This window comes from Macaca nemestrina, chromosome X, assembly GCF_043159975.1.
Source record: "Macaca nemestrina isolate mMacNem1 chromosome X, mMacNem.hap1, whole genome shotgun sequence".
In the NCBI taxonomy this organism is placed as follows: domain Eukaryota; kingdom Metazoa; phylum Chordata; class Mammalia; order Primates; family Cercopithecidae; genus Macaca; species Macaca nemestrina.
The window spans coordinates 97,383,969-97,528,147 of NC_092145.1; positions in this window are offsets into that span (position 1 = coordinate 97,383,969).

Here is a 144,179-nt window from a genome sequence, read left to right on the forward strand (position 1 = left end):
AAACTGCTCTGTGATGTGTGACTTCAACTCACAGAGTTACGTCTGTATTTCGTGGATCTCTTTGCTAGCCTTATTTCTGTGGAATCTGAGAACAGATATTTCGGATCCCTTTGAAGACTATAGGGCCAAAGGAAATATCCTTCGATAACAAACAGAAAGAAGCTTTCTGAGAAACTTCTTTGTGTTCTGTGAAATCACCTCACAGAGTTACAGCTTTCCCCTCAAGAAGCCTTTCGCTAAGACAGTTCTAGTGGAATTGGCAAAGTGATATTTGGAAGCCCATAGAGGGCTATGGCGAAAAAGGAAATATCCTCAGATGAAATCTGGAAAGAAGCTTTGTGAGAAACTGCTTAGTGTTCTGTTAATTCATCTCACAGAGTTACATCTGTATTTCGTGCATCTCTTTGCTAGCCTTATTTCTGTGGAATCTGAGAACAGATATTTCGGATCCCTTTGAAGACTATAGGGCCAAAGGAAATATCCTCCGATAACAAAGAGAAAGAAGCTTACTGAGAAACTGCTTTGTGTTTTGTGAAATCATCTCACAGAGTTACAGCTTTCCCCTCAAGAAGCCTTTCGCTAAGACAGTTCTTTTGGAATTGGCAAAGTGATATTTGGAAGCCCATAGAGGGCTATGGTGAAAAAGGAAATATCCTCAGATGAAATCTGGAAAGAAGCATTCTGAGAAACTGCTTAGTGTTCTGTTAATTCATATCACAGAGTTACATCTGTATTTCCTGCATCTCTTTGATAGCCTTATTTCTGTGGAATCTGAGAACAGATATTTCGGATCCCTTTGAAGACTATAGGGCCAAAGGAAATATCCTCCGATAACAAAGAGAAAGAAGCTTTCTGAGATACTTCTTTGTGTTCCGTGAAATCATCTCACAGAGTTACAGCTTTCCACTCAAGAAGCCTTTCGCTAAGACAGTTCTTGTGGAATTGGCAAAGTGATATTTGGAAGCCCATAGAGGGCTATGGTGAAAAAGGAAATATCCTCAGATGAAATCTGGAAAGAAGCTTTCTGAGAAACTGCTTAGTGTTCTGTTAATTCATCTCACAGAGTTACATCAGTATTTCGTGGATCTCTTTGCTAGCCTTATTTCTGTGGAATCTGAGAACAGATATTTCGGATCCCTTTGAAGACTATAGGGCCAAAGGAAATATCCTCCGATAACAAAGAGAAAGAAGCTTTCTGAGAAACTTCTTTGTGTTCCGTGAAATCATCTCACAGAGTTACACCTTTCCACTAAAGAAGCCTTTCGCTAAGACCGTTCTTGTGGAATTGTCAAAGTGATATTTGGAAGCCCATAGAGGGCTATGGTGAAAAAGGAAATATCCTCAGATGAAATCTGGAAAGAAGCTTTCTGAGAAACTGCTTAGTGTTCTGTTAATTCATCTCACGGAGTTACATCTGTATTTCGTGGATCTCTTTGCTAGCCTTATTTCTGTGGAATCTGAGTACAGATATTTCGGATCTCTTTGAAGACTATAGGGTCAAAGGAAATATCCTCCGATAACAAAGAGAAAGAAGCTTACTGAGAAACATCTTTGTGTTCTGTGAAATCATCTCACAGAGTTACAGCTTTCCCCTCAAGAAGCCTTTCACTAAGACAGTTCTTGTGGAATTGGCAAAGTGATATTTGGAAGCCCAAAGAGGGCTATGGTGAAAAAGGAAATATCCTCAGATGAAATCTGGAAAGAAGCTTTCTGAGAAACTGCTTAGTGTTCTGTTAATTCATCTCACAGAGTTACATCTGTATTTCGTGGATCTCTTTGCTAGCCTTATTTCTTTGGAATCTGAGAACAGATATTACGGATCCCTTTGAAGACTATAGGGCCAAAGGAAATATCCTCTGATAACAAAGAGAAAGAAGCTTACTGAGAAACTTCTTTGTGTTTTGTGAAATCATCTCACAGAGTTACAGCTTTCCCTTCAAGAAGCCTTTCGCTAAGACAGTTCTTGTGGAATTGGCAACGTGATATTTGGAAGCCCATAGAGGGCTATGGTGAAAGAGGAAATATCCTCAGATGAAATCTGGAAAGAAGCTTTCTGAGAAACTGCTTAGTGTTCTGTTAATTCATCTCACAGAGTTACATCTGTATTTCGTGCATCTCTTTGCTAGCCTTATTTCTGTGGAATCTGAGAAAAGATATTTCGGATCCCTTTGAAGACTATAGGGCCAAGGAAATATCCTCCGATAACAAAGAGAAAGAAGCTTTCTGAGAAACTTCTTTGTGTTCTGTGAAATCATCTCACAGAGTTACAGCTTTCCCCTCAAGAAGCCTTTCGCTAAGACAGTTCTTGTGGAATTGTCAAAGTGATATTTGGAAGCCCATAGAGGGCTATGGTGAAAAAGGAAATATCCTCAGATGAAATCTGGAAAGAAGCTTTCTGAGAAACTGCTCTGTGATGTGTGACTTCCACTCACAGAGTTACATCTGTATTTCGTGGACCTCTTTGCTAGCCTTATTTCTGTGGAATCTGAGAACAGATATTTCGGATCCCTTTGAAGACTATAGGGCCATAGGAAATATCCTCCAATAACAAAGAGAAAGAAGCTTACTGAGAAACTTCTTTGTGTTTTGTGAAATCATCTCACAGAGTTACAGCTTTCCCCTCAAGAAGCCTTTCGCTAAGACAGTTCTTATGGAATTGGCGAAGTGATATTTGGAAGCCCATAGAGGGCTATGGTGAAAAAGGAAATATCCTCAGATGAAATCTGGAAAGAAGCTTTCTGAGAAACTGCTTAGTGTTCTGTTAATTCATCTCACAGAGTTACATCAGTATTTCGTGGATCTCTTTGCTAGCCTTATTTCTGTGGAATCTGAGAACAGATATTTTGGATCCCTTTGAAGACTGTATGGCCAAAGGAAATATCCTCCGATAACAAAGAAAAAGACGCTTTCTGAGAAACTTCTTTGTGTTCTGTGAAATCATCTCACAGAGTTACAGCTTTCCCCTCAAGAAGCCTTTCGCTAAGACAGTTCTTGTGGAATTGGCAAAGTGTTATTTGCAAGCCCATAGAAGGCTATGGTGAAAAAGGAAATATCCTCCGATGAAATCTATAAAGAAACTTTCTGAGAAACTGCTTAGTGTTCTGTTAATTCATCCCTCAGAGTTACGTCTGTATTTCGTGGATCTCTTTGCTAGCCTTATTTCTGTGGAATCTGAGAACAGATATTTCGGATCCCTTTGAAGACTCTATGGCCAAAGGAAATATTCTCCCATAACAAAGAAAAAGACGCTTTCTGAGAAACTTCTTTGTGTTCTGTGAAATCATCTCACAGAGTTACAGCTTTCCCCTCAAGAAGCCTTTCGCTAAGACAGTTCTTGTGGAATTGGCAAAGTGATATTTGGAAGCCCATAGAGGGCTATGGTGAAAAAGGAAATACCCTCAGATGAAATCTGGAAAGAAGCTTTCTGAGAAACTGCTCTGTGATGTGTGACTTCCACTCACAGAGTTACATCTGTATTTCGTGCATCTCTTTGCTAGCCTTATTTCTGTGGAATCTGAGAACAGATATTTCAGATCCCTTTGAAGACTATAGGGCCAAAGGAAATATCCTCCGATAACAAAGAGAAAGAAGCTTACTGAGAAACTTCTTTGTGTTTTGTGAAATCATCTCACAGAGTTACAGCTTTCCGCTCAAGAAGCCTTTCGCTAAGACAGTTCTTGTGGAATTGGCAAAGTGATATTTGGAAGCCCCTAGAGGGCTATGGTGAAAAAGGAAATATCCTCAGATGAAATCTGGAAAGAAGCTTTCTGAGAAACTGCTTAGTGTTCTGTTAATTAATCTCACAGAGTTACATCTGTATTTCGTGCATCTCTTTGCTAGCCTTATTTCTGTGGAAACTGAGAACGGATATTTCGGACCCCTTTGAAGACTATAGGGTCAAAGGAAATATCCTCTGATAACAAAGAGAAAGAAGCTTTCTGAGAAACTTCTTTGTGATCTGTGAAATCATCTCACAGAGATACAGCTTTCCCCTAAAGAAGCCTTTCGCTAAGACAGTTCTTGTGGAATTGGCAAAGTGATATTTGGAAGCCCATAGAGGGCTATGGTGAAAAAGGAAATATCCTCAGATGAAATCTGGAAAGAAGCTTTCTGAGAAACTGCTTAGTGTTCTGTTAATTCATCTCACAGAGTTACATCTGTATTTCGTGCATCTCTTTGCTAGCCTTATTTCTTTGGAATCTGAGAACAGATATTTCGGATCCCTTTGAAGATTATAGGGCCAAAGGAAATATCCTCCGATAATAATGAGAAAGAAGCTTTCTGAGAAACTTCTTTGTGTTCTGTGAAATCATCTCACAGAGTTACAGATTTCCCCTCAAGAAGCCTTTCGCTAAGACTGTTCTTGTGGAATTGGGAAAGTGATATTTGGAAGCCCATAGAGGGCTATGGTGAAAAAGGAAATATCCTCAGATGAAATCTGGAAAGAAGCTTTCTGAGAAACTGCTTAGTGTTCTGTTAATTCATCTCACAGAGTTACATCTGTATTTCGTGGATCTCTTTGCTAGCCTTATTTCTGTGGAATCTGAGAACAGATATTTCAGATCCCTTTGAATACTGTAGAGCCAAAGGAAATATCCTCCGATAACAAACAGAAAGAAGATTTCTGAGAAACTCCTTTGTGTTCTGTGAAATCATCTCACAGTGTTACAGCTTTCCCCTCAAGAAGCCTTTCGCTAAGACAGTTCTTGTGGAATTGGCAAAGTGATATTTGGAAGCCCATAGAGGGCTATGGTGAAAAAGGAAATATCCTCAGATGAAATCTGGAAAGAAGCTTTCTGAGAAACTGCTTAGTGTTCTGTTAATTCATCTCACAGGGTTACATTTGTATTTCGTGCATCTCTTTGCTAGCCTTATTTCTTTGGAATCTGAGAACAGATATTTCGGATCCCTTTGAAGACTATAGGGCCAAAGGAAATATCCTCCGATAACAATGAGAAAGAAGCTTTCTGAGAAACTTCTTTGTGTTCTGTGAAATCATCTCACAGAGTTACAGCTTTCCCCTCAAGAAGCCTTTCGCTAAGACAGTTCTTGTGGAATTGGCAAAGTGATATTTGGAAGCCCATAGAGGGCTATGGTGAAAAAGGAAATATCCTCAGATGAAATCTGGAAAGAAGCTTTCTGAGAAACTGCTCTGTGATGTGTGACTTCAACTCACCGAGTTACGTCTCTATTTCGTGGATCTCTTTGCTAGCCTTATTTCTGTGGAATCTGAGAACAGATATTTCGGATCCCTTTGAAGACTATAGGGCCAAAGGAAATATCCTCCGATAACAAAGATAAAGAAGCTTTCTGAGATACTGCTTTGTGTTCCTTGAAATCATCTCACAGAGTTACTGCTTTCCACTCAAGAAGCCTTTCGCTAAGACAGTTCTTTTGGAATTGGCAAAGTGATATTTGGAAGCCCATAGAGGGCTATGGTGAAAAAGGAAATATCCTCAGATGAAATGTGGAAAGAAGCTTTCTGAGAAACTGCTTAGTGTTCTGTTAATTCATCTCACAGAGTTACATCTGTATTTCGTGCATCTCTTTGCTAGCCTTATTTCTGTGGAATCTGAGAACAGATATTTCGGATCCCTTTGAAGACTATAGGGCCAAAGGAAATATCCTCCAATAACAAAGAGAAAGAAGCTTTCTGAGATACTTCTTTGGGTTCCGTGAAATCATCTCACAGAGTTACAGCTTTCCACTCAAGAAGCCTTTTGCTAAGACAGTTCTTGTGGAATTGGCAAAGTGATATTTGGAAGCCCATAGAGGGCAATGGTGAAAAAGGAAATATCCTCAGATGAAATCTGGAAAGAAGCTTTCTGAGAAACTGCTTAGTGTTCTGTTAATTCATCTCACAGAGTTACATCTATATTTCGTGGATCTCTTTCCTAGCCTTATTTCTGTGGAATCTGAGAACAGATACTTCGGATCCCTTTGAAGACTATAGGGCCAAAGGAAATATCCTCCGATAACAAAGAGAAAGAAGCTTTCTGAGAAACTTCTTTGTGATCTGTGAAATCACCTCACAGAGTTACAGCTTTCCCCTCAAGAAGCCTTTCGCTAAGACAGTTCTTGTGGAATTGGCAAAGTGATATTTGGAAGCCCATAGAGGGCTATGGTGAAAAAGGAAATATCCTCAGATGATATCTGGAAAGGAGCTTTCTGAGAAACTGCTTAGTGTTCTGTTAATTCATCTCACAGAGTTACATCAGTATTTCGTGGATCTCTTTGCTAGCCTTATTTCTGTGGAATCTGAGAACAGATATTTTGGATCCCTTTGAAGACTGTATGGCCAAAGGAAATATCCTCCGATAACAAAGAAAAAGACGCTTTCTGAAAAACTTCTTTGTGTTCTGTGAAATCATCTCACAGAGTTACAGCTTTCCCCTCAAGAAGCCTTTCGCTAAGACAGTTCTTGTGGAATTGGCAAAGTGTTATTTGCAAGCCCATAGAAGGCTATGGTGAAAAAGGAAATATCCTCCGATGAAATCTATAAAGAAACTTTCTGAGAAACTGCTGAGTGTTCTGTTAATTCATCCCTCAGAGTTACGTCTGTATTTCGTGGATCTCTTTGCTAGCCTTATTTCTGTGGAATCTGAGAACAGATATTTCGGATCCCTTTGAAGACTCTATGGCCAAAGGAAATATTCTCCCATAACAAAGAAAAAGACGCTTTCTGAGAAACTTCTTTGTGTTCTGTGAAATCATCTCACAGAGTTACAGCTTTCCCCTCAAGAAGCCTTTCGCTAAGACAGTTCTTGTGGAATTGGCAAAGTGATATTTGGAAGCCCATAGAGGGCTATGGTGAAAAAGGAAATACCCTCAGATGAAATCTGGAAAGAAGCTTTCTGAGAAACTGCTCTGTGATGTGTGACTTCCACTCACAGAGTTACATCTGTATTTCGTGCATCTCTTTGCTAGCCTTATTTCTGTGGAATCTGAGAACAGATATTTCAGATCCCTTTGAAGACTATAGGGCCAAAGGAAATATCCTCCGATAAAAAAGAGAAAGAAGCTTACTGAGAAACTTCTTTGTGTTTTGTGAAATCATCTCACAGAGTTACAGCTTTCCGCTCAAGAAGCCTTTCGCTAAGACAGTTCTTGTGGAATTGGCAAAGTGATATTTGGAAGCCCCTAGAGGGCTATGGTGAAAAAGGAAATATCCTCAGATGAAATCTGGAAAGAAGCTTTCTGAGAAACTGCTTAGTGTTCTGTTAATTAATCTCACAGAGTTACATCTGTATTTCGTGCATCTCTTTGCTAGCCTTATTTCTGTGGAATCTGAGAACGGATATTTCGGACCCCTTTGAAGACTATAGGGTCAAAGGAAATATCCTCTGATAACAAAGAGAAAGAAGCTTTCTGAGAAACTTCTTTGTGATCTGTGAAATCGTCTCACAGAGATACAGCTTTCCCCTAAAGAAGCCTTTCGCTAAGACAGTTCTTGTGGAATTGGCAAAGTGATATTTGGAAGCCCATAGAGGGCTATGGTGAAAAAGGAAATATCCTCAGATGAAATCTGGAAAGAAGCTTTCTGAGAAACTGCTTAGTATTCTGTTAATTCATCTCACAGAGTTACATCTGTATTTCGTGCATCTCTTTGCTAGCCTTATTTCTTTGGAATCTGAGAACAGATATTTCGGATCCCTTTGAAGATTATAGGGCCAAAGGAAATATCCTCCGATAATAATGAGAAAGAAGCTTTCTGAGAAACTTCTTTGTGTTCTGTGAAATCATCTCACAGAGTTACAGATTTCCCCTCAAGAAGCCTTTCGCTAAGACTGTTCTTGTGGAATTGGGAAAGTGATATTTGGAAGCCCATAGAGGGCTATGGTGAAAAAGGAAATATCCTCAGATGAAATCTGGAAAGAAGCTTTCTGAGAAACTGCTTAGTGTTCTGATAATTCATCTCACAGAGTTACATCTGTATTTCGTGGATCTCTTTGCTAGCCTTATTTCTGTGGAATCTGAGAACAGATATTTCAGATCCCTTTGAATACTGTAGAGCCAAAGGAAATATCCTCCGATAACAAACAGAAAGAAGATTTCTGAGAAACTCCTTTGTGTTCTGTGAAATCATCTCACAGTGTTACAGCTTTCCCCTCAAGAAGCCTTTCGCTAAGACAGTTCTTGTGGAATTGGCAAAGTGATATTTGGAAGCCCATAGAGGGCTCTGGTGAAAAAGGAAATATCCTCAGATGAAATCTGGAAAGAAGCTTTCTGAGAAACTGCTTAGTGTTCTGTTAATTCATCTCACAGGGTTACATTTGTATTTCGTGCATCTCTTTACTAGCCTTATTTCTTTGGAATCTGAGAACAGATATTTCGGATCCCTTTGAAGACTATAGGGCCAAAGGAAATATCCTCCGATAACAATGAGAAAGAAGCTTTCTGAGAAACTTCTTTGTGTTCTGTGAAATCATCTCACAGAGTTACAGCTTTCCCCTCAAGAATCCTTTCGCTAAGACAGTTCTTGTGGAATTGGCAAAGTGATATTTGGAAGCCCATAGAGGGCTATGGTGAAAAAGGAAATATCCTCAGATGAAATCTGGAAAGAAGCTTTCTGAGAAACTGCTCTGTGATGTGTGACTTCAACTCACCGAGTTACGTCTCTATTTCGTGGATCTCTTTGCTAGCCTTATTTCTGTGGAATCTGAGAACAGATATTTCGGATCCCTTTGAAGACTATAGGGCCAAAGGAAATATCCTCCGATAACAAAGATAAAGAAGCTTTCTGAGATACTGCTTTGTGTTCCTTGAAATCATCTCACAGAGTTACTGCTTTCCACTCAAGAAGCCTTTCGCTAAGACAGTTCTTTTGGAATTGGCAAAGTGATATTTGGAAGCCCATAGAGGGCTATGGTGAAAAAGGAAATATCCTCAGATGAAATGTGGAAAGAAGCTTTCTGAGAAACTGCTTAGTGTTCTGTTAATTCATCTCACAGAGTTACATCTGTATTTCGTGCATCTCTTTGCTAGCCTTATTTCTGTGGAATCTGAGAACAGATATTTCTGATCCCTTTGAAGACTATAGGGCCAAAGGAAATATCCTCCTATAACAAAGAGAAAGAAGCTTTCTGAGATACTTCTCTGGGTTCCGTGAAATCATCTCACAGATTTACAGCTTTCCACTCAAGAAGCCTTTTGCTAAGACAGTTCTTGTGGAATTGGCAAAGTGATATTTGGAAGCCCATAGAGGGCAATGGTGAAAAAGGAAATATCCTCAGATGAAATCTGGAAAGAAGCTTTCTGAGAAACTGCTTAGTGTTCTGTTAATTCATCTCACAGAGTTACATCTATATTTCGTGGATCTCTTTCCTAGCCTTATTTCTGTGGAATCTGAGAACAGATACTTCGGATCCCTTTGAAGACTATAGGGCCAAAGGAAATATCCTCCGATAACAAAGAGAAAGAAGCTTTCTGAGAAACTTCTTTGTGTTCCGTGAAATCATCCCACAGAGTTACAGCTTTCCCCTCAAGTAGCCTTTCGCTAAGACAGTTCTTGTGGAGTTGGCAAAGTGATATTTGGAAGCCCAAAGAGGGCTATGGTGAAAAAGGAAATATCCTCAAATGAAATCTGGAAAGAACCTTTCTGAGTAACTGCTTAGTGTTCTGTTAATTCATCCCACAGAGTTACATCTGTATTTCGTGGATCTCTTTGCTAGCCTTATTTCTGTGGAATCTGAGAACAGATATTTCGGATCCCTTTGAAGACTATAGGGCCGAAGGAAATATCCTCCTATAACAAAGAGAAAGAAGCTTTCTGAGAAACTTCTTTGTGTTCTGTGAAATCATCTCACAGAGTTACAGCTTTCCCCTCAAGAAGTCTTTCGCTAAGACAGTTCTTGTGGAATTGGCAAAGTGATATTTGTAAGCCCATAGAGGGCTATGGTAAAAAAGGAAATATCCTCAAATGAAATCTGGAAAGAAACTTTCTGAGTAACTGCTTAGTGTTCTGTTAATTCATCCCACAGAATTACATCCGTATTTCGTGGATCTCTTTGCTAGCCTTATTTCTGTGGAATCTGAGAACAGATATTTCGGATCCCTTTGAAGACTATAGGGCTAAAGGAAATATCCTCCAATAACAAGGAGAAAGAAGCTTTCTGAGAAACTTCTTTGTGTTCTGTGAAATCATTTCTCAGAGTTACAACTTTCCCCTGGGGAAGCCTTTCGCTAAGACAGTTCTTGTGGAATTGGCAAAGTGATATTTGGAAGCCCATAGAGGGCTATGCTGAAAAAGGAACTATCCTCCGATGAAATCTAGAAAGAAGCTTTCTGAGAAACTGCTTAGTGTTCTGTTAATTCATCTCACAGAGTTACATCTGTATTTCGTGGATCTCTTTGCTAGCCTTATTTCTGTGGAATCTGAGAACAGATATTTCGGATCCCTTTGAAGACTATAGGGCCAAAGGAAATATCCTCCGATATAAAAGAGAAAGAAGCTTTCTGAGAAACTTCTTTGTTTTCTGTTAAATCATCTCACAGAGTTACAGCTTTCCCCTCAAGAAGCCTTTCGCTAAGACAGTTCTTGTGGAATTGGCAAAGTGATATTTGGAAGCCCTTAGAGGGCTATGGTGAAAAAGGAAATATCCTCAGATGAAATCTAGAAAGAAGCTTTCTGAGAAACTGCTTAGTGTTCTGTTAATTCATCTCACAGAGTTACATCTGTATTTCGTGGATCTCTTTGCTAGCCTTATTTCTGTGGAATCTGAGAACAGATATTTCGGATCCCATTGAGAACTCTATGGCCAAAGGAAATATTCTCCCATAACAAAGAAAAAGACGCTTTCTGAGAAACTTCTTTGTGTTCTGTGAAATCATCTCACAGAGTTACAAATTTCCCCTCAAGAAGCCTTTCGCTAAGACAGTTCTTGAGGAATTGGCAAAGTGATATTTGGAAGCCCTTAGAGGGCTATGGTGAAAAAGGAAATATCCTCAGATGAAATCTAGAAAGAAGCTTTCTGAGAAACTGCTTAGTGTTCTGTTAATTCATCTCACAGAGTTACATCTGTATTTCGTGGATCTCTTTGCTAGCCTTATTTCTGTGGAATCTGAGAACAGATATTTCGGATCCCTTTAAAGACTCTATGGCCAAAGGAAATATTCTCCCATAACAAAGAAAAAGACGCTTTCTGAGAAACTTCTTTGTGTTCTGTGAAATCATCTCACAGAGTTACAGCTTTCCCCTCAAGAAACCTTTCGCTAAGACAGTTCTTGTGGAATTGGCAAAGTGATATTTGGAAGCCCATAGAGGGCTATGGTGAAAAAGGAAATATCCTCAGATGAAATCTAGAAAGAAGCTTTCTGAGAAACTGCTTAGTGTTCTGTTAATTCATCCCTCAGAGTTACGTCTGTATTTCGTGGATCTCTTTGCTAGCCTTATTTCTGTGGAATCTGAGAACAGATATTTCGGATCCCTTTGAAGACTATAGGGCCAAAGGAAATATCCTCCGATAACAAACAGAAAGAAGCTTTCTGAGAAACTTCTTTGTGTTCTGTGAAATCATCTCACAGAGTTACAGCTTTCCCCTCAAAAAGCCTTTCGCTAAGACAGTTCTTGTGGAATTGGAAAGTGATATTTGGAAGCCCATAGAGGGCTATGGTGAAAAAGGAAATATCCTCAGATGAAAACTGGAAAGAAGCTTTCTGAGAAACTGCTTAGTGTTCTGTTAATTCATCTCATAGAGTTACATCTGTATTTCGTGCATCTCTTTGCTAGCCTTATTTCTTTGGAATCTGAGAACAGATATTTCGGATCCCTTTGAAGACTATAGGGCCAAAGGAAATATCCTCCGATAACAAAGAGAAAGAAGCTTTCTGAGAAACTTCCTTGTGTTTTGTGAAATCATCTCACAGAGTTACAGCTTTCCCTTCAAGAAGCCTTTCGCTAAGACAGTTCTTGTGGAATTGGCAAAGTGATATTTGGAAGCCCATAGAGGGCTATGGTGAAAAAGGAAATATCCTCAGATGAAATCTGGAAAGAAGCTTTCTGAGAAACTGCTTAGTGTTCTGTTAATTCATCTCACAGAGTTACATCTGTATTTCGTGCATCTCTTTGCTAGCCTTATTTCTGTGGAATCTGAGAACAGATATTTCAGATCCCTTTGAAGACTGTAGGGCCAAAGGAAATATCCTCCGATAACAAAGAGAAAGAAGCTTTCTGAGAAACTTCTTTGTGATCTGTGAAATCATCTCACAGAGTTACAGCTTTCCCCTCAAGAAGCCTTTCGCTAAGACAGTTCTTGTGGAATTGGCAAAGTGATATTTGGAAGCCCATAGAGGGCTATGGTGAAAAAGGAAATATCCTCAGATGAAATCTGGAAAGAAGCTTTCTGAGAAACTGCTTAGTGTTCTGTTAATTCATCTCACAGAGTTACATCTGTATTTCGTGCATCTCTTTGCTAGCCTTATTTCTGTGGAATCTGAGAACAGATATTTCGGATCCCTTTGAAGACTATAGGGCCAAAGGAAATATCCTCCGATAACAAAGAGAAAGAAGCTTACTGAGAAACTTCTTTGTGTTTTGTGAAATCATCTCACAGAGTTACAGCTTTCCCTTCAAGAAGCCTTTCGCTAAGACAGTTCTTGTGGAATTGGCAAAGTGATATTTGGAAGCCCATAGAGGGCTATGGTGAAAGAGGAAATATCCTCAGATGAAATCTGGAAAGAAGCTTTCTGAGAAACTGCTTAGTGTTCTGTTAATTCATCTCACAGAGTTACATCTTTATTTCGTGGATCTCTTTGCTAGCCTTATTTCTGTGGAATCTGAGAACAGATATTTCGGATCCCTTTGAAGACTGTAGAGCCAAAGGAAATATCCTCCGATAACAAACAGAGAGAAGCTTTCTGAGAAACTTCTTTGTGTTCTGTGAAATCATCTCACAGAGTTACAGCTTTCCCCTCAAGAAGCCTTTCGCTAAGACAGTTCTTGTGGAATTGGCAAAGTGATATTTGGAAGCCCATAGAGGGCTATGGTGAAAAAGGAAATATCCTCAGATGAAATCTGGAAGGAAGCTTTCTGAGAAACTGCTTAGTGTTCTGTTAATTCATCTCACAGAGTTACATCTGTATTTCGTGCATCTCTTTGCCAGCCTTATTTCTGTGGAATCTGAGAACAGATATTTATTATCCCTTTGAAGACTATAGGGCCAAAGGAAATATCGTCCGATAACAAAGAGAAAGAAGCTTACTGAGAAACTTCTTTGTGTTTTGTGAAATCATCTCACAGAGTTACAGCTTTCCCCTCAAGAAGCCTTTCGCTATGACAGTTCTTGTGGAATTGGCAAAGTGATATTTGGAAGCCCATAGAGGGCTATGTTGAAAAAGGAAATATCCTCAGATGAAATCTGGAAAGAAGCTTTCTGAGAAACTGCTTAGTGTTCTGTTAATTCATCTCACAGAGTTACATCTGTATTTCGTGGATCTCTTTGCTAGCCTTATTTCTGTGGAATCTGAGAACAGATATTTCGGAACCCTTTGAAGACTATAGGGCCAAAGGAAATATCCTCCGATAACAAAGAGAAAGAAGCTTTCTGAGAAACTTCTTTCTGTTCCGTGAAATCATCTCACAGAGTTACACCTTTCCACTAAAGAAGCCTTTCGCTAAGACAGTTCTTGTGGAATTGTCAAAGTGATATTTGGAAGCCCATAGAGGGCTATGGTGAAAAAGGAAATATCCCCAGATGAAATCTGGAAAGAAGCTTTCTGAGAAACTGCTTAGTGTTCTGTTAATTCATCTCACAGAGTTACATCTGTATTTCGTGCATCTCTTTGCTAGCCTTATTTCTGTGGAATCTGAGAAAAGATATTTCGGATCCCTTTGAAGAGTATACGGCCAAAGGAATTATCCTCCGATAACAAAGAGAAAGAAGCTTTCTGAGAAACTTCTTTGTGTTCTGTGAAATCATCTCACAGAGTTGCAGCTTTCCCCTCAAGAAGCCTTTCGCTAAGACAGTTCTTGTGGAATTGTCAAAGTGATATTTGGAAGCCCATAGAGGGCTATGGTGAAAAAGGAAATATCCTCAGATGAAATCTGGAAAGAAGCTTTCTGAGAAACTGCTTAGTGTTCTGTTAATTCATCTCACAGAGTGACATCAGTATTTCGTGGATCTCTTTGCTAGCCTTATTTCTTTGGAATCTGAGAACAGATATTTCGGATCCCTTTGAAGACTATAGGGCCAAAGGAAATATCCTCCGATAACAAAGAGGAAGAAGCTTTCTGAGAAACTTCTTTGTGTTCTGTGAAATCATCTCACAGAGTTACAGCTTTCCCCTCAAGAAGCCTTTCGCTAAGACAGTTCTTGTGGAATTGGCAAAGTGATATCTGGAAGCCCATAGAGGGCTATGGTGAAAAAGGAAATATCCTCAGATGAAATCTGGAAAGAAGCTTTCTGAGAAACTGCTTAGTGTTCTGTGAATTCATCTCACAGAGTTACATCTGTATTTCGTGCATCTCTTTGCTAGCCTTATTTCTGTGGAATCTGAGAACAGATATTTCGGATCCCTTTGAAGACTATAGGGCCAAAGGAAATATCCTCCGATAACAAAGAGAAAGAAGCTTACTGAGAAACTTCTTTGTGTTTTGTGAAATCATCTCACAGAGTTACAGCTTTCCGCTCAAGAAGCCTTTCGCTAAGACAGTTCTTGTGGAATTGGCAAAGTGATATTTGGAAGCCCCTAGAGGGCTATGGTGAAAAAGGAAATATCCTCAGATGAAATCTGGAAAGAAGCTTTCTGAGAAACTGCTTAGTGTTCTGTTAATTAATCTCTCAGAGTTACATCTGTATTTCGTGGATCTCTTTGCTAGCCTTATTTCTGTGGAATCTGAGAACGGATATTTCGGACCGCTTTGAAGACTATAGGGTCAAAGGAAATATCCTCTGATAACAAAGAGAAAGAAGCTTTCTGAGAAACTTCTTTGTGATCTGTGAAATCATCTCACAGAGATACAGCTTTCCCCTAAAGAAGCCTTTCGCTAAGACAGTTCTTGTGGAATTGGCAAAGTGATATTTGGAAGCCCATAGAGGGCTATGGTGAAAAAGGAAATATCCTCAGATGAAATCTGGAAAGAAGCTTTCTGAGAAACTGCTTAGTGTTCTGTTAATTCATCTCACAGAGTTACATCTGTATTTCGTGCATCTCTTTGCTAGCCTTATTTCTTTGGAATCTGAAAACAGATATTTCGGATCCCTTTGAAGATTATAGGGCCAAAGGAAATATCCTCCGATAATAATGAGAAAGAAGCTTTCTGAGAAACTTCTTTGTGTTCTGTGAAATCATCTCACAGAGTTACAGATTTCCCCTCAAGAAGCCTTTCGCTAAGACTGTTCTTGTGGAATTGGGAAAGTGATATTTGGAAGCCCATAGAGGGCTATGGTGAAAAAGGAAATATCCTCAGATGAAATCTGGAAAGAAGCTTTCTGAGAAACTGCTTAGTGTTCTGTTAATTCATCTCACAGAGTTACATCTGTATTTCGTGGATCTCTTTGCTAGCCTTATTTCTGTGGAATCTGAGAACAGATATTTCAGATCCCTTTGAATACTGTAGAGCCAAAGGAAATATCCTCCGATAACAAACAGAAAGAAGATTTCTGAGAAACTCCTTTGTGTTCTGTGAAATCATCTCACAGTGTTACAGCTTTCCCCTCAAGAAGCCTTTCGCTAAGACAGTTCTTGTGGAATTGGCAAAGTGATATTTGGAAGCCCATAGAGGGCTCTGGTGAAAAAGGAAATATCCTCAGATGAAATCTGGAAAGAAGCTTTCTGAGAAACTGCTTAGTGTTCTGTTAATTCATCTCACAGGGTTACATTTGTATTTCGTGCATCTCTTTGCTAGCCTTATTTCTTTGGAATCTGAGAACAGATATTTCGGATCCCTTTGAAGACTATAGGGCCAAAGGAAATATCCTCCGATAACAATGAGAAAGAAGCTTTCTGAGAAACTTCTTTGTGTTCTGTGAAATCATCTCACAGAGTTACAGCTTTCCCCTCAAGAAGCCTTTCGCTAAGACAGTTCTTGTGGAATTGGCAAAGTGATATTTGGAAGCCCATAGAGGGCTATGGTGAAAAAGGAAATATCCTCAGATGAAATCTGGAAAGAAGCTTTCTGAGAAACTGCTCTGTGATGTGTGACTTCAACTCACCGAGTTACGTCTCTATTTCGTGGATCTCTTTGCTAGCCTTATTTCTGTGGAATCTGAGAACAGATATTTCGGATCCCTTTGAAGACTATAGGGCCAAAGGAAATATCCTCCGATAACAAAGATAAAGAAGCTTTCTGAGATACTGCTTTGTGTTCCTCGAAATCATCTCACAGAGTTACTGCTTTCCACTCAAGAAGCCTTTCGCTAAGACAGTTCTTTTGGAATTGGCAAAGTGATATTTGGAAGCCCATAGAGGGCTATGGTGAAAAAGGAAATATCCTCAGATGAAATGTGGAAAGAAGCTTTCTGAGAAACTGCTTAGTGTTCTGTTAATTCATCTCACAGAGTTACATCTGTATTTCGTGCATCTCTTTGCTAGCCTTATTTCTGTGGAATCTGAGAACAGATATTTCTGATCCCTTTGAAGACTATAGGGCCAAAGGAAATATCCTCCAATAACAAAGAGAAAGAAGCTTTCTGAGATACTTCTTTGGGTTCCGTGAAATCATCTCACAGAGTTACAGCTTTCCACTCAAGAAGCCTTTTGCTAAGACAGTTCTTGTGGAATTGGCAAAGTGATATTTGGAAGCCCATAGAGGGCAATGGTGAAAAAGGAAATATCCTCAGATGAAATCTGGAAAGAAGCTTTCTGAGAAACTGCTTAGTGTTCTGTTAATTCATCTCACAGAGTTACATCTATATTTCGTGGATCTCTTTCCTAGCCTTATTTCTGTGGAATCTGAGAACAGATACTTCGGATCCCTTTGAAGACTATAGGGCCAAAGGAAATATCCTCCGATAACAAAGAGAAAGAAGCTTTCTGAGAAACTTCTTTGTGTTCCGTGAAATCATCCCACAGAGTTACAGCTTTCCCCTCAAGTAGCCTTTCGCTAAGACAGTTCTTGTGGAGTTGGCAAAGTGATATTTGGAAGCCCAAAGAGGGCTATGGTGAAAAAGGAAATATCCTCAAATGAAATCTGGAAAGAACCTTTCTGAGTAACTGCTTAGTGTTCTGTTAATTCATCCCACAGAGTTACATCTGTATTTCGTGGATCTCTTTGCTAGCCTTATTTCTGTGGAATCTGAGAACAGATATTTCGGATCCCTTTGAAGACTATAGGGCCGAAGGAAATATCCTCCTATAACAAAGAGAAAGAAGCTTTCTGAGAAACTTCTTTGTGTTCTGTGAAATCATCTCACAGAGTTACAGCTTTCCCCTCAAGAAGTCTTTCGCTAAGACAGTTCTTGTGGAATTGGCAAAGTGATATTTGTAAACCCATAGAGGGCTATGGTAAAAAAGGAAATATCCTCAAATGAAATCTGGAAAGAAACTTTCTGAGTAACTGCTTAGTGTTCTGTTAATTCATCCCACAGAATTACATCCGTATTTCGTGGATCTCTTTGCTAGCCTTATTTCTGTGGAATCTGAGAACAGATATTTCGGATCCCTTTGAAGACTATAGGGCTAAAGGAAATATCCTCCAATAACAAGGAGAAAGAAGCTTTCTGAGAAACTTCTTTGTGTTCTGTGAAATCATTTCACAGAGTTACAACTTTCCCCTGGGGAAGCCTTTCGCTAAGACAGTTCTTGTGGAATTGGCAAAGTGATATTTGGAAGCCCATAGAGGGCTATGCTGAAAAAGGAACTATCCTCCGATGAAATCTAGAAAGAAGCTTTCTGAGAAACTGCTTAGTGTTCTGTTAATTCATCTCACAGAGTTACATCTGTATTTCGTGGATCTCTTTGCTAGCCTTACTTCTGTGGAATCTGAGAACAGATATTTCGGATCCCTTTGAAGACTGTATGGCCAAAGGAAATATCCTCCGATAACAAAGAAAAAGACGCTTTCTGAGAAACTCCTTTGTGTTCTGTGAAATCATCTCACAGAGTTACAGCTTTCCCCTCAAGAAGCCTTTCGCTAAGACAGTACTTGTGGAATTGGCAAAGTGATATTTGGAAGCCCATAGAAGGCTATGGTGAAAAAGGAAATATACTCCGATGAAATCTATAAAGAAGCTTTCTGAGAAACTGCTTAGTGTTCTGTTAATTCATCCCTCAGAGTTACATCTGTATTTCGTGGATCTCTTTGCTAGCCTTATTTCTGTGGAATCTGAGAACAGATATTTCGGATCCCTTTGAAGACTATAGGGCCAAAGGAAATATCCTCCGATATAAAAGAGAAAGAAGCTTTCTGAGAAACTTCTTTGTTTTCTGTTAAATCATCTCACAGAGTTACAGCTTTCCCCTCAAGAAGCCTTTCGCTAAGACAGTTCTTGTGGAATTGGCAAAGTGATATTTGGAAGCCCTTAGAGGGCTATGGTGAAAAAGGAAATATCCTCAGATGAAATCTAGAAAGAAGCTTTCTGAGAAACTGCTTAGTGTTCTGTTAATTCATCTCACAGAGTTACATCTGTATTTCGTGGATCTCTTTGCTAGCCTTATTTCTGTGGAATCTGAGAACAGATATTTCGGATCCCATTGAGAACTCTATGGCCAAAGGAAATATTCTCCCATAACAAAGAAAAAGACGCTTTCTGAGAAACTTCTTTGTGTTCTGTGAAATCATCTCACAGAGTTACAAATTTCCCCTCAAGAAGCCTTTCGCTAAGACAGTTCTTGAGGAATTGGCAAAGTGATATTTGGAAGCCCTTAGAGGGCTATGGTGAAAAAGGAAATATCCTCAGATGAAATCTAGAAAGAAGCTTTCTGAGAAACTGCTTAGTGTTCTGTTAATTCATCTCACAGAGTTACATCTGTATTTCGTGGATCTCTTTGCTAGCCTTATTTCTGTGGAATCTGAGAACAGATATTTCGGATCCCTTTAAAGACTCTATGGCCAAAGGAAATATTCTCCCATAACAAAGAAAAAGACGCTTTCTGAGAAACTTCTTTGTGTTCTGTGAAATCATCTCACAGAGTTACAGCTTTCCCCTCAAGAAACCTTTCGCTAAGACAGTTCTTGTGGAATTGGCAAAGTGATATTTGGAAGCCCATAGAGGGCTATGGTGAAAAAGGAAATATCCTCAGATGAAATCTAGAAAGAAGCTTTCTGAGAAACTGCTTAGTGTTCTGTTAATTCATCCCTCAGAGTTACGTCTGTATTTCGTGGATCTCTTTGCTAGCCTTATTTCTGTGGAATCTGAGAACAGATATTTCGGATCCCTTTGAAGACTATAGGGCCAAAGGAAATATCCTCCGATAACAAACAGAAAGAAGCTTTCTGAGAAACTTCTTTGTGTTCTGTGAAATCATCTCACAGAGTTACAGCTTTCCCCTCAAAAAGCCTTTCGCTAAGACAGTTCTTGTGGAATTGGAAAGTGATATTTGGAAGCCCATAGAGGGCTATGGTGAAAAAGGAAATATCCTCAGATGAAAACTGGAAAGAAGCTTTCTGAGAAACTGCTTAGTGTTCTGTTAATTCATCTCATAGAGTTACATCTGTATTTCGTGCATCTCTTTGCTAGCCTTATTTCTTTGGAATCTGAGAACAGATATTTCGGATCCCTTTGAAGACTATAGGGCCAAAGGAAATATCCTCCGATAACAAAGAGAAAGAAGCTTTCTGAGAAACTTCCTTGTGTTTTGTGAAATCATCTCACAGAGTTACAGCTTTCCCTTCAAGAAGCCTTTCGCTAAGACAGTTCTTGTGGAATTGGCAAAGTGATATTTGGAAGCCCATAGAGGGCTATGGTGAAAAAGGAAATATCCTCAGATGCAATCTGGAAAGAAGCTTTCTGAGAAACTGCTTAGTGTTCTGTTAATTCATCTCACAGAGTTACATCTGTATTTCGTGCATCTCTTTGCTAGCCTTATTTCTGTGGAATCTGAGAACAGATATTTCAGATCCCTTTGAAGACTATAGGGCCAAAGGAAATATCCTCCGATAACAAAGAGAAAGAAGCTTTCTGAGAAACTTCTTTGTGATCTGTGAAATCATCTCACAGAGTTACAGCTTTCCCCTCAAGAAGCCTTTCGCTAAGACAGTTCTTGTGGAATTGGCAAAGTGATATTTGGAAGCCCATAGAGGGCTATGGTGAAAAAGTAAATATCCTCAGATGAAATCTGGAAAGAAGCTTTCTGAGAAACTGCTTAGTGTTCTGTTAATTCATCTCACAGAGTTACATCTGTATTTCGTGCATCTCTTTGCTAGCCTTATTTCTGTGGAATCTGAGAACAGATATTTCGGATCCCTTTGAAGACTATAGGGCCAAAGGAAATATCCTCCGATAACAAAGAGAAAGAAGCTTACTGAGAAACTTCTTTGTGTTTTGTGAAATCATCTCACAGAGTTACAGGTTTCCCTTCAAGAAGCCTTTCGCTAAGACAGTTCTTGTGGAATTGGCAAAGTGATATTTGGAAGCCCATAGAGGGCTATGGTGAAAGAGGAAATATCCTCAGATGAAATCTGGAAAGAAGCTTTCTGAGAAACTGCTTAGTGTTCTGTTAATTCATCTCACAGAGTTACATCTTTATTTCGTGGATCTCTTTGCTAGCCTTATTTCTGTGGAATCTGAGAACAGATATTTCGGATCCCTTTGAAGACTGTAGAGCCAAAGGAAATATCCTCCGATAACAAACAGAGAGAAGCTTTCTGAGAAACTTCTTTGTGTTCTGTGAAATCATCTCACAGAGTTACAGCTTTCCCCTCAAGAAGCCTTTCGCTAAGACAGTTCTTGTGGAATTGGCAAAGTGATATTTGGAAACCCATAGAGGGCTATGGTGAAAAAGGAAATATCCTCAGATGAAATCTGGAAGGAAGCTTTCTGAGAAACTGCTTAGTGTTCTGTTAATTCATCTCACAGAGTTACATCTGTATTTCGTGCATCTCTTTGCCAGCCTTATTTCTGTGGAATCTGAGAACAGATATTTATTATCCCTTTGAAGACTATAGGGCCAAAGGAAATATCGTCCGATAACAAAGAGAAAGAAGCTTACTGAGAAACTTCTTTGTGTTTTGTGAAATCATCTCACAGAGTTACAGCTTTCCCCTCAAGAAGCCTTTCGCTATGACAGTTCTTGTGGAATTGGCAAAGTGATATTTGGAAGCCCATAGAGGGCTATGTTGAAAAAGGAAATATCCTCAGATGAAATCTGGAAAGAAGCTTTCTGAGAAACTGCTTAGTGTTCTGTTAATTCATCTCACAGAGTTACATCTGTATTTCGTGGATCTCTTTGCTAGCCTTATTTCTGTGGAATCTGAGAACAGATATTTCGGAACCCTTTGAAGACTATAGGGCCAAAGGAAATATCCTCCGATAACAAAGAGAAAGAAGCTTTCTGAGAAACTTCTTTCTGTTCCGTGAAATCATCTCACAGAATTACACCTTTCCACTAAAGAAGCCTTTCGCTAAGACAGTTCTTGTGGAATTGTCAAAGTGATATTTGGAAGCCCATAGAGGGCTATGGTGAAAAAGGAAATATCCCCAGATGAAATCTGGAAAGAAGCTTTCTGAGAAACTGCTTAGTGTTCTGTTAATTCATCTCACAGAGTTACATCTGTATTTCGTGCATCTCTTTGCTAGCCTTATTTCTGTGGAATCTGAGAAAAGATATTTCGGATCCCTTTGAAGAGTATAGGGCCAAAGGAATTATCCTCCGATAACAAAGAGAAAGAAGCTTTCTGAGAAACTTCTTTGTGTTCTGTGAAATCATCTCACAGAGTTGCAGCTTTCCCCTCAAGAAGCCTTTCGCTAAGACAGTTCTTGTGGAATTGTCAAAGTGATATTTGGAAGCCCATAGAGGGCTACGGTGAAAAAGGAAATATCCTCAGATGAAATCTGGAAAGAAGCTTTCTGAGAAACTGCTTAGTGTTCTGTTAATTCATCTCACAGAGTGACATCAGTATTTCGTGGATCTCTTTGCTAGCCTTATTTCTTTGGAATCTGAGAACAGATATTTCGGATCCCTTTGAAGACTATAGGGCCAAAGGAAATATCCTCCGATAACAAAGAGGAAGAAGCTTTCTGAGAAACTTCTTTGTGTTCTGTGAAATCATCTCACAGAGTTACTGCTTTCCCCTCAAGAAGCCTTTCGCTAAGACAGTTCTTGTGGAATTGGCAAAGTGATATCTGGAAGCCCATAGAGGGCTATGGTGAAAAAGGAAATATCCTCAGATGAAATCTGGAAAGAAGCTTTCTGAGAAACTGCTTAGTGTTCTGTGAATTCATCTCACAGAGTTACATCTGTATTTCGTGCATCTCTTTGCTAGCCTTATTTCTGTGGAATCTGAGAACAGATATTTCGGATCCCTTTGAAGACTATAGGGCCAAAGGAAATATCCTCCGATAACAAAGAGAAAGAAGCTTACTGAGAAACTTCTTTGTGTTTTGTGAAATCATCTCACAGAGTTACAGCTTTCCGCTCAAGAAGCCTTTCGCTAAGACAGTTCTTGTGGAATTGGCAAAGTGATATTTGGAAGCCCATAGAGGGCTATGGTGAAAAAGGAAATATCCTCAGATGAAATCTGGAAAGAAGCTTTCTGAGAAACTGCTTAGTCTTCTGTTAATTAATCTCACAGAGTTACATCTGTATTTCGTGCATCTCTTTGCTAGCCTTATTTCTGTGGAATCTGAGAACGGATATTTCGGATCCCTTTGAATACTATAGGGTCAAAGGAAATATCCTCTGATAACAAAGAGAAGGAAGCTTTCTGAGAAACTTCTTTGTGTTCTGTTAAATCATCTCACAGAGTTACAGCTTTCCCCTCAAGAAGCCTTTCGCTAAGACAGTTCTTGTGGAATTGGCAAAGTGATATTTGGAAGCCCATACAGGGCTATGGTGAAAAAGGAAATATCCTCAGATGAAATCTGGAAAGAAGCTTTCTGAGAAACTGCTTAGTGTTCTGTTAATTCATCTCACAGAGTTACATCTGTATTTCGTGGATCTCTTTGCTAGCCTTATTTCTTTGGAATCTGAGAACAGATATTTCGGATCCCTTTGAAGACTATAGGGCCAAAGGAAATATCCTCCGATAACAATGAGAAAGAAGCTTTCTGAGAAACTTCTTTGTGTTCTGTGAAATCATCTCACAGAGTTACAGCTTTCCCCTCAAGAAGCCTTTCGCTAAGACAGTTCTTGTGGAATTGGCAAAGTGATATCTGGAAGCCCATAGAGGGCTATGGTGAAAAAGGAAATATCCTCAGATGAAATCTGGAAAGAAGCTTTCTGAGAAACTGCTTAGTGTTCTGTGAATTCATCTCACAGAGTTACATCTGTATTTCGTGCATCTCTTTGCTAGCCTTATTTCTGTGGAATCTGAGAACAGATATTTCGGATCCCTTTGAAGACTATAGGGCCAAAGGAAATATCCTCCGATAACAAAGAGAAAGAAGCTTACTGAGAAACTTCTTTGTGTTTTGTGAAATCATCTCACAGAGTTACAGCTTTCCGCTCAAGAAGCCTTTCGCTAAGACAGTTCTTGTGGAATTGGCAAAGTGATATTTGGAAGCCCATAGAGGGCTATGGTGAAAAAGGAAATATCCTCAGATGAAATCTGGAAAGAAGCTTTCTGAGAAACTGCTTAGTGTTCTGTTAATTAATCTCACAGAGTTACATCTGTATTTCGTGCATCTCTTTGCTAGCCTTATTTCTGTGGAATCTGAGAACGGATATTTCGGATCCCTTTGAATACTATAGGGTCAAAGGAAATATCCTCTGATAACAAAGAGAAGGAAGCTTTCTGAGAAACTTCTTTGTGTTCTGTTAAATCATCTCACAGAGTTACAGCTTTCCCCTCAAGAAGCCTTTCGCTAAGACAGTTCTTGTGGAATTGGCAAAGTGATATTTGGAAGCCCATACAGGGCTATGGTGAAAAAGGAAATATCCTCAGATGAAATCTGGAAAGAAGCTTTCTGAGAAACTGCTTAGTGTTCTGTTAATTCATCTCACAGAGTTACATCTGTATTTCGTGGATCTCTTTGCTAGCCTTATTTCTTTGGAATCTGAGAACAGATATTTCGGATCCCTTTGAAGACTATAGGGCCAAAGGAAATATCCTCCGATAACAATGAGAAAGAAGCTTTCTGAGAAACTTCTTTGTGTTCTGTGAAATCATCTCACAGAGTTACAGATTTCCCCTCAAGAAGCCTTTCGCTAAGACAGTTCTTGTGGAATTGGCAAAGTGATATTTGGAAGCCCATAGAGGGCTATGGTGAAAAAGGAAATATCCTCAGGTGAAATCTGGAAAGAAGCTTTCTGAGAAACTGCTCTGTGATGTGTGACTTCAACTCACAGAGTTACGTCTGTATTTCGTGGATCTCTTTGCTAGCCTTATTTCTGTGGAATCTGAGAACAGATATTTCGGATCCCTTTGAAGACTATAGGGCCAAAGGAAATATGCTCCGATAACAAACAGAAAGAAGCTTTCTGAGAAACTTCTTTGTGTTCTGTGAAATCATCTCACAGAGTTACAGCTTTCCCCTCAAAAAGCCTTTCGCTAAGACAGTTCTTGTGGAATTGGAAAGTGATATTTGGAAGCCCATAGAGGGCTATGGTGAAAAAGGAAATATCCTCAGATGAAAACTGGAAAGAAGCTTTCTGAGAAACTGCTTAGTGTTCTGTTAATTCATCTCATAGAGTTACATCTGTATTTCGTGCATCTCTTTGCTAGCCTTATTTCTTTGGAATCTGAGAACAGATATTTCGGATCCCTTTGAAGACTATAGGGCCAAAGGAAATATCCTCCGATAACAAAGAGAAAGAAGCTTTCTGAGAAACTTCCTTGTGTTTTGTGAAATCATCTCACAGAGTTACAGCTTTCCCTTCAAGAAGCCTTTCGCTAAGACAGTTCTTGTGGAATTGGCAAAGTGATATTTGGAAGCCCATAGAGGGCTATGGTGAAAAAGGAAATATCCTCAGATGAAATCTGGAAAGAAGCTTTCTGAGAAACTGCTTAGTGTTCTGTTAATTCATCTCACAGAGTTACATCTGTATTTCGTGCATCTCTTTGCTAGCCTTATTTCTGTGGAATCTGAGAACAGATATTTCAGATCCCTTTGAAGACTATAGGGCCAAAGGAAATATCCTCCGATAACAAACAGAAAGAAGATTTCTGAGAAACTTCTTTGTGTTCTGTGAAATCATCTCTCAGTGTTACAGCTTTCCCCTCAAGAAGCCTTTCGCTAAGACAGTTCTTGTGGAATTGGCAAAGTGATATTTGGAAGCCCATAGAGGGCTCTGGTGAAAAAGGAAATATCCTCAGATGAAATCTGGAAAGAAGCTTTCTGAGAAACTGCTTAGTGTTCTGTTAATTCATCTCACAGGGTTACATTTGTATTTCGTGCATCTCTTTGCTAGCCTTATTTCTTTGGAATCTGAGAACAGATATTTCGGATCCCTTTGAAGACTATAGGGCCAAAGGAAATATCCTCCGATAACAATGAGAAAGAAGCTTTCTGAGAAACTTCTTTGTGTTCTGTGAAATCATCTCACAGAGTTACAGCTTTCCCCTCAAGAAGCCTTTCGCTAAGACAGTTCTTGTTGAATTGGCAAAGTGATATTTGGAAGCCCATAGAGGGCTATGGTGAAAAAGGAAATATCCTCAGATGAAATCTGGAAAGAAGCTTTCTGAGAAACTGCCCTGTGATGTGTGACTTCAACTCACAGAGTTACGTCTGTATTTCGTGGATCTCTTTGCTAGCCTTATTTCTGTGGAATCTGAGAACAGATATTTCGGATCCCTTTGAAGACTATAGGGCCAAAGGAAATATCCTCCGATAACAAACAGAAAGAAGCTTTCTGAGAAACTTCTTTGTGTTCTGTGAAATCCTCTCACAGAGTTACAGCTTTCCCCTCAAGAAGCCTTTCGCTAAGACAGTTCTTGTGGAATTGGCAAAGTGATATTTGGAAGCCCATAGAGGGCTATGGTGAAAAAGGAAATATCCTCAGATGAAATCTGGAAAGAAGCTTTCTGAGAAACTGCTTAGTGTTCTGTTAATTCATCTCACAGAGTTACATCTGTATTTCGTGGATCTCTTTGCTAGCCTTATTTCTGTGGAATCTGAGAACAGATATTTCGGATCCCTTTGAAGACTATAGTGCCAAAGGAAATATCCTCCGATAACAAAGAGAGAGAAGCTTTCTGAGAAACTTCTTTGTGATCTGTGAAATCATCTCACAGAGTTACAGCTTTCCCCTCAAGAAGCCTTTCGCTAAGACAGTTCTTGTGGAATTGGCAAAGTGATATTTGGAAGCCCATAGAGGGCTATGGTGAAAAAGGAAATATCCTCAGATGAAATCTGGAAAGAAGCTTTCTGAGAAACTGCTTAGTGTTCTGTTAATTCATCTCACAGAGTTACATCTGTATTTCGTGGATCTCTTCGCTAGCCTTATTTCTGTGGAATCTGAGAACAGATATTTCGGATCCCTTTGAAGACTATAGGGCCAAAGGAAATATCCTCCAATAACAAAGAGAAAGAAGCTTTCTGAAAAACTTCTTTGTGATCTGTGAAATCATCTCACAGAGTTACAGCTTTCCCCTCAAGAAGCCTTTCGCTAAAACAGTTCTAGTGGAATTGGCAAAGTGATATTTGGAAGCCCATAGAGGGCTATGGTGAAAAAGGAAATATCCTCAGATGAAATCTGGAAAGAAGCTTTCTGAGAAACTGCTTAGTGTTCTGTTAATTCATCTCACAGAGTTACATCTATATTTCGTGGTTCTCTTTTCTAGCCTTATTTCTGTGGAATCTGAGAACAGATACTTCGGATCCCTTTGAAGACTATAGGGCCAAAGGAAATACCCTCCGATAACAAAGAGAAAGAAGCTTTCTGAGAAACTTCTTTATGTTCCGTGAAATCATCTCACAGAGTTACAGCTTTCCCCTCAAGTAGCCTTTCGCTAAGACAGTTCTTGTGGAGTTGGCAAAGTGATATTTGGAAGCCCAAAGAGGGCTATGGTGAAAAAGGAAATATCTTCAAATGAAATTTGGAAAGAAGCTTTCTGAGTAACTGCTTAGTGTTCTGTTAATTCATCCCACAGAGTTACATCTGTATTTCGTGGATCTCTTTGCTAGCCTTATTTCTGTGGAATCTGAGAAGAGATATTTCGGATCCCTTTTAAGACTATAGGGCGAAAGGAAATATCCTCCGATAAAAAAGGGAAGGAAGCTTTCTGAGAAACTTCTTTGTGTTCTCTGAAATCATCTCACAGAGTTACAGCTTTCCCCTCAAGAAGCCTTTCGCTAAGACAGTTCTTGTGGAATTGGCAAAGTGATATTTGGAAGCCCATAGAAGGCTATGGTGAAAAAGGAAATATCCTCCGATGAAATCTATAAAGAAGCTTTCTGAGAAACTGCTTAGTGTTCTGTTAATTCATCCCTCAGAGTTACATCTGTATTTCGTGGATCTCTTTGGTAGCCTTATTTCTGTGGAATCTGAGAACAGATATTTCGGATCCCTTTGAAGACTATAGGGCCAAAGGAAATATCCTCCGATATAAAAGAGAAAGAAGCTTTCTGAGAAACTTCTTTGTGTTCTGTGAAATCATCTCACAGAGTTACAGCTTTCCCCTCAAGAAGCCTTTCGTTAAGACAGTTCTTGAGGAATTGGCAAAGTGATATTTGGAAGCCCTTAGAGGGCTATGGTGAAAAAGGAAATATCCTCAGATGAAATCTAGAAAGAAGCTTTCTGAGAAACTGCTTAGTGTTCTGTTAATTCATCTCACAGAGTTACATCTGTATTTCGTGGATCTCTTTGCTAGCCTTATTTCTGTGGAATCTGAGAACAAATATTTCGGATCCCTTTGAAGACTCTATGGCCAAAGGAAATATTCCCCATAACAAAGAAAAAGACGCTTTCTGAGAAACTTCTTTGTGTTCTGTGAAATCATCTCACAGAGTTACAGCTTTCCCCTCAAGAAGCCTTTCGCTAAGACAGTTCTTGAGAAATTGGCAAAGTGATATTTGGAAGCCCTTAGAGGGCTATGGTGAAAAAGGAAATATCCTCAGATGAAATCTAGAAAGAAGCTTTCTGAGAAACTGCTTAGTGTTCTGTTAATTCATCTCACAGAGTTACATCTGTATTTCGTGGATCTCTTTGCTAGCCTTATTTCTGTGGAATCTGAGAACAGATATTTCGGATCCCTTTGAAGACTCTGTGGCCAAAGGAAATATTCTCCCATAACAAAGAAAAAGACGCTTTCTGAGAAACTTCTTTGTGTTCTGTGGAATCATCTCACAGAGTTACAGCTTTCCCCTCAAGAAACCTTCCGCTAAGACAGTTCTTGTGGAATTGGCAAAGTGATATTTGGAAGCCCATAGAGGGCTATGGTGAAAAAGGAAATATCCTCAGATGAAATCTAGAAAGAAGCTTTCTGAGAAACTGCTTAGTGTTCTGTTAATTCATCTCACAGTGTTACATCTGTATTTCGTGGATCTCTTTGCTAGCCTTATTTCTGTGGAATCTGAGAACAGATATTTCGGATCCCTTTGAAGACTCTATGGCCAAAGGAAATATTCTTCCATAACGAAGAAAAACAAGCTTTCTGAGAAACTTCTTTGTGTTCTGTGAAATCATCTCACAGAGTTACAGCTTTCCCCTAGGGAAGCGTTTCGCTAAGACAGTTCTTGTGGAATTGGCAAAGTGATATTTGGAAGCCCATAGAGGGCTACGGTGAAAAAGGAAATATCCTCCGATGAAATCTAGAAAGAAGCTTTCTGAGAAACCGCTTAGTGTTCTTTTAATTCAACTCACAGAGTTACATCTGTATTTCGTGGATCTCTTTGCTAGCCTTATTACTGTGGAATCTGAGAACAGATATTTCGGATCCCTTTGAAGACTCTATGGCCAAAGGAAATATCCTCCGATAACAAAGAAAAAGAAGCTTTCTGAGAAACTTCTTTGTGTTCTGTGAAATCATCTCACAGAGTTACAGCTTTCCGCTCCAGAAGCCTTTCGCTAAGACAGTTCTTGTGGAATTGGCAAAGTGATATTTGGAAGCCCATAGAGGGCTATGGTGACAAAGGAAATATCCTCAGATGAAATCTAGAAAGAAGCTTTCTGAAAAACTGCTTAGTGTTCTGTTAATTAATCCCTCAGAGTTAAATCTGTATTTCGTGGATCTCTTTGCTAGCCTTATTTCTTTGGAATCTGAGAACAGATATTTCGGATCCCTTTGAAGACTATAGGGCCAAAGGAAATATCCTCCGATAACAAAGAGAAAGAAGCTTTCTGAGAAACTTCTTTATGTTCTGTGAAATCATCTCACAGAGTTACAGCTTTCCCCTCAAGAAGCCTTTCGCTAAGACAGTTCTTGTGGAATTGGCAAAGTGATATTTGGAAGCCCATAGAGGGCTATGGTGAAAGAGGAAATATCCTCAGATGAAATCTGGAATGAAGATTTCTGAGAAACTGCTTAGTGTTCTGTTAATTCATCTCACAGATTTACATCTGTATTTCGTGCATCTCTTTGCTAGCCTTATTTCTGTGGAATCTGAGAACAGATATTTCGGATCCCTTTGAAGACTATAGGGCCAAAGGAAATATCCTCCGATAACAAAGAGAAAGAAGCTTTCTGAGATACTTCTTTGTGTTCCGTGAAATCACCTCACAGAGTTACAGCTTTCCACTAAAGAAGCCTTTCGCTAAGACAGTTCTTGTGGAATTGGCAAAGTGATATTTGGAAGCCCATAGAGGGCTATGGTGAAAAAGGAAATATCCTCAGATGAAATCTGGAAAGAAGCTTTCTGAGAAACTGCTTAGTGTTCTGTTAATTCATCTCACGGAGTTACATCTGTATTTCGTGGATCTCTTTGCTAGCCTTATTTCTTTGGAATCTGAGAACAGATATTTCGGATCCCTTTGAAGACTATAGGGCCAAAGGAAATATCCTCTGATATCAAAGAGAAAGAAGCTTTCTGAGAAACTTCTTTGTGGTCTGTGAAATCATCTCACAGAGTTACAACTTTCCCCTCAAGAAGCCTTTCGCTAAGACAGTTCTTGTGGAATTGGCAAAGTGATATTTGGAAGCCCATAGACGGCTATGGTGAAAAAGGAAATATCCTCAGATTAAATATGGAAAGAAGCTTTCTGAGAAACTGCTTAGTGTTCTGTTATTTCATCTAACAGAGTTACATCTGTATTTCGTGAATCTCTTTGCTAGGCTTATTTCTGTGGAATCTGAGAACAGATATTTCGGATCCCTTTGAAGACTATAGGGCTAAAGGAAATATCCTCCGATAACAAAGAGAAAGAAGCTTTCTGAGAAACTTCTTTGTGTTCTGTGAAATCATTTCACAGAGTTACAGCTTTCTCCTAGGGAAGCGTTTCGCTAAGACAGTTCTTGTGGAATTGGCAAAGTGATATTTGGAAGCCCATAGAGGGCTACGGTGAAAAAGGAAATATCCTCCGATGAAATCTAGAAAGAAGCTTCCTGAGAAACCGCTTAGTGTTCTTTTATTTCAACTCACAGAGTTACATCTGTATTTCGTGGATCTCTTTGCTAGCCTTATTACTGTGGAATCTGAGAACAGATATTTCGGATCCCTTTGAAGACTCTATGGCCAAAGGAAATATCCTCCGATAACAAAGAAAAAGAAGCTTTCAGAGAAACTTCTTTGTGTTCTGTGAAATCATCTCACAGAGTTACAGCTTTCCCCTCCAGAAGCCTTTCGCTAAGACAGTTCTTGTGGAATTGGCAAAGTGATATTTGGAAGCCCATAGAGGGCTATGGTGACAAAGGAAATATCCTCAGATGAAATCTAGAAAGAAGCTTTCTGAAAAACTGCTTAGTGTTCTGTTAATTCATCCCTCAGAGTTACATCTGTATTTCGTGGATCTCTTTGCTAGCCTTATTTCTTTGGAATCTGAGAACAGATATTTCGGATCCCTTTGAAGACTATAGGGCCAAAGGAAATATCCTCCGATAACAAAGAGAAAGAAGCTTTCTGAGAAACTTCTTTATGTTCTGTGAAATCATCTCACAGATTTACAGCTTTCCCCTCAAGAAGCCTTTCGCTAAGACAGTTCTTGTGGAATTGGCAAAGTGATATTTGGAAGCCCATAGAGGGCTATGGTGAAAGAGGAAATATCCTCAGATGAAATCTGGAATGAAGCTTTCTGAGAAACTGCTTAGTGTTCTGTTAATTCATCTCACAGAGTTACATCTGTATTTCGTGTATCCCTTTGCTAGCCTTATTTCTGTGGAATCTGTGAACAGATTTTTCGGATCCCTTTGAAGACTGTAGAGCCAAAGGAAATATCCTCCGATAGCAAACAGAAAGAAGCTTTCTGAGAAACTTCTTTGTGTTCTGTGAAATCATCACACAGTGTTACAGCTTTCCCCTCCAGAAGCCTTTCGCTAAGACAGTTCTTCTGGAATTGGCAAAGTGATATTTGGAAGCTCTTAGAGGGCTATGGTGAAAAAGGAAATATCCTCAGATGAAATCTGGAAAGAAGCTTTCTGAGAAACTGCTTAGTGTTCTGTGAATTCATCTCACAGAGTTACATCTGTATTTCGTGCATCTCTTTGCTAGCCTTATTTCTGTGGAATCTGAGAACAGATATTTCGGATCCCTTTGAAGACTATAGGGCCAAAGGAAATATCCTCCGATAGCAAACAGAAAGAAGCTTTCTGAGATACTTCTTTGTGTTCCGTGAAATCATCTCACAGAGTTACAGCTTTCCACTCAAGAAACCTTTCGCTAAGACAGTTCTTGTGGAATTGGCAAAGTGATATTTGGAAGCCCATAGAGGGCTATGGTGAAAGAGGAAATATTCTCAGATGAAATCTGGAAAGAAGCTTTCTGAGAAACTGCTAAGTGTCCTGTTAATTCATCTCACAGAGTTACATCTGTATTTCCTGGATCTCTTTCCTAGCCTTATATCTGTGGAATCTGAGAACAGATACTTCGGATCCCTTTGAAGACTATAGGGCCAAAGGAAATATCCTCCGATAACAAAGTGAAAGAAGCTTACTGAGAAACTTCTTTGTGTTCTGTGAAATCATCTCACAGAGTTACAGCTTTCCCCTCAAGAAGCCTTTCGCTAAGACACTTCTAGTGGAATTGGCAAAGTGATATTTGGAAGCCCATAGAGGGCTATGGTGAAAAAGGAAATATCCTCAGATGAAATCTGGAAAGAAGCTTTCTGAGAAACTGCTTAGTGTTCTGTTAATTCATCTCACAGAGTTACATCTGTATTTCGTGCATCTCTTTGCTAGCCTTATTTCTGTGGAATCTGAGAACAGATATTTCGGATCCCTTTGAAGACTATAGGGCCAAAGGAAATATCCTCCGATAACAAAGAGAAAGAAGCTTACTGAGAAACTTCTTTGTGTTTTGTGAAGTCATCTCACAGAGTTACAGCTTTCCCCTCAAGAAGCCTTTCGCTAAGACAGTTCTTGTGGAAATGGCAAAGTGATATTTGGAAGCCCATAGAGGGCTATGGTGAAAAAGGAAATATCCTCAGATGAAATCTGGAAAGAAGCTTTCTGAGAAACTGCTTAGTGTTCTGTTAATTCATCTCACAGAGTTACATCTATATTTCGTGGTTCTCTTTCCTAGCCTTATTTCTGTGGAATCTGAGAACAGATACTTCGGATCCCTTTGAAGACTATAGGGCCAAAGGAAATACCCTCCGATAACAAAGAGAAAGAAGCTTTCTGAAAAACTTCTTTATGTTCCGTGAAATCATCTCACAGAGTTACAGCTTTCCCCTCAAGTAGCCTTTCGCTAAGACAGTTCTTGTGGAGTTGGCAAAGTGATATTTGGAAGCCCAAAGAGGGCTATGGTGAAAAAGGAAATATCTTCAAATGAAATTTGGAAAGAAGCTTTCTGAGTAACTGCTTAGTGTTCTGTTAATTCATCCCACAGAGTTACATCTGTATTTCGTGGATCTCTTTGCTAGCCTTATTTCTGTGGAATCTGAGAAGAGATATTTCGGATCCCTTTTAAGACTATAGGGCGAAAGGAAATATCCTCCGATAAAAAAGAGAAGGAAGCTTTCTGAGAAACTTCTTTGTGTTCTCTGAAATCATCTCACAGAGTTACAGCTTTCCCCTCAAGAAGCCTTTCGCTAAGACAGTTCTTGTGGAATTGGCAAAGTGATATTTGGAAGCCCATAGAAGGCTATGGTGAAAAAGGAAATATCCTCAGATGAAATCTATAAAGAAGCTTTCTGAGAAACTGCTTAGTGTTCTGTTAATTCATCCCTCAGTGTTACATCTGTATTTCGTGGATCTCTTTGGTAGCCTTATTTCTGTGGAATCTGAGAACAGATATTTCGGATCCCTTTGAAGACTATAGGGCCAAAGGAAATATCCTCCGATATAAAAGAGAAAGAAGCTTTCTGAGAAACTTCTTTGTGTTCTGTGAAATCATCTCACAGAGTTACAGCTTTCCCCTCAAGAAGCCTTTCGCTAAGACAGTTCTTGAGGAATTGGCAAAGTGATATTTGGAAGCCCTTAGAGGGCTATGGTGAAAAAGGAAATATCCTCAGATGAAATCTAGAAAGAAGCTTTCTGAGAAACTGCTTAGTGTTCTGTTAATTCATCTCACAGAGTTACATCTGTATTTCGTGGATCTCTTTGCTAGCCTTATTTCTGTGGAATCTGAGAACAGATATTTCGGATCCCTTTGAAGACTCTATGGCCAAAGGAAATATTCCCCATAACAAAGAAAAAGACGCTTTCTGAGAAACTTCTTTGTGTTCTGTGAAATCATCTCACAGAGTTACAGCTTTCCCCTCAAGAAGCCTTTCGCTAAGACAGTTCTTGAGAAATTGGCAAAGTGATATTTGGAAGCCCTTAGAGGGCTATGGTGAAAAAGGAAATATCCTCAGATGAAATCTAGAAAGAAGCTTTCTGAGAAACTGCTTAGTGTTCTGTTAATTCATCGCACAGAGTTACATCTGTATTTCGTGGATCTCTTTGCTAGCCTTATTTCTGTGGAATCTGAGAACAGATATTTCGGATCCCTTTGAAGACTCTATGGCCAAAGGAAATATTCTCCCATAACAAAGAAAAAGACGCTTTCTGAGAAACTTCTTTGTGTTCTGTGGAATCATCTCACAGAGTTACAGCTTTCCCCTCAAGAAACCTTCCGCTAAGACAGTTCTTGTGGAATTGGCAAAGTGATATTTGGAAGCCCATAGAGGGCTATGGTGAAAAAGGAAATATCCTCAGATGAAATCTAGAAAGAAGCTTTCTGAGAAACTGCTTAGTGTTCTGTTAATTCATCTCACAGTGTTACATCTGTATTTCGTGGATCTCTTTGCTAGCCTTATTTCTGTGGAATCTGAGAACAGATATTTCGGATCCCTTTGAAGACTCTATGGCCAAAGGAAATATTCTTCCATAACAAAGAAAAACAAGCTTTCTGAGAAACTTCTTTGTGTTCTGTGAAATCATCTCACAGAGTTACAGCTTTCCCCTAGGGAAGCGTTTCGCTAAGACAGTTCTTGTGGAATTGGCAAAGTGATATTTGGAAGCCCATAGAGGGCTACGGTGAAAAAGGAAATATCCTCCGATGAAATCTAGAAAGAAGCTTTCTGAGAAACCGCTTAGTGTTCTTTTAATTCAACTCACAGAGTTACATCTGTATTTCGTGGATCTCTTTGCTAGCCTTATTACTGTGGAATCTGAGAACAGATATTTCGGATCCCTTTGAAGACTCTATGGCCAAAGGAAATATCCTCCGATAACAAAGAAAAAGAAGCTTTCTGAGAAACTTCTTTGTGTTCTGTGAAATCATCTCACAGAGTTACAGCTTTCCGCTCCAGAAGCCTTTCGCTAAGACAGTTCTTGTGGAATTGGCAAAGTGATATTTGGAAGCCCATAGAGGGCTATGGTGACAAAGGAAATATCCTCAGATGAAATCTAGAAAGAAGCTTTCTGAAAAACTGCTTAGTGTTCTGTTAATTAATCCCTCAGAGTTAAATCTGTATTTCGTGGATCTCTTTGCTAGCCTTATTTCTTTGGAATCTGAGAACAGATATTTCGGATCCCTTTGAAGACTATAGGGCCAAAGGAAATATCCTCCGATAACAAAGAGAAAGAAGCTTTCTGAGAAACTTCTTTATGTTCTGTGAAATCATCTCACAGAGTTACAGCTTTCCCCTCAAGAAGCCTTTCGCTAAGACAGTTCTTGTGGAATTGGCAAAGTGATATTTGGAAGCCCATAGAGGGCTATGGTGAAAGAGGAAATATCCTCAGATGAAATCTGGAATGAAGATTTCTGAGAAACTGCTTAGTGTTCTGTTAATTCATCTCACAGATTTACATCTGTATTTCGTGCATCTCTTTGCTAGCCTTATTTCTGTGGAATCTGAGAACAGATATTTCGGATCCCTTTGAAGACTATAGTGCCAAAGGAAATATCCTCCGATAACAAAGAGAAAGAAGCTTTCTGAGAAACTTCTTTGTGATCTGTGAAATCATCTCACAGAGTTACAGCTTTCCCCTCAAGAAGCCTTTCGCTAAGACAGTTCTTGTGGAATTGGCAAAGTGATATTTGGAAGCCCATAGAGGGCTATGGTGAAAAAGGAAATATCCTCAGATGAAATCTGGAAAGAAGCTTTCTGAGAAACTGCTTAGTGTTCTGTTAATTCATCTCACAGAGTTACATCTGTATTTCGTGGATCTCTTCGCTAGCCTTATTTCTGTGGAATCTGAGAACAGATATTTCGGATCCCTTTGAAGACTATAGGGCCAAAGGAAATATCCTCCAATAACAAAGAGAAAGAAGCTTTCTGAAAAACTTCTTTGTGATCTGTGAAATCATCTCACAGAGTTACAGCTTTCCCCTCAAGAAGCCTTTCGCTAAAACAGTTCTAGTGGAATTGGCAAAGTGATATTTGGAAGCCCATAGAGGGCTATGGTGAAAAAGGAAATATCCTCAGATGAAATCTGGAAAGAAGCTTTCTGAGAAACTGCTTAGTGTTCTGTTAATTCATCTCACAGAGTTACATCTATATTTCGTGGTTCTCTTTTCTAGCCTTATTTCTGTGGAATCTGAGAACAGATACTTCGGATCCCTTTGAAGACTATAGGGCCAAAGGAAATACCCTCCGATAACAAAGAGAAAGAAGCTTTCTGAGAAACTTCTTTATGTTCCGTGAAATCATCTCACAGAGTTACAGCTTTCCCCTCAAGTAGCCTTTCGCTAAGACAGTTCTTGTGGAGTTGGCAAAGTGATATTTGGAAGCCCAAAGAGGGCTATGGTGAAAAAGGAAATATCTTCAAATGAAATTTGGAAAGAAGCTTTCTGAGTAACTGCTTAGTGTTCTGTTAATTCATCCCACAGAGTTACATCTGTATTTCGTGGATCTCTTTGCTAGCCTTATTTCTGTGGAATCTGAGAAGAGATATTTCGGATCCCTTTTAAGACTATAGGGCGAAAGGAAATATCCTCCGATAAAAAAGAGAAGGAAGCTTTCTGAGAAACTTCTTTGTGTTCTCTGAAATCATCTCACAGAGTTACAGCTTTCCCCTCAAGAAGCCTTTCGCTAAGACAGTTCTTGTGGTATTGGCAAAGTGATATTTGGAAGCCCATAGAAGGCTATGGTGAAAAAGGAAATATCCTCCGATGAAATCTATAAAGAAGCTTTCTGAGAAACTGCTTAGTGTTCTGTTAATTCATCCCTCAGAGTTACATCTGTATTTCGTGGATCTCTTTGGTAGCCTTATTTCTGTGGAATCTGAGAACAGATATTTCGGATCCCTTTGAAGACTATAGGGCCAAAGGAAATATCCTCCGATATAAAAGAGAAAGAAGCTTTCTGAGAAACTTCTTTGTGTTCTGTGAAATCATCTCACAGAGTTACAGCTTTCCCCTCAAGAAGCCTTTCGTTAAGACAGTTCTTGAGGAATTGGCAAAGTGATATTTGGAAGCCCTTAGAGGGCTATGGTGAAAAAGGAAATATCCTCAGATGAAATCTAGAAAGAAGCTTTCTGAGAAACTGCTTAGTGTTCTGTTAATTCATCTCACAGAGTTACATCTGTATTTCGTGGATCTCTTTGCTAGCCTTATTTCTGTGGAATCTGAGAACAGATATTTCGGATCCCTTTGAAGACTCTATGGCCAAAGGAAATATTCCCCATAACAAAGAAAAAGACGCTTTCTGCGAAACTTCTTTGTGTTCTGTGAAATCATCTCACAGAGTTACAGCTTTCCCCTCAAGAAGCCTTTCGCTAAGACAGTTCTTGAGAAATTGGCAAAGTGATATTTGGAAGCCCTTAGAGGGCTATGGTGAAAAAGGAAATATCCTCAGATGAAATCTAGAAAGAAGCTTTCTGAGAAACTGCTTAGTGTTCTGTTAATTCATCTCACAGAGTTACATCTGTATTTCGTGGATCTCTTTGCTAGCCTTATTTCTGTGGAATCTGAGAACAGATATTTCGGATCCCTTTGAAGACTCTGTGGCCAAAGGAAATATTCTCCCATAACAAAGAAAAAGACGCTTTCTGAGAAACTTCTTTGTGTTCTGTGGAATCATCTCACAGAGTTACAGCTTTCCCCTCAAGAAACCTTCCGCTAAGACAGTTCTTGTGGAATTGGCAAAGTGATATTTGGAAGCCCATAGAGGGCTATGGTGAAAAAGGAAATATCCTCAGATGAAATCTAGAAAGAAGCTTTCTGAGAAACTGCTTAGTGTTCTGTTAATTCATCTCACAGTGTTACATCTGTATTTCGTGGATCTCTTTGCTAGCCTTATTTCTGTGGAATCTGAGAACAGATATTTCGGATCCCTTTGAAGACTCTATGGCCAAAGGAAATATTCTTCCATAACAAAGAAAAACAAGCTTTCTGAGAAACTTCTTTGTGTTCTGTGAAATCATCTCACAGAGTTACAGCTTTCCCCTAGGGAAGCGTTTCGCTAAGACAGTTCTTGTGGAATTGGCAAAGTGATATTTGGAAGCCCATAGAGGGCTACGGTGAAAAAGGAAATATCCTCCGATGAAATCTAGAAAGAAGCTTTCTGAGAAACCGCTTAGTGTTCTTTTAATTCAACTCACAGAGTTACATCTGTATTTCGTGGATCTCTTTGCTAGCCTTATTACTGTGGAATCTGAGAACAGATATTTCGGATCCCTTTGAAGACTCTATGGCCAAAGGAAATATCCTCCGATAACAAAGAAAAAGAAGCTTTCTGAGAAACTTCTTTGTGTTCTGTGAAATCATCTCACAGAGTTACAGCTTTCCGCTCCAGAAGCCTTTCGCTAAGACAGTTCTTGTGGAATTGGCAAAGTGATATTTGGAAGCCCATAGAGGGCTATGGTGACAAAGGAAATATCCTCAGATGAAATCTAGAAAGAAGCTTTCTGAAAAACTGCTTAGTGTTCTGTTAATTAATCCCTCAGAGTTAAATCTGTATTTCGTGGATCTCTTTGCTAGCCTTATTTCTTTGGAATCTGAGAACAGATATTTCGGATCCCTTTGAAGACTATAGGGCCAAAGGAAATATCCTCCGATAACAAAGAGAAAGAAGCTTTCTGAGAAACTTCTTTATGTTCTGTGAAATCATCTCACAGAGTTACAGCTTTCCCCTCAAGAAGCCTTTCGCTAAGACAGTTCTTGTGGAATTGGCAAAGTGATATTTGGAAGCCCATAGAGGGCTATGGTGAAAGAGGAAATATCCTCAGATGAAATCTGGAATGAAGATTTCTGAGAAACTGCTTAGTGTTCTGTTAATTCATCTCACAGATTTACATCTGTATTTCGTGCATCTCTTTGCTAGCCTTATTTCTGTGGAATCTGAGAACAGATATTTCGGATCCCTTTGAAGACTATAGGGCCAAAGGAAATATCCTCCGATAACAAAGAGAAAGAAGCTTTCTGAGATACTTCTTTGTGTTCCGTGAAATCACCTCACAGAGTTACAGCTTTCCACTAAAGAAGCCTTTCGCTAAGACAGTTCTTGTGGAATTGGCAAAGTGATATTTGGAAGCCCATAGAGGGCTATGGTGAAAAAGGAAATATCCTCAGATGAAATCTGGAAAGAAGCTTTCTGAGAAACTGCTTAGTGTTCTGTTAATTCATCTCACGGAGTTACATCTGTATTTCGTGGATCTCTTTGCTAGCCTTATTTCTTTGGAATCTGAGAACAGATATTTCGGATCCCTTTGAAGACTATAGGGCCAAAGGAAATATCCTCTGATATCAAAGAGAAAGAAGCTTTCTGAGAAACTTCTTTGTGGTCTGTGAAATCATCTCACACAGTTACAACTTTCCCCTCAAGAAGCGTTTCGCTAAGACAGTTCTTGTGGAATTGGCAAAGTGATATTTGGAAGCCCATAGACGGCTATGGTGAAAAAGGAAATATCCTCAGATTAAATATGGAAAGAAGCTTTCTGAGAAACTGCTTAGTGTTCTGTTATTTCATCTAACAGAGTTACATCTGTATTTCGTGAATCTCTTTGCTAGGCTTATTTCTGTGGAATCTGAGAACAGATATTTCGGATCCCTTTGAAGACTATAGGGCTAAAGGAAATATCCTCCGATAACAAAGAGAAAGAAGCTTTCTGAGAAACTTCTTTGTGTTCTGTGAAATCATTTCACAGAGTTACAGCTTTCTCCTAGGGAAGCGTTTCGCTAAGACAGTTCTTGTGGAATTGGCAAAGTGATATTTGGAAGCCCATAGAGGGCTACGGTGAAAAAGGAAATATCCTCCGATGAAATCTAGAAAGAAGCTTCCTGAGAAACCGCTTAGTGTTCTTTTATTTCAACTCACAGAGTTACATCTGTATTTCGTGGATCTCTTTGCTAGCCTTATTACTGTGGAATCTGAGAACAGATATTTCGGATCCCTTTGAAGACTCTATGGCCAAAGGAAATATCCTCCGATAACAAAGAAAAAGAAGCTTTCAGAGAAACTTCTTTGTGTTCTGTGAAATCATTTCACAGAGTTACAGCTTTCCCCTCCAGAAGCCTTTCGCTAAGACAGTTCTTGTGGAATTGGCAAAGTGATATTTGGAAGCCCATAGAGGGCTATGGTGACAAAGGAAATATCCTCAGATGAAATCTAGAAAGAAGCTTTCTGAAAAACTGCTTAGTGTTCTGTTAATTCATCCCTCAGAGTTACATCTGTATTTCGTGGATCTCTTTGCTAGCCTTATTTCTTTGGAATCTGAGAACAGATATTTCGGATCCCTTTGAAGACTATAGGGCCAAAGGAAATATCCTCCGATAACAAAGAGAAAGAAGCTTTCTGAGAAACTTCTTTATGTTCTGTGAAATCATCTCACAGATTTACAGCTTTCCCCTCAAGAAGCCTTTCGCTAAGACAGTTCTTGTGGAATTGGCAAAGTGATATTTGGAAGCCCATAGAGGGCTATGGTGAAAGAGGAAATATCCTCAGATGAAATCTGGAATGAAGCTTTCTGAGAAACTGCTTAGTGTTCTGTTAATTCATCTCACAGAGTTACATCTGTATTTCGTGTATCCCTTTGCTAGCCTTATTTCTGTGGAATCTGTGAACAGATTTTTCGGATCCCTTTGAAGACTGTAGAGCCAAAGGAAATATCCTCCGATAGCAAACAGAAAGAAGCTTTCTGAGAAACTTCTTTGTGTTCTGTGAAATCATCACACAGTGTTACAGCTTTCCCCTCCAGAAGCCTTTCGCTAAGACAGTTCTTCTGGAATTGGCAAAGTGATATTTGGAAGCTCTTAGAGGGCTATGGTGAAAAAGGAAATATCCTCAGATGAAATCTGGAAAGAAGCTTTCTGAGAAACTGCTTAGTGTTCTGTTAATTCATCTCACAGAGTTACATCTGTATTTCGTGCATCTCTTTGCTAGCCTTATTTCTGTGGAATCTGAGAACAGATATTTCGGATCCCTTTGAAGACTATAGGGCCAAAGGAAATATCCTCCGATAACAAAGAGAAAGAAGCTTTCTGAGATACTTCTTTGTGTTCCGTGAAATCATCTCACAGAGTTACAGCTTTCCACTCAAGAAACCTTTCGCTAAGACAGTTCTTGTGGAATTGGCAAAGTGATATTTGGAAGCCCATAGAGGGCTATGGTGAAAAAGGAAATATCCTCAGATGAAATCTGGAAAGAAGCTTTCTGAGAAACTGCTTAGTGTTCTGTTAATTCATCTCACAGAGTTACATCTGTATTTCGTGCATCTCTTTGCTAGCCTTATTTCTGTGGAATCTGAGAACAGATATTTCGGATCCCTTGGAAGACTATAGGGCCAAAGGAAATATCCTCCGATAACAATGAGAAAGAAGCTTTCTGAGAAACTTCTTTGTGTTCTTTGAAATCATCTCACAGAGTTACAGATTTCCCGTCAAGAAGCCTTTCGCTAAGACAGTTCTTGCGAAATTGGCAAAGTGATATTTGGAAGCCCATAGAGGGCTATGGTGAAAAAGGAAATATCCTCAGATGAAATCTGGAAAGAAGCTTTCTGAGAAACTGCTTAGTGTTCTGTTAATTCATCTCACAGAGTTACATCTCTATTTCGTGGATCTCTTTGCTAGCCTTATTTCTTTGGAATCTGAGAACAGATATTTCGGATCCCTTTGAAGACTATAGGGCCTAAGGAAATATCCTCCGATAACAAAGAGAAAGAAGCTTACAGAGAAACTTCTTTGTGTTCTGTGAAATCATCTCACAGAGTTACAGCTTTCCCCTCAAGAAGCCTTTCGCTAAGACAGTTCTTGTGGAATTGGCAAAGTGATATTTGGAAGCCCATAGAGGGCTATGGTGAAAAAGGAAATATCCTCAGATGAAATCTGGAAAGAAGCTTTCTGAGAAACTGCTTAGTGTTCTGTTAATTCATCTCACAGAGTCACATCTGTATTTCGTGGATCTCTTTCCTAGACTTATATCTGTGGAATCTGACAACAGATACTTCGGATCCCTTTGAAGACTATAGGGCCAAAGGAAATATCCTCCGATAACAAAGAGAAAGAAGCTTTCTGAGAAACTTCTTTGTGTTCCGTGAAATCATCTCACAGAGTTACACCTTTCCACTAAAGAAGCCTTTCGCTAAGACAGTTCTTGTGGAATTGGCAAAGTGATATTTGGAAGCCCATAGAGGGCTATGGTGAAAAAGGAAATATCCTCAGATGAAATCTGGATAGAAGCTTTCTGAGAAACTGCTTAGTGTTCTGTTAATTCATCTCACGGAGTTACATCTGTATTTCGTGGATCTCTTTGCTAGCCTTATTTCTGTGGAATCTGAGAACGGATATTTCGGATCCCTTTGAAGAATATAGGGCCAAAGGAAATATCCTCCGATAACAAAGTGAAAGAAGCTTACTGAGAAACTTCTTTGTGTTCTGTGAAATCATCTCACAGAGTTACAGCTTTCCCCTCAAGAAGCCTTTCGCTAAGACAGTTCTTGTGAATTGGCAAAGTGATATTTGGAAGCCCTTAGAGGGCTATGGTAAAAGAGGAAATATCCTCAGATCAAATCTGGAAAGAAGCTTTCTGAGAAACTGCTTAGTGTTCTGTTAATTCATCTCACAGAGTTACATCTGTATTTCTTGGATCTCTTTGCTAGCCTTATTTCTGTGGAATCTGAGAACAGATATTTCGGATCCCTTTGAAGACTGTAGAGCCAAAGGAAATATCCTCCCATAACAAACAGAAAAAAGCTTTCTGAGAAACTTCTTTGTGTTCTGTGAAATCATCTCACAGAGTTACACCTTTCCCCTCAAGAAGCCTTTGGCTAAGACAGTTCTTGTGGAATTGACAAAGTGATATTTGGAAGCCCATAGAGGGCTATGGTGAAAAAGGAAATATCCTCAGATGAAATCTGGAAAGAAGCTTTCTGAGAAACTGCTTAGTGTTCTGTTAATTCATCTCACAGAGTTACATCTGTATTTCGTGCATCTCTTTGCTAGCCTTATTTCTTTGGAATCTGAGAACAGATATTTCGGATCCCTTTGAAGACTATAGGGCCAAAGGAAATATCCTCCGATAACAATGAGAAAGAAGCTTTCTGAGAAACTTCTTTGTGTTCTGTGAAATCATCTCACAGAGTTACAGATTTCCCCTCAAGAAGCCTTTCGCTAAGACAGTTCTTGTGGAATTGGCAAAGTGATATTTGGAAGCCCATAGAGGGCTATGGTGAAAAAGGAAATATCCTCAGATGAAATCTGGAAAGAAGCTTTCTGAGAAACTGCTCTGTGATGTGTGACTTCCACTCACAGAGTTACATCTGTATTTCGTGGATCTCTTTGCTAGCCTTATTACTGTGGAATCTGAGAACAGATATTTCGGATCCCTTTTAAGACTATAGGGCCAAAGGAAATATCCTCCGATAACAAAGAGAAAGAAGCTTTCTGAGATACTTCTTTGTGTTCCGTGAAATCATCTGACAGAGTTACAGCTTTCCACTCAAGAAGCCTTTCGCTAAGACAGTTCTTGTGGAATTGGCAAAGTGATATTTGGAAGCCCATAGAGGGCTATGGTGAAAGAGGAAATATCCTCAGATGAAATCTGGAAAGAAGCTTTCTGAGAAACTGCTCTGTGATGTGTGACTTCAACTCACAGAGTTACGTCTGTATTTCGTGGATCTCTTTGCTAGCCTTATTTCTGTGGAATCTGAGAACAGATATTTCGGATCCCTTGGAAGACTATAGGGCCAAAGGAAATATCCTCCGATAACAAACAGAAAGAAGCTTTCTGAGAAACTTCTTTGTGTTCTGTGAAATCATCTCACAGAGTTAGAGCTTTCCCCTCAAGAACCCTTCGCTAAGACAGTTCTTGTGGAATTGGCAAAGTGATATTTGGAAGCCCATAGAGGGCTATGGTGAAAAAGGAAATATCCTCAGATGAAATCTGGAAAGAAGCTTTCTGAGAAACTGCTTAGTGTTCTGTTAATTCATCTCACAGAGTTACATCTGTATTTCGTTCATCTCTTTGCTAGCCTTATTTCTTTGGAATCTGAGAACAGATATTTCGGATCCCTTTGAAGACTATAGGGCCAAAGGAAATATCCTCCGATAACAATGAGAAAGAAGCTTTCTGAGAAACTTCTTTGTGTTCCGTGAAATCATCTCACAGAGTTACAGATTTCCCCTCAAGAAGCCTTTCGCTAAGACAGTTCTTGTGGAATTGGCAAAGTGATATTTGGAAGCCCATAGATGGCTATGGTGAAAAAGGAAATATCTTCCGATGAAATCTGGAAAGAAGTTTTCTGAGAAACTGCTCTGTGAAGTGTGACTTCCACTCACAGAGTTACATCTGTATTTCGTGGATCTCTTTGCTAGCCTTATTTCTTTGGAATCTGAGAACAGATATTTCGGATCCCTTTGAAGACTATAGGGCCAAAGGAAATATCCTCTGATATCAAAGAGAAAGAAGCTTTCTGAGAAACTTCTTTGTGGTCTGTGAAATCATCTCACAGAGTTACAACTTTCCCCTCAAGAAGCCTTTCGCTAAGACAGTTCTTGTGGAATTGGCAAAGTGATATTTGGAAGCCCATAGACGGCTATGGTGAAAAAGGAAATATCCTCAGATTAAATATGGAAAGAAGCTTTCTGAGAAACTGCTTAGTGTTCTGTTATTTCATCTAACAGAGTTACATCTGTATTTCGTGAATCTCTTTGCTAGGCTTATTTCTGTGGAATCTGAGAACAGATATTTCGGATCCCTTTGAAGACTATAGGGCTAAAGGAAATATCCTCCGATAACAAAGAGAAAGAAGCTTTCTGAGAAACTTCTTTGTGTTCTGTGAAATCATTTCACAGAGTTACAGCTTTCTCCTAGGGAAGCGTTTCGCTAAGACAGTTCTTGTGGAATTGGCAAAGTGATATTTGGAAGCCCATAGAGGGCTACGGTGAAAAAGGAAATATCCTCCGATGAAATCTAGAAAGAAGCTTCCTGAGAAACCGCTTAGTGTTCTTTTAATTCAACTCACAGAGTTACATCTGTATTTCGTGGATCTCTTTGCTAGCCTTATTACTGTGGAATCTGAGAACAGATATTTCGGATCCCTTTGAAGACTCTATGGCCAAAGGAAATATCCTTCGATAACAAAGAAAAAGAAGCTTTCAGAGAAACTTCTTTGTGTTCTGTGAAATCATCTCACAGAGTTACAGCTTTCCCCTCCAGAAGCCTTTCGCTAAGACAGTTCTTGTGGAATTGGCAAAGTGATATTTGGAAGCCCATAGAGGGCTATGGTGACAAAGGAAATATCCTCAGATGAAATCTAGAAAGAAGCTTTCTGAAAAACTGCTTAGTGTTCTGTTAATTCATCCCTCAGAGTTACATCTGTATTTCGTGGATCTCTTTGCTAGCCTTATTTCTGTGGAATCTGAGAACAGATATTTCGGATCCCTTTGAAGACTATAGGGCCAAAGGAAATATCCTCCGATAACAAAGAGAAAGAAGCTTTCTGAGAAACTTCTTTATGTTCTGTGAAATCATCTCACAGATTTACAGCTTTCCCCTCAAGAAGCCTTTCGCTAAGACAGTTCTTGTGGAATTGGCAAAGTGATATTTGGAAGCCCATAGAGGGCTATGGTGAAAGAGGAAATATCCTCAGATGAAATCTGGAATGAAGCTTTCTGAGAAACTGCTTAGTGTTCTGTTAATTCATCTCACAGAGTTACATCTGTATTTCGTGTATCTCTTTGCTAGCCTTATTTCTGTGGAATCTGTGAACAGATTTTTCGGATCCCTTTGAAGACTGTAGAGCCAAAGGAAATATCCTCCGATAGCAAACAGAAAGAAGCTTTCTGAGAAACTTCTTTGTGTTCTGTGAAATCATCACACAGTGTTACAGCTTTCCCCTCCAGAAGCCTTTCGCTAAGACAGTTCTTCTGGAATTGGCAAAGTGATATTTGGAAGCTCTTAGAGGGCTATGGTGAAAAAGGAAATATCCTCAGATGAAATCTGGAAAGAAGCTTTCTGAGAAACTGCTTAGTGTTCTGTGAATTCATCTCACAGAGTTACATCTGTATTTCGTGCATCTCTTTGCTAGCCTTATTTCTGTGGAATCTGAGAACAGATATTTCGGATCCCTTTGAAGACTATAGGGCCAAAGGAAATATCCTCCGATAACAAAGAGAAAGAAGCTTTCTGAGATACTTCTTTGTGTTCCGTGAAATCATCTCACAGAGTTACAGCTTTCCACTCAAGAAACCTTTCGCTAAGACAGTTCTTGTGGAATTGGCAAAGTGATATTTGGAAGCCCATAGAGGGCTATGGTGAAAGAGGAAATATTCTCAGATGAAATCTGGAAAGAAGCTTTCTGAGAAACTGCTAAGTGTCCTGTTAATTCATCTCACAGAGTTACATCTGTATTTCCTGGATCTCTTTCCTAGCCTTATTTCTGTGGAATCTGAGAACAGATACTTCGGATCCCTTTGAAGACTATAGGGCCAAAGGAAATATCCTCCGATAACAAAGTGAAAGAAGCTTACTGAGAAACTTCTTTGTGTTCTGTGAAATCATTTCACAGAGTTACAGCTTTCCCTTCAAGAAGCCTTTCGCTAAGACAGTTCTTGTGGAATTGGCAAAGTGATATTTGGAAGCCCATACAGGGCTATGGTGAAAGAGGAAATATCCTCAGATGAAATCTGGAAAGAAGCTTTCTGAGAAACTGCTTAGTGTTCTGTTAATTCATCTCACAGAGTTACATCTGTATTTCGTGGATCTCTTTGCTAGCCTAATTTCTGTGGAATCTGTGAACAGATTTTTCGGATCCCTTTGAAGACTGTAGAGCCAAAGGAAATATCCTCCGATAACAAACAGAAAGAAGCTTTCTGAGAAACTTCTTTGTGTTCTGTGAAATCATCACACAGTGTTACAGCTTTCCCTTCAAGAAGCCTTTCGCTAAGACAGTTCTTCTGGAATTGGCAAAGTGATATTTGGAAGCCCATAGAGGGCTATGGTGAAAAAGGAAATATCCTCAGATGAAATCTGGAAAGAAGCTTTCTGAGAAACTGCTTAGTGTTCTGTTAATTCATCTCACAGAGTTACATCTGTATTTCGTGCATCTCTTTGCTAGCCTTATTTCTGTGGAATCTGAGAACAGATATTTCGGATCCCTTGGAAGACTATAGGGCCAAAGGAAATATCCTCCGATAACAATGAGAAAGAAGCTTTCTGAGAAACTTCTTTGTGTTCCGTGAAATCATCTCACAGAGTTACAGCTTTCCACTCAAGAAGCCTTTCGCTAAGACAGTTCTTGTGGAATTGGCAAAGGGATATTTGGAAGCCCATAGAGGGCTATGGTGAAAAAGGAAATATCCTCAGATGAAATCTGGAAAGAAGCTTTCTGAGAAACTGCTTAGTGTTCTGTTAATTCATCTCACAGAGTTACATCTGTATTTCGTGGATCTCTTTGCTAGCCTTATTTCTGCGGAATCTGAGAACAGATACTTCGGATCCCTTTGAAGACTATAGGGCCAAAGGAAATATCCTCTGATAACAAAGAGAAAGAAGCTTTCTGAGAAACTTCTTTGTGTTCCGTGAAATCATCTCACAGAGTTACACCTTTCCACTAAAGAAACCTTTCGCTAAGACAGTTCTTGTGGAATTGGCAAAGTGATATTTGGAAGCCCATAGAGGGCTATGGTGAGAAAGGAAATATCCTCAGATGAAATCTGGAAAGAAACTTTCTGAGAAACTGCTTAGTGTTCTGTTAATTCATCTCACAGAGTTACATCTGTATTTCGTGGATCTCTTAGCTAGCCTTATTTCTGTGGAATCTGAGAACAGATATTTCGGATCCCTTTGAAGACTATAGGGCCAAAGGAAATATCCTCCGATAACAAAGTGAAAGAAGCTTACTGAGAAACTTCTTTGTGTTCTGTGAAATCATCTCACAGAGTTACAGCTTTCCCCTCAAGAAGTCTTTCGCTAAGACAGTTCTTGTGGAATTGGCAAAGTGATATTTGGAAGACCATAGAGGGCTATGGTGAAAAAGGAAATATCCTCAGATGAAATCTGGAAAGAAGCTTTCTGAGAAACTGCTTAGTGTTCTGTTAATTCATCTCACAGAGTTACATCTGTATTTCGTGCATCTCTTTGCTAGCCTTATTTCTTTGGAATCTGAGAACAGATATTTCGGATCCCTTTGAAGACTATAGGGCCAAAGGAAATATCCTCCGATAACAATGAGAAAGAAGCTTTCTGAGAAACTTCTTTGTGTTCTGTGAAATCATCTCACAGAGTTACAGATTTCCCGTCAAGAAGCCTTTCGCTAAGACAGTTCTTGCGGAATTGGCAAAGTGATATTTGGAAGCCCATAGAGGGCTATGGTGAAAAAGGAAATATCCTCAGATGAAATCTGGAAAGAAGCTTTCTGAGAAACTGCTTAGTGTTCTGTTAATTCATCTCACAGAGTTACATCTGTATTTCGTGGATCTCTTTGCTAGCCTTATTTCTTTGGAATCTGAGAACAGATATTTCGGATCCCTTTGAAGACTATAGGGCCTAAGGAAATATCCTCCGATAACAAAGAGAAAGAAGCTTACAGAGAAACTTCTTTGTGTTCTGTGAAATCATCTCACAGAGTTACAGCTTTCCCCTCAAGAAGCCTTTCGCTAAGACAGTTCTTGTGGAATTGGCAAAGTGATATTTGGAAGCCCATAGAGGGCTATGGTGAAAAAGGAAATATCCTCAGATGAAATCTGGAAAGAAGCTTTCTGAGAAACTGCTTAGTGTTCTGTTAATTCATCTCACAGAGTCACATCTGTATTTCGTGGATCTCTTTCCTAGACTTATATCTGTGGAATCTGAGAACAGATACTTCGGATCCCTTTGAAGACTATAGGGCCAAAGGAAATATCCTCCGATAACAAAGAGAAAGAAGCTTTCTGAGAAACTTCTTTGTGTTCCGTGAAATCATCTCACAGAGTTACACCTTTCCACTAAAGAAGCCTTTCGCTAAGACAGTTCTTGTGGAATTGGCAAAGTGATATTTGGAAGCCCATAGAGGGCTATGGTGAAAAAGGAAATATCCTCAGATGAAATCTGGAAAGAAGCTTTCTGAGAAACTGCTTAGTGTTCTGTTAATTCATCTCACGGAGTTACATCTGTATTTCGTGGATCTCTTTGCTAGCCTTATTTCTGTGGAATCTGAGAACGGATATTTCGGATCCCTTTGAAGAATATAGGGCCAAAGGAAATATCCTCCGATAACAAAGTGAAAGAAGCTTACTGAGAAACTTCTTTGTGTTCTGTGAAATCATCTCACAGAGTTACAGCTTTCCCCTCAAGAAGCCTTTCGCTAAGACAGTTCTTGTGGAATTGGCAAAGTGATATTTGGAAGCCCTTAGAGGGCTATGGTGAAAGAGGAAATATCCTCAGATCAAATCTGGAAAGAAGCTTTCTGAGAAACTGCTTAGTGTTCTGTTAATTCATCTCACAGAGTTACATCTGTATTTCTTGGATCTCTTTGCTAGCCTTATTTCTGTGGAATCTGAGAACAGATATTTCGGATCCCTTTGAAGACTGTAGAGCCAAAGGAAATATCCTCCGATAACAAACAGAAAAAAGCTTTCTGAGAAACTTCTTTGTGTTCTGTGAAATCATCTCACAGAGTTACACCTTTCCCCTCAAGAAGCCTTTGGCTAAGACAGTTCTTGTGGAATTGACAAAGTGATATTTGGAAGCCCATAGAGGGCTATGGTGAAAAAGCAAATATCCTCAGATGAAATCTGGAAAGAAGCTTTCTGAGAAACTGCTTAGTGTTCTGTTAATTCATCTCACAGAGTTACATCTGTATTTCGTGCATCTCTTTGCTAGCCTTATTTCTTTGGAATCTGAGAACAGATATTTCGGATCCCTTTGAAGACTATAGGGCCAAAGGAAATATCCTCCGATAACAATGAGAAAGAAGCTTTCTGAGAAACTTCTTTGTGTTCTGTGAAATCATCTCACAGAGTTACAGAATTCCCCTCAAGAAGCCTTTCGCTAAGACAGTTCTTGTGGAATTGGCAAAGTGATATTTGGAAGCCCATAGAGGGCTATGGTGAAAAAGGAAATATCCTCAGATGAAACCTGGAAAGAAGCTTTCTGAGAAACTGCTCTGTGATGTGTGACTTCCACTCACAGAGTTACATCTGTATTTCATGGATCTCTTTGCTAGCCTTATTTCTGTGGAATCTGAGAACAGATATTTCGGATCCCTTTGAAGACTATAGGGCCAAAGGAAATGTCCTCCAATAACAAATAAAAAGAAGCTTTCTGAGAAACTTCTTTGTGTTCTGTGAAATCATCTCACGGAGTAACTGCTTTCCCCTCAAGAAGCCTTTCGCTGAAACAGTTCTTGTGGAATTCGCAAAGTGATATTTGGAAGCCCATAGAGGGCTATGGTGAAAAAGGAAATATCCTCAGATGAAATCTGGAAAGAAGCTTTCTGAGAAACTGCTTAGTGTTCTGTTAATTCATCTCACAGAGTTACATCTGTATTTCGTGCATCTCTTTGCTAGCCTTATTACTGTGGAATCTGAGAACAGATATTTCGGATCCCTTTTAAGACTATAGGGCCAAAGGAAATATCCTCCGATAACAAAGAGAAAGAAGCTTTCTGAGATACTTCTTTGTGTTCCGTGAAATCATCTGACAGAGTTACAGCTTTCCACTCAAGAAGCCTTTCGCTAAGACAGTTCTTGTGGAATTGGCAAAGTGATATTTGGAAGCCCATAGAGGGCTATGGTGAAAGAGGAAATATCCTCAGATGAAATCTGGAAAGAAGCTTTCTGAGAAACTGCTCTGTGATGTGTGACTTCAACTCACAGAGTTACGTCTGTATTTCGTGGATCTCTTTGCTAGCCTTATTTCTGTGGAATCTGAGAACAGATATTTCGGATCCCTTTGAAGACTATAGGGCCAAAGGAAATGTCCTCCAATAACAAATAGAAAGAAGCTTTCTGAGACACTTCTTTGTGATCTGTGAAATCATCTCACGGAGTAACTGCTTTCCCCTCAAGAAGCCTTTCGCTGAAACAGTTCTTGTGGAATTCGCAAAGTGATATTTGGAAGCCCATAGAGGGCTATGGTGAAAAAGGAAATATCCTCAGATGAAATCTGGAAAGAAGCTTTCTGAGAAACTGCTTAGTGTTCTGTTAATTCATCTCACAGAGTTACCTCTGTATTTCGTGCATCTCTTTGCTAGCCTTATTACTGTGGAATCTGAGAACAGATATTTCGGATCCCTTTTAAGACTATAGGGCCAAAGGAAATATCCTCCGATAACAAAGAGAAAGAAGCTTTCTGAGATACTTCTTTGTGTTCCGTGAAATCATCTGACAGAGTTACAGCTTTCCACTCAAGAAGCCTTTCGCTAAGACAGTTCTTGTGGAATTGGCAAAGTGATATTTGGAAGCCCATAGAGGGCTATGGTGAAAGAGGAAATATCCTCAGATGAAATCTGGAAAGAAGCGTTCTGAGAAACTGCTCTGTGATGTGTGACTTCAACTCACAGAGTTACGTCTGTATTTCGTGGATCTCTTTGCTAGCCTTATTTCTGTGGAATCTGAGAACAGATATTTCGGATCCCTTTGAAGACTATAGGGCCAAAGGAAATATCCTCCGATAACAAACAGAAAGAAGCTTTCTGAGAAACTTCTTTGTGTTCTGTGAAATCATCTCACAGAGTTATAGCTTTCCCCTCAAGAACCCTTCGCTAAGACAGTTCTTGTGGAATTGGCAAAGTGATATTTGGAAGCCCATAGAGGGCTATGGTGAAAAAGGAAATATCCTCAGATGAAATCTGGAAAGAAGCTTTCTGAGAAACTGCTTAGTGTTCTGTTAATTCATCTCACAGAGTTACATCTGTATTTCGTTCATCTCTTTGCTAGCCTTATTTCTTTGGAATCTGAGAACAGATATTTCGGATCCCTTTGAAGACTATAGGGCCAAAGGAAATATCCTCCGATAACAATGAGAAAGAAGCTTTCTGAGAAACTTCTTTGTGTTCTGTGAAATCATCTCACAGAGTTACAGATTTCCCCTCAAGAAGCCTTTCGCAAAGACAGTTCTTGTGGAATTGGCAAAGTGATATTTGGAAGCCCATAGATGGCTATGGTGAAAAAGGAAATATCTTCCGATGAAATCTGGAAAGAAGCTTTTTGAGAAACTGCTCTGTGAAGTGTGACTTCCACTCACAGAGTTACATCTGTATTTCGTGGATCTCTTTGCTAGCCTTATTTCTGTGGAATCTGAGAACAGATATTTCGGATCCCTTTGAAGAGTATAGGGCCAAAGGAAATATTCTCCCATAACAAAGAAAAACAAGCTTTCTGAGAAACTTCTTGGTGTTCTGTGAAATCATCTCACAGAGTTACAGCTTTCCCCTGAAGAAGCCTTTCGCTAAGACAGTTCTTGTGGAATTGGCAAAGTGATATTTGGAAGCCGATTGAGGGCTAGGGTGAAAGAGGAAATATCCTCAGATGAAATCTGGAAAGAAGCTTTCTGAGAAACTGCTTAGTGTTCTGTTAATTCATCTCACAGAGTTACATCTGTATTTCGTGCATCTCTTTGCTAGCCTTATTTCTGTGGAATCTGAGAACAGATATTTCGGATCCCTTGGAAGACTATAGGGCCAAAGGAAATATCCTCCGATAACAATGAGAAAGAAGCTTTCTGAGAAACTTCTTTGTGTTCCGTGAAATCATCTCACAGAGTTACAGCTTTCCACTCAAGAAGCCTTTGGCTAAGACAGTTCTTGTGGAATTGACAAAGTGATATTTGGAAGCCCATAGAGGGCTATGGTGAAAAAGCAAATATCCTCAGATGAAATCTGGAAAGAAGCTTTCTGAGAAACTGCTTAGTGTTCTGTTAATTCATCTCACAGAGTTACATCTGTATTTCGTGCATCTCTTTGCTAGCCTTATTTCTTTGGAATCTGAGAACAGATATTTCGGATCCCTTTGAAGACTATAGGGCCAAAGGAAATATCCTCCGATAACAATGAGAAAGAAGCTTTCTGAGAAACTTCTTTGTGTTCTGTGAAATCATCTCACAGAGTTACAGAATTCCCCTCAAGAAGCCTTTCGCTAAGACAGTTCTTGTGGAATTGGCAAAGTGATATTTGGAAGCCCATAGAGGGCTATGGTGAAAAAGGAAATATCCTCAGATGAAATCTGGAAAGAAGCTTTCTGAGAAACTGCTCTGTGATGTGTGACTTCCACTCACAGAGTTACATCTCTATTTCGTGGATCTCTTTGCTAGCCTTATTTCTGTGGAATCTGAGAACAGATATTTCGGATCCCTTTGAAGACTATAGGGCCAAAGGAAATGTCCTCCAATAACAAATAGAAAGAAGCTTTCTGAGAAACTTCTTTGTGTTCTGTGAAATCATCTCACGGAGTAACTGCTTTCCCCTCAAGAAGCCTTTCGCTGAAACAGTTCTTGTGGAATTCGCAAAGTGATATTTGGAAGCCCATAGAGGGCTATGGTGAAAAAGGAAATATCCTCAGATGAAATCTGGAAAGAAGCTTTCTGAGAAACTGCTTAGTGTTCTGTTAATTCATCTCACAGAGTTACATCTGTATTTCGTGCATCTCTTTGCTAGCCTTATTACTGTGGAATCTGAGAACAGATATTTCGGATCCCTTTTAAGACTATAGGGCCAAAGGAAATATCCTCCGATAACAAAGAGAAAGAAGCTTTCTGAGATACTTCTTTGTGTTCCGTGAAATCATCTGACAGAGTTACAGCTTTCCACTCAAGAAGCCTTTCGCTAAGACAGTTCTTGTGGAATTGGCAAAGTGATATTTGGAAGCCCATAGAGGGCTATGGTGAAAGAGGAAATATCCTCAGATGAAATCTGGAAAGAAGCTTTCTGAGAAACTGCTCTGTGATGTGTGACTTCAACTCACAGAGTTACGTCTGTATTTCGTGAATCTCTTTGCTAGCCTTATTTCTGTGGAATCTGAGAACAGATATTTCGGATCCCTTTGAAGACTATAGGGCCAAAGGAAATGTCCTCCAATAACAAATAGAAAGAAGCTTTCTGAGAAACTTCTTTGTGATCTGTGAAATCATCTCACGGAGTAACTGCTTTCCCCTCAAGAAGCCTTTCGCTGAAACAGTTCTTGTGGAATTCGCAAAGTGATATTTGGAAGCCCATAGAGGGCTATGGTGAAAAAGGAAATATCCTCAGATGAAATCTGGAAAGAAGCTTTCTGAGAAACTGCTTAGTGTTCTGTTAATTCATCTCACAGAGTTACATCTGTATTTCGTGCATCTCTTTGCTAGCCTTATTACTGTGGAATCTGAGAACAGATATTTCGGATCCCTTTTAAGACTATAGGGCCAAAGGAAATATCCTCCGATAACAAAGAGAAAGAAGCTTTCTGAGATACTTCTTTGTGTTCCGTGAAATCATCTGACAGAGTTACAGCTTTCCACTCAAGAAGCCTTTCGCTAAGACAGTTCTTGTGGAATTGGCAAAGTGATATTTGGAAGCCCATAGAGGGCTATGGTGAAAGAGGAAATATCCTCAGATGAAATCTGGAAAGAAGCTTTCTGAGAAACTGCTCTGTGATGTGTGACTTCAACTCACAGAGTTACGTCTGTATTTCGTGGATCTCTTTGCTAGCCTTATTTCTGTGGAATCTGAGAACAGATATTTCGGATCCCTTTGAAGACTATAGGGCCAAAGGAAATATCCTCCGATAACAAACAGAAAGAAGCTTTCTGAGAAACTTCTTTGTGTTCTGTGAAATCATCTCACAGAGTTATAGCTTTCCCCTCAAGAACCCTTCGCTAAGACAGTTCTTGTGGAATTGGCAAAGTGATATTTGGAAGCCCATAGAGGGCTATGGTGAAAAAGGAAATATCCTCAGATGAAATCTGGAAAGAAGCTTTCTGAGAAACTGCTTAGTGTTCTGTTAATTCATCTCACAGAGTTACATCTGTATTTCGTTCATCTCTTTGCTAGCCTTATTTCTTTGGAATCTGAGAACAGATATTTCGGATCCCTTTGAAGACTATAGGGCCAAAGGAAATATCCTCCGATAACAATGAGAAAGAAGCTTTCTGAGAAACTTCTTTGTGTTCTGTGAAATCATCTCACAGAGTTACAGATTTCCCCTCAAGAAGCCTTTCGCAAAGACAGTTCTTGTGGAATTGGCAAAGTGATATTTGGAAGCCCATAGATGGCTATGGTGAAAAAGGAAATATCTTCCGATGAAATCTGGAAAGAAGCTTTTTGAGAAACTGCTCTGTGAAGTGTGACTTCCACTCACAGAGTTACATCTGTATTTCGTGGATCTCTTTGCTAGCCTTATTTCTGTGGAATCTGAGAACAGATATTTCGGATCCCTTTGAAGAGTATAGGGCCAAAGGAAATATTCTCCCATAACAAAGAAAAACAAGCTTTCTGAGAAACTTCTTGGTGTTCTGTGAAATCATCTCACAGAGTTACAGCTTTCCCCTGAAGAAGCCTTTCGCTAAGACAGTTCTTGTGGAATTGGCAAAGTGATATTTGGAAGCCGATAGAGGGCTAGGGTGAAAGAGGAAATATCCTCAGATGAAATCTGGAAAGAAGCTTTCTGAGAAACTGCTTAGTGTTCTGTTAATTCATCTCACAGAGTTACATCTGTATTTCGTGGATCTCTTTGCTAGCCTAATTTCTGTGGAATCTGTGAACAGATTTTTCGGATCCCTTTGAAGACTGTAGAGCCAAAGGAAATATCCTCCGATAACAAACAGAAAGAAGCTTTCTGAGAAACGTCTTTGTGTTCTGTGAAATCATCACACAGTGTTACAGCTTTCCCCTCAAGAAGCCTTTCGCTAAGACAGTTCTTCTGGAATTGGCAAAGTGATATTTGGAAGCCCATAGAGGGCTATGGTGAAAAAGGAAATATCCTCAGATGAAATCTGGAAAGAAGCTTTCTGAGAAACTGCTTAGTGTTCTGTTAATTCATCTCACAGAGTTACATCTGTATTTCGTGCATCTCTTTGCTAGCCTTATTTCTGTGGAATCTGAGAACAGATATTTCGGATCCCTTGGAAGACTATAGGGCCAAAGGAAATATCCTCCGATAACAATGAGAAAGAAGCTTTCTGAGAAACTTCTTTGTGTTCCGTGAAATCATCTCACAGAGTTACAGCTTTCCACTCAAGAAGCCTTTCGCTAAGACAGTTCTTGTGGAATTGGCAAAGGGATATTTGGAAGCCCATAGAGGGCTATGGTGAAAAAGGAAATATCCTCAGATGAAATCTGGAAAGAAGCTTTCTGAGAAACTGCTTAGTGTTCTGTTAATTCATCTCACAGAGTTACATCTGTATTTCGTGGATCTCTTTGCTAGCCTTATTTCTGCGGAATCTGAGAACAGATACTTCGGATCCCTTTGAAGACTATAGGGCCAAAGGAAATATCCTCCGATAACAAAGAGAAAGAAGCTTTCTGAGAAACTTCTTTGTGTTCCGTGAAATCATCTCACAGAGTTACACCTTTCCACTAAAGAAGCCTTTCGCTAAGACAGTTCTTGTGGAATTGGCAAAGTGATATTTAGAAGCCCATAGAGGGCTATGGTGAGAAAGGAAATATCCTCAGATGAAATCTGGAAAGAAACTTTCTGAGAAACTGCTTAGTGTTCTGTTAATTCATCTCACAGAGTTACATCTGCATTTCGTGCATCTCTTTGCTAGCCTTATTTCTTTGGAATCTGAGAACAGATATTTCGGATCCCTTTGAAGACTATAGGGCCAAAGGAAATATCCTCCGATAACAATGAGAAAGAAGCTTTCTGAGAAACTTCTTTGTGTTCTGTGAAATCATCTCACAGAGTTACAGATTTCCCGTCAAGAAGCCTTTCGCTAAGACAGTTCTTGCGGAATTGGCAAAGTGATATTTGGAAGCCCATAGAGGGCTATGGTGAAAAAGGAAATATCCTCAGATGAAATCTGGAAAGAAGCTTTCTGAGAAACTGCTTAGTGTTCTGTTAATTCATCTCACAGAGTTACATCTGTATTTCGTGGATCTCTTTGCTAGCCTTATTTCTTTGGAATCTGAGAACAGATATTTCGGATCCTTTTGAAGACTATAGGGCCTAAGGAAATATCCTCCGATAACAAAGAGAAAGAAGCTTACTGAGAAACTTCTTTGTGTTCTGTGAAATCATCTCACAGAGTTACAGCTTTCCCCTCAAGAAGCCTTTCGCTAAGACAGTTCTTGTGGAATTGGCAAAGTGATATTTGGAAGCCCAAAGAGGGCTATGGTGAGAAAGGAAATATCCTCAGATGAAATCTGGAAAGAAGCTTTCTGAGAAACTGCTTAGTGTTCTGTTAATTCATCTCACAGAGTCACATCTGTATTTCGTGGATCTCTTTCCTAGACTTATATCTGTGGAATCTGAGAACAGATACTTCGGATCCCTTTGAAGACTATAGGGCCAAAGGAAATATCCTCCGATAACAAAGAGAAAGAAGCTTTCTGAGAAACTTCTTTGTGTTCCGTGAAATCATCTCACAGAGTTACACCTTTCCACTAAAGAAGCCTTTCGCTAAGACAGTTCTTGTGGAATTGGCAAAGTGATATTTGGAAGCCCATAGAGGGCTATGGCGAAAAAGGAAATATCCTCAGATGAAATCTGGAAAGAAGCTTTCTGAGAAACTGCTTAGTGTTCTGTTAATTCATCTCACGGAGTTACATCTGTATTTCGTGGATCACTTTGCTAGCCTTATTTCTGTGGAATCTGAGAACGGATATTTCGGATCCCTTTGAAGAATATAGGGCCAAAGGAAATATCCTCGGATAACAAAGTGAAAGAAGCTTACTGAGAAACTTCTTTGTGTTCTGTGAAATCATCTCACAGAGTTACAGCTTTCCCCTCAAGAAGCCTTTCGCTAAGACAGTTCTTGTGGAATTGGCAAAGTGATATTTGGAAGCCCTTAGAGGGCTATGGTGAAAGAGGAAATATCCTCAGATCAAATCTGGAAAGAAGCTTTCTGAGAAACTGCTTAGTGTTCTGTTAATTCATCTCACAGAGTTACATCTGTATTTCTTGGATCTCTTTGCTAGCCTTATTTCTGTGGAATCTGAGAACAGATATTTCGGATCCCTTTGAAGACTGTAGAGCCAAAGGAAATATCCTCCGATAACAAACAGAAAAAAGCTTTCTGAGAAACTTCTTTGTGTTCTGTGAAATCATCTCACAGAGTTACAGCTTTCCCCTCAAGAAGCCTTTGGCTAAGACAGTTCTTGTGGAATTGACAAAGTGATATTTGGAAGCCCATAGAGGGCTATGGTGAAAAAGCAAATATCCTCAGATGAAATCTGGAAAGAAGCTTTCTGAGAAACTGCTTAGTGTTCTCTTAATTCATCTCACAGAGTTACATCTGTATTTCGTGCATCTCTTTGCTAGCCTTATTTCTTTGGAATCTGAGAAGAGATATTTCGGATCCCTTTGAAGACTATAGGGCCAAAGGAAATATCCTCCGATAACAATGAGAAAGAAGCTTTCTGAGAAACTTCTTTGTGTTCTGTGAAATCATCTCACAGAGTTACAGAATTCCCCTCAAGAAGCCTTTCGCTAAGACAGTTCTTGTGGAATTGGCAAAGTGATATTTGGAAGCCCATAGAGGGCTATGGTGAAAAAGGAAATATCCTCAGATGAAATCTGGAAAGAAGCTTTCTGAGAAACTGCTCTGTGATGTGTGACTTCAACTCACAGAGTTACGTCTGTATTTCGTGAATCTCTTTGCTAGCCTTATTTCTGTGGAATCTGAGAACAGATATTTCGGATCCCTTTGAAGACTATAGGGCCAAAGGAAATGTCCTCCAATAACAAATAGAAAGAAGCTTTCTGAGAAACTTCTTTGTGATCTGTGAAATCATCTCACGGAGTAACTGCTTTCCCCTCAAGAAGCCTTTCGCTGAAACAGTTCTTGTGGAATTCGCAAAGTGATATTTGGAAGCCCATAGAGGGCTATGGTGAAAAAGGAAATATCCTCAGATGAAATCTGGAAAGAAGCTTTCTGAGAAACTGCTTAGTGTTCTGTTAATTCATCTCACAGAGTTACATCTGTATTTCGTGCATCTCTTTGCTAGCCTTATTACTGTGGAATCTGAGAACAGATATTTCGGATCCCTTTTAAGACTATAGGGCCAAAGGAAATATCCTCCGATAACAAAGAGAAAGAAGCTTTCTGAGATACTTCTTTGTGTTCCGTGAAATCATCTGACAGAGTTACAGCTTTCCACTCAAGAAGCCTTTCGCTAAGACAGTTCTTGTGGAATTGGCAAAGTGATATTTGGAAGCCCATAGAGGGCTATGGTGAAGGAGGAAATATCCTCAGATGAAATCTGGAAAGAAGCTTTCTGAGAAACTGCTCTGTGATGTGTGACTTCAACTCACAGAGTTACGTCTGTATTTCGTGGATCTCTTTGCTAGCCTTATTTCTGTGGAATCTGAGAACAGATATTTCGGATCCCTTTGAAGACTATAGGGCCAAAGGAAATATCCTCCGATAACAAACAGAAAGAAGCTTTCTGAGAAACTTCTTTGTGTTCTGTGAAATCATCTCACAGAGTTATAGCTTTCCCCTCAAGAACCCTTCGCTAAGACAGTTCTTGTGGAATTGGCAAAGTGATATTTGGAAGCCCATAGAGGGCTATGGTGAAAAAGGAAATATCCTCAGATGAAATCTGGAAAGAAGCTTTCTGAGAAACTGCTTAGTGTTCTGTTAATTCATCTCACAGAGTTACATCTGTATTTCGTTCATCTCTTTGCTAGCCTTATTTCTTTGGAATCTGAGAACAGATATTTCGGATCCCTTTGAAGACTATAGGGCCAAAGGAAATATCCTCCGATAACAATGAGAAAGAAGCTTTCTGAGAAACTTCTTTTTGTTCTGTGAAATCATCTCACAGAGTTACAGATTTCCCCTCAAGAAGCCTTTCGCAAAGACAGTTCTTGTGGAATTGGCAAAGTGATATTTGGAAGCCCATAGATGGCTATGGTGAAAAAGGAAATATCTTCCGATGAAATCTGGAAAGAAGCTTTTTGAGAAACTGCTCTGTGAAGTGTGACTTCCACTCACAGAGTTACATCTGTATTTCGTGGATCTCTTTGCTAGCCTTATTTCTGTGGAATCTGAGAACAGATATTTCGGATCCCTTTGAAGAGTATAGGGCCAAAGGAAATATTCTCCCATAACAAAGAAAAACAAGCTTTCTGAGAAACTTCTTGGTGTTCTGTGAAATCATCTCACAGAGTTACAGCTTTCCCCTGAAGAAGCCTTTCGCTAAGACAGTTCTTGTGGAATTGGCAAAGTGATATTTGGAAGCCGATAGAGGGCTAGGGTGAAAGAGGAAATATCCTCAGATGAAATCTGGAAAGAAGCTTTCTGAGAAACTGCTTAGTGTTCTGTTAATTCATCTCACAGAGTTACATCTGTATTTCGTGGATCTCTTTGCTAGCCTAATTTCTGTGGAATCTGTGAACAGATTTTTCGGATCCCTTTGAAGACTGTAGAGCCAAAGGAAATATCCTCCGATAACAAACAGAAAGAAGCTTTCTGAGAAACGTCTTTGTGTTCTGTGAAATCATCACACAGTGTTACAGCTTTCCCCTCAAGAAGCCTTTCGCTAAGACAGTTCTTCTGGAATTGGCAAAGTGATATTTGGAAGCCCATAGAGGGCTATGGTGAAAAAGGAAATATCCTCAGATGAAATCTGGAAAGAAGCTTTCTGAGAAACTGCTTAGTGTTCTGTTAATTCATCTCACAGAGTTACATCTGTATTTCGTGCATCTCTTTGCTAGCCTTATTTCTGTGGAATCTGAGAACAGATATTTCGGATCCCTTGGAAGACTATAGGGCCAAAGGAAATATCCTCCGATAACAATGAGAAAGAAGCTTTCTGAGAAACTTCTTTGTGTTCCGTGAAATCATCTCACAGAGTTACAGCTTTCCACTCAAGAAGCCTTTCGCTAAGACAGTTCTTGTGGAATTGGCAAAGGGATATTTGGAAGCCCATAGAGGGCTATGGTGAAAAAGGAAATATCCTCAGATGAAATCTGGAAAGAAGCTTTCTGAGAAACTGCTTAGTGTTCTGTTAATTCATCTCACAGAGTTACATCTGTATTTCGTGGATCTCTTTGCTAGCCTTATTTCTGCGGAATCTGAGAACAGATACTTCGGATCCCTTTGAAGACTATAGGGCCAAAGGAAATATCCTCCGATAACAAAGAGAAAGAAGCTTTCTGAGAAACTTCTTTGTGTTCCGTGAAATCATCTCACAGAGTTACACCTTTCCACTAAAGAAGCCTTTCGCTAAGACAGTTCTTGTGGAATTGGCAAAGTGATATTTGGAAGCCCATAGAGGGCTATGGTGAGAAAGGAAATATCCTCAGATGAAATCTGGAAAGAAACTTTCTGAGAAACTGCTTAGTGTTCTGTTAATTCATCTCACAGAGTTACATCTGCATTTCGTGCATCTCTTTGCTAGCCTTATTTCTTTGGAATCTGAGAACAGATATTTCGGATCCCTTTGAAGACTATAGGGCCAAAGGAAATATCCTCCGATAACAATGAGAAAGAAGCTTTCTGAGAAACTTCTTTGTGTTCTGTGAAATCATCTCACAGAGTTACAGATTTCCCGTCAAGAAGCCTTTCGCTAAGACAGTTCTTGCGGAATTGGCAAAGTGATATTTGGAAGCCCATAGAGGGCTATGGTGAAAAAGGAAATATCCTCAGATGAAATCTGGAAAGAAGCTTTCTGAGAAACTGCTTAGTGTTCTGTTAATTCATCTCACAGAGTTACATCTGTATTTCGTGGATCTCTTTGCTAGCCTTATTTCTTTGGAATCTGAGAACAGATATTTCGGATCCTTTTGAAGACTATAGGGCCTAAGGAAATATCCTCCGATAACAAAGAGAAAGAAGCTTACTGAGAAACTTCTTTGTGTTCTGTGAAATCATCTCACAGAGTTACAGCTTTCCCCTCAAGAAGCCTTTCGCTAAGACAGTTCTTGTGGAATTGGCAAAGTGATATTTGGAAGCCCAAAGAGGGCTATGGTGAGAAAGGAAATATCCTCAGATGAAATCTGGAAAGAAGCTTTCTGAGAAACTGCTTAGTGTTCTGTTAATTCATCTCACAGAGTCACATCTGTATTTCGTGGATCTCTTTCCTAGACTTATATCTGTGGAATCTGAGAACAGATACTTCGGATCCCTTTGAAGACTATAGGGCCAAAGGAAATATCCTCCGATAACAAAGAGAAAGAAGCTTTCTGAGAAACTTCTTTGTGTTCCGTGAAATCATCTCACAGAGTTACACCTTTCCACTAAAGAAGCCTTTCGCTAAGACAGTTCTTGTGGAATTGGCAAAGTGATATTTGGAAGCCCATAGAGGGCTATGGCGAAAAAGGAAATATCCTCAGATGAAATCTGGAAAGAAGCTTTCTGAGAAACTGCTTAGTGTTCTGTTAATTCATCTCACGGAGTTACATCTGTATTTCGTGGATCACTTTGCTAGCCTTATTTCTGTGGAATCTGAGAACGGATATTTCGGATCCCTTTGAAGAATATAGGGCCAAAGGAAATATCCTCGGATAACAAAGTGAAAGAAGCTTACTGAGAAACTTCTTTGTGTTCTGTGAAATCATCTCACAGAGTTACAGCTTTCCCCTCAAGAAGCCTTTCGCTAAGACAGTTCTTGTGGAATTGGCAAAGTGATATTTGGAAGCCCTTAGAGGGCTATGGTGAAAGAGGAAATATCCTCAGATCAAATCTGGAAAGAAGCTTTCTGAGAAACTGCTTAGTGTTCTGTTAATTCATCTCACAGAGTTACATCTGTATTTCTTGGATCTCTTTGCTAGCCTTATTTCTGTGGAATCTGAGAACAGATATTTCGGATCCCTTTGAAGACTGTAGAGCCAAAGGAAATATCCTCCGATAACAAACAGAAAAAAGCTTTCTGAGAAACTTCTTTGTGTTCTGTGAAATCATCTCACAGAGTTACAGCTTTCCCCTCAAGAAGCCTTTGGCTAAGACAGTTCTTGTGGAATTGACAAAGTGATATTTGGAAGCCCATAGAGGGCTATGGTGAAAAAGCAAATATCCTCAGATGAAATCTGGAAAGAAGCTTTCTGAGAAACTGCTTAGTGTTCTCTTAATTCATCTCACAGAGTTACATCTGTATTTCGTGCATCTCTTTGCTAGCCTTATTTCTTTGGAATCTGAGAAGAGATATTTCGGATCCCTTTGAAGACTATAGGGCCAAAGGAAATATCCTCCGATAACAATGAGAAAGAAGCTTTCTGAGAAACTTCTTTGTGTTCTGTGAAATCATCTCACAGAGTTACAGAATTCCCCTCAAGAAGCCTTTCGCTAAGACAGTTCTTGTGGAATTGGCAAAGTCATATTTGGAAGCCCATAGAGGGCTATGGTGAAAAAGGAAATATCCTCAGATGAAATCTGGAAAGAAGCTTTCTGAGAAACTGCTTAGTGTTCTGTTAATTCATCTCACAGAGTTACATCTGTATTTCGTGGATCTCTTTGCTAGCCTTATTTCTTTGGAATCTGAGAACAGATATTTCGGATCCCTTTGAAGACTATAGGGCCAAAGGAAATATCCTCCGATAACAAAGAGAAAGAAGCTTACTGAGAAACTTCTTTGTGTTCTGTGAAATCATCTCACAGAGTTACAGCTTTCCCCTCAAGAAGCCTTTCGCTAAGACAGTTCTTGTGGAATTGGCAAAGTGATATTTGGAAGCCCAAAGAGGGCTATGGTGAAAAAGGAAATATCCTCAGATGAAATCTGCAAAGAAGCTTTCTGAGAAACTGCTTAGTGTTCTGTTAATTCATCTCACAGAGTTACATCTGTATTTCGTGGATCTCTTTGCTAGCCTTATTTCTTTGGAATCTGAGAACAGATATTTCGGATCCCTTTGAAGTCTATAGGGCCAAAGGAAATATCCTCCGATAACAAAGAGAAAGAAGCTTTCTGAGGAACTTCTTTGTGTTCTGTGAAATCATCTCACAGAGTTACAGCTTTCCCCTCAATAAGCCTTTCGCTAAGACAGTTCTAGTGGAATTGCCAAAGTGATATTTGGAAGCCCATAGAGGGCTATGGTGAAAAAGGAAATATCCTCAGATGAAATCTGGAAAGAAGCTTTCTGAGAAACTGCTTAGTGTTCTGTTAATCCATCTCACAGAGTTACATCTGTATTTCGTGCATCTCTTTGCTAGCCTTATTTCTGTGGAATCTGAGAACAGATATTTCGGATCCCTTTGAAGACTATAGGGCCAAAGGAAATATCCTCCGATAACAAAGAGAAAGAAGCTTACTGAGAAACTTCTTTGTGTTTTGTGAAATCATCTCACAGAGTTACAGCTTTCCCCTCAAGAAGCCTTTCGCTAAGAGAGTTCTTGTGGAATTGGCAAAGTGATATTTGGAAGCCCATAGAGGGCTATGGTGAAAAAGGAAATATCCTCAGATGAAATCTGGAAAGAAGCTTTCTGAGAAACTGCTTAGTGTTCTGTTAATTCATATCACAGAGTTACATCTGTATTTCGTGTATCTCTTTGCTAGCCTTATTTCTGTGGAATCTGAGAACAGATATTTCAGATCCCTTTGAAGACTATAGGGCCAAAGGAAATATCCTCCGATAACAAAGAGAAAGAAGCTTTCTGAGAAACTTCTTTGTGATCTGTGAAATCATCTCACAGAGTTACAGCTTTCCCCTCAGGAAGCCTTTCGCTAAGACAGTTCTTGTGGAATTGGCAAAGTGATATTTGGAAGCCCATAGAGGGCTATGGTGAAAAAGGAAATATCCTCAGATGAAATCTGGAAAGAAGCTTTCTGAGAAACTGCTTAGTGTTCTGTTAATTCATCTCACCGAGTTACATCTGTATTTCGTGCATCTCTTTGCTAGCCTTATTTCTGTGGAATCTGAGAACAGATATTTCGGATCCCTTTGAAGTCTATAGGGCCAAAGGAAATATCCTCCGATAACAAAGAGAAAGAAGCTTTCTGAGGAACTTCTTTGTGTTCTGTGAAATCATCTCACAGAGTTACAGCTTTCCCCTCAATAAGCCTTTCGCTAAGACAGTTCTAGTGGAATTGCCAAAGTGATATTTGGAAGCCCATAGAGGGCTATGGTGAAAAAGGAAATATCCTCAGATGAAATCTGGAAAGAAGCTTTCTGAGAAACTGCTTAGTGTTCTGTTAATCCATCTCACAGAGTTACATCTGTATTTCGTGCATCTCTTTGCTAGCCTTATTTCTGTGGAATCTGAGAACAGATATTTCGGATCCCTTTGAAGACTATAGGGCCAAAGGAAATATCCTCCGATAACAAAGAGAAAGAAGCTTACTGAGAAACTTCTTTGTGTTTTGTGAAATCATCTCACAGAGTTACAGCTTTCCCCTCAAGAAGCCTTTCGCTAAGAGAGTTCTTGTGGAATTGGCAAAGTGATATTTGGAAGCCCATAGAGGGCTATGGTGAAAAAGGAAATATCCTCAGATGAAATCTGGAAAGAAGCTTTCTGAGAAACTGCTTAGTGTTCTGTTAATTCATATCACAGAGTTACATCTGTATTTCGTGTATCTCTTTGCTAGCCTTATTTCTGTGGAATCTGAGAACAGATATTTCAGATCCCTTTGAAGACTATAGGGCCAAAGGAAATATCCTCCGATAACAAAGAGAAAGAAGCTTTCTGAGAAACTTCTTTGTGATCTGTGAAATCATCTCACAGAGTTACAGCTTTCCCCTCAGGAAGCCTTTCGCTAAGACAGTTCTTGTGGAATTGGCAAAGTGATATTTGGAAGCCCATAGAGGGCTATGGTGAAAAAGGAAATATCCTCAGATGAAATCTGGAAAGAAGCTTTCTGAGAAACTGCTTAGTGTTCTGTTAATTCATCTCACCGAGTTACATCTGTATTTCGTGCATCTCTTTGCTAGCCTTATTTCTGTGGAATCTGAGAACAGATATTTCGGATCCCTTGGAAGACTATAGGGCCAAAGGAAATATCCTCCGATAACAAAGAGAAAGAAGCTTTCTGAGAAACTTCTTTGTGTTCTGTGAAATCATCTCACAGAGTTACAGCTTTCCCCTCAAGAAGCCTTTCGCTAAGACAGTTCTTGTGGAATTGGCAAAGTGATATTTGGAAGCCCATAGAGGGCTATGGTGAAAAAGGAAATATCCTCAGATGAAATCTGGAAAGAAGCTTTCTGAGAAACTGCTTAGTGTTCTGTTAATTCATCTCACCGAGTTACATCTGTATTTCGTGCATCTCTTTGCTAGCCTTATTTCTGTGGAATCTGAGAACAGATATTTCGGATCCCTTGGAAGACTATAGGGCCAAAGGAAATATCCTCCGATAACAAAGAGAAAGAAGCTTTCTGAGAAACTTCTTTGTGTTCTGTGAAATCATCTCACAGAGTTACAGCTTTCCCCTCAAGAAGCCTTTCGCTAAGACAGTTCTTGTGGAATTGGCAAAGTGATATTTGGAAGCCCATAGAGGGCTATGGTGAAAAAGGAAATATCCTCAGATGAAATCTGGAAAGAAGCTTTCTGAGAAACTGCTTAGTGTTCTGTTAATTCATCTCACAGAGTTACATCTGTATTTCGTGCATCTCTTTGCTAGCCTTATTTCTGTGGAATCTGAGAACAGATATTTCGGATCCCTTTGAAGTCTATAGGGCCAAAGGAAATATCCTCCGATAACAAAGAGAAAGAAGCTTACTGAGAAACTTCTTTGTGTTTTGTGAAATCATCTCACAGAGTTACAGCTTTCCCCTCAAGAAGCCTTTCGCTAAGAGAGTTCTTGTGGAATTGGCAAAGTGATATTTGGAAGCCCATAGAGGGCTATGGTGAAAAAGGAAATATCCTCAGATGAAATCTGGAAAGAAGCTTTCTGAGAAACTGCTTAGTGTTCTGTTAATTCATATCACAGAGTTACATCTGTATTTCGTGTATCTCTTTGCTAGCCTTATTTCTGTGGAATCTGAGAACAGATATTTCAGATCCCTTTGAAGACTATAGGGCCAAAGGAAATATCCTCCGATAACAAAGAGAAAGAAGCTTTCTGAGAAACTTCTTTGTGATCTGTGAAATCATCTCACAGAGTTACAGCTTTCCCCTCAGGAAGCCTTTCGCTAAGACAGTTCTTGTGGAATTGGCAAAGTGATATTTGGAAGCCCATAGAGGGCTATGGTGAAAAAGGAAATATCCTCAGATGAAATCTGGAAAGAAGCTTTCTGAGAAACTGCTTAGTGTTCTGTTAATTCATCTCACCGAGTTACATCTGTATTTCGTGCATCTCTTTGCTAGCCTTATTTCTGTGGAATCTGAGAACAGATATTTCGGATCCCTTGGAAGACTATAGGGCCAAAGGAAATATCCTCCGATAACAAAGAGAAAGAAGCTTTCTGAGAAACTTCTTTGTGTTCTGTGAAATCATCTCACAGAGTTACAGCTTTCCCCTCAAGAAGCCTTTCGCTAAGACAGTTCTTGTGGAATTGGCAAAGTGATATTTGGAAGCCCATAGAGGGCTATGGTGAAAAAGGAAATATCCTCAGATGAAATCTGGAAAGAAGCTTTCTGAGAAACTGCTTAGTGTTCTGTTAATTCATCTCACAGAGTTACATCTGTATTTCGTGCATCTCTTTGCTAGCCTTATTTCTGTGGAATCTGAGAACAGATATTTCGGATCCCTTTGAAGTCTATAGGGCCAAAGGAAATATCCTCCGATAACAAAGAGAAAGAAGCTTACTGAGAAACTTCTTTGTGTTTTGTGAAATCATCTCACAGAGTTACAGCTTTCCCCTCAAGAAGCCTTTCGCTAAGACAGTTCTTGTGGAATTGGCAAAGTGATATTTGGAAGCCCATAGAGGGCTATGGTGAAAAAGGAAATATCCTCAGATGAAATCTGGAAAGAAGCTTTCTGAGAAACTGCTTAGTGTTCTGTTAATTCATCTCACAGAGTTACATCTGTATTTCGTGCATCTCTTTGCTAGCCTTATTTCTTTGGAATCTGAGAACAGATATTTCGGATCCCTTTGAAGACTATAGGGCCAAAGGAAATATCCTCCGATAACAATGAGAAAGAAGCTTTCTGTGAAACTTCTTTTTGTTCTCTGAAATCATCTCACAGAGTTACAGATTTCCCGTCAAGAAGCCTTTTGCTAAGACAGTTCTTGTGGAATTGGCAAAGTGATATTTGGAAGCCCTTAGAGGGCTATGGTGAAAAAGGAAATATCCTCAGATGAAATCTGGAAAGAAGCTTTCTGAGAAACTGCTTAGTGTTCTGTTAATTCATCTCACAGAGTTACATCTGTATTTCGTGCATCTCTTTGCTATCCTTATTTCTGTGGAATCTGAGAACAGATATTTCGGATCCCTTTGAAGACTATAGGGCCAAAGGAAATATCCTCCGATAACAAACAGAAAGAAGCTTACTGAGAAACTTCTTTGTGTTTTGTGAAATCATCTCACAGAGTTACAGCTTTCCCCTCAAGAAGCCTTTTGCTAAGACAGTTCTTGTGGAATTGGCAAAGTGATATTTGGAAGCCCATAGAGGGCTATGGTGAAAAAGGAAATATCCTCAGATGAAATCTGGAAAGAAGCTTTCTGAGAAACTACTCTGTGATGTGTGACTTCCACTCACAGAGTTACATCTGTATTTCGTGGATCTCTTTGCTAGCCTTATTTCTGTGGAATCTGAGAACAGATATTTCGGATCCCTTTGAAGACTATAGGGCCAAAGGAAATATCCTCCAATAACAAATAGAAAGAAGCTTTCTGAGAAACTTCTTTGTGATCTGTGAAATCATCTCACGGAGTTACAGCTTTCCCCTCAAGAAGCCTTTCGCTAAAACCGTTCTTGTGGAATTCGCAAAGTGATATTTGGAAGCCCATAGAGGGCTACGTTGAAAAAGGAAATATCCTCAGATGAAATCTGGAAAGAAGCTTTCTGAGAAACTGCTTAGTGTTCTGTTAATTCATATCACAGAGTTACATCTGTATTTCGTGCATCTCTTTGCTAGCCTTATTTCTGTGGAATCTGAGAACAGATATTTCAGATCCCTTTGAAGACTATAGGGCCAAAGGAAATATCCTCCGATAACAAACAGAAAGAAGCTTTCTGAGAAACTTCTTAGTGTTCTGTGAAATCATCTCACAGAGTTACAGCTTTCCCCTCAAGAAGCCTTTCGCTAAGACAGTTCTTCTGGAATTGGCAAAGTGATATTTGGAAGCCCATAGAGGGCTATGGTGAAAAAGGAAATATCCTCAGATGAAATCTGGAAAGAAGCTTTCTGAGAAACTGCTTAGTGTTCTGTTAATTCATCTCACAGAGTTACATCTGTATTTCGTGCATCTCTTTGCTAGCCTTATTTCTTTGGAATCTGAGAACAGATATTTCGGATCCCTTTGAAGACTATAGGGCCAAAGGAAATATCCTCCGATAACAATGAGAAAGAAGCTTTCTGAGAAACTTCTTTGTGTTCTGTGAAATCATCTCACAGAGTTACAGCTTTCCACTAAAGAAGCCTTTCGCTAAGACAGTTCTTTTGGAATTGGCAAAGTGATATTTGGAAGCCCATAGAGGGCTATGGTGAAAAAGGAAATATCCTCAGATGAAATCTGGAAAGAAGCTTTCTGAGAAACTGCTTAGTGTTCTGTTAATTCATATTACAGAGTGACATCTGTATTTCGTGCATCTTTTGCTAGCCTTATTTCTGTGGAATCTGAGAAGAGATATTTCTTATCCCTTTGAAGACTATAGGGCCAAAGGAAATATCCTCCGATAACAAAGAGAAAGAAGCGTTCTGAGAAACTTCTTTGTGTTTTGTGAAATCATCTCACAGAGTTACAGCTTTCCCCTCAAGAAGCCTTTCGCTAAGACAGTTCTTGTGGAATTGACAAAGTGATATTTGGAAGCCCATAGAGGGCTATGGTGAAAAAGGAAATATCCTCAGATGAAATCTGGAAAGAAGCTTTCTGAGAAACTGCTCTGTGATGTGTGACTTCCACTCACAGAGTTACATCTGTATTTCGTGGATCTTTTTGCTAGCCTTATTTCTGTGGAATCTGAGAACAGATATTTCGGATCCCTTTGAAGACTATAGGGCCAAAGGAAATATCCTCCAATAACAAATAGAAAGAAGCTTTCTGAGAAACTTCTTTGTGATCTGTGAAATCATCTCACGGAGTTACAGCTTTCCCCTCAAGAAGCCTTTCGCTAAAACAGTTCTTGTGGAATTGGCAAAGTGATATTTGGAAGCCCATAGAGGGCTATGTTGAAAGAGGAAATATCCTCAGATGAAATCTGGAAAGAAGCTTTCTGAGAAACTGCTTAGTGTTCTGTTAATTCATCTCACAGAGTTACATCTGTATTTCGTGGATCTCTTTGCTAGCCTTATTTCTGTGGAATCTGTGAACAGATTTTTCGGATCCCTTTGAAGACTGTAGATCCAAAGGAAATATCCTCCGATAACAAACAGAAAGAAGTTTTCTGAGAAACTTCTTTGTGTTCTGTGAAATCATCACACAGTGTTACAGCTTTCCCCTCAAGAAGCCTTTCGCTAAGACAGTTCTTGTGGAATGTGCAAAGTGATATTTGGAAGCCCATAGAGGGCTATGGTGAAAAAGGAAATATCCTCAGATGAAATCTGGAAAGAAGCTTTCTGAGAAACTGCTTAGTGTTCTGTTAATTCATCTCACAGAGTTACATCTGTATTTCGTGCATCTCTTTGCTAGCCTTATTTCTGTGAAATCTGAGAACAGATATTTCGGATTCCTTTCAAGACTATAGGGCCAAAGGAAATATCCTCCGATAACAATGAGAAAGAAGCTTTCTGAGAAACTTCTTTGTGTTCTGTGAAATCATCTCACAGAGTTACAGCTTTCCCCTCAAGAAGCCTTTCGCTAAGACAGTTCTTGTGGAATTGGCAAAGTGATATTTGGAACCCCTAGAGGGCTATGGTGAAAAAGGAAATATCCTCAGATGAAATCTGGAAAGAAGCTTTCTGAGAAACTGCTTAGTGTTCTGTTAATTCATCTCACAGAGTTACATCTGTATTTCGTGCATCTCTTTGCTAGCCTTATTTCTGTGGAATCTGAGAACAGATATTTCGGATCCCTTTGAAGACTATAGGGCCAAAGGAAATATCCTCCGATAACAAAGATAAAGAAGCTTTCTGAGATACTTCTTTGTGTTCCTTGAAATCATTTCACAGAGTTACAGCTTTCCACTCAAGAAGCCTTTCGCTAAGACAGTTCTTGTGGAATTGGCAAAGTGATATTTGGAAGCCCATAGAGGGCTATGGTGAAAAAGGAAATATCCTCAGATGAAATCTGGAAAGAAGCTTTCTGAGATACTGCTTAGTGTTCTGTTAATTCATCTCACAGAGTTACATCTGTATTTCGTGGATCTCTTTCCTAGCCTTATTTCTGTGGAGTCTGAGAACAGATACTTTGGATCCCTTTGAAGACTATAGGGCCATAGGAAATATCCTCCGATAACAAAGAGAAAGAAGCTTTCTGAGAAACTTCTTTGTGTTCCGTGAAATCATCTCACAGAGTTACACCTTTCCACTAAAGAAGCCTTTCGCTAAGACAGTTCTTGTGGAATTGGCAAAGTGATATTTGGAAGCCCATAGAGGGCTAGGGTGAAAAAGGAAATATCCTCAGATGAAATCTGGAAAGAAGCTTTCTGAGAAACTGCTTAGTGTTCTGTTAATTCATCTCACGGAGTTACATCTGTATTTCGTGGATCTCTTTGCTAGCCTTATTTCTGTGGAATCTGAGAACAGATATTTCGGATCCCTTTGAAGACTATAGGGCCAAAGGAAATATCCTCCAATAACAAATAGAAAGAGGCTTTCTGAGAAACTTCTTTGTGACCTGTGAAATCAGCTCACGGAGTTACAGCTTTCCCCTCAAGAAGCCTTTCGCTAAAACAGTTCTTGTGGAATTCGCAAAGTGATATTTGGAAGCCCATAGAGGGCTACGGTGAAAAAGGAAATATCCTCAGATGAAATCTGGAAAGAAGCTTTCTGAGAAACTGCTTAGTGTTCTGTTAATTCATCTCACAGAGTTACATCTCTATTTCGTGCATCTCTTTGCTTGCCTTAATACTGTGGAATCTAAGAACAGATATTTCGGATCCCTTTGAAGACTATAGGGCCAAAGGAAATATCCTCCGATAACAAAGAGAAAGAAGCTTTCTGAGATACTTCTTTGTGTTCCGTGAAATCATCTCACAGAGTTACAGCTTTCCACTCAAGAAGCCTTTCGCTAAGACAGTTCTTGTGGAATTGGCAAAGTGATATTTGGAAGCCCATAGAGGGCTAGGGTGAAAAAGGAAATATCCTCAGATGAAATCTGGAAAGAAGCTTTCTGAGAAACTGCTTAGTGTTCTGTTAATTCATCTCACAGAGTTACATCTGTATTTCGTGGATCTCTTTGCTAGCCTTATTTCTGTGGAATCTGAGAACAGTTATTTCGGATCCCTTTGAAGACTGTAGAGCCAAAGGAAATATCCTCCGATAACAAACAGAAAGAAGCTTTCTGAGAAACTTCTTAGTGTTCTGTGAAATCATCTCACAGAGTTACAGCTTTCCCCTCAAGAAGCCTTTCGCTAAGACAGTTCTTGTGGAATTGGCAAAGTGATATTTGGAAGCCCATAGAGGGCTATGGTGAAAAAGGAAATATCCTCAGATGAAATCTGGAAAGAAGCTTTCTGAGAAACTGCTTAGTGTTCTGTTAATTCATCTCACAGAGTTACATCTGTATTTCGTGCATCTCTTTGCTAGCCTTATTTCTTTGGAATCTGAGAACAGATATTTCGGATCCCTTTGAAGACTATAGGGCCAAAGGAAATATCCTCCGATAACAATGAGAAAGAAGCTTTCTGAGAAACTTCTTTGTGTTCTGTGAAATCATCTCACAGAGTTACAGCTTTCCCCTCAAGAAGCCTTTCGCTAAGACAGTTCTTTTGGAATTGGCAAAGTGATATTTGGAAGCCCATAGAGGGCTATGGTGAAAAAGGAAATATCCTCAGATGAAATCTGGAAAGAAGCTTTTTGAGAAACTGCTTAGTGTTCTGTTAATTCATATTACAGAGTGACATCTGTATTTCGTGCATCTTTTGCTAGCCTTATTTCTGTGGAATCTGAGAAGAGATATTTCTTATCCCTTTGAAGACTATAGGGCCAAAGGAAATATCCTCCGATAACAAAGAGAAAGAAGCGTTCTGAGAAACTTCTTTGTGTTTTGTGAAATCATCTCACAGAGTTACAGCTTTCCCCTCAAGAAGCCTTTCGCTAAGACATTTCTTGTGGAATTGGCAAAGTGATATTTGGAAGCCCATAGAGGGCTATGGTGAAAAAGGAAATATCCTCAGATGAAATCTGGAAAGAAGCTTTCTGAGAAACTGCTCTGTGATGTGTGACTTCCACTCACAGAGTTACATCTGTATTTCGTGGATCTTTTTGCTAGCCTTATTTCTGTGGAATCTGAGAACAGATATTTCGGATCCCTTTGAAGACTATAGGGCCAAAGGAAATATCCTCCAATAACAAATAGAAAGAAGCTTTCTGAGAAACTTCTTTGTGATCTGTGAAATCATCTCACGGAGTTACAGCTTTCCCATCAAGAAGCCTTTCGCTAAAACAGTTCTTGTGGAATTGGCAAAGTGATATTTGGAAGCCCATACAGGGCTATGGTGAAAAAGGAAATATCCTCAGATGAAATCTGGAAAGAAGCTTTCTGAGAAACTGCTTAGTGTTCTGTTAATTCATCTCACAGAGTTACATCTGTATTTCGTGCATCTCTTTGCTAGCCTTATTACTGTGGAATCTGAGAACAGATATTTCGGATCCCTTTGAAGACTATGGGCCAAAGGAAATATCCTCCGATAACAAAGAGAAAGAAGCTTTCTGAGATACTTCTTTGTGTTCCGTGAAATCATCTCACAGAGTTACAGCTTTCCACTCAAGAAGCCTTTCGCTAAGACAGTTCTTGTGGAATTGGCAAAGTGATATTTGGAAGCCCATAGAGGGCTAGGGTGAAAAAGGAAATATCCTCAGATGAAATCTGGAAAGAAGCTTTCTGAGAAACTGCTTAGTGTTCTGTTAATTCACCTCACAGAGTTACATCTGTATTTCGTGGATCTCTTTGCTAGCCTTATTTCTGTGGAATCTGAGAACAGATATTTTGGATCCCTTAGAAGACTATAGGGCCAAAGGAAATATCCTCCGATAACAAAGAGAAAGAAGCTTTCTGAGAAACTTCTTTGTGTTCTGCGAAATCATCTCACAGAGTTACAGCTTTCCCTTCAAGAAGCCTTTCGCTAAGACAGTTCTTGTGGAATTGGCAAAGTGATATTTGGAAGCCCATAGAGGGCTATGGTGAAAGAGGAAATATCCTCAGATGAAATCTGGAAAGAAGCTTTCTGAGAAACTGCTTAGTGTTCTTTTAATACATCTCACAGAGTTACATCTGTATTTCGTGGATCTCTTTGCTAGCCTTTTTTCTGTGGAATCTGAGAACAGATATTTCGGATCCCTTTGAAGACTGTGGAGCCAAAGGAAATATCCTCCGATAACAAACAGAAAGAAGCTTTCTGAGAAACTTCTTTGTGTTCTGTGAAATCATCTCACAGAGTTACAGCTTTCCCCTCAAGAAGCCTTTCGCTAAGACAGTTCTTGTGGAATTGGCATAGTGATATTTGGAAGCCCATAGAGGGCTATGGTGAAAAAGGAAATATCCTCAGATGAAATCTGGAAAGAAGCTTTCTGAGAAACTGCTTAGTGTTCTGTGAATTCATCTCACAGAGTTACATCTGTATTTCGTGCATCTCTTTGCTAGCCTTATTTCTTTGGAATCTGAGAACAGATATTTCGGATCCCTTTGAAGACTATAGGGCCAAAGGAAATATCCTCCGATAACAATGAGAAAGAAGCTTTCTGAGAAACTTCTTTGTGTTCTGTGAAATCATCTTACAGAGTTACAGATTTCCCCTCAAGAAGCCTTTCGCTAAGACAGTTCTTGTGGAATTGGCAAAGTGATATTTAGAAGCCCATAGAGGGCTATGGTGAAAAAGGAAATATCCTCAGATGAAATCTGGAAAGAAGCTTTCTGAGAAACTGCTCTGTGATGTTTGACTTCAACTCACAGAGTTACGTCTGTATTTCGTGGATCTCTTTGCTAGCCTTATTTCTGTGGAATCTGAGAACAGATATTTCGGATCCCTTTGAAGACTATAGGGCCAAAGGAAATATCCTCCGATAACAAACAGAAAGAAGCTTTCTGAGAAACTTCTTTGTGTTCTGTGAAATCATCCCACAGAGTTACAGCTTTCCCCTCAAGAAGCCTTTCGCTAAGACAGTTCTTGTGGAATTGGCAAAGTGATATTTGGAAGCCCATAGAGGGCTATGGTGAAAAAGGAAATATCCTCAGATGAAATCTGGAAAGAAGCTTTCTGAGAAACTGCTTAGTGTTCTGTTAATTCATATCACAGAGTTACATCTGTATTTCGTGCATCTCTTTGCTAGCCTTATTTCTGTGGAATCTGAGAACAGATATTTCAGATCCCTTTGAAGACTATAGGGCCAAAGGAAATATCCTCCGATAACAAAGAGAAAGAAGCTTTCTGAGAAACTTCTTTGTGATCTGTGAAATCATCTCACAGAGTTACACCTTTCCACTAAAGAAGCCTTTCGCTAAGACAGTTCTAGTGGAATTGGCAAAGTGATATTTGGAAGCCCATAGAGGGCTATGGTGAAAAAGGAAATATCCTCAGATGAAATCTGGAAAGAAGCTTTCTGAGAAACTGCTTAGTGTTCTGTTAATTCATCTCACAGAGTTACATCTGTATTTCGTGCAACTCTTTGCTAGCCTTATTTCTGTGGAATCAGAGAACAGATATTTCGGATCCCTTTGAAGACTATAGGGCCAAAGGAAATATCCTCCGATAACAAAGAGAAAGAAGCTTACTGAGAAACTTCTTTGTGTTTTGTGAAGTCATCTCACAGAGTTACAGCTTTCCCCTCAAGAAGCCTTTCGCTAAGACAGTTCTTGCGGAATTGGCAAAGTGATATTTGGAAGCCCATAGAGGGCTATGGTGAAAAAGGAAATATCCTCAGATGAAATCTGGAAAGAAGCTTTCTGAGAAACTGCTTAGTGTTCTGTTAATTCATCTCACAGAGTTACATCTGTATTTCGTGGATCTCTTTGCTAGCCTTATTTCTGTGGAATCTGAGAACAGATATTTCGGATCCCTTGGAAGACTATAGGGCCAAAGGAAATATCCTCCGATAACAAAGAGAAAGAAGCTTTCTGAGAAACTTCTTTGTGTTCTGTGAAATCATCTCACAGAGTTACAGCTTTCCCTTCAAGAAGCCTTTCGCTAAGACAGTTCTTGTGGAATTGGCAAAGTGATATTTGGAAGCCCATAGAGGGCTATGGTGAAAAAGGAAATATCCTCAGATGAAATCTGGAAAGAAGCTTTCTAAGAAACTGCTTAGTGTTCTGTTAATTCATCTCACAGAGTTACATCTGTATTTCGTGCATCTCTTTGCTAGCCTTATTTCTGTGGAATCTGAGAACAGATATTTCGGATCCCTTTGAAGAGTATAGGGCCAAAGGAAATATCCTCCGATAACAAAGAGAAAGAAGTTACCTGAGAAACTTCTTTGTGTTTTGTGAAATCATCTCACAGAGTTACAGCTTTCCCTAAAAGAAGCCTTTCGCTAAGACAGTTCTTGTGGAATTGGCAAAGTGATATTTGGAAGCCCATACAGGGCTATGGTGAAAGAGGAAATATCCTCAGATGAAATCTGGCAAGAAGCTTTCTGAGAAACTGCTTAGTGTTCTGTTAATTCATCTCACTGAGTTACATCTGTATTTCGTGGATCTCTTTGCTAGCCTTTTTTCTGTGGAATCTGAGAACAGATATTTCGGATCCCTTTGAAGACTGTGGAGCCAAAGGAAATATCCTCCGATAACAAACAGAAAGAAGCTTTCTGAGAAACTTCTTTGTGTTCTGTGAAATCATCTCACAGAGTTACAGCTTTCCCCTCAAGAAGCCTTTCTCTAAGACAGTTCTTGTGGAATTGGCATAGTGATATTTGGAAGCCCATAGAGGGCTATGGTGAAAAAGGAAATATCCTCAGATGAAATCTGGAAAGAAGCTTTCTGAGAAACTGCTTAGTGTTCTGTGAATTCATCTCACAGAGTTACATCTGTATTTCGTGCATCTCTTTGCTAGCCTTATTTCTTTGGAATCTGAGAACAGATATTTCGGATCCCTTTGAAGACTATAGGGCCAAAGGAAATATCCTCCGATAACAATGAGAAAGAAGCTTTCTGAGAAACTTCTTTGTGTTCTGTGAAATCATCTCACAGAGTTACAGATTTCCCCTCAAGAAGCCTTTCGCTAAGACAGTTCTTGTGGAATTGGCAAAGTGATATTTAGAAGCCCATAGAGGGCTATGGTGAAAAAGGAAATATCCTCAGATGAAATCTGGAAAGAAGCTTTCTGAGAAACTGCTCTGTGATGTTTGACTTCAACTCACAGAGTTACGTCTGTATTTCGTGGATCTCTTTGCTAGCCTTATTTCAGTGGAATCTGAGAACAGATATTTCAGATCCCTTTGAAGACTATAGGGCCAAAGGAAATATCCTCCGATAACAAAGAGAAAGAAGCTTTCTGAGTAACTTCTTTGTGATCTGTGAAATCATCTCACAGAGTTACAGCTTTCCCCTCAAGAAGCCTTTCGCTAAGACAGTTCTTGTGGAATTGGCAAAGTGATATTTGGAAGCCCATAGAGGGCTATTGTGAAAAAGGAAATATCCTCAGATGAAAACTGGAAAGAAGCTTTCTGAGAAACTGCTTAGTGTTCTGTTAATTCATCTCACAGAGTTACATCTGTATTTCGTGGATCTCTTTGCTAGCCTTATTTCTGTGGAATCTGAAAACAGATATTTCGGATCCCTTGGAAGACTATAGGGCCAAAGGAAATATCCTCCGATAACAAAGAGAAAGAAGCTTTCTGAGAAACTTCTTTGTGTTCTGTGAAATCATCTCAGAGAGTTACAGCTTTCCCTTCAAGAAGCCTTTCGCTAAGACAGTTCTTGTGGAGTTGGCAAAGTGATATTTGGAAGCCCATAGAGGGCTTTGGTGAAAAAGGAAATATCCTCAGATGAAATCTGGAAAGAAGCTTTCTGAGAAACTGCTTAGTGTTCTGTTAATTCATCTCAAAGAGTTACATCTGTATTTCGTGCATCTCTTTGCTAGCCTTATTTCTGTGGAATCTGAGAACAGATATTTCGGATCCCTTTGAAGACTATAGGGCCAAAGGAAATATCCTCCGATAACAAAGAGAAAGAAGCTTACTGAGAAACTTCTTTGTGTTTTGTGAAATCATCTCACAGAGTTACAGCTTTCCCTTCAAGAAGCCTTTCGCTAAGACAGTTATTGTGGAATTGGCAAAGTGATATTTGGAAGCCCATAGAGGGCTATGGTGAAAGAGGAAATATCCTCAGATGAAATCTGGAAAGAAGCTTTCTGAGAAACTGCTTAGTGTTCTGTTAATTCATCTCACAGAGTTACATCTGTATTTCGTGGATCTCTTTGCTAGCCTTATTTCTGTGGAATCTGAGAACAGATATTTCGGATCCCTTTGAAGACTGTGGAGGCAAAGGAAATATCCTCCGACAACAAACATTAAGAAGCTTACTGAGAAACTTCTTTGTGTTCTGTGAAATCATCTCACAGAGTTACAGCTTGCCCCTCAAGAAGCCTTTCGCTAAGACAGTTCTTGTGGAATTGTCAAAGTGATATTTGGAAGCCCATAGAGGGCTATGGTGAAAAAGGAAATATCCTCAGATGAAATCTGGAAAGAAGCTTTCTGAGAAACTGCTTAGTGTTCTGTTAATTCATCTCACAGAGTTACATCTGTATTTCGTGCATCTCTTTGCTAGCCTTATTTCTTTGGAATCTGAGAACAGAGATTTCGGATCCCTTTGAAGACTATAGGGCCAAAGGAAATATACTCCGATAACAATGAGAAAGAAGCTTTCTGAGAAACTTCTTTGAGTTCTGTGAAATCATCTCACAGAGTTACAGCTTTCCCCTCAAGAAGCCTTTCGCTAAGACAGTTCTTGTGGAATTGGCAAAGTGATATTTGGAAGCCCATAGAGGGCTATGGTGAAAAAGGAAATATCCTCAGATGAAATCTGGAAAGAAGCTTTCTGAGAAACTGCTTAGTGTTCTGTTAATTCATCTCACAGAGTTACATCTGTATTTCGTGGATCTCTTTGCTAGCCTTATTTCTGTGGAATCTGAGAACAGATATTTCGGATCCCTTTGAAGACTGTGGAGCCAAAGGAAATATCCTCCGATAACAAACCGAAAGAAGCTTTCTGAGAAACTTCTTTGTGTTCTGTGAAATCATCTCACAGAGTTACAGCTTTCCCCTCAAGAAGCCTTTCGCAAAGACAGTTCTTGTGGAATTGGCAAAGTGATATTTGGAAGCCCATAGAGGGCTATGGTGAAAAAGGAAATATCCTCAGATGAAATCTGGAAAGAAGCTTTCTGAGAAACTGCTTTTTGTTCTGTTAATTCATCTCACAGAGTTACATCAGTATTTCGTGCATCTCTTTGCTAGCCTTATTTCTTTGGAATCTGAGAACAGATATTTCGGATACCTTTGAAGACTATAGGGCCAAAGGAAATATCCTCCGATAACAATGAGAAAGAAGCTTTCTGAGAAACTTCTTTGTGTTCTGTGAAATCATCTCACAGAGTTACAGATTTTCCCTCAAGAAGCCTTTCGCTAAGACAGTTCTTGTGGAATTGGCAAAGTGATATTTGGAAGCCCATCGAGGGCTATGGTGAAAAAGGAAATATCCTCAGATGAAATCTGGAAAGAAGCTTTCTGAGAAACTGCTCTGTGATGTGTGACTTCAACTCACAGAGTTACGTCTGTATTTCGTGGATCTCTTTGCTAGCCTTATTTCTGTGGAATCTGAGAACAGATATTTCGGATCCCTTTGAAGACTATAGGGCCAAAGGAAATATCCTCCGATAACAAACAGAAAGAAGCTTTCTGAGAAACTTCTTTGTGTTCTGTGAAATCATCTCACAGAGTTACAGCTTTCCCCTCAAGAAGCCTTTCGCTAAGACAGTTCTTTTGGAATTGGCAAAGTGATATTTGGAAGCCCATAGAGGGCTATGGTGAAAAACGAAATATCCTCAGATGAAATCTGGAAAGAAGCTTTCTGAGAAACTGCTAAGTGTCCTGTTAATTCATCTGACAGAGTTACATCTGTATTTCCTGGATCTCTTTGCTAGCCTTATTTCTGTGGAATCTGAGAACAGATATTTCGGATCCCTTTGAAGACTCTATGGCCAAAGGAAATATTCTCCCATAACAAAGAAAAAGACGCTTTCTGAGAAACTTCTTTGTGTTCTGTGAAATCATCTCACAGAGTTACAGCTTTCCCCTCAAGAAACCTTTCGCTAAGACAGTTCTTGTGGAATTGGCAAAGTGATATTTGGAAGCCCATAGAGGGCTACGGTGAAAAAGGAAATATCCTCCGATGAAATCTAGAAAGAAGCTTTCTGAGAAACCGCTTAGTGTTCTTTTAATGCAACTCACAGAGTTACATCTGTATTTCGTGGATCTCTTTGCTAGCCTTATTACTGTGGAATCTGAAAACAGATATTTCGGATCCCTTTGAAGACTCTATGGCCAAAGGAAATATTCTCCCATAACAAAGAAAAAGACGCTTTCTGAGAAACTTCTTTGTGTTCTGTGAAATCATCTCACAGAGTTACAGCTTTCCCCTAAAGAAACCTTTCGCTAAGACAGTTCTTGTGGAATTGGCAAAGTGATATTTGGAAGCCCATAGAGGTCTATGGTGAAAAAGGAAATATCCTCAGATGAAATCTAGAAAGAAGCTTTCTGAGAAACTGCTTAGTGTTCTGTTAATTCATCCCTCAGAGTTACATCTGTATTTCGTGGATCTCCTTGCTAGCCTTATTTCTGTGGAATCTGAGAACAGATATATCGGATCCCTTTGAAGACTATAGGGCCAAAGGAAATATCCTCCGATATCAAAGAGAAAGAAGCTTTCTGAGAAACTTCTTTGTGGTCTGTGAAATCACGACACAGAGTTACAGCTTTCCCCTCAAGAAGCCTTTCGCTAAGACAGTTCTTGTGGAATTAGCAAAGTGATATTTGGAAGCCCATAGAGGGCTATGGTGAAAAAGGAAATATCCTCAGATGAAATCTGGAAAGAAGCTTTCTGAGAAACTGCTTAGTGTTCTGTTAATTCTTCCCTCAGAGTTACATCTGTATTTCGTGGATCTCTTTGCTAGCCTTATTTCTGTGGAATCTGAGAACAGATATTTCGGATCCCTTTGAAGACTATAGGGCCAAAGGAAATATCCTCCGATATAAAAGAGAAAGAAGCTTTCTGAGAAACTTCTTTGTGTTCTGTGAAATCATCTCACAGAGTTACAGCTTTCCCCTCAAGAAGCCTTTCGCTAAGACAGTTCTTGAGGAATTGGCAAAGTGATATTTGGAAGCCCTTAGAGGGCTATGGTGAAAAAGGAAATATCCTCAGATGAAATCTAGAAAGAAGATTTCTGAGAAACTGCTTAGTGTTCTGTTAATTCATCTCACAGAGTTACATCTGTATTTCGTGGATCTCTTTGCTAGCCTTATTTCTGTGGAATCTGAGAAGAGATATTTGGGATCCCTTAGAAGACTATAGGGCGAAAGGAAATATCCTCCAATAACAAGGACAACGAAGCTTTCTGAGAAACTTCTTTGTGTTCTGTGAAATCATTTCACAGAGTTACAGCTTTCCCCTAGGGAAGCCTTTCGCTAAGACAGTTCTTGTGGAATTGGCAAAGTGATATTTGGAAGCCCATAGAGGGCTATGGTGAAAATGGAACTATCCTCCGATGAAATCTAGAAAGAAGCTTTCTGAGAAACTGCTTAGTGTTCTGTTAATTCATCTCACAGAGTTACATCTGTATTTCGTGGATCTCTTTGCTAGCCTTATTTCTGTGGAATCTGAGAACAGATATTTCGGATCCCTTTGAAGACTGTATGGCCAAAGGAAACATCCTCCGATAACAAAGAAATAGACGCTTTCTGAGAAACTTCTTTGTGTTCTGTGAAATCATCTCACAGAGTTACAGCTTTCCCCTCAAGAAGCCTTTCGCTAAGACAGTTCTTGTGGAATTGGCAAAGTGATATTTGGAAGCCCATAGAAGGCTATGGTGAAAAAGGAAATATCCTCCGATGAAATCTATAAAGAAGCTTTCTGAGAAACTGCTTAGTGTTCTGTTAATTCATCCCTCAGAGTTACATCTGTATTTCGTGGATCTCTTTGGTAGCCTTATTTCTGTGGAATCTGAGAACAGATATTTCGGATCCCTTTGAAGACTCTATGGCCAAAGGAAATATTCCCCATAACAAAGAAAAAGACGCTTTCTGAGAAACTTCTTTGTGTTCTGTGAAATCATCTCACAGAGTTACAGCTTTCCCCTCAAGAAGCCTTTCGCTAAGACAGTTCTTGAGAAATTGGCAAAGTGATATTTGGAAGCCCTTAGAGGGCTATGGTGAAAAAGGAAATATCCTCAGATGAAATCTGGAAAGAAGCTTTCTGAGAAACTGCTTAGTGTTCTGTTAATTCATCTCACAGAGTTACATCTGTATTTCGTGGATCTCTTTGCTAGCCTTATTTCTGTGGAATCTGAGAACAGATATTTCGGATCCCTTTGAAGACTCTATGGCCAAAGGAAATATTCTCCCGTAACAAAGAAAAAGACGCTTTCTGAGAAACTTCTTTGTGTTCTGTGAAATCATCTCACAGAGTTACAGCTTTCCCCTCAAGAAACCTTCCGCTAAGACAGTTCTTGTGGAATTGGCAAAGTGATATTTGGAAGCCCATAGAGGGCTATGGTGAAAAAGGAAATATCCTCAGATGAAATCTAGAAAGAAGCTTTCTGAGAAACTGCTTAGTGTTCTGTTAATTCATCCCACAGAGTTACATCTGTATTTCGTGGATCTCCTTGCTAGCCTTATTTCTGTGGAATCTGAGAACAGATATATCGGATCCCTTTGAAGACTATAGGGCCAAAGGAAATATCCTCCGATATCAAAGAGAAAGAAGCTTTCTGAGAAACTTCTTTGTGGTCTGTGAAATCACGTCACAGAGTTACAGCTTTCCCCTCAAGAAGCCTTTCGCTAAGACAGTTCTTGTGGAATTGGCAAAGTGATATTTGGAAGCCCATAGAGGGCTATGGTGAAAAAGGAAATATCCTCAGATGAAATCTGGAAAGAAGCTTTCTGAGAAACTGCTTAGTGTTCTGTTAATTCATCTCACAGAGTTACATCTGTATTTCGTGCATCTCTTTGCTAGCCTTATTTCTGTGGAATCTGAGAACAGATATTTCGGATCCCTTTGAAGAGTATAGGGCCAAAGGAAATATCCTCCGATAACAAAGAGAAAGAAGTTTACTGAGAAACTTCTTTGTGTTTTGTGAAATCATCTCACAGACTTACAGCTTTCCCTTCAAGAAGCCTTTCGCTAAGACAGTTCTTGTGGAATTGGCAAAGTGATATTTGGAAGCCCATACAGGGCTATGGTGAAAGAGGAAATATCCTCAGATGAAATCTGGAAAGAAGCTTTCTGAGAAACTGCTTAGTGTTCTGTTAATTCATCTCACTGAGTTACATCTGTATTTCGTGGATCTCTTTGCTAGCCTTTTTTCTGTGGAATCTGAGAACAGATATTTCGGATCCCTTTGAAGACTGTGGAGCCAAAGGAAATATCCTCCGATAACAAACAGAAAGAAGCTTTCTGAGAAACTTCCTTGTGTTCTGTGAAATCATCTCACAGAGTTACAGCTTTCCCCTCAAGAAGCCTTTCGCTAAGACAGTTCTTGTGGAATTGGCAAAGTGATATTTGGAAGCCCATAGAGGGCTATGGTGAAAAAGGAAATATCCTCAGATGAAATCTGGAAAGAAGCTTTCTGAGAAACTGCTTAGTGTTCTGTGAATTCATCTCACAGAGTTACATCTGTATTTCGTGCATCTCTTTGCTAGCCTTATTTCTTTGGAATCTGAGAACAGATATTTCAGATCCCTTTAAAGACTATAGGGCCAAAGGAAATATCCTCCGATAACAATGAGAAAGAAGCTTTCTGAGAAACTTCTTTGTGTTCTGTGAAATCATCTCACAGAGTTACAGCTTTCCCCTCAAGAAGCCTTTCGCTAAGACAGTTCCTGAGGAATTGGCAAAGTGATATTTGGAAGCCCTTAGAGGGCTATGGTGAAAAAGGAAATATCCTCAGATGAAATCTAGAAAGAAGATTTCTGAGAAACTGCTTAGTGTTCTGTGAATTCATCTCACAGAGTTACATCTGTATTTCGTGCATCTCTTTGCTAGCCTTATTTCTGTGGAATCTGAGAAGAGATATTTCGGATCCCTTAGAAGACTATAGGGCGAAAGGAAATATCCTCCAATAACAAGGACAACGAAGCTTTCTGAGAAACTTCTTTGTGTTCTGTGAAATCATTTCACAGAGTTACAGCTTTCCCCTAGGGAAGCCTTTCGCTAAGACAGTTCTTGTGGAATTGGCAAAGTGATATTTGGAAGCCCATAGAGGGCTATGGTGAAAATGGAACTATCCTCTGATGAAATCTAGAAAGAAGCTTTCTGAGAAACTGCTTAGTGTTCTGTTAATTCATCTCACAGAGTTACATCTGTATTTCGTGGATCTCTTTGCTAGCCTTATTTCTGTGGAATCTGAGAACAGATATTTCGGATCCCTTTGAAGACTGTATGGCCAAAGGAAACATCCTCCGATAACAAAGAAATAGACGCTTTCTGAGAAACTTCTTTGTGTTCTGTGAAATCATCTCACAGAGTTACAGCTTTCCCCTCAAGAAGCCTTTCGCTAAGACAGTTCTTGTGGAATTGGCAAAGTGATATTTGGAAGCCCATAGAAGGCTATGGTGAAAAAGGAAATATCCTCCGATGAAATCTATAAAGAAGCTTTCTGAGAAACTGCTTAGTGTTCTGTTAATTCATCCCTCAGAGTTACATCTGTATTTCGTGGATCTCTTTGGTAGCCTTATTTCTGTGGAATCTGAGAACAGATATTTCGGATCCCTTTGAAGACTCTATGGCCAAAGGAAATATTCCCCATAACAAAGAAAAAGACGCTTTCTGAGAAACTTCTTTGTGTTCTGTGAAATCATCTCACAGAGTTACAGCTTTCCCCTCAAGAAGCCTTTCGCTAAGACAGTTCTTGAGAAATTGGCAAAGTGATATTTGGAAGCCCTTAGAGGGCTATGGTGAAAAAGGAAATATCCTCAGATGAAATCTAGAAAGAAGCTTTCTGAGAAACTGCTTAGTGTTCTGTTAATTCATCTCACAGAGTTACATCTGTATTTCGTGGATCTCTTTGCTAGCCTTATTTCTGTGGAATCTGAGAACAGATATTTCGGATCCCTTTGAAGACTCTATGGCCAAAGGAAATATTCTCCCGTAACAAAGAAAAAGACGCTTTCTGAGAAACTTCTTTGTGTTCTGTGAAATCATCTCACAGAGTTACAGCTTTCCCCTCAAGAAACCTTCCGCTAAGACAGTTCTTGTGGAATTGGCAAAGTGATATTTGGAAGCCCATAGAGGGCTATGGTGAAAAAGGAAATATCCACAGATGAAATCTAGAAAGAAGCTTTCTGAGAAACTGCTTAGTGTTCTGTTAATTCATCCCACAGAGTTACATCTGTATTTCGTGGATCTCCTTGCTAGCCTTATTTCTGTGGAATCTGAGAACAGATATATCGGATCCCTTTGAAGACTATAGGGCCAAAGGAAATATCCTCCGATATCAAAGAGAAAGAAGCTTTCTGAGAAACTTCTTTGTGGTCTGTGAAATCACGTCACAGAGTTACAGCTTTCCCCTCAAGAAGCCTTTCGCTAAGACAGTTCTTGTGGAATTGGCAAAGTGATATTTGGAAGCCCATAGAGGGCTATGGTGAAAAAGGAAATATCCTCAGATGAAATCTGGAAAGAAGCTTTCTGAGAAACTGCTTAGTGTTCTGTTAATTCATCTCACAGAGTTACATCTGTATTTCGTGCATCTCTTTGCTAGCCTTATTTCTGTGGAATCTGAGAACAGATATTTCGGATCCCTTTGAAGAGTATAGGGCCAAAGGAAATATCCTCCGATAACAAAGAGAAAGAAGTTTACTGAGAAACTTCTTTGTGTTTTGTGAAATCATCTCACAGACTTACAGCTTTCCCTTCAAGAAGCCTTTCGCTAAGACAGTTCTTGTGGAATTGGCAAAGTGATATTTGGAAGCCCATACAGGGCTATGGTGAAAGAGGAAATATCCTCAGATGAAATCTGGAAAGAAGCTTTCTGAGAAACTGCTTAGTGTTCTGTTAATTCATCTCACTGAGTTACATCTGTATTTCGTGGATCTCTTTGCTAGCCTTTTTTCTGTGGAATCTGAGAACAGATATTTCGGATCCCTTTGAAGACTGTGGAGCCAAAGGAAATATCCTCCGATAACAAACAGAAAGAAGCTTTCTGAGAAACTTCCTTGTGTTCTGTGAAATCATCTCACAGAGTTACAGCTTTCCCCTCAAGAAGCCTTTCGCTAAGACAGTTCTTGTGGAATTGGCAAAGTGATATTTGGAAGCCCATAGAGGGCTATGGTGAAAAAGGAAATATCCTCAGATGAAATCTGGAAAGAAGCTTTCTGAGAAACTGCTTAGTGTTCTGTGAATTCATCTCACAGAGTTACATCTGTATTTCGTGCATCTCTTTGCTAGCCTTATTTCTTTGGAATCTGAGAACAGATATTTCAGATCCCTTTAAAGACTATAGGGCCAAAGGAAATATCCTCCGATAACAATGAGAAAGAAGCTTTCTGAGAAACTTCTTTGTGTTCTGTGAAATCATCTCACAGAGTTACAGCTTTCCCCTCAAGAAGCCTTTCGCTAAGACAGTTCTTGTGGAATTGGCAAAGTGATATTTGGAACCCCTAGAGGGCTATGGTGAAAAAGGAAATATCCTCAGATGAAATCTGGAAAGAAGCTTTCTGAGAAACTGCTTAGTGTTCTGTTAATTCATATCACAGAGTTACATCTGTATTTCGTGCATCTCTTTGCTAGCCTTATTTCTGTGGAATCTGAGAACAGATATTTCAGATCCCTTTGAAGACTATAGGGCCAAAGGAAATATCCTCCGATAACAAAGAGAAAGAAGCTTTCTGAGAAACTTCTTTGTGATCTGTGAAATCATCTCACAGAGTTACAGCTTTCCCCTCAAGAAGCCTTTCGCTAAGACAGTTCTTGTGGAATTGGCAAAGTGATATTTGGAAGCCCATAGAGGGCTATTGTGAAAAAGGAAATATCCTCAGAAGAAATCTGGAAAGAAGCTTTCTGAGAAACTGCTTAGTGTTCTGTTAATTCATCTCACAGAGTTACATCTGTATTTCGTGGATCTCTTTGCTAGCCTTATTTTTGTGGAATCTGAGAACAGATATTTCGGATCCCTTGGAAGACTATAGGGCCAAAGGAAATATCCTCCGATAACAAAGAGAAAGAAGCTTTCTGAGAAACTTCTTTGTGTTCTGTGAAATCATCTCACAGAGTTACAGCTTTCCCTTCAAGAAGCCTTTCGCTAAGACAGTTCTTGTGGAATTGGCAAAGTGATATTTGGAAGCCCATAGAGGGCTTTGGTGAAAAAGGAAATATCCTCAGATGAAATCTGGAAAGAAGCTTTCTGAGAAACTGCTTAGTGTTCTGTTAATTCATCTCAAAGAGTTACATCTGTATTTCGTGCATCTCTTTGCTAGCCTTATTTCTGTGGAATCTGAGAACAGATATTTCGGATCCCTTTGAAGACTATAGGGGCAAAGGAAATATCCTCCGATAACAAAGAGAAAGAAGCTTACTGAGAAACTTCTTTGTGTTTTGTGAAATCATCTCACAGAGTTACAGCTTTCCCTTCAAGAAGCCTTTCGCTAAGACAGTTCTTGTGGAATTGGCAAAGTGATATTTGGAAGCCCATAGAGGGCTATGGTGAAAGAGGAAATATCCTCAGATGAAATCTGGAAAGAAGCTTTCTGAGAAACTGCTTAGTGTTCTGTTAATTCATCTCACAGAGTTACATCTGTATTTCGTGGATCTCTTTGCTAGCCTTATTTCTGTGGAATCTGAGAACAGATATTTCGGATCCCTTTGAAGACTGTGGAGGCAAAGGAAATATCCTCCGACAACAAACATTAAGAAGCTTACTGAGAAACTTCTTTGTGTTCTGTGAAATCATCTCACAGAGTTACAGCTTTCCCCTCAAGAAGCCTTTCGCTAAGACAGTTCTTGTGGAATTGGCAAAGTGATATTTGGAAGCCCATAGAGGGCTATGGTGAAAAAGGAAATATCCTCAGATGAAATCTGGAAAGAAGCTTTCTGAGAAACTGCTTAGTGTTCTGTTAATTCATCTCACAGAGTTACATCTGTATTTCGTGCATCTCTTTGCTAGCCTTATTTCTTTGGAATCTGAGAACAGATATTTCGGAACCCCTTGAAGACTATAGGGCCAAAGGAAATATCCTCCGATAACAATGAGAAAGAAGCTTTCTGAGAAACTTCTTTGAGTTCTGTGAAATCATCTCACAGAGTTACAGCTTTCCCCTCAAGAAGCCTTTCGCTAAGACAGTTCTTGTGGAATTGGCAAAGTGATATTTGGAAGCCCATAGAGGGCTATGGTGAAAAAGGAAATATCCTCAGATGAAATCTGGAAAGAAGCTTTCTGAGAAACTGCTCTGTGATGTGTGATTTCAACTCACAGAGTTACGTCTGTATTTCATGGATCTCTTTGCTAGCCTTATTTCTGTGGAATCTGAGAACAGATATTTCGGATCCCTTTGAAGACTATAGGGCCAAAGGAAATATCCTCCGATAACAAAGAGAAAGAAGCTTACTGAGAAACTTCTTTGTGTTTTGTGAAGTCATCTCACAGAGTTACAGCTTTCCCCTCAAGAAGCCTTTCGCTAAGACAGTTCTTGCGGAATTGGCAAAGTGATATTTGGAAGCCCATAGAGGGCTATGGTGAAAAAGGAAATATCCTCAGATGAAATCTGGAAAGAAGCTTTCTGAGAAACTGCTTAGTGTTCTGTTAATTCATCTCACAGAGTTACATCTGTATTTCGTGGATCTCTTTGCTAGCCTTATTTCTGTGGAATCTGAGAACAGATATTTCGGATCCCTTGGAAGACTATAGGGCCAAAGGAAATATCCTCCGATAACAAAGAGAAAGAAGCTTTCTGAGAAACTTCTTTGTGTTCTGTGAAATCATCTCACAGAGTTAGAGCTTTCCCTTCAAGAAGCCTTTCGCTAAGACAGTTCTTGTGGAATTGGCAAAGTGATATTTGGAAGCCCATAGAGGGCTATGGTGAAAAAGGAAATATCCTCAGATGAAATCTGGAAAGAAGCTTTCTAAGAAACTGCTTAGTGTTCTGTTAATTCATCTCACAGAGTTACATCTGTATTTCGTGCATCTCTTTGCTAGCCTTATTTCTGTGGAATCTGAGAACAGATATTTCAGATCCCTTTGAAGAGTATAGGGCCAAAGGAAATATCCTCCGATAACAAAGAGAAAGAAGTTTACTGAGAAACTTCTTTGTGTTTTGTGAAATCATCTCACAGAGTTACAGCTTTCCCTAAAAGAAGCCTTTCGCTAAGACAGTTCTTGTGGAATTGGCAAAGTGATATTTGGAAGCCCATACAGGGCTATGGTGAAAGAGGAAATATCCTCAGATGAAATCTGGCAAGAAGCTTTCTGAGAAACTGCTTAGTGTTCTGTTAATTCATCTCACTGAGTTACATCTGTATTTCGTGGATCTCTTTGCTAGCCTTTTTTCTGTGGAATCTGAGAACAGATATTTCGGATCCCTTTGAAGACTGTGGAGCCAAAGGAAATATCCTCCGATAACAAAGAGAAAGAAGCTTTCTGAGAAACTTCTTTGTGTTCTGTGAAATCATCTCACAGAGTTACAGCTTTCCCCTCAAGAAGCCTTTCGCTAAGACAGTTCTTGTGGAATTGGCATAGTGATATTTGGAAGCCCATAGAGGGCTATGGTGAAAAAGGAAATATCCTCAGATGAAATCTGGAAAGAAGCTTTCTGAGAAACTGCTTAGTGTTCTGTTAATTCATCTCACAGAGTTACATCTGTATTTCGTGGATCTCTTTGCTAGCCTTATTTCTGTGGAATCTGAGGACAGATATTTCGGATCCCTTTGAAGAATGTGGAGGCAAAGGAAATATCCTCCGACAACAAACATTAAGAAGCTTACTGAGAAACTTCTTTGTGTTCTTTGAAATCATCTCACAGAGTTACAGCTTTCCCCTCAAGAAGCCTTTCGCTAAGACTGTTCTTGTGGAATTGGCAAAGTGATATTTGGAAGCCCATAGAGGGCTATGGTGAAAAAGGAAATATCCTCAGATGAAATCTGGAAAGAAGCTTTCTGAGAAACTGCTTAGTGTTCTGTTAATTCATCTCACAGAGTTACATCTGTATTTCGTGCATCTCTTTGCTGGCCTTATTTCTTTGGAATCTGAGAACAGATATTTCGGAACCCCTTGAAGACTATAGGGCCAAAGGAAATATCCTCCGATAACAATGAGAAAGAAGCTTTCTGAGAAACTTCTTTGAGTTCTGTGAAATCATCTCACAGAGTTACAGCTTTCCCCTCAAGAAGCCTTTCGCTAAGACAGTTCTTGTGGAATTGGCAAAGTGATATTTGGAAGCCCATAGAGGGCTATGGTGAAAGAGGAAATATCCTCAGATGAAATCTGGAAAGAAGCTTTCTGAGAAACTGCTTAGTGTTCTGTAAATTCATCTCACAGAGTTACATCTGTATTTCGTGGATCTCTTTGCTAGCCTTATTTCTGTGGAATCTAAGAACAGATATTTCGGATCCCTTTGAAGACTGTGGAGCCAAAGGAAATATCCTCCGATAACAAACCGAAAGAAGGTTTCTGAGAAACTTCTTTGTGTTCTGTGAAATCATCTCACAGAGTTACAGCTTTCCCCTCAAGAAGCCTTTCGCTAAGACAGTTCTTGTGGAATTGGCAAAGTGATATTTGGAAGCCCATAGAGGGCTATGGTGAAAAAGGAAATATCCTCAGATGAAATCTGGAAAGAAGCTTTCTGAGAAACTGCTTAGTGTTCTGTTAATTCATCTCACAGAGTTACATCTGTATTTCGTGCATCTCTTTGCTAGCCTTATTTCTTTGGAATCTGAGAACAGATATTTCGGATCCCTTTGAAGACTATAGGGCCAAAGGAAATATCCTCCGAAAACAATGAGAAAGAAGCTTTCTGAGAAACTTCTTTGTGTTCTGTGAAATCATCTCACAGAGTTACAGATTTTCCCTCAAGAAGCCTTTCGCTAAGACAGTTCTTGTGGAATTGGCAAAGTGATATTTGGAAGCCCATAGAGGGCTATGGTGAAAAAGGAAATATCCTCAGATGAAATCTGGAAAGAAGCTTTCTGAGAAACTGCTCTGTGATGTGTGACTTCAACTCACAGAGTTACGTCTGTATTTCGTGGATCTCTTTGCTAGCCTTATTTCTGTGGAATCTGAGAACAGATATTTCGGATCCCTTGGAAGACTATAGTGCCAAAGGAAATATCCTCCGATAACAAAGAGAAAGAAGCTTTCTGAGAAACTTCTTTGTGTTCTGTGAAATCATCTCACAGAGTTACAGCTTTCCCTTCAAGAAGCCTTTCGCTAAGACAGTTCTTGTGGAATTGGCAAAGTGATATTTGGAAGCCCATAGAGGGCTTTGGTGAAAAAGGAAATATCCTCAGATGAAATCTGGAAAGAAACTTTCTGAGAAACTGCTTAGGGTTCTGTTAATTCATCTCAAAGAGTTACATCTGTATTTCGTGCATCTCTTTGCTAGCCTTATTTCTGTGGAATCTGAGAACAGATATTTCGGATCCCTTTGAAGACTATAGGGCCAAAGGAAATATCCTCCGATAACAAAGAGAAAGAAGCTTACTGAGAAACTTCTTTGTGTTTTGTGAAATCATCTCACAGAGTTACAGCTTTCCCTTCAAGAAGCCTTTCGCTAAGACAGTTCTTGTGGAATTGGCAAAGTGATATTTGGAAGCCCATAGAGGGCTATGGTGAAAGAGGAAATATCCTCAGATGAAATCTGGAAAGAAGCTTTCTGAGAAACTGCTTAGTGTTCTGTTAATTCATCTCACAGAGTTACATCTGTATTTCGTGGATCTCTTTGCTAGCCTTATTTCTGTGGAATCTGAGGACAGATATTTCGGATCCCTTTGAAGAATGTGGAGGCAAAGGAAATATCCTCCGACAACAAACATTAAGAAGCTTACTGAGAAACTTCTTTGTGTTCTTTGAAATCATCTCACAGAGTTACAGCTTTCCCCTCAAGAAGCCTTTCGCTAAGACAGTTCTTGGTGAATTGGCAAAGTGATATTTGGAAGCCCATAGAGGGCTATGGTGAAAAAGGAAATATCCTCAGATGAAATCTGGAAAGAAGCTTTCTGAGAAACTGCTTAGTGTTCTGTTCATTCATCTCACAGAGTTACATCTGTATTTCGTGCATCTCTTTGCTAGCCTTATTTCTTTGGAATCTGAGAACAGATATTTCGGAACCCCTTGAAGACTATAGGGCCAAAGGAAATATCCTCCGATAACAATGAGAAAGAAGCTTTCTGAGAAACTTCTTTGAGTTCTGTGAAATCATCTCACAGAGTTACAGCTTTCCCCTCAAGAAGCCTTTCGCTAAGACAGTTCTTGTGGAATTGGCAAAGTGATATTTGGAAGCCCATAGAGGGCTATGGTGAAAGAGGAAATATCCTCAGATGAAATCTGGAAAGAAGCTTTCTGAGAAACTGCTTAGTGTTCTGTAAATTCATCTCACAGAGTTACATCTGTATTTCGTGGATCTCTTTGCTAGCCTTATTTCTGTGGAATATAAGAACAGATATTTCGGATCCCTTTGAAGACTCTGGAGCCAAAGGAAATATCCTCCGATAACAAACCGAAAGAAGGTTTCTGAGAAACTTCTTTGTGTTCTGTGAAATCATCTCACAGAGTTACAGCTTTCCCCTCAAGAAGCCTTTCGCTAAGACAGTTCTTGTGGAATTGGCAAAGTGATATTTGGAAGCCCATAGAGGGCTATGGTGAAAAAGGAAATATCCTCAGATGAAATCTGGAAAGAAGCTTTCTGAGAAACTGCTTAGTGTTCTGTTAATTCATCTCACAGAGTTACATCTGTATTTCGTGCATCTCTTTGCTAGCCTTATTTCTTTGGAATCTGAGAACAGATATTTCGGATCCCTTTGAAGACTATAGGGCCAAAGGAAATATCCTCCGAAAACAATGAGAAAGAAGCTTTCTGAGAAACTTCTTTGTGTTCTGTGAAATCATCTCACAGAGTTACAGATTTTCCCTCAAGAAGCCTTTCGCTAAGACAGTTCTTGTGGAATTGGCAAAGTGATATTTGGAAGCCCATAGAGGGCTATGGTGAAAAAGGAAATATCCTCAGATGAAATCTGGAAAGAAGCTTTCTGAGAAACTGCTCTGTGATGTGTGACTTCAACTCACAGAGTTACGTCTGTATTTCGTGGATCTCTTTGCTAGCCTTATTTCTGTGGAATCTGAGAACAGATATTTCGGATCCCTTTGAAGACTATAGGGCCAAAGGAAATATCCTCCGATAACAAACAGAAAGAAGCTTTCTGAGAAACTCCTTTGTGTTCTGTGAAATCATCTCACAGAGTTACAGCTTTCCCCTCAAGAAGCCTTTCGCTAAGACAGTTCTTGTGGAATTGGCAAAGTGATATTTGGAAGCCCATAGAGGGCTATGGTGAAAAAGGAAATATCCTCAGATGAAATCTGGAAAGAAGCTTTCTGAGAAACTGCTAAGTGTCCTGTTAATTCATCTCACAGAGTTACATCTGTATTTCCTGGATCTCTTTCCTAGCTTTATTTCTGTGGAATCTGAGAACAGATATTTCGGATCCCTTTGAAGACTATAGGGCCAAAGGAAATATCCTCCGATAACAAAGAGAAAGAAGCTTTCTGAGAAACTTCTTTGTGTTCCGTGAAATCATCTCACAGAGTTACACCGTTCCACTAAAGAAGCCTTTCGCTAAGACAGTTCTTGTGGAATTGGCAAAGTGATATTTGGAAGCCCATAGAGGGCTATGGTGAAAAAGGAAATATCCTCAGATGAAATCTGGAAAGAAGCTTTCTAAGAAACTGCTTAGTGTTCTGTTAATTCATCTCACAGAGTTACATCTGTATTTCGTGCATCTCTTTGCTAGCCTTATTACTGTGGAATCTGAGAACAGATATTTCGGATCCCTTTGAAGAGTATAGGGCCAAAGGAAATATCCTCCGATAACAAAGAGAAAGAAGTTTACTGAGAAACTTCTTTGTGTTTTGTGAAATCATCTCACAGAGTTACAGCTTTCCCTTCAAGAAGCCTTTCGCTAAGACAGTTCTTGTGGAATTGGCAAAGTGATATTTGGAAGCCCATACATGCTATGGTGAAAGAGGAAATATCCTCAGATGAAATCTGGAAAGAAGCTTTCTGAGAAACTGCTTAGTGTTCTGTTAATTCATCTCACTGAGTTACATCTGTATTTCGTGGATCTCTTTGCTAGCCTTTTTTCTGTGGAATCTGAGAACAGATATTTCGGATCCCTTTGAAGACTGTGGAGCCAAAGGAAATATCCTCCGATAACAAAGAGAAAGAAGCTTTCTGAGAAACTTCTTTGTGTTCTGTGAAATCATCTCACAGAGTTACAGCTTTCCCCTCAAGAAGCCTTTCGCTAAGACAGTTCTTGTGGAATTGGCATAGTGATATTTGGAAGCCCATAGAGGGCTATGGTGAAAAAGGAAATATCCTCAGATGAAATCTGGAAAGAAGCTTTCTGAGAAACTGCTTAGTGTTCTGTGAATTCATCTCACAGAGTTACATCTGTATTTCGTGCATCTCTTTGCTAGCCTTATTTCTTTGGAATCTGAGAACAGATATTTCGGATCCCTTTGAAGACTATAGGGCCAAAGGAAATATCCTCCGATAACAATGAGAAAGAAGCTTTCTCAGAAACTTCTTTGTGTTCTGTGAAATCATCTCACAGAGTTACAGATTTCCCCTCAAGAAGCCTTTCGCTAAGACAGTTCTTGTGGAATTGGCAAAGTGATATTTGGAAGCCCATACAGGGCTATGGTGAAAAAGGAAATATCCTCAGATGAAATCTGGAAAGAAGCTGTCTGAGAAACTGCTCTGTGATGTTTGACTTCAACTCACAGAGTTACGTCTGTATTTCGTGGATCTCTTTGCTAGCCTTATTTCTGTGGAATCTGAGAACAGATATTTCGGATCCCTTTGAAGACTATAGGGCCAAAGGAAATATCCTCCGATAACAATGAGAAAGAAGCTTTCTGAGAAACTTCTTTGTGTTCTGTGAAATCATCTCACAGAGTTACAGCTTTCCCTTCAAGAAGAATTTCGCTAAGACAGTTCTTGTGGAATTGGCAAAGTGATATTTGGAAGCCCATAGAGGGCTATGGTGAAAAAGGAAATATCCTCAGATGAAATCTGGAAAGAAGCTTTCTGAGAAACTGCTTAGTGTTCTGTGAATTCATCTCACAGAGTTACATCTGTATTTCGTGCATCTCTTTGCTAGCCTTATTTCTGTGGAATCTGAGAACAGATATTTCAGATCCCTTTGAACACTATAGGGCCAAAGGAAATATCCTCCGATAACAAAGAGAAAGAAGCTTTCTGAGAAACTTCTTTGTGATCTGTGAAATCATCTCACAGAGTTACAGCTTTCCCCTCAAGAAGCCTTTCGCTAAGACAGTTCTTGTGGAATTGGCAAAGTGATATTTGGAAGCCCATAGAGGGCTATTGTGAAAAAGGAAATATCCTCAGATGAAATCTAGAAAGAAGCTTTCTGAGAAACTGCTTAGTGTTCTGTTAATTCATCTCACAGAGTTACATCTGTATTTCGTGGATCTCTTTGCTAGCCTTATTTCTGTGGAATCTGAGAACAGATATTTCGGATCCCTTGGAAGACTATAGGGCCAAAGGAAATATCCTCCGATAACAAAGAGAAAGAAGCTTTCTGAGAAACTTCTTTGTGTTCTGTGAAATCATCTCACAGAGTTACAGCTTTCCCTTCAAGAAGCCTTTCGCTAAGACAGTTCTTGTGGAATTGGCAAAGTGATATTTGGAAGCCCATAGAGGGCTATGGTGAAAAAGGAAATATCCTCAGATGAAATCTGGAAAGAAGCTTTCTGAGAAACTGCTTAGTGTTCTGTTAATTCATCTCACAGAGTTACATCTGTATTTCGTGCATCTCTTTGCTAGCCTTATTTCTGTGGAATCTGAGAACAGATATTTCGGATCCCTTTGAAGACTATAGGGCCAAAGGAAATATCCTCCGATAACAAAGAGAAAGAAGCTTACTGAGAAACTTCTTTGTGTTTTGTGAAATCATCTCACAGAGTTACAGCTTTCCCTTCAAGAAGCCTTTCGCTAAGACAGTTCTTGTGGAATTGGCAAAGTGATATTTGGAAGCCCATAGAGGGCTATGGTGAAAGAGGAAATATCCTCAGATGAAATCTGGAAAGAAGCTTTCTGAGAAACTGCTTAGTGTTCTGTTAATTCATCTCACAGAGTTACATCTGTATTTCGTGGATCTCTTTGCTAGCCTTATTTCTGTGGAATCTGAGAACAGATATTTCGGATCCCTTTGAAGACTGTGGAGGCAAAGGAAATATCCTCCGACAACAAACATTAAGAAGCTTACTGAGAAACTTCTTTGTGTTCTGTGAAATCATCTCACAGAGTTACAGCTTTCCCCTCAAGAAGCCTTTCGCTAAAACAGTGCTTGTGGAATTGGCAAAGTGATATTTGGAAGCCCATAGAGGGCTATGGTGAAAAAGGAAATATCCTCAGATGAAATCTGGAAAGAAGCTTTCTGAGAAACTGCTTAGTGTTCTGTTAATTAATCTCACAGAGTTACATCTGTATTTCGTGCATCTCTTTGCTAGCCTTATTTCTTTGGAATCTGAGAACAGATATTTCGGATCCCTTTGAAGACTATAGGGCCAAAGGAAATATCCTCCGATAACAATGAGAAAGAAGCTTTCTGAGAAACTTCTTTGAGTTCTGTGAAATCATCTCACAGAGTTACAGCTTTCCCCTCAAGAAGCCTTTCGCTAAGACAGTTCTTGTGGAATTGGCAAAGTGATATTTGGAAGCCCATAGAGGGCTATGGTGAAAAAGGAAATATCCTCAGATGAAATCTGGAAAGAAGCTTTCTGAGAAACTGCTTAGTGTTCTGTTAATTCATCTCACAGAGTTACATCTGTATTTCGTGGATCTCTTTGCTAGCCTTATTTCTGTGGAATCTGAGAACAGATATTTCGGATCCCTTTGAAGACTGTGGAGCCAAAGGAAATATCCTCCGATAACAAACCGAAAGAAGCTTTCTGAGAAACTTCTTTGTGTTCTGTGAAATCATCTCACAGAGTTTCAGCTTTCCCCTCAAGAAGCCTTTCGCTAAGACAGTTCTTGTGGAATTGGCAAAGTGATATTTGGAAGCCCATAGAGGGCTATGGTGAAAAAGGAAATATCCTCAGATGAAATCTGGAAAGAAGCTTTCTGAGAAACTGCTTAGTGTTCTGTTAATTCATCTCACAGAGTTACATCTGTATTTCGTGCATCTCCTTGCTAGCCTTATTTCTTTGGAATCTGAGAACAGATATTTCGGATCCCTTTGAAGACTATAGGGCCAAAGGAAATATCCTCCGAAACCAATGAGAAAGAAGCTTTCTGAGAAACTTCTTTGTGTTCTGTGAAATCATCTCACAGAGTTAAAGATTTTCCCTCAAGAAGCCTTTCGCTAAGACAGTTCTTGTGGAATTGGCAAAGTGATATTTGGAACCCCCTAGAGGGCTATGGTGAAAAAGGAAATATCCTCAGATGAAATCTGAACAGAAGCTTTCTGAGAAACTGCTCTGTGATGTTTGACTTCAACTCACAGAGTTACGTCTGTATTTCGTGGATCTCTTTGCTAGCCTTATTTCTGTGGAATCTGAGAACAGATATTTCGGATCCCTTTGAAGACTATAGGGCCAAAGGAAATATCCTCCGATAACAAACAGAAAGAAGCTTTCTGAGAAACTTCTTTGTGTTCTGTGAAATCATCTCACAGAGTTACAGCTTTCCCCTCAAGAAGCCTTTCGCTAAGACAGTTCTTGTGGAATTGGCAAAGTGATATTTGGAAGCCCCTAGAGGGCTATGGTGAAAAAGGAAATATCCTCAGATGAAATCTGGAAAGAAGCTTTCTGAGAAACTGCTTAGTGTTCTGTTAATTCATATCACAGAGTTACATCTGTATTTCGTGCATCTCTTTGCTAGCCTTATTTCTGTGGAATCTGAGAACAGATATTTCAGATCCCTTTGAAGACTATAGGGCCAAAGGAAATATCCTCCGATAACAAAGAGAAAGAAGCTTTCTGAGAAACTTCTTTGTGATCTGTGAAATCATCTCACAGAGTTACAGCTTTCCCCTCAAGAAGCCTTTCGCTAAGACAGTTCTTGTGGAATTGGCAAAGTGATATTTGGAAGCCCATAGAGGGCTATTGTGAAAAAGGAAATATCCTCAGATGAAATCTGGAAAGAAGCTTTCTGAGAAACTGCTTAGTGTTCTGTTAATTCATCTCACAGAGTTACATCTGTATTTCGTGGATCTCTTTGCTCGCCTTATTTCTGTGGAATCTGAGAACAGATATTTCGGATCCCTTGGAAGACTATAGGGCCAAAGGAAATATCCTCCGATAACAAAGAGAAGGAAGCTTTCTGAGATACTTCTTTGTGTTCTGTGAAATCATCTCACAGAGTTACAGCTTTCCCTTCAAGAAGCCTTTCGCTAAGACAGTTCTTGTGGAATTGGCAAAGTGATATTTGGAAGCCCATAGAGGGCTATGGTGAAAAAGGAAATATCCTCAGATGAAATCTGGAAAGAAGCTTTCTGAGAAACTGCTTAGTGTTCTGTTAATTCATCTCACAGAGTTACATTTGTATTTCGTGCATCTCTTTGCTAGCCTTATTTCTGTGGAATCTGAGAACAGATATTTCGGATCCCTTTGAAGACTATAGGGCCAAAGGAAATATCCTCCGATAACAAAGAGAAAGAAGCTTACTGAGAAACTTCTTTGTGTTTTGTGAAATCATCTCACAGAGTTACAGCTTTCCCTTCAAGAAGCCTTTCGCTAAGACAGTTCTTGTGGAATTGGCAAAGTGATATTTGGAAGCCCATAGAGGGCTATGGTGAAAGAGGAAATATCCTCAGATGAAATCTGGAAAGAAGCTTTCTGAGAAACTGCTTAGTGTTCTGTTAATTCATCTCACAGAGTTACATCTGTATTTCGTGGATCTCTTTGCTAGCCTTATTTCTGTGGAATCTGAGAACAGATATTTCGGATCCCTTTGAAGACTGTGGAGGCAAAGGAAATATCCTCCGACAACAAACATTAAGAAGCTTACTGAGAAACTTCTTTGTGTTCTGTGAAATCATCTCACAGAGTTACAGCTTGCCCCTCAAGAAGCCTTTCGCTAAGACAGTTCTTGTGGAATTGGCAAAGTGATATTTGGAAGCCCATAGAGGGCTATGGTGAAAAAGGAAATATCCTCAGATGAAATCTGGAAAGAAGCTTTCTGAGAAACTGCTTAGTGTTCTGTTAATTCATCTCACAGAGTTACATCTGTATTTCGTGCATCTCTTTGCTAGCCTTATTTCTTTGGAATCTGAGAACAGAGATTTCGGATCCCTTTGAAGACTATAGGGCCAAAGGAAATATACTCCGATAACAATGAGAAAGAAGCTTTCTGAGAAACTTCTTTGAGTTCTGTGAAATCATCTCACAGAGTTACAGCTTTCCCCTCAAGAAGCCTTTCGCTAAGACAGTTCTTGTGGAATTGGCAAAGTGATATTTGGAAGCCCATAGAGGGCTATGGTGAAAAAGGAAATATCCTCAGATGAAATCTGGAAAGAAGCTTTCTGAGAAACTGCTTAGTGTTCTGTTAATTCATCTCACAGAGTTACATCTGTATTTCGTGGATCTCTTTGCTAGCCTTATTTCTGTGGAATCTGAGAACAGATATTTCGGATCCCTTTGAAGACTGTGGAGCCAAAGGAAATATCCTCCGATAACAAACCGAAAGAAGCTTTCTGAGAAACTTCTTTGTGTTCTGTGAAATCATCTCACAGAGTTACAGCTTTCCCCTCAAGAAGCCTTTCGCAAAGACAGTTCTTGTGGAATTGGCAAAGTGATATTTGGAAGCCCATAGAGGGCTATGGTGAAAAAGGAAATATCCTCAGATGAAATCTGGAAAGAAGCTTTCTGAGAAACTGCTTTTTGTTCTGTTAATTCATCTCACAGAGTTACATCAGTATTTCGTGCATCTCTTTGCTAGCCTTATTTCTTTGGAATCTGAGAACAGATATTTCGGATCCCTTTGAAGACTATAGGGCCAAAGGAAATATCCTCCGATAACAATGAGAAAGAAGCTTTCTGAGAAACTTCTTTGTGTTCTGTGAAATCATCTCACAGAGTTACAGATTTTCCCTCAAGAAGCCTTTCGCTAAGACAGTTCTTGTGGAATTGGCAAAGTGATATTTGGAAGCCCATCGAGGGCTATGGTGAAAAAGGAAATATCCTCAGATGAAATCTGGAAAGAAGCTTTCTGAGAAACTGCTCTGTGATGTGTGACTTCAACTCACAGAGTTACGTCTGTATTTCGTGGATCTCTTTGCTAGCCTTATTTCTGTGGAATCTGAGAACAGATATTTCGGATCCCTTTGAAGACTATAGGGCCAAAGGAAATATCCTCCGATAACAAACAGAAAGAAGCTTTCTGAGAAACTTCTTTGTGTTCTGTGAAATCATCTCACAGAGTTACAGCTTTCCCCTCAAGAAGCCTTTCGCTAAGACAGTTCTTGTGGAATTGGCAAAGTGATATTTGGAAGCCCATAGAGGGCTATGGTGAAAAAGGAAATATCCTCAGATGAAATCTGGAAAGAAGCTTTCTGAGAAACTGCTTAGTGTTCTGTTAATTCATCTCACAGAGTTACATCTGTATTTCGTGCATCTCTTTGCTAGCCTTATTTCTGTGGAATCTGAGAACAGATATTTCGGATCCCTTTGAAGAGTATAGGGCCAAAGGAAATATCCTCCGATAACAAAGAGAAAGAAGTTTACTGAGAAACTTCTTTGTGTTTTGTGAAATCATCTCACAGAGTTACAGCTTTCCCTTCAAGAAGCCTTTCGCTAAGACAGTTCTTGTGGAATTGGCAAAGTGATATTTGGAAGCCCATACAGGGCTATGGTGAAAGAGGAAATATCCTCAGATGAAATCTGGAAAGAAGCTTTCTGAGAAACCGCTTAGTGTTCTTTTAATGCAACTCACAGAGTTACATCTGTATTTCGTGGATCTCTTTGCTAGCCTTATTACTGTGGAATCTGAAAACAGATATTTCGGATCCCTTTGAAGACTATATGGCCAAAGGAAATATTCTCCCATAACAAAGAAAAAGACGCTTTCTGAGAAACTTCTTTGTGTTCTGTGAAATCATCTCACAGAGTTACAGCTTTCCCCTAAAGAAACCTTTCGCTAAGACAGTTCTTGTGGAATTGGCAAAGTGATATTTGGAAGCCCATAGAGGTCTATGGTGAAAAAGGAAATATCCTCAGATGAAATCTAGAAAGAAGCTTTCTGAGAAACTGCTTAGTGTTCTGTTAATTCATCCTTCCGAGTTACATCTGTATTTCGTGGATCTCCTTGCTAGCCTTATTTCTGTGGAATCTGAGAACAGATATATCGGATCCCTTTGAAGACTATAGGGCCAAAGGAAATATCCTCCGATATCAAAGAGAAAGAAGCTTTCTGAGAAACTTCTTTGTGGTCTGTGAAATCACGACACAGAGTTACAGCTTTCCCCTCAAGAAGCCTTTCGCTAAGACAGTTCTTGTGGAATTAGCAAAGTGATATTTGGAAGCCCATAGAGGGCTATGGTGAAAAAGGAAATATCCTCAGATGAAATCTGGAAAGAAGCTTTCTGAGAAACTGCTTAGTGTTCTGTTAATTCATCTCACAGAGTTACATCTGTATTTCGTGCATCTCTTTGCTAGCCTTATTTCTGTGGAATCTGAGAACAGATATTTCGGATCCCTTTGAAGACTATAGGGCCAAAGGAAATATCCTCCGATAACAAAGTGAAAGAAGCTTACTGAGAAACTTCTTTGTGTTCTGTGAAATCATCTCACAGAGTTACAGCTTTCCCCTCAAGAAGCCTTTCGCTAAGACAGTTCTAGTGGAATTGGCAAAGTGATATTTGGAAGCCCATAGAGGGCTATGGTGAAAAAGGAAATATCCTCAGATGAAATCTGGAAAGAAGCTTTCTGAGAAACTGCTTAGTGTTCTGTTAATTCATCTCACAGAGTTACATCTGTATTTCGTGCATCTCTTTGCTAGCCTTATTTCTGTGGAATCTGAGAACAGATATTTCGGATCCCTTTGAAGAGTATAGGGCCAAAGGAAATATCCTCCGATAACAAAGAGAAAGAAGTTTACTGAGAAACTTCTTTGTGTTTTGTGAAATCATCTCACAGAGTTACAGCTTTCCCTTCAAGAAGCCTTTCGCTAAGACAGTTCTTGTGGAATTGGCAAAGTGATATTTGGAAGCCCATACAGGGCTATGGTGAAAGAGGAAATATCCTCAGATGAAATCTGGAAAGAAGCTTTCTGAGAAACCGCTTAGTGTTCTTTTAATGCAACTCACAGAGTTACATCTGTATTTCGTGGATCTCTTTGCTAGCCTTATTACTGTGGAATCTGAAAACAGATATTTCGGATCCCTTTGAAGACTATATGGCCAAAGGAAATATTCTCCCATAACAAAGAAAAAGACGCTTTCTGAGAAACTTCTTTGTGTTCTGTGAAATCATCTCACAGAGTTACAGCTTTCCCCTAAAGAAACCTTTCGCTAAGACAGTTCTTGTGGAATTGGCAAAGTGATATTTGGAAGCCCATAGAGGTCTATGGTGAAAAAGGAAATATCCTCAGATGAAATCTAGAAAGAAGCTTTCTGAGAAACTGCTTAGTGTTCTGTTAATTCATCCTTCCGAGTTACATCTGTATTTCGTGCATCTCCTTGCTAGCCTTATTTCTGTGGAATCTGAGAACAGATATATCGGATCCCTTTGAAGACTATAGGGCCAAAGGAAATATCCTCCGATATCAAAGAGAAAGAAGCTTTCTGAGAAACTTCTTTGTGGTCTGTGAAATCACGACACAGAGTTACAGCTTTCCCCTCAAGAAGCCTTTCGCTAAGACAGTTCTTGTGGAATTAGCAAAGTGATATTTGGAAGCCCATAGAGGGCTATGGTGAAAAAGGAAATATCCTCAGATGAAATCTGGAAAGAAGCTTTCTGAGAAACTGCTTAGTGTTCTGTTAATTCTTCCCTCAGAGTTACATCTGTATTTCGTGGATCTCTTTGCTAGCCTTATTTCTGTGGAATCTGAGAACAGATATTTCGGATCCCTTTGAAGACTATAGGGCCAAAGGAAATATCCTCCGATATAAAAGAGAAAGAAGCTTTCTGAGAAACTTCTTTGTGTTCTGTGAAATCATCTCACAGAGTTACAGCTTTCCCCTCAAGAAGCCTTTCGCTAAGACAGTTCTTGAGGAATTGGCAAAGTGATATTTGGAAGCCCTTAGAGGGCTATGGTGAAAAAGGAAATATCCTCAGATGAAATCTAGAAAGAAGATTTCTGAGAAACTGCTTAGTGTTCTGTTAATTCATCTCACAGAGTTACATCTGTATTTCGTGGATCTCTTTGCTAGCCTTATTTCTGTGGAATCTGAGAAGAGATATTTCGGATCCCTTAGAAGACTATAGGGCGAAAGGAAATATCCTCCAATAACAAGGACAACGAAGCTTTCTGAGAAACTTCTTTGTGTTCTGTGAAATCATTTCACAGAGTTACAGCTTTCCCCTAGGGAAGCCTTTCGCTAAGACAGTTCTTGTGGAATTGGCAAAGTGATATTTGGAAGCCCATAGAGGGCTATGGTGAAAATGGAACTATCCTCCGATGAAATCTAGAAAGAAGCTTTCTGAGAAACTGCTTAGTGTTCTGTTAATTCATCTCACAGAGTTACATCTGTATTTCGTGGATCTCTTTGCTAGCCTTATTTCTGTGGAATCTGAGAACAGATATTTCGGATCCCTTTGAAGACTGTATGGCCAAAGGAAACATCCTCCGATAACAAAGAAATAGACGCTTTCTGAGAAACTTCTTTGTGTTCTGTGAAATCATCTCACAGAGTTACAGCTTTCCCCTCAAGAAGCCTTTCGCTAAGACAGTTCTTGTGGAATTGGCAAAGTGATATTTGGAAGCCCATAGAAGGCTATGGTGAAAAAGGAAATATCCTCCGATGAAATCTATAAAGAAGCTTTCTGAGAAACTGCTTAGTGTTCTGTTAATTCATCCCTCAGAGTTACATCTGTATTTCGTGGATCTCTTTGGTAGCCTTATTTCTGTGGAATCTGAGAACAGATATTTCGGATCCCTTTGAAGACTCTATGGCCAAAGGAAATATTCCCCATAACAAAGAAAAAGACGCTTTCTGAGAAACTTCTTTGTGTTCTGTGAAATCATCTCACAGAGTTACAGCTTTCCCCTCAAGAAGCCTTTCGCTAAGACAGTTCTTGAGAAATTGGCAAAGTGATATTTGGAAGCCCTTAGAGGGCTATGGTGAAAAAGGAAATATCCTCAGATGAAATCTAGAAAGAAGCTTTCTGAGAAACTGCTTAGTGTTCTGTTAATTCATCTCACAGAGTTACATCTGTATTTCGTGGATCTCTTTGCTAGCCTTATTTCTGTGGAATCTGAGAACAGATATTTCGGATCCCTTTGAAGACTCTATGGCCAAAGGAAATATTCTCCCGTAACAAAGAAAAAGACGCTTTCTGAGAAACTTCTTTGTGTTCTGTGAAATCATCTCACAGAGTTACAGCTTTCCCCTCAAGAAACCTTCCGCTAAGACAGTTCTTGTGGAATTGGCAAAGTGATATTTGGAAGCCCATAGAGGGCTATGGTGAAAAAGGAAATATCCTCAGATGAAATCTAGAAAGAAGCTTTCTGAGAAACTGCTTAGTGTTCTGTTAATTCATCCCACAGAGTTACATCTGTATTTCGTGGATCTCCTTGCTAGCCTTATTTCTGTGGAATCTGAGAACAGATATATCGGATCCCTTTGAAGACTATAGGGCCAAAGGAAATATCCTCCGATATCAAAGAGAAAGAAGCTTTCTGAGAAACTTCTTTGTGGTCTGTGAAATCACGTCACAGAGTTACAGCTTTCCCCTCAAGAAGCCTTTCGCTAAGACAGTTCTTGTGGAATTGGCAAAGTGATATTTTGAAGCCCATAGAGGGCTATGGTGAAAAAGGAAATATCCTCAGATGAAATCTGGATAGAAGCTTTCTGAGAAACTGCTTAGTGTTCTGTTAATTCATCTCACAGAGTTACATCTGTATTTCGTGCATCTCTTTGCTAGCCTTATTTCTGTGGAATCTGAGAACAGATATTTCGGATCCCTTTGAAGAGTATAGGGCCAAAGGAAATATCCTCCGATAACAAAGAGAAAGAAGTTTACTGAGAAACTTCTTTGTGTTTTGTGAAATCATCTCACAGACTTACAGCTTTCCCTTCAAGAAGCCTTTCGCTAAGACAGTTCTTGTGGAATTGGCAAAGTGATATTTGGAAGCCCATACAGGGCTATGGTGAAAGAGGAAATATCCTCAGATGAAATCTGGAAAGAAGCTTTCTGAGAAACTGCTTAGTGTTCTGTTAATTCATCTCACTGAGTTACATCTGTATTTCGTGGATCTCTTTGCTAGCCTTTTTTCTGTGGAATCTGAGAACAGATATTTCGGATCCCTTTGAAGACTGTGGAGCCAAAGGAAATATCCTCCGATAACAAACAGAAAGAAGCTTTCTGAGAAACTTCCTTGTGTTCTGTGAAATCATCTCACAGAGTTACAGCTTTCCCCTCAAGAAGCCTTTCGCTAAGACAGTTCTTGTGGAATTGGCAAAGTGATATTTGGAAGCCCATAGAGGGCTATGGTGAAAAAGGAAATATCCTCAGATGAAATCTGGAAAGAAGCTTTCTGAGAAACTGCTTAGTGTTCTGTGAATTCATCTCACAGAGTTACATCTGTATTTCGTGCATCTCTTTGCTAGCCTTATTTCTTTGGAATCTGAGAACAGATATTTCAGATCCCTTTAAAGACTATAGGGCCAAAGGAAATATCCTCCGATAACAAAGAGAAAGAAGCTTTCTGAGAAACTTCTTTGTGTTCCGTGAAATCATCTCACAGAATTACACCGTTCCACTATAGAAGCCTTTCGCTAAGACAGTTCTTGTGGAATTGGCAAAGTGATATTTGGAAGCCCATAGAGGGCTATGGTGAAAAAGGAAATATCCTCAGATGAAATCTGGAAAGAAGCTTTCTAAGAAACTGCTTAGTGTTCTGTTAATTCATCTCACAGAGTTACATCTGTATTTCGTGCATCTCTTTGCTAGCCTTATTTCTGTGGAATCTGAGAACAGATATTTCGGATCCCTTTGAAGAGTATAGGGCCAAAGGAAATATCCTCCGATAACAAAGAGAAAGAAGTTTACTGAGAATCTTCTTTGTGTTTTGTGAAATCATCTCACAGAGTTACAGCTTTCCCTTCAAGAAGCCTTTCGCTAAGACAGTTCTTGTGGAATTGGCAAAGTGATATTTGGAAGCCCGTACATGCTATGGTGAAAGAGGAAATATCCTCAGATGAAATCTGGAAAGAAGCTTTCTGAGAAACTGCTTAGTGTTCTGTTAATTCATCTCACTGAGTTACATCTGTATTTCGTGGATCTCTTTGCTAGCCTTTTTTCTGTGGAATCTGAGAACAGATATTTCGGATCCCTTTGAAGACTGTGGAGCCAAAGGAAATATCCTCTGATAACAAACAGAAAGAAGCTTTCTGAGAAACTTCTTTTTGTTCTGTGAAATCATCTCACAGAGTTACAGCTTTCCCCTCAAGAAGCCTTTCGCTAAGACAGTTCTTGTGGAATTGGCATAGTGATATTTGGAAGCCCATAGAGGTCTATGGTGAAAAAGGAAATATCCTCAGATGAAATCTGGAAAGAAGCTTTCTGAGAAACTGCTTAGTGTTCTGTTAATTCATCTCACAGAGTTACATCTGTATTTCGTGCATCTCTTTGCTAGCCTTATTTCTTTGGAATCTGAGAACAGATATTTCGGATCCCTTTGAAGACTATAGGGCCAAAGGAAATATCCTCCGATAACAATGAGAAAGAAGCTTTCTCAGAAACTTCTTTGTGTTCTGTGAAATCATCTCACAGAGTTACAGATTTCCCCTCAAGAAGCCTTTCGCTAAGACAGTTCTTGTGGAATTGGCAAAGTGATATTTAGAAGCCCATAGAGGGCTATGGTGAAAAAGGAAATATCCTCAGATGAAATCTGGAAAGAAGCTTTCTGAGAAACTGCTTAGTGTTCTGTTAATTCATATCACAGAGTTACATCTTTTTTTCTTGCATCTCTTTGCTAGCCTTATTTCTGTGGAATCTGAGAACAGATATTTCAGATCCCTTTGAAGATATAGGGCCAAAGGAAATATCCTCCGATAACAAAGAGAAAGAAGCTTTCTGAGAAACTTCTTTGTGATCTGTGAAATCATCTCACAGAGTTACAGCTTTCCCCTCAAGAAGCCTTTCGCTAAGACAGTTATTGTGGAATTGGCAAAGTGATATTTGGAAGCCCATAGAGGGCTATGGTGAAAAAGGAAATATCCTCAGATGAAATCTGGAAAGAAGCTTTCTGAGAAACTGCTTAGTGTTCTGTTAATTCATCTCACAGAGTTACATCTGTATTTCGTGGATCTCTTTGCTAGCCTTATTTCTGTGGAATCTGAGAACAGATATTTCGGATCCCTTGGAAGACTATAGGGCCAAAGGAAATATCCTCAGATAACAAAGAGAAAGAAGCCTTCTGAGAAACTTCTTTATGTTCTGTGAAATCATCTCACAGAGTTACAGCTTTCCCCTCAAGAAGCCTTTCGCTAAGACAGTTCTTGTGGAATTGGCAAAGTGATATTTGGAAGCCCATAGAGGGCTATGGTGAAAAAGGAAATATCCTCAGATGAAATCTGGAAAGAAGCTTTCTGAGAAACTGCTTAGTGTTCTGTTAATTCATCTCACAGAGTTACACATGTATTTCGTGCATCTCTTTGCTAGCCTTATTTCTGTGGAATCTGAGAACAGATATTTCGGATCCCTTTGAGACTATAGGGCCAAAGGAAATATCCTCCGATAACAAAGAGAAAGAAGCTTACTGAGAAACTTCTTTGTGTTTTGTGAAATCATCTCACAGAGTTACAGCTTTCCCTTCAAGAAGCCTTTCGCTAAGACAGTTCTTGTGGAATTGGCAAAGTGATATTTGGAAGCCCATAGAGGTCTATGGTGAAAAAGGAAATATCCTCAGATGAAATCTAGAAAGAAGCTTTCTGAGAAACTGCTTAGTGTTCTGTTAATTCATCCCTCAGAGTTACATCTGTATTTCGTGGATCTCCTTGCTAGCCTTATTTCTGTGGAATCTGAGAACAGATATATCGGATCCCTTTGAAGACTATAGGGCCAAAGGAAATATCCTCCGATATCAAAGAGAAAGAAGCTTTCTGAGAAACTTCTTTGTGGTCTGTGAAATCACGACACAGAGTTACAGCTTTCCCCTCAAGAAGCCTTTCGCTAAGACAGTTCTTGTGGAATTAGCAAAGTGATATTTGGAAGCCCATAGAGGGCTATGGTGAAAAAGGAAATATCCTCAGATGAAATCTGGAAAGAAGCTTTCTGAGAAACTGCTTAGTGTTCTGTTAATTCTTCCCTCAGAGTTACATCTGTATTTCGTGGATCTCTTTGCTAGCCTTATTTCTGTGGAATCTGAGAACAGATATTTCGGATCCCTTTGAAGACTATAGGGCCAAAGGAAATATCCTCCGATATAAAAGAGAAAGAAGCTTTCTGAGAAACTTCTTTGTGTTCTGTGAAATCATCTCACAGAGTTACAGCTTTCCCCTCAAGAAGCCTTTCGCTAAGACAGTTCTTGAGGAATTGGCAAAGTGATATTTGGAAGCCCTTAGAGGGCTATGGTGAAAAAGGAAATATCCTCAGATGAAATCTAGAAAGAAGATTTCTGAGAAACTGCTTAGTGTTCTGTTAATTCATCTCACAGAGTTACATCTGTATTTCGTGGATCTCTTTGCTAGCCTTATTTCTGTGGAATCTGAGAAGAGATATTTCGGATCCCTTAGAAGACTATAGGGCGAAAGGAAATATCCTCCAATAACAAGGACAACGAAGCTTTCTGAGAAACTTCTTTGTGTTCTGTGAAATCATTTCACAGAGTTACAGCTTTCCCCTAGGGAAGCCTTTCGCTAAGACAGTTCTTGTGGAATTGGCAAAGTGATATTTGGAAGCCCATAGAGGGCTATGGTGAAAATGGAACTATCCTCCGATGAAATCTAGAAAGAAGCTTTCTGAGAAACTGCTTAGTGTTCTGTTAATTCATCTCACAGAGTTACATCTGTATTTCGTGGATCTCTTTGCTAGCCTTATTTCTGTGGAATCTGAGAACAGATATTTCGGATCCCTTTGAAGACTGTATGGCCAAAGGAAACATCCTCCGATAACAAAGAAATAGACGCTTTCTGAGAAACTTCTTTGTGTTCTGTGAAATCATCTCACAGAGTTACAGCTTTCCCCTCAAGAAGCCTTTCGCTAAGACAGTTCTTGTGGAATTGGCAAAGTGATATTTGGAAGCCCATAGAAGGCTATGGTGAAAAAGGAAATATCCTCCGATGAAATCTATAAAGAAGCTTTCTGAGAAACTGCTTAGTGTTCTGTTAATTCATCCCTCAGAGTTACATCTGTATTTCGTGGATCTCTTTGGTAGCCTTATTTCTGTGGAATCTGAGAACAGATATTTCGGATCCCTTTGAAGACTCTATGGCCAAAGGAAATATTCCCCATAACAAAGAAAAAGACGCTTTCTGAGAAACTTCTTTGTGTTCTGTGAAATCATCTCACAGAGTTACAGCTTTCCCCTCAAGAAGCCTTTCGCTAAGACAGTTCTTGAGAAATTGGCAAAGTGATATTTGGAAGCCCTTAGAGGGCTATGGTGAAAAAGGAAATATCCTCAGATGAAATCTAGAAAGAAGCTTTCTGAGAAACTGCTTAGTGTTCTGTTAATTCATCTCACAGAGTTATATCTGTATTTCGTGGATCTCTTTGCTAGCCTTATTTCTGTGGAATCTGAGAACAGATATTTCGGATCCCTTTGAAGACTCTATGGCCAAAGGAAATATTCTCCCGTAACAAAGAAAAAGACGCTTTCTGAGAAACTTCTTTGTGTTCTGTGAAATCATCTCACAGAGTTACAGCTTTCCCCTCAAGAAACCTTCCGCTAAGACAGTTCTTGTGGAATTGGCAAAGTGATATTTGGAAGCCCATAGAGGGCTATGGTGAAAAAGGAAATATCCTCAGATGAAATCTAGAAAGAAGCTTTCTGAGAAACTGCTTAGTGTTCTGTTAATTCATCCCACAGAGTTACATCTGTATTTCGTGGATCTCCTTGCTAGCCTTATTTCTGTGGAATCTGAGAACAGATATATCGGATCCCTTTGAAGACTATAGGGCCAAAGGAAATATCCTCCGATATCAAGGAGAAAGAAGCTTTCTGAGAAACTTCTTTGTGGTCTGTGAAATCACGTCACAGAGTTACAGCTTTCCCCTCAAGAAGCCTTTCGCTAAGACAGTTCTTGTGGAATTGGCAAAGTGATATTTGGAAGCCCATAGAGGGCTATGGTGAAAAAGGAAATATCCTCAGATGAAATCTGGATAGAAGCTTTCTGAGAAACTGCTTAGTGTTCTGTTAATTCATCTCACAGAGTTACATCTGTATTTCGTGCATCTCTTTGCTAGCCTTATTTCTGTGGAATCTGAGAACAGATATTTCGGATCCCTTTGAAGAGTATAGGGCCAAAGGAAATATCCTCCGATAACAAAGAGAAAGAAGTTTACTGAGAAACTTCTTTGTGTTTTGTGAAATCATCTCACAGACTTACAGCTTTCCCTTCAAGAAGCCTTTCGCTAAGACAGTTCTTGTGGAATTGGCAAAGTGATATTTGGAAGCCCATACAGGGCTATGGTGAAAGAGGAAATATCCTCAGATGAAATCTGGAAAGAAGCTTTCTGAGAAACTGCTTAGTGTTCTGTTAATTCATCTCACTGAGTTACATCTGTATTTCGTGGATCTCTTTGCTAGCCTTTTTTCTGTGGAATCTGAGAACAGATATTTCGGATCCCTTTGAAGACTGTGGAGCCAAAGGAAATATCCTCCGATAACAAACAGAAAGAAGCTTACTGAGAAACTTCTTTGTGTTCTGTGAAATCATCTCACAGAGTTACAGCTTTCCCCTCAAGAAGCCTTTCGCTAAGACAGTTCTTGTGGAATTGGCAAAGTGATATTTGGAAGCCCATAGAGGGCTATGGTGAAAAAGGAAATATCCTCAGATGAAATCTGGAAAGAAGCTTTCTGAGAAACTGCTTAGTGTTCTGTGAATTCATCTCACAGAGTTACATCTGTATTTCGTGCATCTCTTTGCTAGCCTTATTTCTTTGGAATCTGAGAACAGATATTTCAGATCCCTTTAAAGACTATAGGGCCAAAGGAAATATCCTCCGATAACAATGAGAAAGAAGCTTTCTGAGAAACTTCTTTGTGTTCTGTGAAATCATCTCACAGAGTTACAGCTTTCCCCTCAAGAAGCCTTTCGCTAAGACAGTTCTTGTGGAATTGGCAAAGTGATATTTGGAAGCCCATAGAGGGCTATGGTGAAAAAGGAAATATCCTCAGATGAAATCTGGAAAGAAGCTTTCTGAGAAACTGCTTAGTGTTCTGTTAATTCATATCACAGAGTTACATCTGTATTTCGTGCATCTCTTTGCTAGCCTTATTTCTGTGGAATCTGAGAACAGATATTTCAGATCCCTTTGAAGACTATAGGGCCAAAGGAAATATCCTCCGATAACAAAGAGAAAGAAGCTTTCTGAGAAACTTCTTTGTGATCTGTGAAATCATCTCACAGAGTTACAGCTTTCCCCTCAAGAAGCCTTTCGCTAAGACAGTTCTTGTGGAATTGGCAAAGTGATATTTGGAAGCCCATAGAGGGCTATGGTGAAAAAGGAAATATCCTCAGATGAAATCTGGAAAGAAGCTTTCTGAGAAACTGCTTAGTGTTCTGTTAATTCATATCACAGAGTTACATCTGTATTTCGTGCATCTCTTTGCTAGCCTTATATCTGTGGAATCTGAGAACAGATATTTCAGATCCCTTTGAAGACTATAGGGCCAAAGGAAATATCCTCCGATAACAAAGAGAAAGAAGCTTTCTGAGAAACTTCTTTGTGATCTGTGAAATCATCTCACAGAGTTACAGCTTTCCCCTCAAGAAGCCTTTCGCTAAGACAGTTCTTGTGGAATTGGCAAAGTGATATTTGGAAGCCCATAGAGGGCTATGGTGAAAAAGGAAATATCCTCAGATGAAATCTGGAAAGAAGCTTTCTGAGAAACTGCTTAGTGTTCTGTTAATTCATCTCACAGAGTTACATCTGTATTTCGTGGATCTCTTTGCTAGCCTTATTTCTGTGGAATCTGAGAACAGATATTTCGGATCCCTTGGAAGACTATAGGGCCAAAGGAAATATCCTCAGATAACAAAGAGAAAGAAGCCTTCTGAGAAACTTCTTTATGTTCTGTGAAATCATCTCACAGAGTTACAGCTTTCCCCTCAAGAAGCCTTTCGCTAAGACAGTTCTTGTGGAATTGGCAAAGTGATATTTGGAAGCCCATAGAGGGCTATGGTGAAAAAGGAAATATCCTCAGATGAAATCTGGAAAGAAGCTTTCTGAGAAACTGCTTAGTGTTCTGTTAATTCATCTCACAGAGTTACATCTGTATTTCGTGCATCTCTTTGCTAGCCTTATTTCTGTGGAATCTGAGAACAGATATTTCGGATCCCTTTGAGACTATAGGGCCAAAGGAAATATCCTCCGATAACAAAGAGAAAGAAGCTTACTGAGAAACTTCTTTGTGTTTTGTGAAATCATCTCACAGAGTTACAGCTTTCCCTTCAAGAAGCCTTTCGCTAAGACAGTTCTTGTGGAATTGGCAAAGTGATATTTGGAAGCCCATAGAGGTCTATGGTGAAAAAGGAAATATCCTCAGATGAAATCTAGAAAGAAGCTTTCTGAGAAACTGCTTAGTGTTCTGTTAATTCATCCCTCAGAGTTACATCTGTATTTCGTGGATCTCCTTGCTAGCCTTATTTCTGTGGAATCTGAGAACAGATATTTCGGATCCCTTTGAAGACTATAGGGCCAAAGGAAATATCCTCCGATATCAAAGAGAAAGAAGCTTTCTGAGAAACTTCTTTGTGGTCTGTGAAATCACGACACAGAGTTACAGCTTTCCCCTCAAGAAGCCTTTCGCTAAGACAGTTCTTGTGGAATTAGCAAAGTGATATTTGGAAGCCCATAGAGGGCTATGGTGAAAAAGGAAATATCCTCAGATGAAATCTGGAAAGAAGCTTTCTGAGAAACTGCTTAGTGTTCTGTTAATTCTTCCCTCAGAGTTACATCTGTATTTCGTGGATCTCTTTGCTAGCCTTATTTCTGTGGAATCTGAGAACAGATATTTCGGATCCCTTTGAAGACTATAGGGCCAAAGGAAATATCCTCCGATATAAAAGAGAAAGAAGCTTTCTGAGAAACTTCTTTGTGTTCTGTGAAATCATCTCACAGAGTTACAGCTTTCCCCTCAAGAAGCCTTTCGCTAAGACAGTTCTTGAGGAATTGGCAAAGTGATATTTGGAAGCCCTTAGAGGGCTATGGTGAAAAAGGAAATATCCTCAGATGAAATCTAGAAAGAAGATTTCTGAGAAACTGCTTAGTGTTCTGTTAATTCATCTCACAGAGTTACATCTGTATTTCGTGGATCTCTTTGCTAGCCTTATTTCTGTGGAATCTGAGAAGAGATATTTCGGATCCCTTAGAAGACTATAGGGCGAAAGGAAATATCCTCCAATAACAAGGACAACGAAGCTTTCTGAGAAACTTCTTTGTGTTCTGTGAAATCATTTCACAGAGTTACAGCTTTCCCCTAGGGAAGCCTTTCGCTAAGACAGTTCTTGTGGAATTGGCAAAGTGATATTTGGAAGCCCATAGAGGGCTATGGTGAAAATGGAACTATCCTCCGATGAAATCTAGAAAGAAGCTTTCTGAGAAACTGCTTAGTGTTCTGTTAATTCATCTCACAGAGTTACATCTGTATTTCGTGGATCTCTTTGCTAGCCTTATTTCTGTGGAATCTGAGAACAGATATTTCGGATCCCTTTGAAGACTGTATGGCCAAAGGAAACATCCTCCGATAACAAAGAAATAGACGCTTTCTGAGAAACTTCTTTATGTTCTGTGAAATCATCTCACAGAGTTACAGCTTTCCCCTCAAGAAGCCTTTCGCTAAGACAGTTCTTGTGGAATTGGCAAAGTGATATTTGGAAGCCCATAGAAGGCTATGGTGAAAAAGGAAATATCCTCCGATGAAATCTATAAAGAAGCTTTCTGAGAAACTGCTTAGTGTTCTGTTAATTCATCCCTCAGAGTTACATCTGTATTTCGTGGATCTCTTTGGTAGCCTTATTTCTGTGGAATCTGAGAACAGATATTTCGGATCCCTTTGAAGACTCTATGGCCAAAGGAAATATTCCCCATAACAAAGAAAAAGACGCTTTCTGAGAAACTTCTTTGTGTTCTGTGAAATCATCTCACAGAGTTACAGCTTTCCCCTCAAGAAGCCTTTCGCTAAGACAGTTCTTGAGAAATTGGCAAAGTGATATTTGGAAGCCCTTAGAGGGCTATGGTGAAAAAGGAAATATCCTCAGATGAAATCTAGAAAGAAGCTTTCTGAGAAACTGCTTAGTGTTCTGTTAATTCATCTCACAGAGTTACATCTGTATTTCGTGGATCTCTTTGCTAGCCTTATTTCTGTGGAATCTGAGAACAGATATTTCGGATCCCTTTGAAGACTCTGTGGCCAAAGGAAATATTCTCCCGTAACAAAGAAAAAGACGCTTTCTGAGAAACTTCTTTGTGTTCTGTGAAATCATCTCACAGAGTTACAGCTTTCCCCTCAAGAAACCTTCCGCTAAGACAGTTCTTGTGGAATTGGCAAAGTGATATTTGGAAGCCCATAGAGGGCTATGGTGAAAAAGGAAATATCCTCAGATGAAATCTAGAAAGAAGCTTTCTGAGAAACTGCTTAGTGTTCTGTTAATTCATCCCACAGAGTTACATCTGTATTTCGTGGATCTCCTTGCTAGCCTTATTTCTGTGGAATCTGAGAACAGATATATCGGATCCCTTTGAAGACTATAGGGCCAAAGGAAATATCCTCCGATATCAAAGAGAAAGAAGCTTTCTGAGAAACTTCTTTGTGGTCTGTGAAATCACGTCACAGAGTTACAGCTTTCCCCTCAAGAAGCCTTTCGCTAAGACAGTTCTTGTGGAATTGGCAAAGTGATATTTGGAAGCCCATAGAGGGCTATGGTGAAAAAGGAAATATCCTCAGATGAAATCTGGATAGAAGCTTTCTGAGAAACTGCTTAGTGTTCTGTTAATTCATCTCACAGAGTTACATCTGTATTTCGTGCATCTCTTTGCTAGCCTTATTTCTGTGGAATCTGAGAACAGATATTTCGGATCCCTTTGAAGAGTATAGGGCCAAAGGAAATATCCTCCGATAACAAAGAGAAAGAAGTTTACTGAGAAACTTCTTTGTGTTTTGTGAAATCATCTCACAGACTTACAGCTTTCCCTTCAAGAAGCCTTTCGCTAAGACAGTTCTTGTGGAATTGGCAAAGTGATATTTGGAAGCCCATACAGGGCTATGGTGAAAGAGGAAATATCCTCAGATGAAATCTGGAAAGAAGCTTTCTGAGAAACTGCTTAGTGTTCTGTTAATTCATCTCACTGAGTTACATCTGTATTTCGTGGATCTCTTTGCTAGCCTTTTTTCTGTGGAATCTGAGAACAGATATTTCGGATCCCTTTGAAGACTGTGGAGCCAAAGGAAATATCCTCCGATAACAAACAGAAAGAAGCTTTCTGAGAAACTTCCTTGTGTTCTGTGAAATCATCTCACAGAGTTACAGCTTTCCCCTCAAGAAGCCTTTCGCTAAGACAGTTCTTGTGGAATTGGCAAAGTGATATTTGGAAGCCCATAGAGGGCTATGGTGAAAAAGGAAATATCCTCAGATGAAATCTGGAAAGAAGCTTTCTGAGAAACTGCTTAGTGTTCTGTGAATTCATCTCACAGAGTTACATCTGTATTTCGTGCATCTCTTTGCTAGCCTTATTTCTTTGGAATCTGAGAACAGATATTTCAGATCCCTTTAAAGACTATAGGGCCAAAGGAAATATCCTCCGATAACAATGAGAAAGAAGCTTTCTGAGAAACTTCTTTGTGTTCTGTGAAATCATCTCACAGAGTTACAGATTTCCCCTCAAGAAGCCTTTCGCTAAGACAGTTCTTGTGGAATTGGCAAAGTGATATTTGGAAGCCCATAGAGGGCTATGGTGAAAAAGGAAATATCCTCAGATGAAATCTGGAAAGAAGCTTTCTGAGAAACTGCTTAGTGTTCTGTTAATTCATATCACAGAGTTACATCTGTATTTCGTGCATCTCTTTGCTAGCCTTATTTCTGTGGAATCTGAGAACAGATATTTCAGATCTCTTTGAAGACTATAGGGCCAAAGGAAATATCCTCCGATAACAAAGAGAAAGAAGCTTTCTGAGAAACTTCTTTGTGATCTGTGAAATCATCTCACAGAGTTACAGCTTTCCCCTCAAGAAGCCTTTCGCTAAGACAGTTCTTGTGGAATTGGCAAAGTGATATTTGGAAGCCCATAGAGGGCTATGGTGAAAAAGGAAATATCCTCAGATGAAATCTGGAAAGAAGCTTTCTGAGAAACTGCTTAGTGTTCTGTTAATTCATCTCACAGAGTTACATCTGTATTTCGTGGATCTCTTTGCTAGCCTTATTTCTGTGGAATCTGAGAACAGATATTTCGGATCCCTTGGAAGACTATAGGGCCAAAGGAAATATCCTCCGATAACAAAGAGAAAGAAGCTTTCTGAGAAACTTCTTTGTGTTCTGTGAAATCATCTCACAGAGTTACAGCTCTCCCTTCAAGAAGCCTTTCGCTAAGACAGTTCTTGTGGAATTGGCAAAGTGATATTTGGAAGCCCATAGAGGGCTTTGGTGAAAAAGGAAATATCCTCAGATGAAATCTGGAAAGAAGCTTTCTGAGAAACTGCTTAGTGTTCTGTTAATTCATCTCAAAGAGTTACATCTGTATTTCGTGTATCTCTTTGCTAGCCTTATTTCTGTGGAATCTGAGAACAGATATTTCGGATCCCTTTGAAGACTATAGGGCCAAAGGAAATATCCTCCGATAACAAAGAGAAAGAAGCTTACTGAGAAACTTCTTTGTGTTTTGTGAAATCATCTCACAGAGTTACAGCTTTCCCTTCAAGAAGCCTTTCGCTAAGACAGTTCTTGTGGAATTGGCAAAGTGATATTTCGAAGCCCATAGAGGGCTATGGTGAAAGAGGAAATATCCTCAGATGAAATCTGGAAAGAAGCTTTCTGAGAAACTGCTTAGTGTCTGTTAATTCATCTCACAGAGTTACATCTGTATTTCGTGGATCTCTTTGCTAGCCTTATTTCTGTGGAATCTGAGAACAGATATTTCGGATCCCTTTGAAGACTGTGGAGGCAAAGGAAATATCCTCCGACAACAAACATTAAGAAGCTTACTGAGAAACTTCTTTGTGTTCTGTGAAATCATCTCACAGAGTTACAGCTTTCCCCTCAAGAAGCCTTTCGCTAAGACAGTTCTTGTGGAATTGGCAAAGTGATATTTGGAAGCCCATAGAGGGCTATGGTGAAAAAGGAAATATCCTCAGATGAAATCTGGAAAGAAGCTTTCTGAGAAACTGCTTAGTGTTCTGTTAATTCATCTCACAGAGTTACATCTGTATTTCGTGCATCTCTTTGCTAGCCTTATTTCTTTGGAATCTGAGAACAGATATTTCGGAACCCCTTGAAGACTATAGGGCCAAAGGAAATATCCTCCGATAACAATGAGAAAGAAGCTTTCTGAGAAACTTCTTTGAGTTCTGTGAAATCATCTCACAGAGTTACGGCTTTCCCCTCAAGAAGCCTTTCGCTAAGACAGTTCTTGTGGAATTGGCAAAGTGATATTTGGAAGCCCATAGAGGGCTATGGTGAAAGAGGAAATATCCTCAGATGAAATCTGGAAAGAAGCTTTCTGAGAAACTGCTTAGTGTTCTGTTAATTCATCTCACAGAGTTACATCTGTATTTCGTGGATCTCTTTGCTAGCCTTATTTCTGTGGAATCTGAGAACAGATATTTCGGATCCCTTGGAAGACTATAGGGCCAAAGGAAATATCCTCCGATAACAAAGAGAAAGAAGCTTTCTGAGAAACTTCTTTGTGTTCTGTGAAATCATCTCACAGAGTTACAGCTCTCCCTTCAAGAAGCCTTTCGCTAAGACAGTTCTTGTGGAATTGGCAAAGTGATATTTGGAAGCCCATAGAGGGCTTTGGTGAAAAAGGAAATATCCTCAGATGAAATCTGGAAAGAAGCTTTCTGAGAAACTGCTTAGTGTTCTGTTAATTCATCTCAAAGAGTTACATCTGTATTTCGTGTATCTCTTTGCTAGCCTTATTTCTGTGGAATCTGAGAACAGATATTTCGGATCCCTTTGAAGACTATAGGGCCAAAGGAAATATCCTCCGATAACAAAGAGAAAGAAGCTTACTGAGAAACTTCTTTGTGTTTTGTGAAATCATCTCACAGAGTTACAGCTTTCCCTTCAAGAAGCCTTTCGCTAAGACAGTTCTTGTGGAATTGGCAAAGTGATATTTCGAAGCCCATAGAGGGCTATGGTGAAAGAGGAAATATCCTCAGATGAAATCTGGAAAGAAGCTTTCTGAGAAACTGCTTAGTGTCTGTTAATTCATCTCACAGAGTTACATCTGTATTTCGTGGATCTCTTTGCTAGCCTTATTTCTGTGGAATCTGAGAACAGATATTTCGGATCCCTTTGAAGACTGTGGAGGCAAAGGAAATATCCTCCGACAACAAACATTAAGAAGCTTACTGAGAAACTTCTTTGTGTTCTGTGAAATCATCTCACAGAGTTACAGCTTTCCCCTCAAGAAGCCTTTCGCTAAGACAGTTCTTGTGGAATTGGCAAAGTGATATTTGGAAGCCCATAGAGGGCTATGGTGAAAAAGGAAATATCCTCAGATGAAATCTGGAAAGAAGCTTTCTGAGAAACTGCTTAGTGTTCTGTTAATTCATCTCACAGAGTTACATCTGTATTTCGTGCATCTCTTTGCTAGCCTTATTTCTTTGGAATCTGAGAACAGATATTTCGGAACCCCTTGAAGACTATAGGGCCAAAGGAAATATCCTCCGATAACAATGAGAAAGAAGCTTTCTGAGAAACTTCTTTGAGTTCTGTGAAATCATCTCACAGAGTTACGGCTTTCCCCTCAAGAAGCCTTTCGCTAAGACAGTTCTTGTGGAATTGGCAAAGTGATATTTGGAAGCCCATAGAGGGCTATGGTGAAAGAGGAAATATCCTCAGATGAAATCTGGAAAGAAGCTTTCTGAGAAACTGCTTAGTGTTCTGTTAATTCATCTCACAGAGTTACATCTGTATTTCGTGGATCTCTTTGCTAGCCTTATTTCTGTGGAATCTGAGAACAGATATTTCGGATCCCTTTGAAGACTGTGGAGCCAAAGGAAATATCCTCCGATAACAAACCGAAAGAAGCTTTCTGAGAAACTTCTTTGTGTTCTGTGAAATCATCTCACAGAGTTACAGCTTTCCCCTCAAGAAGCCTTTCGCTAAGACAGTTCTTGTGGAATTGGCAAAGTGATATTTGGAAGCCCATAGAGGGCTATGGTGAAAAAGGAAATATCCTCAGATGAAATCTGGAAAGAAGCTTTCTGAGAAACTGCTTAGTGTTCTATTAATTCATCTCACAGAGTTACATCTGTATTTCGTGCATCTCTTTGCTAGCCTTATTTCTGTGGAATCTGAGAACAGATATTTCGGATCCCTTTGAAGACTATAGGGCCAAAGGAAATATCCTCCGAAAACAATGAGAAAGAAGCTTTCTGAGAAACTTCTTTGTGTTCTGTGAAATCATCTCACAGAGTTACAGATTTTCCCTCAAGAAGCCTTTCGCTAAGACAGTTCTTGTGGAATTGGCAAAGTGATATTTGGAAGCCCATAGAGGGATATGGTGAAAAAGGAAATATCCTCAGATGAAATCTGGAAAGAAGCTTTCTGAGAAACTGCTCTGTGATGTGTGATTTCAACTCACAGAGTTACGTCTGTATTTCGTGGATCTCTTTGCTAGCCTTATTTCTGTGGAATCTGAGAACAGATATTTCGGATCCCTTTGAAGACTATAGGGCCAAAGGAAATATCCTCCGATAACAAACAGAAAGAAGCTTTCTGAGAAACTCCTTTGTGTTCTGTGAAATCATCTCACAGAGTTACAGCTTTCCCCTCAAGAAGCCTTTCGCTAAGACAGTTCTTGTGGAATTGGCAAAGTGATATTTGGAAGCCCATAGAGGGCTATGGTGAAAAAGGAAATATCCTCAGATGAAATCTGGAAAGAAGCTTTCTGAGAAACTGCTAAGTGTCCTGTTAATTCATCTCACAGAGTTACATCTGTATTTCCTGGATCTCTTTCCTAGCCTTATTTCTGTGGAATCTGAGAACAGATATTTCGGATCCCTTTGAAGACTATAGGGCCAAAGGAAATATCCTCTGATAACAAAGAGAAAGAAGCTTTCTGAGAAACTTCTTTGTGTTCCGTGAAATCATCTCACAGAATTACACCGTTCCACTATAGAAGCCTTTCGCTAAGACAGTTCTTGTGGAATTGGCAAAGTGATATTTGGAAGCCCATAGAGGGCTATGGTGAAAAAGGAAATATCCTCAGATGAAATCTGGAAAGAAGCTTTCTAAGAAACTGCTTAGTGTTCTGTTAATTCATCTCACAGAGTTACATCTGTATTTCGTGCATCTCTTTGCTAGCCTTATTTCTGTGGAATCTGAGAACAGATATTTCGGATCCCTTTGAAGAGTATAGGGCCAAAGGAAATATCCTCCGATAACAAAGAGAAAGAAGTTTACTGAGAATCTTCTTTGTGTTTTGTGAAATCATCTCACAGAGTTACAGCTTTCCCTTCAAGAAGCCTTTCGCTAAGACAGTTCTTGTGGAATTGGCAAAGTGATATTTGGAAGCCCATACATGCTATGGTGAAAGAGGAAATATCCTCAGATGAAATCTGGAAAGAAGCTTTCTGAGAAACTGCTTAGTGTTCTGTTAATTCATCTCACTGAGTTACATCTGTATTTCGTGGATCTCTTTGCTAGCCTTTTTTCTGTGGAATCTGAGAACAGATATTTCGGATCCCTTTGAAGACTGTGGAGCCAAAGGAAATATCCTCTGATAACAAACAGAAAGAAGCTTTCTGAGAAACTTCTTTGTGTTCTGTGAAATCATCTCACAGAGTTACAGCTTTCCCCTCAAGAAGCCTTTCGCTAAGACAGTTCTTGTGGAATTGGCATAGTGATATTTGGAAGCCCATAGAGGGCTATGGTGAAAAAGGAAATATCCTCAGATGAAATCTGGAAAGAAGCTTTCTGAGAAACTGCTTAGTGTTCTGTTAATTCATCTCACAGAGTTACATCTGTATTTCGTGCATCTCTTTGCTAGCCTTATTTCTTTGGAATCTGAGAACAGATATTTCGGATCCCTTTGAAGACTATAGGGCCAAAGGAAATATCCTCCGATAACAATGAGAAAGAAGCTTTCTCAGAAACTTCTTTGTGTTCTGTGAAATCATCTCACAGAGTTACAGATTTCCCCTCAAGAAGCCTTTCGCTAAGACAGTTCTTGTGGAATTGGCAAAGTGATATTTAGAAGCCCATAGAGGGCTATGGTGAAAAAGGAAATATCCTCAGATGAAATCTGGAAAGAAGCTTTCTGAGAAACTGCTTAGTGTTCTGTTAATTCATATCACAGAGTTACATCTGTATTTCGTGCATCTCTTTGCTAGCCTTATTTCTGTGGAATATGAGAACAGATATTTCAGATCCCTTTGAAGACTATAGGGCCAAAGGAAATATCCTCCGATAACAAAGAGAAAGAAGCTTTCTGAGAAACTTCTTTGTGATCTGTGAAATCATCTCACAGAGTTACAGCTTTCCCCTCAAGAAGCCTTTCGCTAAGACAGTTCTTGTGGAATTGGCAAAGTGATATTTGGAAGCCCATAGAGGGCTATGGTGAAAAAGGAAATATCCTCAGATGAAATCTGGAAAGAAGCTTTCTGAGAAACTGCTTAGTGTTCTGTTAATTCATCTCACAGAGTTACATCTGTATTTCGTGGATCTCTTTGCTAGCCTTATTTCTGTGGAATCTGAGAACAGATATTTCGGATCCCTTGGAAGACTATAGGGCCAAAGGAAATATCCTCAGATAACAAAGAGAAAGAAGCCTTCTGAGAAACTTCTTTATGTTCTGTGAAATCATCTCACAGAGTTACAGCTTTCCCCTCAAGAAGCCTTTCGCTAAGACAGTTCTTGTGGAATTGGCAAAGTGATATTTGGAAGCCCATAGAGGGCTATGGTGAAAAAGGAAATATCCTCAGATGAAATCTGGAAAGAAGCTTTCTAAGAAACTGCTTAGTGTTCTGTTAATTCATCTCACAGAGTTACATCTGTATTTCGTGCATCTCTTTGCTAGCCTTATTTCTGTGGAATCTGAGAACAGATATTTCGGATCCCTTTGAGACTATAGGGCCAAAGGAAATATCCTCCGATAACAAAGAGAAAGAAGCTTACTGAGAAACTTCTTTGTGTTTTGTGAAATCATCTCACAGAGTTACAGCTTTCCCTTCAAGAAGCCTTTCGCTAAGACAGTTCTTGTGGAATTGGCAAAGTGATATTTCGAAGCCCATAGAGGGCTATGGTGAAAAAGGAAATATCCTCAGATGAAATCTGGAAAGAAGCTTTCTGAGAAACTGCTAAGTGTCCTGTTAATTCATCTCACAGAGTTACATCTGTATTTCCTGGATCTCTTTCCTAGCCTTATTTCTGTGGATTCTGAGAACAGATATTTCGGATCCCTTTGAAGACTATAGGGCCAAAGGAAATATCCTCTGATAACAAAGAGAAAGAAGCTTTCTGAGAAACTTCTTTGTGTTCCGTGAAATCATCTCACAGAATTACACCGTTCCACTATAGAAGCCTTTCGCTAAGACAGTTCTTGTGGAATTGGCAAAGTGATATTTGGAAGCCCATAGAGGGCTATGGTGAAAAAGGAAATATCCTCAGATGAAATCTGGAAAGAAGCTTTCTAAGAAACTGCTTAGTGTTCTGTTAATTCATCTCACAGAGTTACATCTGTATTTCGTGCATCTCTTTGCTAGCCTTATTTCTGTGGAATCTGAGAACAGATATTTCGGATCCCTTTGAAGAGTATAGGGCCAAAGGAAATATCCTCCGATAACAAAGAGAAAGAAGTTTACTGAGAATCTTCTTTGTGTTTTGTGAAATCATCTCACAGAGTTACAGCTTTCCCTTCAAGAAGCCTTTCGCTAAGACAGTTCTTGTGGAATTGGCAAAGTGATATTTGGAAGCCCATACATGCTATGGTGAAAGAGGAAATATCCTCAGATGAAATCTGGAAAGAAGCTTTCTGAGAAACTGCTTAGTGTTCTGTTAATTCATCTCACTGAGTTACATCTGTATTTCATGGATCTCTTTGCTAGCCTTTTTTCTGTGGAATCTGAGAACAGATATTTCGGATCCCTTTGAAGACTGTGGAGCCAAAGGAAATGTCCTCTGATAACAAACAGAAAGAAGCTTTCTGAGAAACTTCTTTGTGTTCTGTGAAATCATCTCACAGAGTTACAGCTTTCCCCTCAAGAAGCCTTTCGCTAAGACAGTTCTTGTGGAATTGGCATAGTGATATTTAGAAGCCCATAGAGGGCTATGGTGAAAAAGGAAATATCCTCAGATGAAATCTGGAAAGAAGCTTTCTGAGAAACTGCTTAGTGTTCTGTTAATTCATCTCACAGAGTTACATCAGTATTTCGTGCATCTCTTTGCTAGCCTTATTTCTTTGGAATCTGAGAACAGATATTTCGGATCCCTTTGAAGACTATAGGGCCAAAGGAAATATCCTCCGATAACAAAGAGAAAGAAGCTTTCTGAGAAACTTCTTTGTGATCTGTGAAATCATGTCACAGCGTTACAGCTTTCCCCTCAAGAAGCCTTTCGCTAAGACAGTTCTTGTGGAATTGGCAAAGTGATATTTGGAAGCCCATAGAGGGCTATGGTGAAAAAGGAAATATCCTCAGATGAAATCTGGAAAGAAGCTTTCTGAGAAACTGCTTAGTGTTCTGTTAATTCATCTCACAGAGTTACATCTGTATTTCGTGCATCTCTTTGCTAGCCTTATTTCTGTGGAATCTGAGAACAGATATTTCGGATCCCTTTGAGACTATAGGGCCAAAGGAAATATCCTCCGATAACAAAGAGAAAGAAGCTTACTGAGAAACTTCTTTGTGTTTTGTGAAATCATCTCACAGAGTTACAGCTTTCCCTTCAAGAAGCCTTTCGCTAAGACAGTTCTTGTGGAATTGGCAAAGTGATATTTGGAAGCCCATAGAGGGCTATGGTGAAAGAGGAAATATCCTCAGATGAAATCTGGAAAGAAGCTTTCTGAGAAACTGCTTAGTGTTCTGTTAATTCATCTCACAGAGTTACATCTGTATTTCGTGGATCTCTTTGCTAGCCTTATTTCTGTGGAATCTGAGAACAGATATTTCGGATCCCTTTGAAGACTGTGGAGGCAAAGGAAATATCCTCCGACAACAAACATTAAGAATCTTACTGAGAAACTTCTTTGTGTTCTGTGAAATCATCTCACAGAGTTACAGCTTTCCCCTCAAGAAGCCTTTCGCTAAGACAGTTCTTGTGGAATTGGCAAAGTGATATTTGGAAGCCCATAGAGGGCTATGGTGAAAAAGGAAATATCCTCAGATGAAATCTGGAAAGAAGCTTTCTGAGAAACTGCTTAGTGTTCTGTTAATTCATCTCACAGAGTTACATCTGTATTTCGTGCATCTCTTTGCTAGCCTTATTTCTTTGGAATCTGAGAACAGATATTTCGGATCCCTTTGAAGACTATAGGGCCAAAGGAAATATCCTCCGATAACAATGAGAAAGAAGCTTTCTGAGAAACTTCTTTGTGTTCTGTGAAATCATCTCACAGAGTTACAGCTTTCCCCTCAAGAAGCCTTTCGCTAAGACAGTTCTTGTGGAATTGGCAAAGTGATATTTGGAAGCCCATAGAGGGCTATGGTGAAAAAGGAAATATCCTCAGATGAAATCTGGAAAGAAGCTTTCTGAGAAACTGCTTAGTGTTCTGTTAATTCATCTCACAGAGTTACATCTGTATTTCGTGGATCTCTTTGCTAGCCTTATTTCTGTGGAATCTGAGAACAGATATTTCGGATCCCTTTGAAGACTATAGGGCCAAAGGAAATATCCTCCGAAAACAATGAGAAAGAAGCTTTCTGAGAAACTTCTTTGTGTTCTGTGAAATCATCTCACAGAGTTACAGATTTTCCCTCAAGAAGCCTTTCGCTAAGACCGTTCTTGTGGAATTGGCAAAGTGATATTTGGAAGCCCATAGAGGGCTATGGTGAAAAAGGAAATATCCTCAGATGAAATCTGGAAAGAAGCTTTCTGAGAAACTGCTCTGTGATGTTTGACTTCAACTCACAGAGTTACGTCTGTATTTCGTGGATCTCTTTGCTAGCCTTATTTCTGTGGAATCTGAGAACAGATATTTCGGATCCCTTTGAAGACTATAGGGCCAAAGGAAATATCCTCCGATAACAAACAGAAACAAGCTTTCTGAGAAACTTCTTTGTGTTCTGTGAAATCATCTCACAGAGTTACAGCTTTCCCCTCAAGAAGCCTTTCGCTAAGACAGTTCTTGTGGAATTGGCAAAGTGATATTTGGAAGCCCATAGAGGGCTATGGTGAAAGAGGAAATATCCTCAGATGAAATCTGGAAAGAAGCTTTCTGAGAAACTGCTTAGTGTTCTGTTAATTCATCTCACAGAGTTACATCTGTATTTCGTGGATCTCTTTGCTAGCCTTATTTCTGTGGAATCTGAGAACAGATATTTCGGATCCCTTTGAAGACTATAGGGCCAAAGGAAATATCCTCCGATAACAAAGAGAAAGAAGCTTTCTGAGAAACTTCTTTGTGTTCTGTGAAATCATCTCACAGAGTTACAGCTTTCCCTTCAAGAAGCCTTTCGCTAAGACAGTTCTTGTGGAATTGGCAAAGTGATATTTGGAAGCCCATAGAGGGCTATGGCGAAAAAGGAATTATCCTCAGATGAAATCTGGAAAGAAGCTTTCTGAGAAACTGCTTAGGGTTCTGTTAATTCATCTCACAGAGTTACATCTGTATTTCGTGCATCTCTTTGCTAGCCATATTTCTGTGGAATCTGAGAACAGATATTTCGGATCCCTTTGAAGACTATAGGGCCAAAGGAAATATCCTCCGATAACAAAGAGAAAGAAGCTTACTGAGAAACTTCTTTGTGTTTTGTGAAATCATCTCACAGAGTTACAGCTTTCCCTTCAAGAAGCCTTTCGCTTAGACAGTTCTTGTGGAATTGGCAAAGTGATATTTGGAAGCCCATAGAGGGCTATGGTGAAAGAGGAAATATCCTCAGATGAAATCTGGAAAGAAGCTTTCTGAGAAACTGCTTAGTGTTCTGTTAATTCATCTCACAGAGTTACATCTGTATTTCGTGGATCTCTTTGCTTGCCTTATTTCTGTGGAATCTGAGAACAGATATTTCGAATCCCTTTGAAGACTGTGGAGGCAAAGGAAATATCCTCCGACAACAAACATTAAGAAGCTTACTGAGAAACTCCTTTGTGTTCTGTGAAATCATCTCACAGAGTTACAGCTTTCTCCTCAAGAAGCCTTTCGCTAAGACAGTTCTTGTGGAATTGGCAAAGTGATATTTGGAAGCCCATAGAGGGCTATGGTGAAAAAGGAAATATCCTCAGATGAAATCTGGAAAGAAGCTTTCTGAGAAACTGCTTAGTGTTCTGTTAATTCATCTCACAGAGTTACATCTGTATTTCGTGCATCTCTTTGCTAGCCTTATTTCTTTGGAATCTGAGAACAGATATTTCGGATCCCTTTGAAGACTATAGGGCCAAAGGAAATATCCTCCGATAACAAAGAGAAAGAAGCTTTCTGAGAAACTTCTTTGTGTTCTGTGAAATCATCTCACAGAGTTACAGCTTTCCCTTCAAGAAGCCTTTCGCTAAGACAGTTCTTGTGGAATTGGCAAAGTGATATTTGGAAGCCCATAGAGGGCTATGGCGAAAAAGGAATTATCCTCAGATGAAATCTGGAAAGAAGCTTTCTGAGAAACTGCTTAGGGTTCTGTTAATTCATCTCACAGAGTTACATCTGTATTTCGTGCATCTCTTTGCTAGCCATATTTCTGTGGAATCTGAGAACAGATATTTCGGATCCCTTTGAAGACTATAGGGCCAAAGGAAATATCCTCCGATAACAAAGAGAAAGAAGCTTACTGAGAAACTTCTTTGTGTTTTGTGAAATCATCTCACAGAGTTACAGCTTTCCCTTCAAGAAGCCTTTCGCTTAGACAGTTCTTGTGGAATTGGCAAAGTGATATTTGGAAGCCCATAGAGGGCTATGGTGAAAGAGGAAATATCCTCAGATGAAATCTGGAAAGAAGCTTTCTGAGAAACTGCTTAGTGTTCTGTTAATTCATCTCACAGAGTTACATCTGTATTTCGTGGATCTCTTTGCTTGCCTTATTTCTGTGGAATCTGAGAACAGATATTTCGAATCCCTTTGAAGACTGTGGAGGCAAAGGAAATATCCTCCGACAACAAACATTAAGAAGCTTACTGAGAAACTCCTTTGTGTTCTGTGAAATCATCTCACAGAGTTACAGCTTTCTCCTCAAGAAGCCTTTCGCTAAGACAGTTCTTGTGGAATTGGCAAAGTGATATTTGGAAGCCCATAGAGGGCTATGGTGAAAAAGGAAATATCCTCAGATGAAATCTGGAAAGAAGCTTTCTGAGAAACTGCTTAGTGTTCTGTTAATTCATCTCACAGAGTTACATCTGTATTTCGTGCATCTCTTTGCTAGCCTTATTTCTTTGGAATCTGAGAACAGATATTTCGGATCCCTTTGAAGACTATAGGGCCAAAGGAAATATCCTCCGATAACAATGAGAAAGAAGCTTTCTGAGAAACTTCTTTGAGTTCTGTGAAATCATCTCACAGAGTTACAGCTTTCCCCTCAAGAAGCCTTTCGCTAAGACAGTTCTTGTGGAATTGGCAAAGTGATATTTGGAAGCCCATAGAGGGCTATGGTGAAAGAGGAAATATCCTCAGATGAAATCTGGAAAGAAGCTTTCTGAGAAACTGCTTAGTGTTCTGTTAATTCATCTCACAGAGTTACATCTGTATTTCGTGGATCTCTTTGCTAGCCTTATTTCTGTGGAATCTGAGAACAGATATTTCGGATCCCTTTGAAGACTGTGGAGCCAAAGGAAATATCCTCCGATAACAAACCGAAAGAAGCTTTCTGAGAAACTTCTTTGTGTTCTCTGAAATCATCTCACAGAGTTACACCTTTCCACTAAAGAAGCCTTTCGCTAAGACAGTTCTTGTGGAATTGGCAAAGTGATATTTGGAAGCCCATAGAGGGCTATGGTGAAAAAGGAAATATCCTCAGATGAAATCTGGAAAGAAGCTTTCTGAGAAACTGCTCTGTGATGTGTGACTTCAACTCACAGAGTTACGTCTGTATTTCGTGGATCTCTTTGCTAGCCTTATTTCTGTGGAATCTGAGAACAGATATTTCGGATCCCTTTGAAGACTATAGGGCCAAAGGAAATATCCTCCGATAACAAACAGAAAGAAGCTTTCTGAGAAACTTCTTTGTGTTCAGTGAAATCATCTCACAGAGTTACAGCTTTCCCCTCCAGAAGCCTTTCGCTAAGACAGTTCTTTTGGAATTGGCAAAGTGATATTTGGAAGCCCATAGAGGGCTATGGTGAAAAAGGAAATATCCTCAGATGAAATCTGGAAAGAAGCTTTCTGAGAAACTGCTTAGTGTTCTGTTAATTCATCTCATAGAGTTACATCTGTATTTCGTGCATCTCTTTGCTAGCCTTATTTCTGTGGAATCTGAGAACAGATATTTCTTATCCCTTTGAAGACTATAGGGCCAAAGGAAATATCCTACGATAACAAAGAGAAAGAAGCTTTGTGAGAAACTTCCTTGTGTTCTGTGAAATCATCTCACAGAGTTACAGCTTTCCCCTCAAGAAGCCTTTCGCTAAGACAGTTCTTGTGGAATTGGCAAAGTGATATTTGGAAGCCCATAGAGGGCTATGGTGAAAAAGGAAATATCCTCAGATGAAATCTGGAAAGAAGCTTTCTGAGAAACTGCTTAGTGTTCTGTTAATTCATCTCACAGAGTTACATCTGTATTTCGTGCATCTCTTTGCTAGCCTTATTTCTTTGGAATCTGAGAACAGATATTTCGGATCCCTTTGAAGACTATAAGGCCAAAGGAAATATCCTCCGATAACAATGAGAAAGAAGCTTTCTGAGAAACTTCTTTGAGTTCTGTGAAATCATCTCACAGAGTTACAGCTTTCCCCTCAAGAAGCCTTTCGCTAAGACAGTTCTTGTGGAATTGGCAAAGTGATATTTGGAAGCCCATAGAGGGCTATGGTGAAAGAGGAAATATCCTCAGATGAAATCTGGAAAGAAGCTTTCTGAGAAACTGCTTAGTGTTCTGTTAATTCATCTCACAGAGTTACATCTGTATTTCGTGGAACTCTTTGCTAGCCTTATTTCTGTGGAATCTGAGAACAGATATTTCGGATCCCTTTGAAGACTGTGGAGCCAAAGGAAATATCCTCCGATAACAAACCGAAAGAAGCTTTCTGAGAAACTTCTTTGTGTTCTCTGAAATCATCTCACAGAGTTACACCTTTCCACTAAAGAAGCCTTTCGCTAAGACAGTTCTTGTGGAATTGGCAAAGTGATATTTGGAAGCCCATAGAGGGCTATGGTGAAAAAGGAAATATCCTCAGATGAAATCTGGAAAGAAGCTTTCTGAGAAACTGCTCTGTGATGTGTGACTTCAACTCACAGAGTTACGTCTGTATTTCGTGGATCTCTTTGCTAGCCTTATTTCTGTGGAATCTGAGAACAGATATTTCGGATTCCTTTGAAGACTATAGGGCCAAAGGAAATATCCTCCGATAACAAACAGAAAGAAGCTTTCTGAGAAACTTCTTTGTGTTCTGTGAAATCATCTCACAGTGTTACAGCTTTCCCCTCAAGAAGCCTTTCGCTAAGACAGTTCTTTTGGATTTGGCAAAGTGATATTTGGAAGCCCATAGAGGGCTATGGTGAAAAAGGAAATATCCTCAGATGAAATCTGGAAAGAAGCTTTCTGAGAAACTGCTCTGTGATGTGTGACTTCAACTCCCAGAATTACGTCTGTATTTCGTGGATCTCTTTGCTAGCCTTATTTCTCTGGAATCTGAGAACAGATATTTCTTATCCCTTTGAAGACTATAGGGACAAAGGAAATATCCTCCGATAACAATGAGAAAGAAGCTTTCTGAGAAACTTCTTTGTGTTTTGTGAAATCATCTCACAGAGTTACAGCTTTCTCCTCAAGAAGCCTTTCGCTAAGACAGTTCTTGTGGAATTGGCAAAGTGATATTTGGAAGCCCATAGAGGGCTATGGTGAAAAAGGAAATATCCTCAGATGAAATCTGGAAAGAAGCTTTCTGAGAAACTGCTTAGTGTTCTGTTAATTCATCTCACAGAGTTACATCTGTATTTCGTGGATCTCTTTGCTAGCCATATTTTTGTGGAATCTGAGAAAAGATATTTCGGATCCCTTTGACGACTATAGGGCCAAAGGAAATATCCTCCGATAACAAAGAGAAAGAAGCTTTCTGAGAAACTTCTTTGTGTTCTGTGAAATCATCTCACAGAGTTACAGCTTTCCTCTCAAGAAGCCTTTCGCTAAGACAGTTCTTGTGGAATTGGCAAAGTGATATTTGGAAGCCCATAGAGGGCTATGGTGAAAAAGGAAATATCCTCAGATGAAATCTGGAAAGAAGCTTTCTGAGAAACTGCTCTGTGATGTGTGACTTCCACTCTCAGAGTTACATCGGTATTTCGTGGATCTCTTTGCTAGCCTTATTTCTGTGGAATCTGAGAACAGATATTTCGGATCCCTTTGAAGACTATAGGGCCAAAGGAAATATCCTCCGATAACAATGAGAAAGAAGCTTTCTGAGAAACTTCTTTGTGATCTGTGAAATCATCTCACAGAGTTACAGCTTTCCTCTCAAGAAGCCTTTCGCTAAAACAGTTCTTGTGGAATTCACAAAGTGATATTTGGAAGCCCATAGAGGGCTATGGTGTAAAAGGAAATATCCTCAGATGAAATCTGGAAAGAAGCTTTCTGAGAAACTGCTTAGTGTTCTGTTAATTCATCTCACAGAGTTACATCTGTATTTTGTGCATCTCTTTGCTAGCCTTATTACTGTGGAATCTGAGAACAGATATTTCGGATCCCTTTGAAGACTATAGGGCCAAAGGAAATATCCTCCGATAACAAAGAGAAAGAAGCTTTCTGAGACACTTCTTTGTGTTCCGTGAAATCATCTCACAGAGTTACAGCTTTCCACTCAAGAAGCCTTTCGCTAAGACAGTTCTTGTGGAATTGGCAAAGTGATATTTGGAAGCCCATAGAGGGCTATGGTGAAAAAGGAAATATCCTCAGATGAAATCTGGAAAGAAGCTTTCTGAGAAACTGCTTAGTGTTCTGTTAATTCATCTCACAGAGTTACATCTGTATTTCGTGGATCTCTTTGCTAGCCTTATTTCTTTGGAATCTGAGAACAGATACTTCGGATACCTTTGAAGACTATAGGGCCAAAGGAAATATCCTCCGATAACAAAGAGGAAGAAGCTTTCTGAGAAACTTCTTTGTGTTCTGTGAAATCATCTCACAGAGTTACTGCTTTCCCCTCAAGAAGCCTTTCGCTAAGACAGTTCTTGTGGAATTGGCAAAGTGATATTTGGAAGCCCAAAGAGGGCTATGGTGAAAAAGGAAATATCCTCAGATGAAATCTGGAAAGAAGCTTTCTGAGAAACTGCTTAGTGTTCTGTGAATTCATCTCAAAGAGTTACATCTGTATTTCGTGGATCTCTTTGCTAGTCTTATTTCTGTGGAATCTGAGAACAGATATTTCGGATCCCTTTGAAGACTATAGGGCCAAAGGAAATATCCTCCGATAACAAAGAGAAAGAAGCTTACTGAGAAACTTCTTTGTGTTTTGTGAAATCATCTCACAGAGTTACAGCTTTCCCCTCCAGAAGCCTTTCGCTAAGACAGTTCTTGTGGAATTGGCAAAGTGATATTTGGAAGCCCAAAGAGGGCTATGGTGAAAAAGGAAATATCCTCAGATGAAATCTGGAAAGAAGCTTTCTGAGAAACTGCTTAGTGTTCTGTTAATTCATCTCACAGAGTTACATCTGTATTTCGTGGATCTCTTTGCTAGCCTTATTTCTGTGGAATCTGAGAACAGATATTTCGGATCCCTTGGAAGACTATAGGGCCAAAGGAAATATCCTCCGATAACAAAGAGAAAGAATCTTTCTGAGAAACTTCTTTGTGTTCTGTGAAATCATCTCACAGAGTTACAGCTTTCCCTTCAAGAAGCCTTTCGCTAAGACAGTTCTTGTGGAATTGGCAAAGAGATATTTGGAAGCCCATAGAGGGCTATGGTGAAAAAGGAAATATCCTCAGATGAAATCTGGAAAGAAGCTTTCTGAGAAACTGCTTAGTGTTCTGTTAATTAATCTCACAGAGTTACATCTGTATTTCGTGCATCTCTTTGCTAGCCTTATTTCTGTGGAATCTGAGAACAGATATTTCGGATGCCTTCGAAGACTATATGGCCAAAGGAAATATCCTCCGATAACAAAGAGAAAGAAGCTTACTGAGAAACTTCTTTGTGTTTTGTGAAATCATCTCACAGAGTTACAGCTTTCCACTCAAGAAGCCTTTCGCTAAGACAGTTCTTGTGGAATTGGCAAAGTGATATTTGGAAGCCCATAGAGGGCTATGGTGAAAAAGGAAATATCCTCAGATGAAATCTGGAAAGAAGCTTTCTGAGAAACTGCTTAGTGTTCTGTTAATTCATCTCACAGAGTTACATTTGTATTTCGTGGATCTCTTTGCTAGCCTTATTTCTGTGGAATCTGAGAACAGATTTTTCGGATCCCTTTGAAGACTGTAGAGCCAAAGGAAATATCCTCCGATAACAAAGAGAAAGAAGCTTTCTGAGAAACTTCTTTGTGTTCTGTGAAATCATCTCACAGTGTTACAACTTTCCCCTCAAGAAGCCTTTCGCTAAGACAGTTCTTATGGAATTGGCAAAGTGATATTTGGAAGCCCATAGAGGGCTATGGTGAAAAAGGAAATATCTTACGATGAAATCTGGAAAGAATCTTTCTGAGAAACTGCTCTGTGATGTGTCACTTCCACTCACAGAGTTACATCTGTATTTCGTGGATCTCTTTGCTAGCCTTATTTCTGTGGAATCTGAGAACAGATATTTCGGATCCCTTTGAAGACTATAGGGCCAAAGGAAATATCCTCCGATAACAAAGAGAAAGAAGCTTTCTGAGAAACTTCTTTGTGTTCCGTGAAATCATCTCACAGAGTTACACCTTTCCACTAAAGAAGCCTTTCGCTAAGACAGTTCTTGTGGAATTGGCACAGTGATATTTGGAAGCCGATAGAGGGCTATGGTGAAAAAGGAAATATCCTCAGATGAAATCTGGAAAGAAGCTTTCTGAGAAACTGCTTAGTGTTCTGTTAATTCATCTCACAGAGTTACATCTGTATTTCGTGGATCTCTTTGCTAGCCTTATTTCTTTGGAATCTGAGAACAGATATTTCGGATCCCTTTGAAGTCTATAGGGCCAAAGAAAATATCCTCCGATAACAAAGAGAAAGAAGCTTTCTGAGAAACTTCTTTGTGTTCTGTGAAATCATCTCACAGAGTTACAGATTTCCCCTCAAGAAGCCTTTCGCTAAGACAGTTCTAGTGGAATTGGCAAAGTGATATTTGGAAGCCCATAGAGGGCTATGGTGAAAAAGGAAATATCCTCAGATGAAATCTGGAAAGAAGCTTTCTGAGAAACTGCTTAGTGTTCTGTGAATTCATCTCAAAGAGTTACATCTGTATTTCGTGCATCTCTTTGCTAGCCTTATTTCTGTGGAATCTGAGAACAGATATTTCGGATCCCTTTGAAGACTATAGGGCCAAAGGAAATATCCTCCGATAACAAAGAGAAAGAAGCTTACTGAGAAACTTCTTTGTGTTTTGTGAAATCATCTCACAGAGTTACAGCTTTCCCCTCAAGAAGCCTTTCGCTAAGACAGTTCTTGTGGAATTGGCAAAGTGATATTTGGAAGCCCATAGAGGGCTATGGTGAAAAAGGAAATATCCTCAGATGAAATCTGGAAAGAAGCTTTCTGAGAAACTGCTTAGTGTTCTGTTAATTCATCTCACAGAGTTACCTCTGTATTTCGTGCATCTCTTTGCTAGCCTTATTTCTGTGGAATCTGAGAACAGATATTTCGGATCCCTTTGAAGACTATAGGGCCAAAGGAAATATCCTCCGATAACAAAGAGAAAGAAGCTTTCTGAGAAACTTCTTTGTGATCTGTGAAATCATCTCACAGAGTTACAGCTTTCCCCTCAAGAAGCCTTTCGCTAAGACAGTTCTTGTGGAATTGGCAAAGTGATATTTGGAAGCCCATAGAGGGCTATGGTGAAAAAGGAAATATCCTCAGATGAAATCTGGAAAGAAGCTTTCTGAGAAACTGCTCTGTGATGTGTGACTTCCACTCACAGAGTTACATCTGTATTTCGTGGATCTCTTTGCTAGCCTTATTTCTGTGGAATCTGAGAACAGATATTTCTGATCCCTTTGAAGACTATAGGGCCAAAGGAAATATCCTCTAATAACAAATAGAAAGAAGCTTTCTGAGAAACTTCTTTGTGATCTGTGAAATCATCTCACGGAATTACATCTTTCCCCTCAAGAAGCCTTTCGCTAAAACAGTTCTTGTGGAATTCGCAAAGTGATATTTGGAAGCCCATAGAGGGCTATGGTGAAAAAGGAAATATCCTCAGATGAAATCTGGAAAGAAGCTTTCTGAGAAACTGCTTAGTGTTCTGTTAATTCATCTCACAGAGTTACATCTGTATTTCGTGGATCTCTTTGCTATCCTTATTTCTGTGGAATCTGAGAACAGATATTTCGGATTCCTTTGAAGACTATAGGGCCAAAGGAAATATCCTCCGATAACAAAGAGAAAGAAGCTTACTGAGAAACTTCTTTGTGTTTTGTGAAATCATCTCACAGAGTTACAGCTTTCCCTTCAAGAAGCCTTTCGCTAAGACAGTTCTTGTGGAATTGGCAAAGTGATATTTGGAAGCCCATAGAGGGCTATGGTGAAAGAGGAAATATCCTCAGATGAAATCTGGAAAGAAGCTTTCTGAGAAACTGCTTAGTGTTCTGTTAATTCATCTCACAGAGTTACATCTGTATTTCGTGGATCTCTTTGCTAGCCTAATTTCTGTGGAATCTGTGAACAGATTTTTCGGATCCCTTTGAAGACTGTAGAGCCAAAGGAAATATCCTCCGATAACAAACAGAAAGAAGCTTTCTGAGAAACTTCTTTGTGTTCTGTGAAATCATCACACAGTGTTACAGCTTTCCCCGCAAGAAGCCTTTCGCTAAGACAGTTCTTCTGGAATTGGCAAAGTGATATTTGGAAGCCCATAGAGGGCTATGGTGAAAAAGGAAATATCCTCAGATGAAATCTGGAAAGAAGCTTTCTGAGAAACTGCTTAGTGTTCTGTTAATTCATCTCACAGAGTTACATCTGTATTTCGTGCATCTCTTTGCTAGCCTTATTTCTGTGGAATCTGAGAACAGATATTTCGGATCCCTTTGAAGACTATAGGGCCAAAGGAAATACCTCCGATAACAATGAGAAAGAAGCTTTCTGAGAAACTTCTTTGTGTTCCGTGAAATCATCTCACAGAGTTACATCTTTCCACTCAAGAAGCCTTTCGCTAAGACAGTTCTTGTGGAATGGGCAAAGTGATATTTGGAAGCCCATAGAGGGCTATGGTGAAAAAGGAAATATCCTCAGATGAAATCTGGAAAGAAGCTTTCTGAGAAACTGCTTAGTGTTCTGTTAATTCATCTCACAGAGTTACATCTGTATTTCGTGGATCTCTTTGCTAGCCTTATTTCTGTGGAATCTGAGAACAGATACTTCGGATCCCTTTGAAGACTATAGGGCCAAAGGAAATATCCTCCGATAACAAAGAGATAGAAGCTTTCTGAGAAACTTCTTTGTGTTCTGTGAAATCATCTCACAGAGTTACAGCTTTCCACTAAAGAAGCCTTTCGCTAAGACAGTTCTTGTGGAATTGGCAAAGTGATATTTGGAAGCCCATAGAGGGCTATGGTGAAAAAGGAAATATCCTCAGATGAAATCTGGAAAGAAGCTTTCTGAGAAACTGCTTAGTGTTCTGTTAATTCATCTCACAGAGTTACATCTGTATTTCGTGCATCTCTTTGCTAGCCTTATTTCTTTGGAATCTGAGAACAGATATTTCGGATCCCTTTGAAGACTCTAGGGCCAAAGGAAATATCCTCCGAAAACAATGCGAAAGAAGCTTTCTGAGAAACTTCTTTGTGTTCTGTGAAATCATCTCACAGAGTTACAGATTTCCCCTCAAGAAGCCTTTCGCTAAGACAGTTCTTGTGGAATTGGCAAAGTGATATTTGGAAGCCCATAGAGGGCTATGGTGAAAAAGGAAATATCCTCAGATGAAACCTGGAAAGAAGATTTCTGAGAAACTGCTCTGGGATGTGTGACTTCAACTCACAGAGTTACGTCTGTATTTCGTGGTTCTCTTTGCTAGCCTTATTTCTGTGGAATCTGAGAACAGATATTTCGGATCCCTTTGAAGACTATAGGGCCAAAGGAAATATCCTCCGATAACAAACAGAAAGAAGCTTTCTGAGAAACTTCTTTGAGTTCTGTGAAATCATCTCACAGAGTTACAGCTTTCCCCTCAAGAAGCCTTTCGCTAAGACAGTTCTTGTGGAATTGGCAAAGTGATATTTGGAAGCCCATAGAGGGCTATGGTGAAAAAGGAAATATCCTCAGATGAAATCTGGAAAGAAGCTTTCTGAGAAACTGCTTAGTGTTCTGTTAATTCATCTCATAGAGTTACATCTGTATTTCGTGCATCTCTTTGCTAGCCTTATTTCTGTGGAATCTGAGAACAGATAATTCTTATCCCTTTGAAGACTATAGGGCCAAAGGAAATATCCTCCGATAACAAAGAGAAAGAAGCTTTCTGAGAAACTTCTTTGTGTTTTGTGAAATCATCTCACAGAGTTACAGCTTTCCCGTCAAGAATCCTTTTGCTAACACAGTTCTTGTGGAATTGGCAAAGTGATATTTGGAAGCCCATAGAGGGCTATGGTGAAAAAGGAAATATCCTCAGATGAAATCTGGAAAGAAGCTTTCTGAGAAACTGCTTAGTGTTCTGTTAATTCATCTCACAGAGTTACAACTGTATTTCGTGGATCTCTTTGATAGCCATATTTTTGTGGAATCTGAGAAAAGATATTTCGGATCCCTTTGAAGACTATAGGGCCAAAGGAAATATCCTCCGATAACAAAGAGAAAGAAGCTTTCAGAGAAACTTCTATGTGTTCTGTGAAATCATCTCACAGAGTTACAGCTTTCCCCTCAAGAAGCCTTTCGCTAAGACAGTTCTTGTGGAATTGGCAAAGTGATATTTGGAAGCCCATAGAGGGCTATGGTGAAAAAGGAAATATCCTCAGATGAAATCTGGAAAGAAGCTTTCTGAGAAACTGCTTAGTGTTCTGTTAATTCATCTCACAGAGTTACATCTGTATTTCGTGCATCTCTTTGCTAGCCTTATTTGTTTGGAATCTGAGAACAGATATTTCGGATCCCTTTGAAGACTATAGGGCCAAAGGAAATATCCTCCGATAACAATGAGAAAGAAGCTTTCTGAGAAACTTTTTTGTGTTCTGTGAAATCATCTCACAGAGTTACAGTTTTCCCCTCAAGAAGCCTTTCGCTAAGACAGTTCTTGTGGAATTGGCAAAGTGATATTTGGAAGCCCATAGAGGGCTATGGTGAAAAAGGAAATATCCTCAGATGAAATCTGGAAAGAAGCTTTCTGAGAAACTGCTTAGTGTTCTGTTAATTCATCTCACAGAGTTACATCTGTATTTCGTGGATCTCTTTGCTAGCCTTATTTCTTTGGAATCTGAGAACAGATACTTCGGATACCTTTGAAGACTATAGGGCCAAAGGAAATATCCTCCGATAACAAAGAGGAAGAAGCTTTCTGAGAAACTTCTTTGTGTTCTGTGAAATCATCTCACAGAGTTACTGCTTTCCCCTCAAGAAGCCTTTCGCTAAGACAGTTCTTGTGGAATTGGCAAAGTGATATTTGGAAGCCCATAGAGGGCTATGGTGAAAAAGGAAATATCCTCAGATGAAATCTGGAAAGAAGCTTTCTGAGAAACTGCTTAGTGTTCTGTTAATTCATCTCACAGAGTTACATCTGTATTTCGTGCATCTCTTTGCTAGCCTTATTTCTTTGGAATCTGAGAACAGATATTTCGGATCCCTTTGAAGACTATAGGGCCAAAGGAAATATCCTCCGATAACAATGAGAAAGAAGCTTTCTGAGAAACTTCTTTGTTTTCTGTGAAATCATCTCACAGAGTTACAGCTTTCCCCTCAAGAAGCCTTTCGCTAAGACAGTTCTTGTGGAATTGGCAAAGTGATATTTGGAAGCCCAAAGAGGGCTATGGTGAAAAAGGAAATATCCTCACATGAAATCTGGAAAGAAGCTTTCTGAGAAACTGCTTAGTGTTCTGTTAATTCATCTCACAGAGTTACATCTGTATTTCGTGGATCTCTTTGCTAGCCTTATTTCTGTGGAATCTGAGAACAGATATTTCGGATCCCTTGGAAGACTATAGGGCCAAAGGAAATATCCTCCGATAACAAAGAGAAAGAAGCTTTCTGAGAAACTTCTTTGTGTTCTGTGAAATCATCTCACAGAGTTACAGCTTTCCCTTCAAGAAGCCTTTCGCTAAGACAGTTCTTGTGGAATTGGCAAAGTGATATTTGGAAGCCCATAGAGGGCTATGGTGAAAAAGGAAATATCCTCAGATGAAATCTGGAAAGAAGCTTTCTGAGAAACTGCTTAGTGTTCTGTTAATTCATCTCACAGAGTTACATCTGTATTTCGTGCATCTCTTTGCTAGCCTTATTTCTTTGGAATCTGAGAACAGATATTTCGGATCCCTTTGAAGACTATAGGGCCAAAGGAAATATCCTCCGATAACAATGAGAAAGAAGCTTTCTGAGAAACTTCTTTGTGTTCTGTGAAATCATCTCACAGAGTTACACCTTTCCACTAAAGAAGCCTTTCGCTAAGACAGTTCTTGTGGAATTGGCTAAGTGATATTTGGAAGCCCGTAGAGGGCTATGGTGAAAAAGGAAATATCCTCAGATGAAATCTGGAAAGAAGCTTTCTGAGAAACTGCTCTGTGATGTGTGACTTCAACTCACAGAGTTACGTCTGTATTTCGTGGATCTCTTTGCTAGCCTTATTTCTGTGGAATCTGAGAACAGATATTTCGGATCCCTTTGAAGACTATAGGGCCAAAGGAAATATCCTCCGATAACAAACAGAAAGAAGCTTTCTGAGAAACTTCTTTGTGTTCAGTGAAATCATCTCACAGAGTTACAGCTTTCCCCTCAAGAAGCCTTTCGCTAAGACAGTTCTTTTGGAATTGGCAAAGTGATATTTGGAAGCCCATAGAGGGCTATGGTGAAAAAGGAAATATCCTCAGATGAAATCTGGAAAGAAGCTTTCTGAGAAACTGCTTAGTGTTCTGTTAATTCATCTCATAGAGTTACATCTGTATTTCGTGCATTTCTTTGCTAGCCTTATTTCTGTGGAATCTGAGAACAGATATTTCTTATCCCTTTGAAGACTATAGGGCCAAAGGAAATATCCTACGATAACAAAGAGAAAGAAGCTTTGTGAGAAACTTCCTTGTGTTCTGTGAAATCATCTCACAGAGTTACAGCTTTCCCCTCAAGAAGCCTTTCGCTAAGACAGTTCTTGTGGAATTGGCAAAGTGATATTTGGAAGCCCATAGAGGGCTATGGTGAAAAAGGAAATATCCTCAGATGAAATCTGGAAAGAAGCTTTCTGAGAAACTGCTTAGTGTTCTGTTAATTCATCTCACAGAGTTACATCTGTATTTTGTGCATCTCTTTGCTAGCCTCATTACTGTGTAATCTGAGAACAGATATTTCGGATCCCTTTGAAGACTATAGGGCCAAAGGAAATATCCTCCGATAACAAAGAGAAAGAAGCTTTCTGAGACACTTCTTTGTGTTCCGTGAAATCATCTCACAGAGTTACAGCTTTCCACTCAAGAAGCCTTTCGCTAAGACAGTTCTTGTGGAATTGGCAAAGTGATATTTGGAAGCCCATAGAGGGCTATGGTGAAAAAGGAAATATCCTCAGATGAAATCTGGAAAGAAGCTTTCTGAGAAACTGCTTAGTGTTCTGTTAATTCATCTCACAGAGTTACATCTGTATTTCGTGGATCTCTTTGCTAGCCTTATTTCTTTGGAATCTGAGAACAGATACTTCGGATACCTTTGAAGACTATAGGGCCAAAGGAAATATCCTCCGATAACAAAGAGGAAGAAGCTTTCTGAGAAACTTCTTTGTGTTCTGTGAAATCATCTCACAGAGTTACTGCTTTCCCCTCAAGAAGCCTTTCGCTAAGACAGTTCTTGTGGAATTGGCAAAGTGATATTTGGAAGCCCAAAGAGGGCTATGGTGAAAAAGGAAATATCCTCAGTTGAAATCTGGAAAGAAGCTTTCTGAGAAACTGCTTAGTGTTCTGTTAATTCATCTCACAGAGTTACATCTGTATTTCGTGGATCTCTTTGCTAGCCTTATTTCTGTGGAATCTGAGAACAGATATTTCGGATCCCTTTGAAGACTATAGGGCCAAAGGAAATATCCTCCGATAACAAAGAGAAAGAAGCTTTCTGAGAAACTTCTTTGTGTTCTGTGAAATCATCTCACAGAGTTACAGCTTTCCTTTCAAGAAGCCTTTCGCTAAGACAGTTCTTGTGGAATTGGCAAAGTGATATTTGGAAGCCCATAGAGGGCTATGGTGAAAGAGGAAATATCCTCAGATGAAATCTGGAAAGAAGCTTTCTGAGAAACTGCTTAGTGTTCTGTTAATTCATCTCACAGAGTTACATCTGTATTTCGTGGATCTCTTTGCTAGCCTTATTTCTGTGGAATCTGAGAACAGATATTTCGGATCCCTTTGAAGACTGTGGAGGCAAAGGAAATATCCTCCGACAACAAACATTAAGAATCTTACTGAGAAACTTCTTTGTGTTCTGTGAAATCATCTCACAGAGTTACAGCTTTCCCCTCAAGAAGCCTTTCGCTAAGACAGTTCTTGTGGAATTGGCAAAGTGATATTTGGAAGCCCATAGAGGGCTATGGTGAAAAAGGAAATATCCTCAGATGAAATCTGGAAAGAAGCTTTCTGAGAAACTGCTTAGTGTTCTGTTAATTCATCTCACAGAGTTACATCTGTATTTCGTGCATCTCTTTGCTAGCCTTATTTCTTTGGAATCTGAGAACAGATATTTCGGATCCCTTTGAAGACTATAGGGCCAAAGGAAATATCCTCCGATAACAATGAGAAAGAAGCTTTCTGAGAAACTTCTTTGTGTTCTGTGAAATCATCTCACAGAGTTACAGCTTTCCCCTCAAGAAGCCTTTCGCTAAGACAGTTCTTGTGGAATTGGCAAAGTGATATTTGGAAGCCCATAGAGGGCTATGGTGAAAAAGGAAATATCCTCAGATGAAATCTGGAAAGAAGCTTTCTGAGAAACTGCTTAGTGTTCTGTTAATTCATCTCACAGAGTTACATCTGTATTTCGTGGATCTCTTTGCTAGCCTTATTTCTGTGGAATCTGAGAACAGATATTTCGGATCCCTTTGAAGACTATAGGGCCAAAGGAAATATCCTCCAAAAACAATGAGAAAGAAGCTTTCTGAGAAACTTCTTTGTGTTCTGTGAAATCATCTCACAGAGTTACAGATTTTCCCTCAAGAAGCCTTTCGCTAAGACCGTTCTTGTGGAATTGGCAAAGTGATATTTGGAAGCCCATAGAGGGCTATGGTGAAAAAGGAAATATCCTCAGATGAAATCTGGAAAGAAGCTTTCTGAGAAACTGCTCTGTGATGTTTGACTTCAACTCACAGAGTTACGTCTGTATTTCGTGGATCTCTTTGCTAGCCTTATTTCTGTGGAATCTGAGAACAGATATTTCGGATCCCTTTGAAGACTATAGGGCCAAAGGAAATATCCTCCGATAACAAACAGAAACAAGCTTTCTGAGAAACTTCTTTGTGTTCTGTGAAATCATCTCACAGAGTTACAGCTTTCCCCTCAAGAAGCCTTTCGCTAAGACAGTTCTTGTGGAATTGGCAAAGTGATATTTGGAAGCCCATAGAGGGCTATGGTGAAAGAGGAAATATCCTCAGATGAAATCTGGAAAGAAGCTTTCTGAGAAACTGCTTAGTGTTCTGTTAATTCATCTCACAGAGTTACATCTGTATTTCGTGGATCTCTTTGCTAGCCTTATTTCTGTGGAATCTGAGAACAGATATTTCGGATCCCTTTGAAGACTATAGGGCCAAAGGAAATATCCTCCGATAACAAAGAGAAAGAAGCTTTCTGAGAAACTTCTTTGTGTTCTGTGAAATCATCTCACAGAGTTACAGCTTTCCCTTCAAGAAGCCTTTCGCTAAGACAGTTCTTGTGGAATTGGCAAAGTGATATTTGGAAGCCCATAGAGGGCTATGGCGAAAAAGGAATTATCCTCAGATGAAATCTGGAAAGAAGCTTTCTGAGAAACTGCTTAGGGTTCTGTTAATTCATCTCACAGAGTTACATCTGTATTTCGTGCATCTCTTTGCTAGCCATATTTCTGTGGAATCTGAGAACAGATATTTCGGATCCCTTTGAAGACTATAGGGCCAAAGGAAATATCCTCCGATAACAAAGAGAAAGAAGCTTACTGAGAAACTTCTTTGTGTTTTGTGAAATCATCTCACAGAGTTACAGCTTTCCCTTCAAGAAGCCTTTCGCTTAGACAGTTCTTGTGGAATTGGCAAAGTGATATTTGGAAGCCCATAGAGGGCTATGGTGAAAGAGGAAATATCCTCAGATGAAATCTGGAAAGAAGCTTTCTGAGAAACTGCTTAGTGTTCTGTTAATTCATCTCACAGAGTTACATCTGTATTTCGTGGATCTCTTTGCTTGCCTTATTTCTGTGGAATCTGAGAACAGATATTTCGAATCCCTTTGAAGACTGTGGAGGCAAAGGAAATATCCTCCGACAACAAAC